The following is a 142,316-nucleotide window of genomic DNA, read 5'->3' as shown; positions in this document are numbered from 1 at the left end:
AGGGTGGTGGGGCAGCTTGTTATGAGAACATCCTGTGTCCTTTAAGAGATCCTGTGTCCTTTGAGGGAAGGAACTTCAGCCCCAGCCCCCAGTACAAGGCCTGGCCCCAAGCAGGACCTCCATAGGTGCTTCTCGATGTGCCCAACCCTCCCAGGGTAAGTTAAATGTGGTTGGAAGGTTCTTTGCCACTTCCCCACATTGCGAAGTGGAGTTTATTTTCCTTCCCCTTGAATCTGAGTTGGTCTTTGCTTGAACTGTGGAATATGATGGAAGGAGTGCTGTGCCAGTTCTGGGCCTGGCAGCTTCTGCTTTCATGATTTTAGGAACCCTGATCCCAAAAGAAGTCTAGGTACCCTGATGGAGAAATCATGTGGGCATACTCATGGAGACATAGAGGACCTGAGAGAGAGGCCTGGCACCCCCAGTTGGCCTCACCCAGGCAGCACACACTGGGGAGTCATCTCAGACACTGCTGCCTGGTCAAGTGCCCAGACGCCATCTTGTCGAGCAGAAGAACTGCCCAGCTGAGCACAGAATCATGAGATCATTACAAAGCTTGCTGTTTTAAGATGCTCAGTTTTGGGGTGGTTTGTTCTGTGTGACCTCATCTCTCCTCTTTTGGTAGTAAAAGCATCCTTTTGAAATCCCCCCTCACCTGCTAACCTGGTGGGGATGCCAATAAAAAACATACACTGTCCCTTCCCCCACAGGAGTGGATGTGGGACCCAGGCCTGATCAGTAAAATGACTCACCCCTGGCAATAGTGATTGGTCCAGAGATGGGCATGTGACCCAAAAGGAACCAATCAGGGCCCTTCTCTGGCTTTCACATGTTGATGCTGGGTGAGAGAAGAACTCAGATTTTTCTGGGATTGCTAAATTGGGAAGATGTAAACCCTGAATCGGTGTGGTCATGTCCCCCACTCCATTCCCACCCCTGCTCAGTATGGAGCAGTCCCAGCCACATGAGAGGGAAGAGGGCCAAAACAGGGACAGAGCAGTGGTGGTGACACCTTTGGGCTCTTTGCGTCTCTGGGCCAGTTCTCCCTCTGGACTTCCCAGTTTCATGAGCCAATAAATGTTCTTTTTTCCTTAAGTTAGTTTGAGTTGATTTCTGTCACTGCAACTGATGGGATCCATTTCATGCCAATTCTGTTCTTCTCCTTATCTAGCTAGAAATAGCACGGGCTGCGCTGTTCTCTGTCTCAGAGGCTCAGTTTTCATGGGGAAGGAAAGGAAATGTATACGTGCTCTGTCATAGGCCCCAGTGCTGGGTGCTTTCCTCTTTCCTCTTACCAAACGCTCACCGCTGCCTTCCAGGGAGGTGCCTCCTGACTGTTTTTCAGGGTAGGATGGCGGCAGGTCAGAGGCTGAGAGGCAGAGACCCACTGAGGTGGGATCTGTGGCTCAGGATGCCCCAGATTCCCTCTCAAGGTGCGGTGTCCCTGCTCTGGGACAGAATGAAGCAGAGACTGGGTGGGGGAGGAGGGGGGAGGAAAGGGAATCCCATTAATTTTTCCAGTCCTAAATCAATTTAATGGGAGCCTCCGATGACTCTGATTTGATTTTTCATTTTCAGTATTACAATTATCTGCCTGATATTACCGGCAGCTCAAGCTTGAAATGGGACAACACAGCAGAGGCTGTCAGAAAGGGAATAGTACCAGATTACACCAATTATCGAATATTTTGCTAATTAGACACCCAATTCATCTCTTTCATTTACAGCAAGGGAAACAAATGCTTTGCACTATCATTGTTATTCTTCCTTGCTGAGCAGCAGTTGTCACCCCAGCTCTCCTTGGATTTTACATCCCAAGGAGAACTTCAGTTTCAGGATCCTTCATCCCGCAATACTAGACTGTTTAGAATCAGGGAACCCCTGATGTCTACCCTTAGGTCTTCTGGCTGCTCTCTGAGGAGATGGAATGCAGATGGCTCCAGTGAACTCAGCCCCATGGGATTACACCGTGCCAGGATGCAGGATGCATGGTGACAAATTTCAGGTACTCCAACCCAAAGACCAGGTGGCTCAGAGGAGAATCTGTGGAAGGAATCAGGCTGGGAGCTGTTCAGGGTCAGAAACCTTCCTTCTCTTTTACAGATGGGGGAAACTGAGGCTCAGAGAGGGATACAACTTGGTTAAGGTACCACAGTTGGTTGTGACTGACCTATGCCTGAACCCCAGCTCTCCTGACCCCTAAGCTGACAGTCTTTCCACCCACTGTGTGTGGCCAATGCGACCTCAAGGTTGTTTAAATCTCCTCTGCAGCTGACCATGTTGGTAAATCCGGATCAGAGAGGAAACAGAATCATCCAACATGTACAGGAGCTGGCTCTACCCATTATCTGCAGGCCCACACATCTGCACGCTGCCCTTCTTAGCATATTCATGGGCCTTTCTGTGGGGTCGGAAGATCTGGGTTCAAATGTTACATCTGCTACTTACCAGCTGTGTGACCTTGGCCAAATTCATCAACGCTTTGAACCCCAAAAGGAGCAGAGCAGCATGAGAGAAGCTTACGAAAACCAGGCTTGAAAGGTTTAGCTAAAAGAGCCACTTTCCAAATGGACACTCCAGGCTCAGAGAGGGGGGCTTCCATTGTTTCACTTCAGTGACGAAAATAACTGCTCTGATGTATCGAGGGCCCACTATGTACTCCAGGCAGGTGCCAAATGCTTTATGTGTGTTTTCTGTTTTTTTTTTTTTTTTGAGGTGGAGTCTTGCTCTTTTGCCCAGGCCGGAGTGCAGTGGCGCCATCTCAGCTCACTGCAACCTCCGCCCCCTAGGTTCAAGCAATTCTCCTGCCTCAGCCTCCCAGGTAGCTAGGATTACAGGTGCTCACCACCATGCCCGGCTACTTTTTGTATTTTTAGTAGAGATGGGGTTTCACCATGTTGGCCAGGCTGGTCTCGAACTCCTGACTTCAGGTGATCCACCCACCTCAGCCTCCCAAAGTGCTAGGATTATAGGCGTGAGCCACTGCACCTGGCCTATGTGTGTTTTCTTGCTTAACTAGTGCTGGGAGGCAGGACTGTTATGCTCATTTTACAGCTGAGAAAACTGAGGCTGTCAGAAACCAGGTGACTAGACGCCCGTGGCACATGGCAAAGCCAAGACTGAAGACCCGCTTGTTTCCAGAAACCATTAGGACAACATGGATTCCCTGGGTCCTTCAGCCTGCCGAGGATAAAATGCTTCTGGGCTGGGGGGACAGTGTGCCCCGGAGGCACTGCTGCCAAAGCCCATTCACCACTTCCCGGCTCCCGGTCCTCAGAGCTCAGCCCTCAGGACAGTTGCTCCTGGAAACATGGTCAGCTCTGCTCTGATGAACTTCATTACCTTTATCAAATTAATTTACACAAGCCAGTGTGGCCACCTAATGAGGACATTTCCCAGGGCCCTGTGCAGGCTGCTTAATGAGGCAGGAGTGGCTGGACTCAGGTTCCAAGTGTCCTGGAGTGGAGGAGAGTGGAGCTGTCAGCGTGACTGTGACTGCTGTGGGCTTCCCGCTCTGTCCCCGTTCAGGGCTGTGAGTGATCACCGCTGGTCATTTCCTCCTTCCCCCTGCCAAAGTCCTCACTTTGCCAGGTGCCAGTTTATCACTCCAGGACTTCTTGAGCAGGCGGATGTGCTGCGACCTGCAGTACCTGGGAGGCCTTTTTATTCTAGCACAGACAGACAGATTCCTTGCTCCAAGCTCCTCCTTGTTAATTTTGTAAGTGACTGAGATATGACTTTCTTTTGTGCCTGCTAATGGCTCAGCCCTGCAGCAGAATGCCCCCAATTTGGTAAATGAACTTCTTTTCTTTCTGTAAATGAGATTTTTAAGATGGGGGGAGAAGACAGGCGAGACTGAAAGTTGAGAGGCCAATACGGAGCTGTGGCGGCTCCAGGTGAGCGAGGGTGGCTGTCATTACGGGAAGGAAGACAGGGAGCTGCCGGGAGGCCTGCTCCTTAGGAGGAGTGGGGGACGGGGTGCAGGTAGCCTCATTTCCGGCTTGAGCAACTGGACAGAGAGTGGTCAGCCTTGCCAATTCATTCATTCATTCATTCACTCCTTCACTCACTCACCAAATACACATGTGAATATACACACATATGCCCACCTATTGTATGCCAGGCCGTGGGTGCCAAGTACCGTTCATAAAGCCATGAACAAAACAGACCAAACCCCCGTCTTCACAGACCCAACATTCTAGTAAGAATTTAGGCTTAAACTTCTCACTTAGAATCTTAAAATTTTGAGTCTTGGTTTCACCCAATCTTAAAACCAGAGACTCTTCACTGTGACTGTTATTAACTTGCACCCGGTGAGCACAGACCTCATGCATCGTCTCCCTCAGTCCTCGCAACGACTGTGTGATGGATCCTAGGATTGTCCCCATTTTACAGATGATGCCATTGAGGCCTAAGGAGAGCAAGTTACTTTGGCCAAGTTCACACGACCCTGCAGCCAGGATTTGGCCCAGGCCTATCAGACACCTCTGTCCCCCTTTGCTGCCTCCTTCATTTCACAAATTGGGGTAACTTTCAACAAGCACCCCAGAGTTGGAAGGGACTGTCCTCCCTGCCTGCAGAATCTGCTGTGGTATCTCTTGAATGAGGCCATGCAGCCCCCACCTGGCTCCACGTTCATTCTTGTCCTGATCCTCAAGCACTCAGGGCCTCGCCTCTCTGCCCAAGCCCCTTCCTCACCATGCCAGCTACTTCCATCCCCACTCGACTGGGTGCTTCTCTTCCTCACTCAGCCAGACTCTTGCAGCTGGCACCCCTGAGTCCCCCACTCTTTGCCTTCACCCCTTCTCCCAGCCTGCTGGATCAGCTTATGTTGCGGTAGAGCCGTCCCTGGTCACAGGAAGGAGGGAATAATGATAGCAAAAACAATAGCTCTGTGGCAGGCTGAGTATGCACCGTGCCCTGCCTCACTGAATTCTCCCAGGTGAGTACTGTCATTATTTCCATTTGACAGTGCAGGGAATGAGGCTCAGGGAAGGGAAGTGTCTTGCCCAGGGGCACACAGATAGTAAATGGCAGAGGTGGGAATGGAACCCCGGACCGTGGCTGCAGGGTCCACATGCATAACCAGTGATGATGTGGGGAGTCCGGAAGCTGGGCTTCTCCCAGGAGAACTCCCAACTCAGCGATGCTCTGTAAGATGGGCCCAGGTCAGACACAGTGGCTCATGCCTATAATCCCAGCACTTTGGGAGGCAGGAGGCAGAGGCAGAGGCAAGAGGATCACTTGAGCCCAGGAGTTCGAGACCAGCCTGGTGAATGTATTGAGACCCTGTCTCTAGAAATAATTTAAAAAATTAGCTGGGCATGGTGGCATGTGCCTTTAGTCCCAGCTCCTCAGGAGGCTGAGGTGGGAGGATCGCTTGAGCCCAGGAAGTTTGAGGCTGCAGCGAGCTATGATCATGCCACTGCACTATGACCTGGGTGACTGAATGAGATCCTGACACTAGAGAAAAAAAAAAAATAGAAAAGATGGGCCTGATCTGTAAACAGCTGCCTGATTTGCAGTGAAGGGAGGCAGGGAAGAAGGCTGGAGTGGCCTGCTGATGGAACAGCCTGCTGATAGAGTAGCTGGCCGCTGCTCAGCAGCAAAGAACTCTGTGGCCAACGCCTCCTTCCTGAGGACTCAGGAGGCCAGAAGTCCCACAAATGTTACTGGAGTCTCATTCCACTGTGATTCTCCCATCTGAAGTAGGCTTCCCTCCCAATCCCATCTTTCTCTCTTCCTTCCCTTCCCTTCCCCTTCCTTCCTTCCTTCCTTCCTTCCTTCCTTCCTTCCGTCCTTCCTTCCCTCCCTCCCTCCCTCTTTCTTTCTTTCTTTCTCTCTCTCTCTCTCTTTCTTTCTTTCTTTCTTTCTTTCTTTCTTTCTTTCTTTCTTTCTTTCTTTCTTATCTTGCTCTGTTTCCCAGGATGGAGTGCAGTGGTGCAATTTTGGCTCTCTGCAACCTCCACCTCCCGGGTTCAAGCGATTCTCCTGACTCAGACTCCCGAATAGCTGGAATTACATGCGTGTGCTACCACGTCCGGCTAATTTTTGTATTTTTAGTAGAGACAGCATTTTGCCATGTTGCCCAGGCTGGTCTCGAACTCCTGGCCTCAAGTGATCTGACCGCCTCGGCCTCCCCAAGTGCTGAGATTACAGGCATGAGCCACCATGCCTGGCCTCAATCTCATTTTTCTATCACTGATCAGTATTAAAATTATCATGACTCTCTTGGTTTACTTTTTTTTTTACTTGCGTGTTTTTTTTTCCCTTCCTCTAGAATGTAAGCTCCAGGCGGGCAAGGACTTCATCTTGTTCACTTGAAGCTGAAGCCCCAGCATGTACAATCCCGTGCTGAGTTGCTGGTTCATCCCCAGCATGTAAAATCCCGTGCTGAGTTGCTGGTTCATCCCCAACATGTACAATTCCGTGCTGGGTCGCTGGTTCACCAACAGAGAGGAGCATTGATTCTCTTTGGAAAAGATGATCTATCTACACCCCTGGAACTGTGGCACAGTCTCACGGAGGGCCTGCTTCCATTCGGGTCAACGGCGAAAAAACGAATAAACGTGAGCCGCCATCAGGTAGGGCCAGATGCCCCTTCTTTCTGTCCCAGCCTTAGTGCTGCCATGGCTGCCTCCTGCTCCTCCACGCAAGCCCCACCTCCGTCTGTGATGTCAGTGTGGCTGCCCATGGGATCCCAGCCTGGTTTGCCTTTAAATTTTACAACCTTGTTTATGCAGCTCGAGGCCTGTGCACTAAAGACCACACGCTCCATTGAACATTTATGGCTGCAAATGGCTCCTCCGTGCAGGCAAGGGAGGAGGCTGCGCATGCTTAGGGTGAGGTGGCTGGAACGGGGAGGCCACCAGCTCTCAGCCTCCACTTCTTCCTCTTAGGATTCCTCCCTTGGCTGAGGCTGACTCCCTCAGTCTTATTCCTGATGACATTGCTCTGTTCACACTGTCCAAGTCCATATCTGGGCACTGCTAGGCATGAGATAGAAGTGAACAGATGTTAGTCACTGTCTTAGGTGGCTGCAATGGGGCATAAGGATTTGGGTACAATCGGTGCTCCCAGGAGAAAGAGCAAGGGAGTAGGGGAAGTGGGGGAGGTGCTGGGGAGGTGGGAGCAGCCAAGCCAGGGTGTGATTTCCAGAAAAGCCCCAGGGAGAGTGGCCTCAGCCTCATACCATAGGGCACTCTGGAGTTGGTCCTGACTCGGGGGCCTGTCAGTCATTGGCCAAGGGCCAGGCTTTGTGGTGTCGACTCCCACACAGCTCAGCTCCCTGAAGATGTGGGCACGGTGGTGGTGGGGGCTGCTGAAGAGTTGCAGATGCAGCCACTGGAGGGGAGGCTGAGGTCAGTAGCCAGGCTCACAGGGACGGCAATGGGATGGGAAGCAACACCTGACGGGCTCAGCTACAGGTGCTGACGGATTCACAGGCAGGTGGCAGAAGGCAGTCAAATAAATGAAACAATACAGCGCCCTCCCCGCGACCACACACACCGCTCACGCCTGTGAGTGTTCGGAATGCATTGGGTCTCATTCTGCGTGTTGTACGTGTCCCGTGACGCCTCATGAGGATGCTCTTTGGCAGACACTGGTATTGTTATTCTTATTTTACAGGTGAGGACATGGAAGCACAGGGAGGTTATGCCACTCGCCCAAAGACAACTAATCAGTGACAGCTGAGACTTGGACTGCAGAACCTACACTTTATAACTGTTTTACAGTTCTGGGCGTCACGGAATCTTGTATGAGGAGACCCTAACCTGGCCCGGGTGGAGGTCAGGGAGGTCTTCCTGGAGGAGGGGGTTCTTGGCAGCAACTTGCTGGATTTGGTGTTCCCTATTGGTTGGTCAGTCACCAGACAGTTATTCACTGAGCTCTGAGAACAGGCTGGGCCCTGTTCCAGGCCCTGGTTGGACAGCAGGGAACAAGGCTGGGGGAAATGACTCCCGAGAAAATGGACATGTGTGACCCTGGGTTCTGGGAAGGCAGGGAGGGAAGACAAGTACCAGAGGCACAGCGAGAGTCTCTCTGGAGCCACAGGGAGAGGGGAGGGATGCACAGGCCTGGGGTGCTGCAGGGCCTGAGCCTGTGGCTGCTTCTGGCCAGGAAAGAAGCCAACATTACTTAAAGAAGTTATTTATGTAACCAAATACCACCTGTTCCCCAAAAACCTATGGAAATAAAAAATTTAAAAAAATAAAAAAGAGTAAGCAACAACAAAATAAATAAATAAATAAATAAATTTAAAAAATAATAAAAAAAGAAACCCACATTACCAAGTGTTTGCGAAGTGCCAGGAGCCACCCTAAAAACAGTCCTGTGGGGTGCAGCCATTGTCATCTGCAGTTTCAGATGAGGAGGCGGGGTTGCAGAGGTGAAGGTGCTGCTGGTGGTGTGGCTGGTTGGTGGCTGAGCCGGGGGCTGGATATGTTGCTGGGAGGAACAGAGGAGACCCTGGGGGATCGATAGTTGTGGGGAGAGAGGAAGGCTGAGGAGGGGAAGGGACGTAAAGTTAAATTGCTTTTAGAGGTGCTGGGTGTCTGCAGAGATGGTTCCGCCATCATCCCAAGGTGCTTGTAAATTGTCGCCTCTGCCTCCGATAGCCTCCTTGGAGGAGAGAGAGTGTCTGGCTTCCTCACCTTGGTGTTTCTGCATCCTGAGAAACTCGCCGCCTGGAAGCTCCAGACCCTCCCCACCTTGTCAGACACAGGCTTTGCTGGGAAGGGCCTCCAGCCTCGGGCTTTGCAGCAGAAGCTCAGAGCTGCCTGGGGGGACCAGAAGGTGGGAACAGACCTGGGATCTAACTTCTACAGCGCCTCCTGCTGGCTGGGGAACAGGAACATATCCTGCTCCTCTATAAGCCTCAGTTTTCTCATCCGTCCAATGGCTATGCTAAGCCTCTCAGGCCTGCCCTGGCCTTGCAGAGGGGGTAGGAGACCAGGGTTTCCCATCTCAGGCCTCAGAGACAAATGTGGGTGCCAAACACTGCCTGACTCAGTGTAGGCAGCCCTGGTCCCCGTTGGGCAGGGCCTTTGAGGGAGGGCGGGCAGAGGGGTGCCCAGCTGCCTATGTCCTCTGAGAAGGAGGCTCCTGGTGCCAGGAAAGAGCGTGGACTCTAAGTCTAATTGGCTTTCTCTGCCCAGCTGTGGGGCCTTGGGTGAGCCACACAATTCTCGGAGACCCAGTTTCTGCAGTGGTTTTGCTGAGTCACCAGGAAGCCTGTTTTCTGGTGTCCGAGGTGAGGGAATCCCCCCCAGTATCTCTTTTTGGATCAATTTCTGGAATATTCTAGGTCTTTCTAGGCCTTTTTAGGCCCTTAGCCACTGCCCCCGCTGTGTGCTCACAGCCTGTGTGGGAGTTGGGAGGGGGCTCCTACCGGACCTAAAGGAACTGCCTCGAGGGGAGGATGTGAAGTCAGGGGCAGAGGCTCCTCACCCTCCTGTCCAGCTTCCCAGGAGCTAGAGGCCGGAACCCCAGACTGAGAGGCCTCGACTCCTCAGCCTTTTCTCCCCCACCTGCCTAGGCCTCCTCCTCACCAATCCTCTTGGCCATTTACTCTTCATCAGCTCCACCATTTCTTTCTCTCGAGCTGCAGCAACCAGAACTGAGGTCTAACTGTATATGAATCACGCCAACAATAACCATAATGAAGTCGATGTTTGCTCCTGAACCCTCAGTCCTGTCTGCTTGGGGGTTGCCTTTGTCACTTCTCCCATTGGGTGAATCACCAGCTCACCGATGCCCCTCACCGTCTTGAATGCCAGCTCAGGCCTGTGTAGAGAGCCTGGACCCTGGTGTCAGACAGACATGGGCTCTGATGCAGGTCCTGGCACCTGCCACGGTGGCCCTGGGGCCTTTGGCCTCCCCATCCCAGGCCTTAGTTTCTTCATTGGTCAAAACTGGAGCATGGTGATGGCCTCCTGCTGGGTGTTATGCTTCTTAGACGCAGCAGGGCTTATGATTCACGCATCTAGGAGAGCGTGGGGCACGTGACCCATCTGCCCACTGCAGAGCTAAGCCATGTGTCCTCACTCCTGTCCTTAGAGAACCCTTGCTCCTGGGTTCAAGGAGGCAAAACACAAAACACAGTTGACAGTTAAGTGATAATTCAGATCGGTGTGGTAGACACAGAAGGCAACTCAAACCCTCCCCTACCCCCAAGGAGCTCATAGCCAAGCATGGGAGATAGGAAACAACTTCTTTAATAAAATTACGGTCACAACATCTTTAATAATTACTAAATATTGAGTATTTATTACGGGCTAGGAAATGTAAAGAGCTTTACATGGATTTTATTTTAATTCTTACAAACCATGAGAAGACAGATGTTATTATCCTTAAGTTACAGCTAGGCAAACTGAGCCTCAGAGAGGTAAAGTCACTTGCCCAGGTTCACACAGCAGAGCACAGATCAGATGGAACTGAGCTTTGAACCCAGATCTGCCTGATATGGAGGCCCATGCTCTTAGTTTGCCTGCTCTATCCCTCTGTGCACAAGTCTGTGATCTTCCAAATGACATTTCTGTGCCAAACCGGGCCCTGTTTTCTGCATTGATACCCATCCCGATTACTGCAGTTTTAGTTGCAAATGTCAGAAAATCCAATTCAAAGGACTTAAAGAGAATTCACTGGCTTACATAAGTGAAAAACAGGTAGTGTCTGCTTCAGGCAAGGATTGATCCAGCTGCTAATGCATTGATTGGTATGAATAGGACCAGTGAGTTTTCTTTTTCTCCATTTCTAGGCTCTGCTTCCTCAGTGTCAGCATCATTCACAGCAGGCATGTCCCTCCTGCCTCCAAGAGAGTCACCAGCAGCTTCCTCCTCCACATCTGTGAGTAAATAAGAGGGTCTATTCCACCCAATAACTCAAATCCCAGTTTCAGGATTTGACCTATGGTTGGTCAGACTAGGGACACAAGCCCATTCCTGAGCCAATCACTGTGGCTGAAGAGGTGGGAGACACTGATTGGTCTAAGCCAGTCAAGCACTCTCAAGGCCAAAGTGCATGGGCAAGAAATTTAGGGCAAGGGGAGGAAGAAGGAAAAGAAAAGAGAATATCAAGGAGGCAAATGACAAATAAATACCCACTCCCTTCTTCCTACGAGAGAGATATTATTCCCCCCATTTCATGGAGGAGGAAACTGACGATCAGAGCAGCCAGGAAACAGGATGGCGTTCTCTGCTGGGGGAGGGTGTGTTCCCTGGAGAGGAGATCCAGCTTGCCATTGTGGGTTTCTTACAGCAAAAATCCTGTGTGTACACATATGCTGAACAAGGCGCACACAGTCTTCATACTTCTTTCCCCAAATCCACTGTTGTACCTCACTCTGGAAACCAAAGAATACGAATGGAGATGAGGCTAATTTTTGCCTCTCAAATTGGCAAAGGTGAATAAAACCATGTTTCTTGGGCTGTGTGTGATGGCTCACGCCTGTAATTCCAGCACTTTGGGAGGCTGAGGTGGGTGGATTACCTGAGGTTGGGAGTTCGAGACCAGCCTGACCAACATGGAGAAAACTTGTCTCTACTAATAATACAAAAATTAGCCTGGCACACCAGGCCTGTAATCCCAGATACTCGGGAGGCTGAGGTACGAGAATCGCTTGAACCCGGGAGGCGGAGGTTGCAGTGAGCCGTGATCGTGCCATTGCACTCCAGCCTGGGCAACAAGAGTGAAACTCCGTCTCAAAAACAAACAAACAAACAAACAAACAAACAACAAACCATGTTTCTTGATGCTGGGGAGTGTGGAGTGATGCAGGTTGTTTATTCCTGCCTGATAACATAGAAATTAATATGAGCTTTCTGGAAGCGAGAGCTTCTACATTGTTTTAAGAGTCTTGAGCATTTTGTACCCTTTGACTTCCAGAAATTTTATTTCTAGGAATTCATGTTCAGATAATGGGAGAGATGGACATTGAATGATATATAAAGCCGTCCACGGCTGTGTTACTTGTAGCGGGGAAAACCTGGCACCACCGTGATCTTGATTTTTTATGCTTACATGTCATTAGTATCCATCTCAGTCTGCCAACTGCCATGTGTGAGAAAAATGCAACCCTCTTTATTGTTCTAGAGCTGAGTTTAATTTTTATTTCAAGACTCTGAGATGACCAAGTGGCAAAAACCTAGTCTCTGTCAGCTCAGGGACCCCCACCACATTTCCCCCTTTGGACTGCACCTTGCACTGGCACCTATGAGGTTCTTGGTGTGGTGTGGTTGTCAGTCTTTGATCTGTTTGGCCACCGCCTGTGCCTCTCCATTCCTGATCCTACAGGCTCTTCTGGTCCCACGGTTCTCTGTGTATAGAAAACATTCTCTGTCTGGGTTGTGAGAATGTGGCAGGCAGTCAGGCCCCTCTGCGTGGACCCCACAGGCGGTCAGGCAGTCTTTTCTTCTGCTCTCATGCTGTGCTGACGCAGGGACTTTGGGGTCTCCTTGCTTCCTTTGGGATTGGCAGCATAGACTCCCTCTGTCTCAGATCCCCACGCTTTCATGGAGGTCTGGGGATTCCTTAGCTGGCTTGTGGTAATAACCATTGCTTTTAAACGAACCTCCTGATTTCTTCCACATCTTCTGCCTGTGTCAGAAGCTAGGCAGTTAGCACAGAATGCCCCAGCTGCCTGAACTTTTTGGGGGTGGGGTGGTACACGAAGAAGACTCTGGAGGAACCTTGGTTAGAACCCCAAATAAGAACAGCTAGTATTTATTGAGCATTTGCTAGGTGCCAGACCCTATTCTAACTGATTTACGTGGATTTGCTCAGTTATTTGTTGTGAAACCTTCTTTGATAGTGGAAGAAACTAAAGCACAGACAGGGGAATCACTCATCCAAGGCCACACAGTTGGGAACGGTAGGACGGGGCTTTGAACCTAGGCAGTCCAGTTCCACACTTTCTGCTCCCAATCATTCTCTCCCGTGGCCAGCAGGGGCCGTGAGGGGTGTTGGTGCTGAGAGCGGGGCTGGAGAGGTCTGGGGGCTCAGAGCTGGTCTGGAGGAGGAAAGAAGTTCAGGGTCAGCCCCCTTTCCTGCTCCCTGCTGCTGTGAACTGCCTGCGCCTGGAAAGGGCTGAGCCACTCTGAGAAGTTCATGGGCCAATGTTCTGCTGCAGCAACTAAATCTCCAGCCCACTGGCCTTGACCTTGGCTCTGCCTGTGGAGTTGCTGAATGATCCACCTTGAGGCTTCTTGCAGCAGATGCATTTTGCATGGGGGCCTTGGAGGCTAGCTCCTTCCATGGCGGGGCTGGGAAATTCAGCCTCCTTCCACCCCTACATCCAGCCCCACTCCTGTCTGAGGTGCAGGGTGGAATCCTGAGCACCTACTGTTGTGTTCTCTCTCTATATGCCATCTCATCGGATCTTCCCTCCAGCGCTATGTGATGATTCACCTTAAACAGTTGAGAAAACAGCCTCAGAGAGGTGAAGACACTTATCCCTGTCACACAGCCAGTGAGAGGGGCAGTGTGGGGTTGAACCTCCCTGACTCATGCTCATCTCACTCCATTAGGGGGCGTGAATAGGAGGTGTGGTCCCTGCTCTTAGACTTCTAGCACTGACAGGGTCCTTTGGGGAATGAGGCCAGAGTTTGGGTTATGAGGTTGGAGGTGAAGAGGGGACAAGGGCTTAGCTCTTTGCTAATGAATCCAGGAAAGCTTTCTACAGGGATTCTTTTTAAAGGACCTGTTTGAGGCTGGGCAAGGTGGCTCACACCTGTAATCCCAGCACTTTGGGAGGCTGAGGTGGGTGGATCACCTGAGGCCAGGAGTTCGAGACCAGCCTGGCCAACATGGCGAAACCCTGTCTCTACTAAAAATACAAAAATTGGCTGGGCCTGGTAGCGGGTGCCTGTAATCTAACTACTCAGGAGGCTGAGGCAGGAGAATTGCTTGAACCCAGGAGGTGGAGGTTGCAGTGAGCTGAGATCGTGCCATTGCACTTCAGCCTGGCCAACAAGAGCAAAACTCTGTCTCAGAAAAAAAAAGGACCAGTTTGAGTGAGAAGGGAAGGTCTGACATTGTGTTCCGATGATAAACTTTGGAGTCGCACAGACCTGGGTTTGAATCCCAGTTCTACCCGTTTCCAGGTTTGTGGTTTTGAAGAAGTTCCTTATCTTCTCTGGTCTTGGGCTTTGTATCTGAACAACAGGTATAATAATGCCTCCTCTGACCCTAGAGAAGTAACAGTATACAAGGTCCACATACAGACTTAGCTGAATTCATTGAGCTCTCACTATCTACTAGGCCCCAACCTAACTCTTCCCACCTCTAACTTCATTTGCTCCTCATCACACCCCATGGGGTGGATACTCAGAGTTGAGTCACCTGCCTGAGGTCATGCAGCGTGGAGGTGGCAGAGCTGGGGTTCCGTGGCCTGCCTGAGCTCCTCTTGCCCTTCTCTTTCTCAGTCCCGCTTGTGCTTGGCTATGGCTGCAGTAGTTCTGATCCTGCGAAGAGCTTCAAGGTGAAGCCGGATTCAGGATTTCCCAGGGATTCTCTAGCAGCCTCCATTATTCCCCGGGGAGTGCGGGCAGCTGGGGACTCAGGGTGTGGGTCCTCTTGACTCTCTCCCTGAGGCATAAATAACCCTTTGTCTCAACCCCCCCGCCTTTTTTTTTTTTGAGACAAGTCTCATTCTATTGCCCAGGCTGGAGTGCAGAGATGCAATCTCAGCTCACTGCAGCCTCCGCCTCCTGGGATCAAGAAATTCTCCTACCTCAGCCTCCCAAGTAGCTGGGACTACAAGCCTGTGCCACCACGCCTGGCTAATTTTTTTATTTTTAGCAGAGATGGCGTTTCACCATGTTGGCCAGGCTGGTTTTGATCTCCTGGCCTCAAATGATCCACCCACCTCAGCCTCCCGAAGTGCTGGGATTACAGGCGTGAGCCACCATGCCTGGCCCCTCAAAGTTTTTTTAATCCCTCAAGCTTGTAGAATCTTCCCTGCTGGAGCAATGATACTCTCCTGGAGCTTGCCAGGGAGCTGGGCTTCAGGAGTCATTCAGCTGGTGCTCCCAGCCCACTCTCCACCTGCAGATGGTGCTCCCAGCCCCCTCTCCACCTGGTGGCTGGTGGTGTGGCCTGACCCTGAGATGGCCAGTTGGTGGCCGTTGGTGGGCCCTGGGGTATCCCCAGAAGAATCCCTGTAAACCTGCCTGGCAGGCAGCACCAAAGGCACATCACCCTAGAGAATCGTTTCCTGGAGCGTATCTCTCTCATTTTGGGGTCCCCCTCCCAAAGGCAGACCCCAAGACAGTGCTTGGTACAGGTAGTTTATGTAGGGCTTGATTCTGGGAAACAGGGGAAGAGAAGAGAGGATTCAAGTGCTACAAGTTAGACTTTGGTGTGGGGGACAGTGCTCCCTCTTGCTGGAACATTCTGAGAAGCCTTAGGAAATGCATCTCTGAACTGTCCACCAGGGGAGATGGAACGTTTACCCACCAGCCTGTGTCCCTGCCAGTAGAGGTGGCCCCACAGGTGTTAACTCCCCTGTGTCCGGACTGTGCATCTGTGAGTCCCTCTGCTGCTTCAGAGAAGGAGTTCCAAGCGCTGGGAGGTGACCCTTGCAAGATGTTGCTGGAGGTCTGTGTAGAATTGGTCCCTGCAGCAGCGGCTGGAGAAGGTATGGCAGGGGCAGTGAGAGGATTTGCAGAGGGGTAGAATCCGCCAGTGTCCCCGGCTTTTTTTCTGTGTGCTGACCAAAAATCAGAGTGCCTTGACCCAGGGCCTGTGACCAGGCCAGCTGCAATTTTTTTCACAGCACGTTTGAACCCAAACTAGGACCTTGAACATTCCTAGGCACTGGCAAAGATATCTAGGGTTACTAGAAAGAAATTGGCCCAGCCCTTTAGCCAAACTCCTTAAGCCCTCATGTAAATTCCATACCTCACCCCCTCGCTGCTGACATAACCTCAGTAGATGCCCCTTTTCTCTCACGGTCCCTCAGAGGATTGTCATAGCACTCTGTAAGTTCCCTAATGAGTACTTTGCATGGACTACCCTGGCGTTTAGGGCTTCTTTCTTTGGAATCTCTGCCCTGTCCTAGTACAGCTTGGGGCACTCCTTTGCGGGAACTCCCCTGCCATTGTTTTTTGGGGGGATTCCAGCTATGGATTTGCAGGGACGAAACAATAGGCGTGAAGGAGGGTGCACACCTGCATCTCTGCCTCTCTGGGTCACTCAGTCCCCAACCCCTGGCCTGGGAGTGCTGAGGGGTACCCTGCAGTAATAGTCCCTCTCAGTCCCTAGACTCCAAGACCACAGCTGGACTTCCATGCTTTTGTGTCTTCCATGTTTTTGGAGATGGAGTCTCGCTCTGTCACCCAGGTTGGAGTGCAGTGGCACGATCTTGGCTCACTACAACCTCCACCTCCTGGGTTCAAGTGATTCTCATGCCTCAGCCTCCTGAGTAGCTGGGATTACAGGTATGTACCAACAGGCCCGGTTAATTTTTGTATTTTTAGTAGAGGTGGTGTTTTGCTCTGTTGGCCAGGCTGGTCTTGAACTCCTAAACTCAAGTCATCCACCCACCTCAGCCTCCCAAAATGCTGGGATTATAGGCATAAGTTACCATGCCTGGCCATTTTTCTGTCTTTCTTGATGAGCACCTGCTCTGTTCCAGCCCTGTGCTGGGCATATTCACATCTTTTTCTTCTCTCTCTCTCCTTTCTTTCTTTCTTTCTTTCTTTCTTTCTTTCTTTCTTTCTTTCTTTCTTTCTTTCTTTCTTTCCTTCCTTCCTTCCTTCTTTCCTTCCTTCTTCCTTCCTTGCTTGCTTCCTTCCTTCCTTCTTTCCCTCCTTCCCTCCCTCCCTCTCTCTTTCTCTTTCTTTCTTTTTCTTTCGACTGTGTCTTGTTCTGTTACCCAGTGTATTAGTCTGTTGTCACACTGCTGATAAAGACATACCTGAAACTGGGAAGAAAAAGAGGTCTAATTGGACTTACAGTTCCACGTGGCTGGGGAGGCCTCAGAATCATGGCAGGAGGTGAAAGGCACTTCTTACATGGTGGTGGCAAAATAAAATGAGGAAGAAGCAAAAGCAGAAACCTCTGATAAACCCATCAGATCTCGTGAGACTTATTCACTATCACAAGAATAGCATGGGAAAGACTGGCCCCCCATGATTCAATTACCTCCCCCTGGATCCCTCCCATAACACATGAGAATTCTAGGAGATAAAATTCAAGTGGAGATTTGTGGGGGGACACAGCCAAACCATATCACCAGGCTGAAGTGCAGTGGCACAATCACAGCTCACCGCATCCTTGAACTCCTGGGCTCATGTCGCCCTCTCCACTCCAAGCAGTGGGACTACAGGCTTGAGCCACCATGTCTGGCTAATTTTTTTTTTTTGAGAAGTAGGGGCTCTTGCTGCTTTGCCAAGACTGGTCTCGAACTCTTGGCCTCAAGCAGTCTTCCTGCATCCCTCCCAAAATGCTGGGATTACAGGCATGAGCCACCACACCCAGCCACTTTAACATCTTATTTGATCCTCCCAATTCTACAAGGCAGTCGTTACTTCCCTCTGCATTTTACATGGGAGGAAACCAGACTCAAAGAAGTAAAGAAACAAGCCCCAGGTTACTTGGCTGGGCAGGAGTGGGGTCAGGATTGGCAACCAGATGTGCCCCCTGCCCCCCAACCCCCACCATCACGTCCCCTGCATCCCTACTTCCATCCCCTGCCTCTGCAGCTCGGCCTTCCAGGCCAGACCACCCAGGTGAAAGGCAGGCACTATATTTTACAAGGCAGGGGGCCTTGGGGAGGCGCCGAGTGGGAGGAGATGAAGTAGGTGGCCATAGCTCTGCCAGGTGGCGGCTGTGCCCACTCTTAGTCCTGACAGCCCCCACCTCAAACCATCCTGCAGCCCTCAGTCTTGTCTCTCCACCATCTCTTCCTTACCCTCCTAGACTCCCAGAGGGTCCTCATGGCCCATCTAGTCTGGACTTCCCTTAAAGTAGTGAAATCCTTTGTGGAAATGACATCTTACAGGGACTCCTGGCACATCACACAGATTAGAGCAGGTCTGGTCTGGTGGCAGTCAGGGTCAGGGACAGGGTGCCACTTTCTCTTCCTCCTATTTAAGATGCCCCTGAGGCCATTGTGGAGAACCCTGGGGTCCCAAGGAATGTACTTTGAAAACCCCTAGTGTGGTCCATACCCCTCCTTGAGCAGGTTGGGGAAGGGGACCCAGTGAGGTCTCCTGACTTGTTCAAGGTCATCTGAGGAGTCAGGGGCAGAGGCAAGGCCTGAGTTGCATGGTGTCCCAGGCACGTCTCCCCAGAGTCCTCTACATTGCCAGGGGGTCTCCATGGAGGCTTCCAGAGCTGCACTTTGTGAAATCCCCTATGCAAATGCCACGCCTGCCCGGGTGCTGCGTTTGCTCACAGCTGCAGAGGCTGGTGCTTCCAAAGCCTTATCACTAAAGCGGGCATCTCATTCCGGGCCTCCTGCACCCTGCTCTCCAGGTGGAGATAAGGAGCATTATCTGTCTCAGAGAGCGGAGCTCCAGGAGCGGACGTAATAAATGGTGTTTGCCGATGGGCGCTATGTTCGGAAGAATCTCCTTGAAAAAAAACCCAGAAATAGCTCTGCGGGCTCCACATTCCCCAAGGCCTGACTTCCCCAGAAGACGCAAGGACCAGGCAATGTGAGACCGTGGAAGACCCCTGCTTTTATAGGGCCCCTTTCTCAGGGGGAGCACCCAGAGAGGCCCCCAACATGAGTCAGGGATGAGCTGGGCTACCAGCTGGCAAGAGGAGTACTCAGGGTCCCGTTGGCCTCCATCTGGCTGTGTGGCTCGGTTAAGTCTCTGCACCTCTCCGGCCTCAGTTTCTCCATCTGTCCCAGAGCCCTTGGCCTGGATAATCCCTGGTTCCTTAGTAGTTCAGGCAGCCTTTGTCTTCTGAACCCCATGCTGCCTTGGGTTCCACGGATGCAGGTAAGTCTTGGGGGTTCCCGCCCCGCCTGCATGCTCAGGGAAGGCTCTCCACTGCCGCCTTCCCCCGCTGCCAGTGGCTCCCACCTGCTCCCCTCCCAGAGGGCTGACTCCAAAGGAAGCCTGTCCTTTGTCAGCAGAGCTGCCTTGCCCGGCCAAGAGGCTTTCATCTCTGTGCATAGGACTTCCCGCCGCATCAGCAGAAACTTCTGGCTGCTTAGTGCAGGGACTAGGGGGTGGCTCAGTTGTTGAGGGCACAAACTTTGGAGTAAAGCGACCCTGGCCTTGAATGCTGGCTATGCCATTTATTCTGTCTGACCTTGAGCTAGTTGCTTAACCTTCATCTGACTCCGCAACCCTAACTGGGATATGGAGACTAATAACAATATGTAATTAAATTATAGGAATGACTCAAGAAATAAATGATAACAAGTGTAAAACACCCAGCACACTGCCTGGTGCCTGGTGCCTGGTAGAGACTCTATTATGATAAACTGATTGCATTAACAACCTCAAGTTTTCAGTCTTTCCCATACCTAGAGGCTTTGCAATGAGACTTTGAAGTTGCTTTCACTCAAGAAGCAGAGGTGATCTCCCCATCCTCTGCACCTGGTCTGGCTTTGTGATGTGCTGTGGCCATAGAATGTGGTGGAAGCAATGATGGGCCAGATCAGAGTCTAGGCCTTGTACATTTCCACTGGCATGCTCTTGCACTTCCGTTGTCAGAAGAACATTCCTGGCTACCTAGTGGAGAGGAGACATGGGGAGGAGCTGAGTTGCCCTAATTGAAGCCAGCCCAGATCAGTCAACCAACCCCACGACACAAACCAGAGCCATCCAACTGACCCACAGACTCATAAACTTAAGAAATGCCAGTTGTTTCAAGCCACTGAGTTTTGGGCTGGTTTGTTACACAGCATTGTTATGGCACTAGATAACTGATATAGATACTTGTATGATTTACTTTAGAATGACAGAGGTAGCCCTGTGTACTAACTTGCTATGTGGCATTGGGGAAGTCACATCTTTCTGAACTGTGAGTTCCTATTTGCTAAGTGGCAGTCTTAACACCCAGGGCTTTCGTGGTGACAGTTCTTGCTAAGCTTCGTTGCTAGAATTAGACTGGGGTTTGAACGTTAGCTTTACCCCTTTCTTCATGCCTGAACTTGACTTATCACTTGGCCTGTCTGAGCCTCATTTCCTTCCCTTGCTGGGTAATCAAACCATCTTACAGGACTGTCGTACAGATTACAAATTCTTACAGGAAGGGCTGAGTCCAGTGCTTGGCACATATTAGGGACTTGTTCCAGTTATCTATTGCTGCATCCCAACACACCCCAACACTTTGAGGTTTAAAACAACAGCTATTGATTGTTTTCTTAATTCTATGGGCTAATGGGTTGAGTTTTCTGCTCAATCTGTGTTCCGTAGGGTGGTGGGGTAGGGGCAGGGGGGAGTATTCCTGGGAATTGAAAACTGGGAGTGTCCTAGGCCACCTGAGATGAGTTGGTCACCTTGTTATTGCCTGGATCATTCATGTAGCTGCAGCCGCTGTAGGCTTGCTGGGCTGGGGGGGTCCAGGATGGCTTCAGTCGTGTGGTTGGCAGTTGGTGCTAGCTGTGGACTGGGAGCTCAGCTATACTCTCTGCCAGGGCTTCTAGGTTTTTCTTTATAGCCTGGACTTCCTTACAGCATGCAGTTCTCAAGGCAGCATTCCAAGAGGGAGTGTCCCAAGAGTGAAAGCCCAGCCGGGCTCACGCCTGTAATCCCAGCACTTTGGGAGGCCAAGGTGGGCAGATCACTAGAGGTCAGAGTTTGAGACCAGCCTGGCCAACATGGCAAAACCGTCTCTACTAAAAATACAAAAGTTAGCCGGGTGTGATGGTGCACACCTGTAATCCCAGCTACTTGGGAGGCTGAGGCAGGAGAATCACTTGAACCTGGGAGGCGGAGGTTGCAGTGAGCCAAGATTGCACCACTGCACTCCAGCCTGGGTGACAGACAGAGACCCTGTCACTTACACACACACACACACACACACACACACAAGGCCGGGTGCAGTGGCTCACGCCTGTAATCCCAGCACTTTGGGAGGCCGAGGCGAGTGGATCATGAGGTCAGGAGATCGAGACCATCCTGGCTAACACGGTGAAACCCCACCTCTACTAAAAATACAAAAAATTAACCGGGCGTGGTAGCACGCGCCTGTAGTCCCAGCTAGTCCGTCTCTACTAAAAATACAAAAACACAAAAGTTAGCCATGTGTGATGGTGCGCGCCTGTAATCCCAGCTACTCGAGAGGCTGAGGCAGGAGAATCGCTTGAACCCGGTAGGCGGAGGTTGCAGTGAGCCAAGATCGCACCACTGCACTCTAGCCTGGGCAACAGAGCGAGACTTGGTCTAAAAAAAAAACCAAAAAACAAAAACAAAACAAAACCCAAGGAGTGAGCACCCATAGAGCACCCACTTGCTTCTGCTAGCTAATGCCCCAAAGACCAAAGCAAGGGGCATGGCCTCCCCCAGAGTCAATGTGAGAGGGGACTTCAGGAGGGCAGAAACACTGAGAGGCATGGTTCACTGGGACCAGCAGCAGATGTGCTGGTCTGCCGCAGATCCATAGGTAGTTTGAGTTGTCACTGTGGTTATTATCCCTATAATGAAAGGCCTGGATTGATGATCTCTGAGGTCACTCCCTTCCAGTGCCTGTATTCTGTGATTCAGGAGGATGAATGACTCACCCAGGGCCACATAGGGAGGTGGGAGAAGAACCAGATAAATTGTGGAAGTCACATAAACAGCACTATTGATAAAACAATCAGTAACTGAGAAATGACAGAAACATAAAACATTCTATATCTAGCTGTTTGTTAGGAGTTTTAAATGTGGCAGGACCATCGCAGGGGCAAGCTGGTCTGTGCCTGCATCATTGCAGACAGTGATGGGCTGGGAAAAGAGTCAGAGGGACCTGAGGCCATGAGGGTGATGCACACAGATCCTACTGAGCAAAGGCCTTGCCAGAGGGGACGTGCCTTCAAACCAAGAGTGAAAGAATGTGTACAAATTGAGGCTCAGAGAGCTCAAGCCATTTGCCCAAGGCCACACAGCTAGGACATGGTAGAGCTGGGATTCAAACCAGCTGTATCTGGTTGCAAACTCCCAGGCTTATTTTTCAGGTCATACTGACTCCAGTCTTCCTAAATCAGTAGCCCTGCTCCAGGGTGCTGGGTCAGGGTAGATAGATGGCCCTCGGCCCAGTGGGCCTACAGGTCAGGAAATCCCATTTCCTCGCATTCTTGATCCGAAAGCCTTTCTGACAGGCAGCTTGCTGCATGGTTAAGGTCAGACTTTGGATTGGGGAAACTAGAGTTTGAGGTTCAGATAAGTCTCTTCCTGGCTGTGTGACTTTGGGCAAGGATCTTAACCTCTCTGGGCCTCAGTTTTCCCAGATAGCTATAAGGATGAAATGAGAGGGTGTACCCTGAACCCTTAGTCGGGGGTCTGGCACCCAGTAAACCCTCCGTAATGCTCCCTGGTGTCCCAGCCCCAAACACCGCCATCCTCTGTAGCAGTAGTGGAAGGGACAGGATGACAGATGACCTCTCTAGGCCCATTTCAGACAGGATTCTTCCCCTCAAGGCCCAATAATGCGGGTGCAGATATGTCTGCCTCCTCCTCCATCCCTCTAACCCTCCACCCCCCGGCCCCGACACCAGCACAGGATTGAGAAGGAAACTCAAGCAAAATGAATCGGTTGGCCGGCAGGAGCAGCTGTTGATTTATTTCTGGGAAGGGCCCGGCGTCCCCTGAAACGGTGACCTCTATTAATGTTGACGTGTTCAAAGCCTCATATTGGGATGCAGCACGCCTCTCCTGTCCCTTTAAAGAGCCCGCTGTTAAGTTTCAAAGACCCTTGCGGAGCATGAGGAGTGTCTGGGAGCACGATTCCTCAAGGAGGAATATTCCATCAAACGCCGCGTGATAAATGGGGACCCGCGTGGTTGTAGACACTCACTTTGGACGCGAGTGGCCCAGCGCAGGCGACTTCACTCGCTGGGATAAAAGGAGATTCATTCCAAGCTGAGAGCCTGAACAAACAGCCGGCGCCTGTGTGTATTTCGGCTGCCCCTGTCCTTTGCTGCAGCTAGTTTCTTGGCCTGGCCGGAGCTGGTTTGGGCTTGGAGAAGGTCAGCTCCTCACCAGGAATCAGAAGCTCTGTACTAAGGCGTCTCTGTGTGCCCAAGATGTGCTGGGTGCTTTGCATAAGCTGTCTCACTGCATGCCCGCTCTTTTTGGCCAGGTGAGAGTTATTATTCCCATTCTCCAGAAGAAGGTGAGGCCCAGAAGATTTGGGGAACTTGCCTAAGGTCACACAACCTAATAATCAGGAAGCCAGGAATTTGACTCCTAAAGAATTTTCTTGGCTCGCGCCTGCCTGTAAATGCCAGCACTTTGGGAGACCAAGGCAGGTAGATCGCCTGAGGTCAGGAGCTCTAGACCAGTCTGGCCAACATAGCGAAACCTCATCTCTACTAAAAATACAAAAAATTAGCCGGGCGTGGTGATGCGTGATTGTAATCACAGCTACTCGAGAGGCTGAGGCAGGAGAATCGCTTGAACCTGGGAGGTGGAGGTTGCAGTGAGCCAAGATCGCTCCACTGCCCTCCAGCCAGGGCGACGGAGTGAGACTCAGTCTCAAAAACAAAACAAAAAACAACAGAAAAAGAATTTTCTTTGTCCTACCCAGAGTGTTAGCACCGATTGAACCCCTAAAGACAAGAACCAACCATGGCATTTTACAGTTGGAAAACTGAGGCCCAGAGAGGGAATGTGACCTGCTCAAGATCACACAGCAAATTCGGCAAAGAGAAATTTTCTAGTGGTCAACAGAGAAACAAACGGCAGCCTCTGACCCATAGTTGGCACTTACTAGGTTTAAGTTTGTTTCCTTCCCCCTCTCCCTCCCTCCCACCAAGGGAAGGAAGGGGGCATTACAGTGAAGAGAACTAGAAAACCCAGGGGTTGGAGTGAATGGCTTGGGTCACACAGGGAGCCTGGACTGGAATCAGGTGGTGATAAACCTCCCTTCTGTATCCAGGATTCCCTTCAACTCTCACCGAAAGGACTGTTGCCCAAGTGTCAGCTGCAGAGGTCGCTTTGTGAGTCAAGGATGGCTCCCTGCTCTGTTGGACTCCCAGCAGAGGTCACACAGCTTCCAGAAGGATAGACTGGGATCCTGGAGAATCTGGGGTTGCTTGGGGCCTCCCTGGAGCTCTGGATAACACCCTTCTCTTCCATGTCACCTGCTCTCCCACCCAGGCCCCACTCCAGAGAGACGGCCTAGAACTGATTCTTCAAAAGTACATAAGATAACACCAGGACCCCTGCTCTCCCCCTGGCTCTTGTCCCACTGCAGAATGGCTGCTAAGCCCTGGACACACCCACCCTCTTTTCTGCCTCTGGCTCTTTTTCATGTTGTTCCCCCAGCTGGAACACCTTTCCCTCTCCCTTCATAGCCTAACAAAGCCCTTCCTCCTCTTTTGGGCTCAGCACAGTGGTTGCCTCCTCCAGGAAGCCCTCCTTGCCTTTAGCCTGGGCTTGTGTCCCTCCCCTGGGTTCCTGCAGCCCCTGGGCTTGCTTCTCTCAGCATAGTAATCACCCAGGCAGTAACTCCCTATTTCATCTATTTTCCAAACAGGGCTGTGAGCCTCTTGAGGGCAGGGCCTGTCCCCCATTCCGGTCAGTGCACCAGGGCCTGGCACTAGTAGGTGCTCTGTAAACAGCTGTCCTGCAGCGATCCGTGGGACGTGGGCATGGCTCGCTGTGTGTGTGTCTGGGCAGGGGTCTCACATGCCAGCTGCTCCTGTGGGAAAAGGCCTCAGAGTAGTGGTTTGGAGTGGCTTTCTCACCCCCACGGGTCCCACAGCCCCCGCTTCCCTGAGCCCCACTGCAAGGGGTAGCCTATGAGGGCTGGCCAGAGTCAGGGCTCTTCACACCCTCCGAGCTCCCAATCAATCCCTGTTCCTAACGTGCCCTAGGATTGCTATTCTTCCTTGGCCCGGCCCAGGGCTGGATCGATTCCTCTCTTAAAGGCACAGGCCTCCCTTTACAGCCATCAGTGGGCATTCTGCAGAGAAGTTTATTTACAAAAAAAGTCTTTTGTTTTATTCTTGACTCGGATGGTGCCAGTTCTCATTCACTGACTGTGGACAGGGGGCAGGTGCTGGGCTTGGTGCTCGTTATGGATTATCTAGTTTAATCTCTAGGTAACCATCTGAAACGGGGGTATTAGGATTCCCTTTTCAGGTGGAGACACCAGGCTCAGGTTGGTGTTGTAACTTTTCCAAGGCTGCACAGCCCCCGAGGGGCAGAGCTGGGACTGGAACCCATTTATCTGATGCTGGGATCCATATGCATAATGGAGAATGAACCCAGCTTGGGTGAAACTCTGACAGCAGCCCCTCCACCCCCACTACGGGTCTGGGGATATCCCTGAAGCCCCCAGCACCCTGCTGCCTGCTGTACTGGGGCCGCCTCAGCCCCAGTCCCTGGTCCTGGGAGCAGGTCCCTCCTTTCCCATCCCTCCCTCAGCCTCTTGCCTGCTTGATTGCAATTAAGGATGAGAACCATCGAATAGGGCTCGAATGGTGAATTAATAACCTTATCTCGCCCCAGCCAAATCTGGGGCCATTGCACACCTCTGGCCCAGGGTGGGGAGGGCTTCTTTATCAGGCTGCAGGCAGCGCTCAGATTTTCCTTCTCAGACAAGATGAAACAATTATCTCGTCTGCTGGCTGCTTCCCCTCCCCACCCCCAGCTGCTGCTGCGAGTGCCCAGCCACTGCCTGGAAATTCCTTAAAGCCCAGGGCTTCTGTTGGGAAATGCACCCCGAGCTGCTTGTCTGAAGTCTCAGGGCTGGATTGGTTCCATGCAATGCATTGGTGCCTGCCTCTGTCACCGAGCAGGGAGTGACGGTGTTCCCCTGGAAATGATGGTACTTTGTCTAGTTCGGGGTGGAGGCTGTGTCATGGCAAGGGCCACTTTTAGGCTATGAGCTCCCACCTGCAAGGACAAGGACTGGTGTTGGCCTGGCAGGGAAGGGTCTCAGTACCTAATTTGAGAAAGAAAAGATGGCGCTCCCCTTGATGCTCTTTGGCTGTTGGCTCATTTTCCTCCTAGCCATGGTGGAGAGGGGGGCTCTGTTTCTCGGGGGTACCCTGAGGGCTCTTGCCTCATAGGCAGTAGAGAGGTGACACTGCTGTTGCCCTACCTAAAGTCTCTGCCTCCTTGGCTGACTCTAGCTGGTTCACTTGCTCTGCTGGGAGACCCTTGTCATGGTAAAGGGACCCAGATTTGGCTGTGATGCTGGAGGGAGAGAGAAACAGCTGACCCCTGTGACACGGGCCCACATTTCAGATGCTCACCATGGAGGTGGCTCAACACAGCTCAAAGAATGTGGAGGCTTGGTCAGACCTCGTGGCATCCTGGCTCTGCTACTCGAAAGCCAGGGTCTTTGGGTGAGGAATCTGACTGTTCTTAGCCTCAGGTTCCTCCTCTGTGAGCTGGGGACACTGGCAGTAAGGAGTACCAGGCGATTTTGAGAGGCAAACGCGTCAATCTGTGTGAGTGCCTAGAACCATGCCTGGCCCAGAGTCAGGGTTGTGTAAGCATCTGCGGTCATTCTTCTATTTGATCTTCATGTGAGAACCCTCTGAGAGGTCATCAGAAAACTGAGGATTAGAGAGGGGAGGAACTTGTCCAGGGCCACATAGCTTTGAAGGGAGAGCTGGGATTTATTTATTTATGCTAGAGACATGGTCTTGCTGTGTTGCCCAGGCTGGTCTTGAACTCCTGGCCTCAATCAATCCTTCCCTCCTCGGCCTCCCAAAGTGTTGGGATTACAGGCATGAGCACCGCATCTGACCTTAGAGAGCTGGGATTTAAATCTCTAAATCCTTCCACCTTATTTTGCGGACAGGGGCCCAGGGCTCTGGGTCTCCCCTCTGTCCCTGACTCATCATGTGACCTCAGGCAAGTTACTTCACCTCTTTAGGCCTCTGTTGCTGCACCTTTAAGATGGTGATATCCCCTCTGCTGAAAGAAGGCAGAGGATTGATTAGATGGAATGGAATAGACTCGAAGGGGCCTCAGAATCCATCCAGGCTCATTCTGTCCTTTTAACACTATGGTCACTAAAGCGTAGAGAAAAGGAGAGAGCTTCCAGAATTACACAGCGTTTGGGATGCAGCCAGGGCCAGAAGTTTCCAGCATCCAGAGCCCGGGTCCAAGAAGTCACCTCTGGTGGCCTTCCTTGTTGAGACTTCAGGATCCTCCCCACCTGGTGGGTGGTGTCACCCACATCCCAGCTGCAGGTTCTGTGGCTTCTTGGCTCAGCCCTCTTATGCCTCTTCTGATGGGTCTGGCCAGTTACAAACTGTGTCCATCTGTGGCACACCTTCCGAAAAAACCTGTGGAGGCCGGGTGTGGTGGCTCACTCCTGTAATCCCAGCACTTTGGAAGGCAGAGGCGGGCGGATCATAAGGTCAAGAGATCGAGACCATCCTGGCCAACATGGTGAAACCGCGTCTCTACTAAAAATACAAAAATTACCTGGGCGTGGTGGTGCATGCCTGTAGTCACAGCTACTTGGGACACTGAGGCAGGAAAATCGCTTGAACCCAGGAGGCTAAGGTTGCAGTGAGCCGAGATCTCGCCACTGCACTCCAGCCTGGCAACAGAGCGAGACTGTCAAAAAAAAAAAAAAAAAACCTGTGGAAACTGGCCCCATCTGGCAAATGAGTGGGGAAGACAGGAAGGGATCCCCCAGGAAGTGGAGAGAAACAGCCTTGAAATAAACGATGCCCTGCCAGACCCAATATTGAAGGGGGATTGGATCCTATCTTGGGAGATTGATGCCCCAACCCTGTTGGTCTCGTAATGTTCCTATTGGATTACTGATACCCCCAAAAGCGAATGCCCCAGGAATACTGATCTTTAAGGATTATTGGGACCTCAAGCTCTGGAAATTGTGATTGTAGGAGCATTAATTGCCCAAGAACACTGTTATTTAAGAAGTACTGAGTGCCCATCTCAGGAAATTGATCCCCTGAGAGTATTGATTCTACTGTGCTATTGATACCCCAGGAGCTTTGCTTTCTACTCTCCAGGCCCTCAGCAACCTGACTTTCCCCGAGTTCATTTAGGGGCAGCAGGGGTCCCTGTAAGTGATTTCTTCCAGGAGGGAATTTGGAGGAACATTCCAGAGCTTGGCTCTCACACTTGAGCTGCATCACAATCAGCTAGGGGGCTTTGTAAAACACAGCCTGCTGGGCCCACTCCCAGAGTTTCAGATTTAGCAGGTCTGGAGTAGAGGCCAAGAATTTACACTTGTAACAAGTTCCAAGGTCTGTGAGGCCACACTGTGAAGACCACTGTTCTAGAGGTGAGATGATGGGTTCTCAGCCCCAGCTGCACCCGGGCATCGTCCATGAAGCTTTGAAAACTCTGTCAGGGGCCCCAGACCTCACTCCTAGAGGTTGACTTAATTGGTCTGGGATGGAGCAGGACATTTAAAAGGTTCTCTGGGTGATTCTGGTGCGGTCATGAGCTGGGAATCAGCCAAGTTTGGGGTGAGGTGAGTGAGCACCTGTACCCTGCTAAAGGTTCTGAGATGGGGGAGGCAAAAGACACACCTTGGGCTTAGCTCCCAGTGGGGAACCCCCAGACTCAGGGCCAGGCAGCCCAGGGGCCTCCCCTTGGAGCTACTGAGGTGGCACTGCTAGGGGGTCCATTCGTTCATCTACCTGCCTGTATTCAGTAGACATGGCACTGTTCTAGACCATGGGGATGAATGAGGCAGACAGAGCTCCCCACCATCAAGCAGTTCATAGCATCAATGTGGCTATGGACCATGTTGGACCACACTCATGGTCCAAAGGTGTCCTGGCACCCAAGGCTCCCTTTGTTCATACTCATGACTGTCAAAGTGATGGAAGCTAGATACTGGGACAGGCAGTGGAGTCAGGGCTGGGCAGGGGACAGCGGGTGGGCTCTCTGTATACCCTCTGGGGAGATTCTCCAAAACCAGCCAAGAAGGGGGTTGATTGTTTCTTGTTGGCAGACGTTGGTCAGCTTCTAGGCACCTCACGGTCACCCAGTCCAACCCCTGCCTGCAGCAAAGATGGCAGCAGCCTCCCCTACTCATGGGCTTGTCTCCTGGTGGTGGTCTAGGAGCCCCTTCTATCTTAGGTCTCTGCCCCATTTTGTTCCTTCTTTGGCTGACAGTCTCTCTCTCTCTCTCTCTCTCTTTTTTTAGAGACAGGGTCTTGCTTTGTCACCCAGGCTGGAATGCAGTGGCATGATCATGGCTCACTGCAGCCTCAACTTCCCTGGCTCAAGGGATCCTCTTGCCTCAGCCCCCCAAGTAGCTGGGACTACAGGTGCATAACAGCATGTCAGGCTAATTTTTTAAAAATTTTAATAGAGATGGGGTCTCTCTATGCTGCCCAGGCTGGTCTTGAACTCGTGGGCTCAAGCAATTCTCCCACCTCAGCTTCCCAAAGTTCTGGGATTATAGGCGTGAGCCACCACGCCAGTTAAGGGTTTTTTTTTTTTTTTTTGTCTCTGGTTTTTGACCCCTTCCATCTCTGTTTCTCCTTTGTTTGCCTATCTCCACCCCTCCAGCACCCAGTCGGACCACTGACACCTTAGGACAGTTGGATTTTTTCTAGCTCTGTCTCCTTGGACAGCACCTTTCCTGGTTGGCTCTATTCCCTGCCCACACCCCCTTCCTCTTGATAAACACTTTCCAAACCTCAAGCTCCAAGACCCCTTTGGCAACTGCTTGACCTGTTTCCCTCCCACTGCCTGTGGATATAAGATTCCCTCCCTGGTGAGGGCACACGGAGCATCCCGCCTTTCCCCTCTCCCCAGGCTTGTGCACCAGGGGGCTACTCAAGGGGCAGAGCCCCCAATGGGCAGGTTTCAATCTTGGTTGGGTCAGGAAGCGAGGTCCTCAAGCCTGGTCGGGGTGGTGGCTGTGGTTCATTCTCTGATCAATATTAATTTGGTGACAGGTATTGACTGCCTGTGGTGCTTCAGGCAGAGGGAGAGAGAAATAGTCACAGTCCTTACCCTGGTGAGTTAAAAGGATAATGCTTAAGATGCCATTCACCCACCCTTCTATCCATTTGTCATTCATTCATTCATTCATTCATTCATTCATGTATCCATTCATTTATTCGGTAAATAGCAAGCACCTACTACTGTATAGGAGTAAACCCGAGACAATCTCTGCCCTCAAAGTCACCCCCTAGTGGGGAAAACAGACAAGCAGACAGACAACTGGGGGGCTTGAATGCAGAGCTCTCAGCAGATTCCAGGTCTGGGTGGCCAGACCTCTTTTTGAGCTGACCCAGCAGCGGGCTAGGCTCGGACAATCACTGCAGCCGTTGGCTCTGGCCTGGCTCAGGGACAGGTGGGGCTGATTGGACACAGCTCAGAAGGGTGGTCCTGGGATGCTACTAAGCCTCCCTGAGCTAGAAAGGGATTGGGGGCCACACACCAGAACCTGCTATAGAGTGCGCCCCTTAAAACCTCAAGGATGTCGTGCATGAGAATGCAAACCGGCTGCCGGGGGAAGGGGAGGAAATCCATTTCCCAGCTCGGAAATTATTGAATATTTAGGAGCCGGAGCAGATCATTTAGAGGGGAAATGAATTTCTCCGGTTTCCTCTGGCCAAGATAAATCAGCCCGGATGCTCTTGTACTTTCATTTACCCCCACAGAACAGGTCTGGATGGGTGTTTATGCAGCGCTCAAATAATCATTCTTCCAGAAGTGGTAGCGATTGCTTCCAAAGCCATCGACTTTCTATTAATGCTGGTGTGGTGACCCGCTTGGTCAGCCCCTGCCTGTGCACATCCCTGGGGTGTGGAGCCCAAGAAGGGGAGGAGCAGGGCTGGCTGTTCATAGGTTTGTCCGTAGTGCCATTTCCCTCCGGATGGTTGAGGTCTTGCAGGCTTGACAGGGCATTGAGCAAGCTCCAAGCCTTAGCCAATAACAGCTGGAGACCTACCAAAGTTGGCTAAGGGTCTGAGCTGGGAACAGGAGGATTAGGGGGTGCAGGATTTAAGTCAGATTTAAGAAAGAACTTCCTGGGCCCGGCTTGGTGGCTCAAGTCTGTAATCCCAGCACTTTGGGAGGCAGGTAGATCACCTGAGGTCAGGAGTTTGAGACCAGCCTGATCAACGTGGTGAAACCCAGTCTCTACTAAAAATACAAAAAATTAGCTGGGCATGGTGGTGCACACATGTAATCCCAGCTACTTGGGAGGCTGAGGCAGGAGAATCGCTTGAACCTGAAAGGCAGAGGTTGCAGTGAATGAAGATCGCACCACTGCACTCCAGCCTGGGCAAGAAGAGCAAAACTTTGTCGCAAAAAAAAAAAAAAAAAAAAAAAAGGAACTTCACCTGCAGTAGACGGTTGTGGTATTGCTCTCCCTGGGTGAGTGGTCAGAGCAGAGACCCTCTTCTACGGGGCATGGAGGCAGGGGATGGACTGAATGGCTTCTGAATCCTGAATGACCCAGGATTCTGTGATGTCCAACTAATCTTCGCAATGTGATGTTTTCCTAGACCAGGGTTCTGCAAACTTTTTCTGTAAGGGACCAAACAAGTAAATTGTTTTGGCTTTGGAGGCCATATGATTTCTGTTACAACTGCACAACTCAACTCCACTGCTGTAGTGCCGAAGGAGCCGTAGGCAACGTGTGAATGAGTGGAAGTGGCTGTGTTCCAATGAAACAGGGAGTGAGTGGCCTGGACTTGGCCCGCCTGCCATAGTTTGCTGGCTTTATTCCAGAGACTGAAAACTCTTTGGGGGTTTCTTAGAGGAATCAATGTTTCTGGCTCTTGTCCGTTTTTGAAACAACTCTCTTTCACTTTCCTGATGAAAAAGTAACATTTGCTTATAGAAAACATTAAAATAATACAGAAAGGTAGAAGGGGGAAGTCGTTGGTAATCTTCCCCTGCTCAAAGTTCACAGTTTAATGTCTGTATGTATTTTTGCCCTAATATTATGTTCTATTTAAAGGCCATCTTATATAGACCGTATTTACAGAGGCTGTTGTATTTTGAGTCCCAAGTGGACTCTGGTTTAAAAAGGAAATCTGGAGACGGCCGTTGGGAAATCAAGTCCAGGGTGATAGGAAATGGACAAAGTAGACTTCTCTTTCCTGGGGGTGTTCCCTCTGAGGGAGCTGCCTGATGCCTCTGAGGGTGGAGGAGGGATGGGTGGAGGAGGGATGGGTTGAGGAGAGGCGGGGAGGGGAGGGGGCCGGGGCCTGCTCCTGCTCCTGCTGGGAGCTCAGAAGCTGCTGGGAACAACTTGAAAGAACCCAGCCTTGGGGCAGGGACCGCGAGACCCCAAGATGCACATCCCAGTGGGTCCCGGACAGCTGCAAGATGAATCCTGAGCCGCACAGGGCTGGTTTTTGGCTGCCCTGAGGAGCTCTCAGCTTGGGCCTCTGGGCTTATCTGTCCACTTCTGGAGGGGAGGAGAGGCTGTTTCCAAGAGGACCCCTTGAATGCTGTGGGAGGCTGCTCCTTCTCCTCCCCCACCCTCCACCTTGAGCAAAAAGACACTGAAGCATCCGAGCCCTGAAACAGGGGCCCACATCCCCACGCACTGGCTTATCTTCAGTCTCAGATCCGCAGAGGAGGACATATTTTTTTTCCCTAATGGTGACAGGATCAAGGAGAAAGGAAGAGGACAAAAAGGCCACCTGAACCAGCTGTCCATCTCCACTTCAAGGCAGAGAGGAGGATTGGGGGGCAGGAATGGGGAGCATCGCCCCCTGCCAAGGTGAGACTTTTGCCCACAGTCCCCACTGTGGCCATCACACACCTTGGCCCTCACTCATTTCCGGCACTTGGCGTTCTAGGATCACAGGATCACACTCAGGTCTGACCCTCGGCTCCTGGGGGCAGGGAAGGGCCCAAGACACAGTGGTTTTCTGTCAGAGGCCGAACAGCCTGATGGTTCTAGGAACAGGTTTGGGAATCACTCAGGTCTGAGTTCAAGTTCCAGCTTTGTCACTTCCTCATCATGGGCCAGTTTGGCCCCATTTGAACCTCAGTTTTCTCATCCGTAAAATGGGTATAAAGTTAGCACCCTAAGGATGACATGAGATGCTTCATTGTGTAAAGTGTCTACCCCAGTGAAAGATACGAGAGTGATTTTTCATTCCTTCCTGCATTTCTTTGATAAAATCTAATTGGGGACATCAATAAAATCTTGTACTAAATCTCAGACTGATAGGAGGCTCTGGAGAAAACTGTTTTCTGTTGTTTTTGTTCTTTAGAATCTTAAGATTCTCAATGACAAAGCTGGGCTGCAAGCTCCTTGGGCAGAAACCCTGACCAGCACATTCACGGCTGTATCCCTCTCTAATGCCCAGTCAAGGCCTGGCACCCAGTAGGTGCTCATAAGTAGTTGTGGAAGAATGAAGGTATCAAAAGCTGCAGAAAGAATGGCTTCCCCCTGCAGAGAGTGGAAGAGGCAGAAAGGCTGAGCGGTCACCTTCCCACCCCCCACCCCCGGCAACCCAAGAGCTGATGGCCCAGTTTTCCATGCCCCTGTGTTATGCTACAAATTAATTTCAGGTCGGCCAGATCCAATTTTGTTCCTGAGGCTTTTTTTTTTTTCTTTTTAAAGAGGTGTAATTAAAAAACAATAACAACAATGGAACAGAAGTTCAGCTATCACAGTTGATTTTTCACAGAGGCTGGTGATGGGGAAGCTGGCGCAGCCCTGTGTGATTCTGGTAGCTGTGCCAGGCAGGGAGCAGGCGGGTGTCCCTGCCTCCTTGAGCATGTGCGGTCCCAGGAGGGACACCGAGGCCAGGCATTTCTTCCCCCCGACTGGACTGCGGGGCAGACCTCACTGGCCTCACAGCCAAGCTAACCTCTCTCTTTGTCCCTGTTTGTCTTCTGCAAGGCTGAGTCTCTGGTCAGCTTTCTGCAGTCTTGGCCTGCACTCCTCAATCTGCGACCCACCGCAGTCTCCTCTCCTGCAGGAAGGCTGCCCAGCCGCCCTGTCATGTCACAGCAGTGTGGAGCTGGGAGGGGCCTTGGAGTCTGGGCTCCTACTCATCATGACAGCCAATGCTCACAGCTAGCTGTGAATGCACACCTACTATGTGCCTGCATCTCCTCCTCCTCCTCATGACATGAGGTAGGTGATGTCATGTCCCCCTTTTATAGATAAAATAACTGAGGCTTAGGGAGGTGAAGTGTCTTGTCCAAGGATAACAGCTAACAAGGGGCTAAGTTGGGGAAGACTGTGCCGGACGCCACCCTGCGGCAAGTTGAGGACACAAAACCAGGCAAGTCAAGCTGTTGATGTCAAGCAGTTTAGAGACCTTGAACCAGGCTGGCTGGCTAGCTGGATGGACAGACAGACAGAAAGCCAGATTTGGAGGCACAGAGAAAAACAGGTAATGAAGCCAGGCTGCACAGTGGATCTCTTTGTTCTCAATTTCATGGGCGATGAGTGAGCAAGTCTCATTGGCCCGGATGCTAGCTTGCTGTGTGAACTTGGCGATCCATTGAATCTCTCTGAATGTAATGATGCCATCTGTGAAATGAGGGCTTAGATACCACAGCTCCTAAAATCCCATTGGGCCTCAGTGTTCACTAATTTTCTAAATCTCCAAACTCCACAGTTGTAAGATCCACATTCATCCTGTAAATCCAAGGGAGTGGTGTGGGCGGTGGTGGATGACATTTTAATTCTGACTTGCTGAAATTCTCTAAGAGCAGCAATTATAAGCTGGCAGCTGAGAATGAGACACAGGTATCTTTTGTGTACATCCACAAATAGTACTTATTTTTTCTTAATTAGCAGCCAGCATTTAAAATCAGGTGATTTTTCAACTTTCTTTGGAAAAGTGAAAGGTTAGGCAACATGGGATCCTGCTCCCAGCACAGTGGCAGAGAGCCTAAGCTTTGCATTGAGCTTGATAGATTCCAATCCCAGTGTTGCCGTTTTTAGCTGTTAGTCTTCCGGGGAAGTGACTCAAACCCTTTGTACCTCAGTTTTCTTATCTGTGAAATGGAGATGATAACATTACCTGCCTCACTGAACTAACTTTGGGAGAAACTTAGTTTATAGTTTAAACAAAGATGGTAACAGCCCTTTCCCAAAGCAGATCTCCTTCTTGCCTGGAGACTAGATTGCCTTTGTAGGACTCACATTAGCCACAAGATTAGAAATTATGGTTTAGGGGTCATGCAGCTGGAGGTTACAAGATTCTGACCCTCCCTAAACTGCTCCTAAGATCAGGGCTTGAGATATTTTGCAGAACCTGCACTTGATGGATCAGCTGGCCCCCTATCAATAAACTGGCTCATCTGATCTTGTGGCCCCCGCCCAGGAACTGACTGAGCACAAGAAGACAGTTCTGACTCCCTATGATTTCATCTCTGACCAGTCAACACTCGTGGCTCACTGGCCTCCCCCACCCAACAAGTTATCCTTAAAAACTTTGCTTCCTGAATGCTTGGGGAGACTGATTTGAGTAATAATAAAACTCCAGTCTCCTGCAAAAAAAAACAAAAAAACAAAAAAACAAAAACAAAAAACAAAAAAAACCTGCCTCATAGGTTCGTTTGTTGAGTAAATTAATCCATGTAGAGCCTAGAACACATTGAGGGCTGTGTACATGTTAACTTTTGTTACTATTATTTCCCCCCCAACAGATACTATGGCAGCTAGGGCTGCCATTACTGTTCTGGAGGCTGGAAGTGCGAGATCAAGGTGCAGGCAGGGTTGGTTTCTTCTGAGGCCTCTCTCCCTGGCTTGCAGATGGCCACCTTCTTGCTGTGCCCTCACATGGCCTTTTCTCTGTGTGTGGGTCCTCCTGGTGTCTCTTCCTCTTCTCACAAGGACACCAGCCACACTGGATTAGGGTCCCACCCTTAGGACCTCATTTAACCTTAATCACCTCCTATGAGGCTCTCTCTGCCAATGTAGTCACATTGGGGATTAGGGCTTCAACATATGGATTTGGAGGGGGACAGGGTTCAGCCCATAACACACATGGTAGCAATCGGCCCAAGACTGAGTAGCTGCTGCCCGCACAGGACAGGATATATATATATTTTTCTGTTCATGACAGTCCCACTTAGGCTGACCAACCTTTAGGGTTTGCCTGGGACTGAGGGGGTGCCTGGGATGGAACTCTCTATTTTAAAACCAGGCAAACCAAGATGAATTGGTTGCTTTCTTTTTTTCTTTTTTTGTTGAGACCAAGTTTTACTCTGTCGCCCAGGCTGGAGTGCAGCTGTGCGATCTTGGCTCACTGCAACCTCTGCCTCCCGGGTTCAAGCGTTTCTTCTGCCTCAGCTTCCCGAGTAACTGGGATTACAGGCACATGCCACCATGCGCAACTAATTTTTGTATTTTTAGTAGATAGGGTTTTGCCATGTTGGCCAGGCTGGTCTCGAACTCCTGACCTCAGGTGATCTACCTGCCTTGACCTCCCAAAGTGCTGGAATTACAGGCATGAGCCACCACACCTGCTTGAACTGGTCGCTTTCATCCTAACCTCAACCCATTTCCATTATTTATTTTACCTGCCTGGCTCCTGAGTTTTGCCTCTGCCTGGGAGTGACCACTAGACCCAGGAAGGCCGGTGGAGATGGGAACAGATGTGCTCTCGGTGCTTCCAGGAACTGGCAAGTGACTTGGCCAAGGGAGGGAGAGTACACAGCCCTGGGGACCCTTCAGGAGGCCGGGCTACTGAGGGTTAAATCTACCTCGAGAAACAACATCTAGCAACCACCAAGGGAGGGAACCAGCAAAAGCATTATCATGATTAATGTTATTTCAAAGACTTAATTTTTCCCCCTCTTTCAGGAATGTTTGTCTGCAGTTGCACCGAGTGCTATCTCTTGATTCTGCGTGTCCTTCCCCCAGAGTAATTTGGGACAAGGTCACTGTTCACCAGGCGCGCCTCCTTACCCCCAATCTACTTGCTGGCAGGCCTGCAAGGCTGAGGTGCTGGGACAGCAGGAGGCTGCATGGTGGGGGAGCCACACGGGGCCAGTCTTGATGCGTTCAGGGCTGGGCCCAGGATGGCTGCAGCCTCACCTCACCCAGGGGCAAACAGAGGCTCAGCCCAACGGAGTGGCGGGGGAGGAGTCTGGAGTGAGGACCCAGACCCTTATTTTGGCTCTACCCCTTGTCGGCTGGGGAACTTCTCCAAGCCTCAGTTTTGTCATCTGCAAAAGGGGGGCAAGAATAACGCTTCCCCTTCCAGATGATGTAAATGGCACTGTGCACACCAATCACCAGGGCAGGTGGGGAGGTGGAGGTAAGATGGACTCTGGACTCTGAATTTTTTTTTTCTTTTCTTTCTTTTTTTTTTTTTTTTTTTGAGATGGAGTCTTGCTCTGTTGCCCAGACTGGAGTGCAGTGGCACGATCTCGGCTCACTGCAAATTCCACCTCCTGAGTTCACGCCATTCTTCTGCCTCAGCCTCCCGAGTAGCTGGGACTACAGGTGCCTGCCACCACGCCTGGCTAATTTTTTTGTATTTTTTAGTAGAGACGGGGTTTCAACGTGTTAGCCAGGATGGGCTCAATCTCCTGACCTTGTGATCCATCTGCCTCGGTCTCCCAAATTGCTGGGATTACAGGCATGAGCCACCGCGCCCGGCCTGGACTCTGAATTTCTAACAAGTGCTCAGGTGACAGCCATGCTGCTGGTCCATGGGCCACATTTTGAAAGGCAAAGGTTGTGAAGACAAAATGCAAGGTAAGTTCTTAGCTTATAGGAAGTGCTCAAAGTACACACTACTTATCATCATCACCACATCTGTCATCATCATCATCATCGTCACCATTTCATCTTCATCTCCATCACTGGCATCATCTTATCATCATTACTGACATCATCACTGGCTTCCTTGTGGTTGGCATCATCATCATCGCCATTTCATCTTCATCTCCATCACTGGCATCATCTTCTTTATCATCATCACCACCATCATCATCACTGGCTTCCTTGTGATTGGCATCGTCATCAGCTCTTGTCTTTTGTTTCCCTTCCTCACATTCTCCAGAAGAGGTAACCAAGACCCAGAGATGTTTGAGACTTGCACGAGGCAATTTTATACAGAAGAGAAGTTGCCTAGGATTGAGGACTGAAGCAGACAAGAGCCTGGTGGCTGGAAGTCAGGAGACTGAGATTCAGGTCCTAGTGCTGTACCTGGCTCATTCAGCCTTTGAACTTTCTAAATGGAAAGGCCATTAAAGATTATCCAGTCTAACTCCCCACTAGCATCTGAGGAACCTGAGGCCAGACTGGGGATGGGGAGACAATATACAATCAAGGGTATAGATGTAGGAGCTAGACAGTTTGCATTCAAATCTCTACTCCATCACTTGCTGGTTACATGACCTTAGGTAAGTCCCTTCATCTCCCTGAGTCTCAGCGTCTTCATCTGTGAAACTGGATGTGCTATCCAGCTTCCAAGATGGCCTCCAAAGAGTGTCATTCCCTGGTATTTATAGCCTTGGTCAATCTCCTCCCACATTGTCCCAGGGTTGTTCTGTGTGACCCATAGAATATAGCAGAGCTGATGTTAGTATCTTTGGAGGTGAGGTTATGAGAGATGCTGTGGGTTCTGTTTTAGGTTCTCTCTCTCTCTCTGGCCATTCACTGTGGGGGAAGTCAGTTCCATGCCCTGAGTCCATTCAGGCAGCTTGTGAAGAGGCCCACATGGCCAATAGCCAGTGAGGAACTGAGGCCTGCAGTGACCACTTGGATGAGCTTGGAAGCACGTCCTCCAGCCCCAGTCAAGTCTTGAGGTGAGACCACAGTCCTGGCCAACAGGGAAACCCAGAGCCATTCAGCTAAGCCACTCTCAGATTGCTGATCCCCAGAAGCTGCGTGAGATAATAAATATTTGTTGTTTTAAGCTGCTAAGTTTTGGAGTAATTGACTACACAGTAATGGATAAATAACATGTGGGGATAACTATCTTGTAGGTTTGTTGTGAGGATTAAATTCACGTAAGCACTTTGTATAGTACACGATGCATGTTGAAGGCTGTGTGAAATGTAAGAAAACAATGGCAGCATAGAAAATATCGTCGATGAACCCCAGGGTCATGTAGCCAGGGTGTGACAGGGCTAATGATGCTGCAGTTCCTAGCTGCCCAGTTTTAACCATTTGTGCCCCCTAATCCTTATTGATTATGGTGGGCACCACAGGCTTTGCCAGAAATGGAACAACAGTGTCAGAGGGTGGGGAGCAGAAGAGGAAGTGATGGTGCCAGTCAGTGGGCCCCTGGGGTGGGGAGCAGCCCCAGGGTACTGGGGGTGGAAGACTGAGGCACAGGACTGGAGTGAGTGTGTGTGTGTGTGTGTGCATGTGTGTGTGTGTGTATAGGTCACCTCTGGAGACCCTTCCAGCCCAAGACTGGCTGATGATCTGATTTGCTGCTTGTTTCTGGCCCCGCTCTGTGTGGAAGACTCAGAAAAACCATGGCAACCACGGGATAATTAATGATCAGGGATGGAGGAGGCCAGGAACCTGGTGTCCCCGAGGCCACGTGGAGAGCAGCTTGGGAGGAAGGTCCACTGGGCTTTCTCTCCGTGACCATGTGGGCTTCCTTGGAAGAGAGATATCAGAGAGGGTCCAGGTGGGAGATAAGCCCCTGGGCCTGTAGCCCTAACAGTCCAGGAAGCACAGGCCTCTCTGGGCCCAGTAGATGGTTCCTTTGGGGTCGTTGGCTCCCAGGCCCTGGACTGCTGAAATTAATGCATTGTTTTCAGGAGGCCGTCCATGGCTTCCACCAGGTTCTCAGATGGGTCTGGGACCCAAACCATGGAGACTGTCTAGATATTACCCATTGTAAAGACATGGAAATGGAGGCACAGAGAGGTTAAGAGACCTGCCCAGGCCACACAGCAGGCTGTGGCAAAGTCAGGCCTGGAATCCAGGCCTCCTTGCTGAACTCTCCCAGGGTAGGACCCACAGTGGGTGGACCAGAATGTGCTGTGCATGTGGGCCCCCCTGGCTGGCAGAACTCCCGTCAGGACAGCTGGGTCACTCCTGCCCCCTCCCTGGGCCAGATGGGCAGCTCTCTCCTCTGCTATTTTCTCCACCTTTGCCTTTTCACAGGGAGTGACTGGGGTGGAAAATTCTAGGGGAGCACAAAGTCTGCCAAGTTTAAACCTGGCACCAACCCAGGCACCTGGCTGCTAGGCACTTGGAAATAGAACTGGTAAAAGGGTCCCTGGGGGACTGGGCTGCTGGGAGCAGCTTGGCAACTGCCTCTCCTGGCTCCTGCCAGACTTTCTATCCCAGGAATATTCCCTCCTCGCTAGAACCTGCTGCCATGTGCCAGGAACATCTGGAAGAGAGTTTTCTGGCAGGTCTGGGGGTACAGAAATGGGTTACAGGGGGCTTGGTCATGTATTATATCACAAACATCTACCGTGGTAAGCGAACCAGTGTGCGTCTGCAGCGCCTGCTGCAAGGGACTGAGCGAGGCCCCCGCACATCCTTCATTTCCCTTCGAATCACTCCTGTGATATGGGGTTCCCCATTTTACAGATGAAGAAACAGGCTTGGGAACTCCAGAGGACTGCCCAAGTTCACCTAGCTTTTCAGTGGCAGTGCTGAGACTTGAATCCAATCTGTGTGACTCCAAAGCCTGCCTTTTTCCATGGTCTCTCCCTGTGCCCTCTACACCCACCATGTCCAGGTACCAGTCTAGATGCTAGGGATATGGAGATAAACGAGCCATGAGCCTTGCCCTTAAAGCACCTGTAGCTTAGTGAGTGTATTAGCTATTGCTGCTATGCTAATGCCCCATAACAAGCAGCCCCCAGCTCCCACATCTCAGTTGCTTGCAACCACAAGCAGTTATCCTTCTTGTTCCCAGCTGGCTGGGTCGGCTGGGGTTGTTCTGCTTCAGGCTGCAGGTTGGCCAGGTTGGCTTCACCTGTCTCTCATTCTCCTTGCACCAATGAAAAAGAAAAATACTCAGGTCCTGTTTTCATGACTGGGAAGGAACACGCAATGTCTCCTAAGGGTTCATCTTAGAACTGGGGTACTGTCATGCTGCTCACATATGGAGGCAGGTTACACGGGCAAGGCCTACATCATCAGTGTGGTGGGGAAATACACTTTGCCTCCTCTGATGTGAGGCACTGCAAAATCACATAGCAAAAGCAAGGATGCCTAATTCTCTAACAGGGAGGCAGGAAGAATAGGCCACAATAATCCAATCACCCACAGGGTGGACTAGAGACTTATGATAATAATATTGTACTGCATTCTATCAAACCTAAGCTGCAAGACACACCATTAATTTATGTACCACTAAGAAAGAAAAGTGGCTGTGAACTAAAGTATGGCATGATGCTTTCTTAGCTCATCATATTTTTATTTTATTCTTACTGAAAGAGCTATTTGATGCTGAGGCATGGAAGTGTCAACAATGGGAACAGTTGGAACCAGGTTTGCTCTTGCAGAGACAATGACGACTGTCACAACTGTCACTGTCCAAGGAGACTATGAGATGCCATCGATTGTAAAACACATTTTGATTTCAAGGATGTGAAAATGTGAAAATGTGTGTCTTAGAACGGATGAAATTTGTCATTTACTGAGAGTAAGTGGTTGTTCTAGGGTGGACATTGTGGCTAGAATTTCTATGTGGATAAGCTCATTTGTACCTCAAGACAACCCAAGAGGAAAATATTATTATCCCCATTTCAAAGATGAGTAGGGCAAGATTCAGAGTGATCATGAGGTGGGAGGCAGGACTTGACTCCTGATGTGGGGCTTGGACACCGGACCAAATGGCGGACTAGCTAAAATAGAGGGGGCAAAGCAGCTTTCTATAAGACACATCCACCAGTAGGCCATGTCAGTTTACCATTGCCATGGCAACATGCAGGAGTTACCACCCCTTTCCATGGCAATGACCTGACAACCCAAAAGTTACCACCCTTTCCCTAGCAATTGCTGTATAAACCACCGCTTAATCTCCATGTAATTAAACATGGGTATAAATACGACTGTGAGGCTGCCCTGAGCTGCTGTTCTGCCTATGGGGTAGCCCTGCTCTGCAGGAGCAGTCAAAGACTGGAGCTTTATCACTGGCCCTTCAATAAAGCTCTGCCTTCTTCTACACTTTCTTCTCACCCTTGAATTTTTTCCTGGAGGAAGCCAAGAACCCTCATGGGCTAAGCTCTGTTTTGGGGCTTGCCTGCCCTGCATCAGTCAGTTGTCCTGCCCAAGACTCATGGTTAGTAAGTGGAAGAGCTGAGATTTGCACCTAGGATGGTCTGACTTCCAAGGCAAAGTGATAAAGAGTGTGGGCCCTAGGACAAACTATACTTCAGTTTCTTCATCTGTAAAATTGGGATGATAGGAGTAACTACCGCATAGATTATTGTCCTATGAGAGTTCTGAAAAGAGTGTCAGGCACAGAGCACTCAAGACGTGCTGGGTTCTCTGGTAGAACCAGAGATTTTGCCTCTCTGAAGCTAACATTAGTGTAATAAAAGCTGCAACCGGACTAACAGGAGAAGACTATGGGAGCCCAGAAAAGCAGGCCAATAGCTTAGTAATTTGGGGGAACCATCAGAAATTTGCTGTGAGGAGAGCAAAAAGAATGTGTGATTCATGTGTGCACTTATTTATTCAACAATATTTGTTTACCCACTGTATTAGTCTGTTCTCATGCTGCTAATAAAGACATACTCAAATCTGGGTAATTTATAAAGGAAAGAGGTTTAATAGATTCACAGTTCCAATTGGCTGGGGAGGCCTCACAATCAAGGTGGAAGGCAAAGGAGGGGCAAAGTCACGTCTTACATGGCGGCAGGCAAAAAGCTTGTGCAGGGGAACTCCCATTTATAAAACCATCAGATCTCGTGAGACTTATTCACTATCATGAGAACAGTATGGGGCAAACAGCCCCCATGATTCAATGATCTCCACCTGGCCCCACCCTTGACACGTGGGGATTATTAAAATACAAGGTGAGATTTGGGTGAGGACACAAAGCCAAACCATATCATCCACTGTGTACAGGTAGTACACTGTGACTGGATTTGAAACCAAGTTTGGGGGCTAATTTTTAAAAATTGAGGTATAATTTATCTACAATGCAACACACAGATCTTAGTGTTCAGTATGATGAATTTTTACAAATGTATACAGCACCCCAATTGCAATGGAGAGTATTTCCATTGCCCTAGAAAATTCCACTGTGCCCTCTTCCAGCTAAATACACCCATCTCCACCTGTTGTTTTTTTTTTAATTTCTGTCACTGTAGGTTGCTTTGCCTGTTCTTGAACTTCATATTGTGAACAAATGTGAACCTGAAAGGGCCAGACCTTCAAGATGGATCCTGAGTGGCTAAGTGGGCTAGGCTCCGCTGTTCTTGCTTGTAATCCCATCACTTTGGTAGGCCAGGGTGGGCGGATCACTTGAGCCCCTGAGTTTAAGACCAGACTGGGCAACATACCAAGACCCTGTTCTTTACAAAATAAATAAATACTAACCTCCCCCAAATAAGAATGGGTAAGTGGGCCTAAATTTAAAATAGAGTGAAGCAGCCACTTACTGACTATGGTTACACAACTACCCTGACTTCCCCGGAAAACCTGCACCTTTTTATCTTTGATACTTTCTCAGCTCACCTGAACCAACCAATCAGGGCTCAAGTGTATAAACCCATCAGGGTTTGGCTGTATCAACCAATGAGAGCTCAGCTATATTGACCAATCAGGGTTTGGCTGTATCAACCAATGAGAGCTCAGCTATATTGACCAATCAGAACTAAGCAAGTTTCAATCCTTCATTTGCACAACTTGATCTGATTGGGAACCTGGGCAGGATACTTTTGCGCAAAACTTGATCCTTCCCTCATTCCTGGGAACTCCCCTTCATTTTCCAGTGGAGGGTGCATCTCCAAGTTTGCAAACTGTTTTCTGTACTAAAGTCTCTTTCCTCTAAATTTCTTTTCAGAGAACTTTTGTGCATAATGTAAATGGAAACTTACAGATTGTGCTGCTTTGCATCTGGTTTCTTTTACTCAGCATAATACGTATATGATTAATGCATTTGTTTTATGTATCAGTAGTTATTTTCTTTTTCACTGCTGATATTTCATTGTTGCTGGTTGTCAAATTATTGCCTCTCCGCTCCACATTCACCCTTCTTGCCTGCTTGGTAAAAATGGATCTGGGCCCTTTAAATTTTCTCCCTGGCCAGCAGGCATGCTGGGCTTTGCCAGTAGAGGGCGCTGGGGAGCCCCAGCAGCGGGGAGGTTCCGCTTCCTGTTTGCCACGTGCTCACGGCGTAGGCTGCGGCACCACGTGCAGCCGCTCTCGTGCAGGCGTTTGCAGTGTGCGGCTGAGTTCGGCAGCTCGCACAGCACCGCTTTCAAGTTGTTTTGCAGTGGGTGCCTCTTGTGAGACACTGTTTCTGAGAGCAGCTTTTGTGGCATCTTACAGGGCAGATTTCTGGTACGTTCTAAAAGTTGAATTTCTAACTTTGGCTGGTTGTGGCCCCTGACTGTTTTTTTTTTTTTTTTTTGTCCTTCCTGTGGCACAGCCATGCCCTCTTAAGCAAGGCCTGGTGGTCAGCCCCCAAGGGTTTGTGTGTGGGGCACTTCTTTGTGGGGTTGGGGAGTGACAGGCTCTACCTCAGACCAAGGGCTTTTCCTTAGGGACTTGATTTCAGCTTTCGGAGGAGACTCTTCCATAGCGGCTGTACCTCAGCCACATGTGTGGGACTGGGGGCCCTTCCTTGGGGGCCCAAGCTTAGCCCCTTGTGGGGGCACCGCCTGGAGGGGGTTATCTCAGCCTGGTGGAGGGTCCCTTCCCTGGGGTGAGGGGCTCTTTCTGGAGGTCTCTATCTCAGCCTGATATGGGGGTCTCTTTTTGGGGCTCTATTTCAGTCCTGGGGTGGGGGGCTGTTCCTTGGGGGCTCCACCTCAGCCCTGGGAGGGCTCTTTTTTTGAGGACGTTTTCTCTGTCACAGGTGGCAGGAGGGTGTCTCTTCGGGACTCTACCACAGCCCTCAGGGGCTTTTTCTTTGTGGACTTTATTTCAGCCCTAGGAGGGGACTCTTCCTTGGGGGATCAATCACAGTCCTGGGTAGGGGGGCCCTTCCTTGGTAGCTCTGGGAGCTCTTCTTTGGGGCTCTATCTTATCCCTTGAATAGGGACTCTTCCCAGGGGGCCTCAGCCCTGGGGGCCTCTTCTTGGGAACTTTTTTTTAAACCTCTGGTGGGGGACTTATCTTTGGGGATCCTATGAAAGCCCCCAGGGGCTCTTTCTTGGGGACTCTACCTTGGCCTTGAGGGGTTCTTCCTTGAGAGCTTTATCCAGCTCTGGTTTGGGGGATTCTTAGCGGGGGGTTGTTTATCACAGCTCTGGATGGGGTCTGGTCTTCGGAGGCTCCATCTCAGCTCTGTGGGTTGTGGTTGCTCCTTGCGTCTGCTGTTTCTGTATTAATTATCATTCTCTTTACTCCTTATCAGTCAATTTCTTGTTAATTCAGTTCTCTATTATAAGTTAATAATTCTTCATATGAAACTTTCCCTGTAAAAATCACTGTATGGTGTCCTTTCCTTGACTGGACCCAAACTGATACAGAATTGGTGTCAGGAATCGGTATCAGGAGATGGAACCACAGAGGTACCATTTTGGGAGTGGTTTTCTGGTGATTTTGGGCTTGGGTGTAGTGTCACGTTCCTTGCCAATGGGAAATGGGGTGCTAGCTACCCAAGGCATGTGGTGACATTATATGAGTCTATCATTTGCGGTTAAGACAAAATGCCACCTGAGGCACGTCTGTTGGGAGCCAGAGTGATGCTGCACTTGACTGTGTGGCCATAATGAGGACTGTGAGAACTGTGTGGTGGGTTGGATCCTTTTGAGGGCTCCTGTCTTCAAGGAACCAGATACTATGCTCTATTTAAAACATACATAGGCAGGCCGGGCACAGGCATGGTGGCTCAGGCCTTTAATCCCAACACTTTGGGAGGCTGAGGCAGGCGGATTGCTTGAGCCCAGGGGTTTGAGGCTGCGGTAAGCTATGATTGCACCGCTGCACTGTAGCCAGGTGACAGAGCAAGACCCTAGCTCTAAAAAATAATAATATAATAAGAATTTGAAAAATGTGTAGATAATGACATAGAAAATGACAAGCCCAGGTCCATTAACTCTTCCTTCGAGCCACAGTCTGAGAATCAGACAGCTTCCATGGCAGCCCTTAAGGAAGTTCTTATTTCTTGCTGCCACAAGGCTGAGACTGCTGAAAATAAAACAAAAAATTTAATTGTGCTGGTTGCTGAATTATGACAACAGTTGGAATCACATCTGGACAAATTAGGGCATGAATCGTGAAAGAATGGGGTCCTGAAACATGGAATGGGGGCAGTTGTTGGACTCTGATGAAACTGACAATCTAAACTGCAAGTCACTCTGAGCCCACCCACCCCACCCCCACCCCAACTTATCAAGTGGAAATACCTTTCCCTCCGCAGTGCTGGAGGAGACTGCTTTTTCTCTGTTAAGAAACCCTGTGATAATCTCGGCTGGAGCAGATGCCGTTCTCAAGACTCATCACAGCCACCTGCTGTTGTCACTAGCCCCTAGCTGTGGTCAGATCTCAGCATGTTCCACGGTGACAGGTATACACGGACCTAGGAGGAAACAGAAAAAGAACGACAAGACTGGAGACATGTATGGGAGTGGATTCTAAGGGTTTTAGATCCAGGAAGGCAGAATGTAACACTAGCCTGGGCTGGATGCATTGATAGGGGCACACTCATTAGAGGTTCTGAATTTGGCTGTTAGCTTCTGCAGCTGGAGGTGGCTCTAACAGCTTGGTTGGTTGACTGAAACTTGGACTTGACAGTAACCTGCAGTTAATGAGGGTTGTGATGTCATGATGTGGAAGAGGGAATCCAAAGGCTTGGGGAGACCGCAATGTTGGACTGCATGTATCATGTCCAATCTGCACTCCCCTGCTGCCACCACCTATGTTCCACAAGAAGGACCCAAAGACAGAGACATAGAGAGATCCATTAGTGAGGGAGCCCCTTTGTCCTTGAAATGCACGGTGGCTGCTCTCTTTTGTAGGCCACTGTGAATATAGAGGCGGCCTCCATTGAGATGGGCTCCCTGATTTCAGTGGGGATAAGGGGGTCCTGGAGTAGCAGATACCGAGGGGCAGCACTTCACTGTCAAGGACAAGGTGGGCACACATTGGAGAGGGTAGCAGGAATGTATGGGAAGGCAGAATGCCTTTGCCCACAGGGATTTCTAGTGGTGGTGAATTGATTAGAGTGTCTCTGGGAATGAAATAAGTGGGCAGCCTACTAGAGTATTATTTCATGTATTTTTATATGTGATAGAAAGTTCTAGGCCCAGTAGCCAAAACCTGGCAATTGATAGTCATGGCTTCTCATTCAGTTTCCAGACCCTAAGTCAATTCACAGACCCAGAATCCCTGGGTGGCCGGGTCCCCTTGAGGAAGAAGCCTGCATCATTGCCATAAATACTTATTGTAAATCTTCCACCAAACCTTCCTCCAAAGGGACCTGTGACCATTTACCAAAATAATGGGGAAATGGACATACCCAGACAGTTCTGGAGTTACTTGGCACTAACTCTGAACTGATGCTGTTTCCTGGGGATCTAAAATGCCACTCTGGCTCATAAGTCAAAGTGGGGCTTGTGATGGTCAGGGATAGAGTCTTAGCTGTAGTCTGACTCTCAGTAGATTTGCTTGGTCCATGCCCACCCCGAAGTTATTTTCTGAGCTCCTGAATAAACAATTAGAGTAAGCACACTTGGTAATTATCCATTTTCTTCTCTCTTCTTGCCATTTTTATTTTATATGCAAGTTTTTGGAAGTCGACTTTATAGTCTTTAGGTGACAGAATGTTCCATGGAACTGTGATCGGTATTTAAGTCCTAATAAATATAGTCCACAACGACTCCTGGGCCTATTAGTCTCCTTGTTTTGGGGAGTGAGTGAGAACTTACAAGGATGATAGCTGCATCTTTTTAGATAGAAATACGCAGTTGTGTTGTTGTACAGGACTTCAGTGGTGTGCAGGAGGATTCATATGGAAGCTAAGTAGTCAAAGAGATGGGCTTTTCTGGTTATCAATGATTGCTTTTCTGTGTCCAATCACCCTTCTTGCCTGCCTGGTGAAAATGGATCTGGGCCCTTTAAATTTTCTCCCTGTCCAGGCAGCAAGCTGGGCTTTGCCAGTAGAGGGCGCGGAGGAGCCTCTGCAGCAGGGACCTTCTGCTTCCTGGTTGCCACGTGCTCACAGGGCCTGCTCCTGCAGCACGTGCAGCCGCTCAGTGCTGGCTGCTGCCGTGCTCAGCAGAGGCCAGCAGCACCTTATTTTAGGCAGTTTTGTAGTGGGTGCCTCTGGTGAGACACCTCCTGTGAGCAGCTTTTGTGGCACCCTGCGGGGCAGATTTCTGGTAAGTTCTACAGGTTGGCTTTCTTGCAAGTTCTGCCGGTGTGCACCAGACCAACTTTTTTTCTCCCCCAATGTAGTGAGGCACAGCCATACCCTCTTCAGCAAGGCCTGGATATCAGCCCTCAGGGGTGTTTGTGGGAGGATGCTTGTTTCTGGGTGGAGGCTCCTCCTTGGGCACTCTGTCAGCTCAGGTTGAAGAACTGTTCTTTAGGGGCTCTGCCATAACGCTGGAGTAGAAGCCTCTTCCTTGAGGGCTGGATGTCAGCCCTAGAGAAGGTGCGTTTGCTTGATACTCTAGCTCAGCACTGGGTGGGGTGGGGGACTTTTGCTTCTGAGGGTCTCTTTCAGCCCTGGGGGGCAGCAGCTGCTCCTTTTGTCTCCTAAACCCATATTCTTCAGAGTTCCCTTTCCTTTCTAGCCAGTTTCTTGTTAATTCCACCTCCCATTATGGTTAATAATCCTTTATATGAAACTTACCTATTCAAATGACTGCGCAGCTTCCCCCTCCTAATAGGATGCAGAGTGATGCCCATTGTGCATACTGGCCACAGTTTGTCCACAGTTTTCCTGTGGACATTTCCAATTTGGGGCTATTATGAATAATCTGTGACGTGTATTCTTGAGTGGATGGGCTTTTTTGTGTGATGCGTTTTCATATCTCTTGGATAAATACCTCGAATGAGGTTCCTTTGGGAAGGCCAGGCCACAGGGCTTTCAATTTGTCTAGAGGGTGCTGAGGAGCTGCTGGAAGTTTTGTATGTCTATTTTAAGTAACACTAATGGATTCGATGTGAATCTTAGAAGGAATGAATGGGAGGGGAGATGCCAGTCTTCAATTCCCCAGATGAGGGTGGCAGCTCAAACTGGTGACTTGGTGTGGGACTTTGCTCCATTGTCTTTTTCCTAATCTGTGAAATGGGTTTTTCACAGGTGTGCATAGGATCGTTGGCAGGACTGAGTGGGATGATGCATGAGGGGCACTTGGCATGGGGCTGGCATGGAGCAGATGCACAGTGGTGGCAGCCAACAGGACTGCCATTTTTAGGTGTTTCAGGCAGGATGTCCTAGCTTCCCCCTGGTGCTAGCCATTATGTGTTCACAGTCCAAGAGCCCAGGGGCGTGGCAAAGGGTCTTGGTGCCCTGCTTAGAGACAACTCTGGACCCAGAAGGTGGGGCACAGCTGCCCGTTGTTCTGCAGTGCTGGGCACTTTCTGATGCCTTCTTGTGGCATCCCTCAGAGGAGTGGGTGGACAAGGTGGCCTTGGGTTCTGGGCACTTTGCCCAGCCCCCTGACAATCACCTCAGCTGGCATCTTGCCTGTCCAAGCCCCGAGCTGCTGTGCCCCAGCAAGTCAAGCGGCCATGATTAGTCAAATAAAATTTCCATCTGTTGAAGAATTTACGAGAGTTATTACTGGCTATAAAACCGATCTGAGGAGAAAGATGGATCCGAGGGGGTAAGTGCCTCTAATTATGTGCAGCAGTGACGTTTAAATAAGGTAGCACAAGTCCTTATTGGAGGGAGCCAGGTCCCTATCCCTCTCTGGGCCCAGAATGTGGCCAGACTGGTGGGGGTGGTGCTTCACTGCAGAGGGAGGAAAGAGGAGCTACCCTATGCAAACTCGGGGACAGGGGTCATTGCGGCTTAATTTTTTTTTTTTTTTTTTGGTAGAGACAAGGTCTTGCTATGTTGCCCAGGCTGGTCTCAAACTCCTGGGCTCAAGCAGCCCTCCCGGCCTCCCAAAGTGCTGGGATTACAGGTGTGAGCCACTGTGCTTGGCCACTGTGGCATTTAGAAAGATCTTAGATGCCAAAGGGCCTAGCGCAGTGCCTGGCATGCAGCAGTGACTTAATAAATGCATGTTTCTGCTTTACCTGCTTCCCTCCTACCTCCGGGGACTGAGCTGGGCCGCTTACAGGATGCAGGCAGTGGTCTCCCTGGGCCAGGCTCTTGTTGGCACAGACTCTGTGTGATCCGCCCAGGTAACCTTGCTGGGTCTTCATAGCTTCGACTTTAAAGTGGGACAATTAATTACCAAAGGAGCACGGGGAAGGCAGGCTTTTGGGTACGTGGGCCCAAACTTGTTCTTTTTGGGACTGAGTCTCGCTGTTTCACCTAGGCTGGAGTGCAGTGGTGTGATCTTAGCTCACTGTAACCTCTGCCTCTTGGGTTCAAGTGATTCTCCTGCCTCAGCCTCCCAAGTAGCTGGGATTACAGGCACCCACCACCACGCCCAGCTAATTTTTGTATTTTTAGTAGAGACGGGGTTTCGCCATGTTGGCCAGGCTGGTCTCGAACTCCTGACCTCAGGTGGTCCGCCCTCCTCGGCCTCTCAAAGTGCTGGGATTACAGGTGTGAGCTGCCGCGCCCGGACCTGTTCTTAACACATGACTTAGCTCTAATGCCTCCAGCATCTAGGGAAGGAGATCACATCGTGGGTTTCTCCTCATCTCAGGTGGGAAGGTCTCGGGGGTCCATGCGCTCACCTGAGGTCACCTGGATCCCAGATGCTCCTGCCTTCTTGGAGGAATGTGGCTTTAAAAGGCCAACCCCTAACCTTCACCTTACTCAAGATACTGAGAACAAGACCACCTGGGAGCAAATGTTGCCTCCTGGTAGCTGGGGAGAGCCGTGAGATGGTTGGTGCTGGAAATTCTGCCTGGAGTCCGGCATAACTGAGTTCCCGGGACCCAGGGTGGAGACGAATAATCCCATCCCAGAGAGTCCGAGCCTTCAGATATAGGGCTCCGGGGCCTGAGACTCTGAGGTCGTGCAGCAAATTCGTGGCAGGTCCACTGACTGCTAGGCCAGGGGTCTTGTCGCTGGTCCACGCAGAAAGGAAGGATGGCTACTTTCTGTTCCTCCCCTGACCACTGCCCCATCAAGCACAGACCAGGCCCCACCCCCTGGGCCATTTAAAACCAGAGGCCCAGGTGCTGTGGCCACGCTTTCAGACCGAGAGTCATCTGTTAAAAGGCTCACACCTGGGCCGGGAGCCATCAGAAGTCAGTCTTCCTGAGGCTCTGGCTCACCTCCAGGCAGGTAGGTCTCACCGTGGGTCCCTTTCTCTCGGCCAGGCAGCTTGAGTGTGACTGTTTGGCAGTGGTTGTGCACTGTGTCTGGAGCCCCTGGTCCCCGATATTGAACCCCAGGGGGTTGGGCTGCAGGCGGGAGCCCAGGGGCTGGCGTTTGTGGTGGGGCTGCAGGAAAAACCGAGCTTCTCTGGTCAGGTTGTGGCCTGTGTGGGTGGTCTTCTCCTTGGTGCCCCCCCGCCAGCCCGCAAGGCCTTGTTCCCCGGTGACTTCTGAGCTGTGGGCCCCAGGTGGCAGTGGAGGGGCTCCCAACTCTGGCGCTTTCTGCGTGGCCTCCCGGGGACTCAGTTTTCCTCTGCGTCCATGGGGGTGGTAGGGCTGTCTGGTGGGGCCCGGGCAATAATGGAATGAGTGTGTGTGAGAGAGGGGGACCCCAGGCCTCTGATTCCTCGTTCGCCTTTTGGGGCCAGGCTAGGAGAAGCGGTGGGGAAGCGCTTACCTTGCCGTGGCAAGTTGATGTCTCTTGGACTGAGACCTTTGGGCCAGAGTGGCCTAGGTCTCTGGGAATTTTCATTTCGTCCTGCAATGAAAGAGCCTGGCCTGTGGGTCCCCAGACACTGTGGGCTCTGGGACAGCTATGGAATTTCTGTCTTTGGATGGCTTCTATCGTGCTGAGGGATTCATTCTGTCTGGGTTTCCCGTTGTTTAAAACCAGGTGGGCTGGGGAGCGGGAGTGTGTGGGGGCTGTGTTGATGCACCCCTGTGTTGGCCCCGAGCTGGCCCAATGCTCCTCTGACCTCGCTTTCAGACCGTAGAGTCAAGTGACGGGGTAGCGTGGGGGTGCTTTGGGGTGTGGTCTTCAGACAGCCTCCCCGGAGGTGCTGGCATCCCTGGTTCCCTCTTAGTCATAATACGTGACCTCCATGGCTTTCCCATCTCAAACTCAGGGTGGAGTGGGTCCCTCAACCCTTTTCCCCACTGCTGCGGGACCCTCGGCCCCTCCCCGTGCCCCCTGCCTCCAGCCTGGAAGGAGGTTCTGACGAATTGGAGGGCTGCAGATCCCCCTGCTGGCTCGACAGCCTTGGTAAGCAGCTCATTACGTTTTCCCCATCCTATTCCTCATTAGCCGCAGGTGCTCTCCATGAGAGGGTTGCCAGGATTTCTGAGTTTCAGTGGCACCTGGGGCAGGGGAAGGCTTATGGCAAAATGTTCCTTAGTCTTTTCTCCCCCATTCCCTCCCCCTACAGAAAAGGATGAGCGGTTGGGAGCCTTGGGGCTGACAGGTTTTGTGAGTGTGCAGTGGGGGCTTCCGCCCTTGGGAAACAGGGGTTGGCCCTCTGGAAACGGGTTGCGATGGAGCTCCATGCTTTACCGGCTGATGACTCAGCAGGTCTGAGCCTCAGCTTCCCATTTACTAAATGGGCTAACTGGGACAATGATTGATCTAGTGCCTTCTATCATGATAATCATTATTTTTGATAATATGTCCCAGACAAGAATAGCAAAGGTTGGAAAGCAGCTCTGTGTTGAGCTGAGCAGGGCTCGGGAAACCCCGGTGGGGGTGGGGGTGGGGGTGCTGGTGCTTTCATGGAGGCAGAAGCCTCTGGCTGGTCCCTTCCCTTGGTGGGCAGCTATGGTCCAGTTCCCGGCTGACGGTGGGGCTGGCCTTAGGTGTGACGCAAGGGGTGGGTAGAGGCCAGGGAAGCTGCTCTGTATCCTGCAGTGCACAGGCCGGCCCCTGCTGCAGACAGTCATCCTGCCTCAAATGTCAACAGTGCTCAGGTTGAGACACCCTCAAGCTCCATGCCTGGCACATAGTTGGCTCTCTATAAAGCTTGGATGAACACCAGTGGGCAAGCCAAGGGGGACTGGTCATAAAGTCAGCCTGAAAACTGGGGGTTCACTTCCTTCCAGCCCAATGTTTCTTCCTATTGCTCTGTTAGGCATGGTCAGGAATGCTACGAGGTTCTGACAGGCAGCTTCCAGTCCTGGGTACCCTTGGAGGTGGGGTTGGTGATGCTGTGACTTCAGCAGCCTAAGCTCCTGGGCGCCCCCCCACAGCATCTCTCATCCTGATGCCTATTGGGTTCAGCTTCGTCCTCCTTGTCTCGCCCCCACGCTGTTGATGATCCGCCAGCCCCACTTGGCATGCCTGATGTGGCCTGAGAGCCTGGGTTTTAATAGCTGAATATTTCTTTAAAAGAAATTCCACTTGTCTCGAGGCCCGCGTTCCTCCAGCGTTGCCTGCCTGGCTCCCCGGGGGAGTTCACGCAGAAACTGATGTGTTAACAGGCTGCAGTGTCTCCCTTTCCATCTCTCCATTTAGCCTCCCTTGGAGATGGCCTGGTCGCTGGCTCTCTGTGCCCTTGCCCAGTGGCTCAAGATGGCACATGACTTGGGGCCCCCGGATCTGGGTAGGGGGGCTGTATAGGCACCAGATGTTGGAATCCACCCAGGTAAAGCCACCATGATGCACAAGTCCCAGGTGCCAACTGTGCAGCGGTTGGGGGCTCCAGCCAGAGTGGAGTTGGAAGGGATGCTGCTGGAATCCAGCTTGTGGGGAGATGGTACCAACTGGAGGTGCTGGATGCTTCCTTCTTTGAGATGAGCAGGCAGCGATCACCGGGTCTGGGGCTGTGTGGAGCAGGTTGGGGCTGGCCTTCCTCCTCTGGGTCCCTGAGTGTGGTGGGCCTGAAGGAAGAGAAACATGTCAACTTGGCTGTCCAGGCCAAGTGTACTAAAGAGTAACCTCCACGTGGGCAGGGATTTTTATCTGCCTTAGTTCACTGTGGTGTCCTGGTGCCTAGGAGAGCGCCTGGCATGGAGGCCGCACTGTCCCCCACTCCTTGCCTCCAAACCACCTCTGCTTGAGCTCTACCTACAGACAGGACCTTGTGCTTTTTACACATTAACTCATCAGACACTCGCAATAACCATATGGAGTTGGTGTGATAACATACCCATTTGACAGGTGAGGAAACCAAGGCCCAGGGAAGTGAGGTAACGTGCCCAAGCCCCTCTCCATGGCAGGCTATGTAGCATCTCTTAGGTCTCAGCTCAGGGTTCCCCTCTTAAGAGGTCTGACCAGAGCCCTGGCTCCATTCCACACATGATGTCATTGTTGCTCCCTCGTAGCACATGTCACCCAGCTCTCTATAAATGTCTGATTCACTGACTTATTCACGATCTGTCTCCACTCCCCGGAATGTGAGGTCTCTCAGGACAATGTCTGGCCCCTTGCAGGGCAGAGCTGACTGGTCTGACCTGACATCTGTGCTCTTACCCACCAGGCTTTCCTGCCTGCCTGGTTTGATGAGCCGTGGGTTCATTACATCTGGCATGGGCACCATTTCCCGGGTCCTAGGATGTGAGGCAGAGGTTCCCTCGAGACCTCTCTCAACTCCCAGGGAGTTAAATCTCACCCCAGGTTTTAGAGCAGCCAACTTCCTGTGGCCTGCCCTCCTGCAGAGTAATTACTGTAATTTTCCCAGTGTCACCCTCAGCCTTTGGGTGATATTGTGACTGAAATGTGAGAAGCAATGACACCCCGTGACACTCCCAGCCCTTGTAATTGAGGCTTTGAAAGCACTGCTGACGTCTCCAAAGGCATCTGGGTGCTCCACGGCTGTGATGGAGGTGGGACCTCTGAACCCTGGCTTTTTGACTTTGGCTGCTTTGCAAATGTAGTGACTAATAGATGTGATGTGTTGATTCACTCTCCTGTCTTCCTGAAATTGCGTTCATATCCCTGATCCAATCTGGAGCCTTGTAGCAGCCTCGTGAGGCTGGGACTGGTACTTTGGCCCTGACTTAATCGGCAGAGAACTTGTGCATTCCTTGAAATTGTACAGCGTATAAGTGGCAGAGCCTGGCTCAAACCTGCGTCTTCTGCTCCTATGTCACACGCACTCTGTCTGGGACCTGTTCTGTGCAAATATCCCATTCAAGAGGGCCTCCTGATTATTCTACCACTATCTAAAGTTGGTTGCAGAGTAGCAATAGCAAAAGCAAAAGTCATAACCTTGGGCGCTGACAGCCTGTCAGGCACCGTCCTAATTGACTTGCCGTGTGTTAAGGCACTTATTCCTCCCTGAAGCCCACTGTGGTGGGGGCTGTGATTATCCCCACTTTACAGATGAGGAAACTGATGCCCAGAGAGGGTATATTTAGCCCTGGACTGGGAGCCATAATGTGATGGAGCTGGGATTGGAACCGACGTAGTCTTCAGAGACCAAGCTTTGACCATACTGCCGTATGAATCATCTAGAAAGCCATCATTCCTGCAACGCACTGCATTTTTTTCTCAGGGGTGTTCATTTGTTCATTCATTCCTAAGCTATGGTTGAATGAATGAATGAATCTATTATGTACTGACCATTGTTCTAGGTGCTGAGGATTCAGTCCTGGGCAAAACAGACAAAGTTTTGCCCCCGTGCAGTTCCATTCTAGTTGGGAGAGACAAGATAAGCAGATGATGAATGTGGTTTCAGGTTGGGAGAACTATGGAGACCAATGAATGGAAAGGGAACAGAGAGTGATGAAGAAGGTGACTTTGGCCACAGTGGTCAGGGACGGGGGAAGCAGACACCTGAGGGGGAAGCGAGATGGGTGAGCATCATGAGGAAGGGGTTCCAGGCAGAGAGCAGCGTCTGCAAAGGCCCTGCGGTGGGACTGTAGAGGCCTGCTCTGGAAACAGTGAGGAGGGCATCAGGAGGTGAGGTCAGAACGGTAAGAGTGAGGAGATGCTGGGGTTGCATCGGATGATAGGATCCGACTTCGTTGCTGGGGACAGAGCCGGGGGATGAGGCGGAGGCAGGGGGACCAGTGTGGGGGCCGTCCCTGTGGTACAGGGGAGAGACGATGCTGGCAATTTAGCCTCAGGGTGCTTCTAAAGAGTCTCTTCTTAGATATCGCTCTCTTCCCTTTCCTCCCGGACTGACGTCTGCACATCCTTCTCTCCCGGCTAAGACCTTCCCTGCTCTCCTGGGGGTTGAGTTTGGCCTTGTCTAAGCCCGTGGCTGGGTGCATGGCTCCCGGGCACTGCTCTTTTGTGGCTGCCTTGTCCAGTGGTTTTTTGGTGCGCAGTAAGCCCTTTGCTTTTTGGGTATTGACTGTAGATCAGTGCTCACCACGTTTATCCTCCATAGGTGCTTTATTATTATTTTTGGCATCTGCAGAAATACCTGCTTTACGTGTTGCCTGCTCAGTTATGTCTCATTGTTGCCTTTATTTACTTATTTCACACGAGACAATGTCCCTGCTTGGCTTCTCGGCTCAGTCGGATGCCGTGACTGCTGACACGGGAGGAATGACGCTGCGTTACTCAGGCAGGTGGCAGTGTGGCTTTTCTCGAAAGCATGAGGCCCCAGCCTCCCTGGGTGTGCAGAATGGGTGCTCGTGAATCCCTCTGGTGGGACTGGGTGTCTGTGGGTTCAGTCCTGGGGGCCAGGGGTGAGCATATATGTGATGTGGGGTTTTAGAGAATCAGTCAGGGCTCCGTGTGTGTAAGCAATAGAAATTGCCTCTGGCCAACTGCAGCAGAAAAGGAATCATCAGAAGGAAACTCTTGTATCTGAAGTTGGGCCAAAAGACTGGCTGGGAAAAGGTGGGAACCCAGCTAACTCTGGTTGGGAATAGGGTGGCGGGCAGGTGGGGGTGGGTGGGTGGTGTTTCTAGCAAGATCTGCTCAAGGCCCTCTGGGGACCCCATCAGGATGGGTGGCTCCAGCCAGCTTGAGAATTTTGCAAGACTGGAAATCCATGTACCCAGAGAGAAGGGACCTAACTGGTGGGGATTTGACCTTGTGGCCAGGCCTGGCCTGGCAGTGTGCAGGGCTCATGTTCAACAGTCCTGCCAAGACTGCAGTTTGGGGAGAGGATCACTCCTGGAAAGGAATTTTGGGGTGCTGGTGTCAGAAGAAGAGAGGCTGGGCACTTGGCTGCTACAAGTACCTCCTGTACCCTTAAAGAGCCACACATGTGAGCTGTGTTTTGGTCTTTTAAGATGCTAAGGACGGAGGATATCATCAAATGGAATGTTAAAGTACAGGACCGAGTTCCTCTGAGCCAGTGAACGGGCTGGGCTCAGAGTGCAGAGAGGTTCCCAGGTCTGGGGAAGTTTTGGACAGTGATCCGGCTGGGCCTCTAGGGCTGGGTTGCCTGGAATAGGAGGGGCGTTTGGGGAATGGAGCTCTGAGTCAGCCTCACTGCAGGGGCAAAGGCCTGGAGGCTGGGTTTGGTGGAGGTGAGGGGCAGAGTTGCCGACTTACTGCTAGGGAGTGGGGAGTGAGGCTGGAGCTGCAGGCTGAAGATGTCTTTGGACACCAGGCTGAGGAGTGTAGTCTTGGGAGGGTAACTGTGTCAGGAAGCAGAGTGGGAGGAGTGGTCCACTGCTTCGTGACATCCCTCCTATGTGCCTGACACTATACTAAGTGCTTTGTTGTAGCCTGTTTAACCTACCGATGCTGCTATTTCCCTTTTATACAGATGAAGAGACGGGGGGTCAGAGAGGTGAAGTGACTTGGACAAAGTCACATAGTGAGTCAGTCACAAAGAAGGTCCTGCTTCTTGCTATGTCGCCCAGGCCTGGCCAATATTCTCCGCTGGTCTGTGTTGCAGAATCGCCAGCTGTGAAGTCAGGCAGCCTGCTGATCTGTCCTGTTGAGCGCCTTGATTCTTTTCCTTCAGACTTCCCTTCCCCAGTATCCCTAGAGCACACTGGGCATGGCTGTGGGCTGGCAGGGGTGGCAGAGTGTAGGGAGAGGGTCTGGGGAGACTTTCTCCTTGTCACTGCAGAGCTGTTTCTCTTCTCTCCGTTTCCTCTGTAAAGAGCTGGTACAAAGCTAGCAAAATCAGAGTCAGCAGAAAAATCTAATTTTCACCTTAGACACGTTTGTAGCTGGTAGATAGTCACCCACCTTCTAGACTTTCCTTCCAGACAGGGCTGAGCTGAGTCCTGCCCTGGACATTGGGAGACCCGCTCTGTCACGAATTCCCTGCCTCTTGTTAGGCAAGACAGTTCTTCTCTGTAGGCCTCAGTTTGTCCACCAGTAAAAAGGGGGTGGTGGTGATCGTGGCGGGGTGTTACAAGCCCACATGCCTGCAGGGGCCCTCCAGGAGAGACAGAGGCATGAAATAAACCAGGCGCAGGGCAGAAGAGGGCATGGGAATACAAGGGGCCTGGTGGGCACGTGCTCAGCTCATAGAGTCAACCCCAGCTCAGGGCCAACCAGCTGTTGCTGTGTAGGGCTTCTTGGGCCACATCTTTGGATTATTTTCAAGAAAATCCAGAAATCTGAACTATGCTCCAAAATAATTGAAATTTTAAATGTTAGCAACTTATTTGAAATTTTTGAAAGATAGTATAGGCCAATAATAGTAGCTCCATGGGCTGAAACTGGCCTGTGGGGTCACCAGCTTGCAGTGTCTGGATTATTTGGGTCTCCTCCAGCCAGATGAGCTATGGCTACATTTAATAGGCGTATAAATAAAAATAAAATATTTGCCTTCTAGATATGTTGATTTGTATTTATTGATGAGGTCTGTGGTTTATAATTGGCATCTGAGCCCAGAGTTAATAATGGGGTAGAAGCCTCTTTGAGAAACTTTAATCAGAGATGTAGAATTGGTGTGCTTATACCTCTCTCTCCAGGTTACTTCCTCCTCCTAACATCTATCTTTAATCCTTCCTGCTGCAGACTTAGCCTAGCCTAGTTTCTATGGCAACAGAGTATGCTACCTTTTCTCTCCTGGTAGATTCAGAGAGAAGGAAGCAGGGAGGGTGGCCTTGAGATTTTCATAACTCAGACAGCAGTTCCAGGTTCCTCTACTTTCTACACCTGCAAAATCAGGGGCAGGACAGGTTTATCTGAAGCCAGTGGGCAGCCCAAGAGCAAGATTTATTGTCTCTCATAAATTTTTAGAGACCTCTGGCTAAGAGCTACCGACTTTATCACATTAGCTGCTACCTTAGTCCCCAGTCTGGAGGGTGTTCGTGGATTAGTTTCTTTAGTATCCAGAGAGCAGTGAGTTTATAGGCCCTTTTAAGGGTGGGCTTGGGAAAGACCTATAGGAACCAAAGGCTTAAAAGAGGATCTAGGGGTCATACTGGCCAATGTGCCGGTCATTTCTACCATGCACAGTGCAGAGTTTGGGAAAGACCTCAGAGAGACAGTAGTGGCAGAAGAGGATCTAGAGGTCATAGTGGCCAATGAGCTGGTCATTCTCGCCATGCACAGTGAAACCAAGATGGACTGTATAGTCAGGAAAGGGAAGTGGCTCCACTGACGTTGTGGTGCTGATAGCAGTTGTCAGTCCTGGGCTCTGACCGGGAAGAATAGGGGAAGTGGGTAGGATACAGACATTGGAGTCAAATGCCTGGGTTTGGATCCTGGCTTCACCGCTGTGAGGCTGGGGGCGTGGGTAATTTACTTAACATCTCTGAGCTTCTAAGAACTCATCTGTAATGGGAAGATGACAGCAGTTACCTCCTCATAGGTTATCGTGAGGATTGAGATGATACTTGTAAAGCGTATAGAACAGGGGCGGCAAACTTTTTCTGTAAAGGACCAGATTGTAAACATTTTGGGCTTTGTGGGCCATATGGTCTCTGTCGGACGCTGCAACTCAGCTGTTGTAACTTGAAAGCAGCCATAGATAGATAATATGTAAATGATGGGCGTGGCTGTGTTCCAATAAAACTTTATTTATAGACACTGAAATTTGAATTTCAGATACTTTTCATGTGTCACAAAATAGTCTTCTTTTTCTGATTTTTTTTTCAACATTTAAAAATACAAAAACCATTCTTGGCTCTCAGGCCATATAAAAACAGGCAGTGAGCCGGATTTGGCCCGTGGGCCATAGTTTGCTGACTCCTAGTATAGAATAATGCCTATTATGTGTTTATTAAATGTCAGTCACTGATATTACCTTGATCTTTATCATTATTCTTTTTATCTCAGGAGGGTGGGTTGAAGACAGTCAGATATTTGGCTCAGAAAGAGGTGACTTGGTTTGGGGGAAGGAGCATATAAACCGTTACCACCAGGAAGGGAAGATGGGATTTGTCCTGCACTGTCCCAGAGGTGTGTCCTCCAGGCCTGATTGGCAGAATTGACAGGGAGGTAGATTTTTGGCTTCGAGGCCCCTAGCAGCTAGAGGTACTGAAAGTTGCTATAGACTGCCTTGGGCATAGTTGAGTGCCTGTCACTGGGGGTGTCAAGCAGAGGACAGATACTCCTGACATGCTGCAGTGGAGGGGGCGTGCTCACCGGCTGGACAAATGGACACTGAGGTGCTGGGGTCACCATCGTTTCTTGCAGCACCATCAAGGCTAGTGGAAGAGGGGGTGTTTTCCTATTCTTCCACGGTCCTTTTCTTAATTCGTGAAGTATCTTGTCCTCTTCCTGCCTTCTCAAATAATCCAGTGACATGCACAGGCCACATTCTCCCCATTTGAACAGGAGAGACAGAGAAAGAAAGCAGGAGAACAGGGAGGTGGTGGGAGACAGGATGCAGCGCTAACCTTCGCTGTGGACCTTGTGCAGTGCATGCGCTTCGTGTATCCCTGTGAGGCTGAGCTCTGCTGGGTGTAGTCTTCCGTGTTCACCTAGTGTTTCTAGGGGAAAAGTCCTGCATCAACACATGAGAAGTTTGCATAATGCTCAGATTATTCCCTAATATATCGATTGCATTGGAACAAATACGCATTTTAAAAATTAGTGTTATGGCAGCATGAACTGCACTTCGGATCGGGAGTTATGAGCGGTGGGAGGGTCTTTTCTAGATAGGGACTTCCTTGTAAGGCTCACCTCACCCCAGAAGGTGGGCTGTTACTCGGCACTTCAGGGCCTGTGAAGGTTTCTGGGCTTTCGGTGAGGTTGATCCTCTCCTAAAGTCGGTTTCTCCCCCAGACCCCAGCAGCTTGTCTTTTGGGATCTCAAGGCACCATACTGGATCCTCTCATAACTTCTGATCCCACCCATTATTTGGGGGAAAGCTGACACCAGGGATGTTGGGGCAGCTCCACAATTCTGACCACACAAACTCCGCAAAGATGTAGTTTATGCAGGATCATGCTGGACCGGAGAGAGGGAGCCCAATAGTGGTGGGAAGAGGTTGGGGGGGCTCCCTTTTGAACGAGAGGGGAGCAATGACGTTTAGCAGGAATTGGCCATGCATCCCTAGCTCCCAGCTCCCTGGAGCCTCTGCCATTTGACCAGTAAGTCCTACGTGCTCTGGAGCTACAGGGACCCAGAGGGATGTTTCTGGGGCCAGACCCAGGCAGTCTAAGAACCGCTTTCTTTTGCATCAAAGCCCACCATGGGGCCTCTGTGTGGGTAATGAGGTCTTGTGAGTACCTCTTCCTTAGAGCAAAGAGGAAAGGAAAAAAAAAAAGGATTGCCTGGAATGTATTAGTCTAATTACATTTTCCTAATGTGGTTGACCCTGGCTCACAGCAGCGAGCTTATCAAAGCAGCAATCATACCAGCATTATTGGAGTTTTAATAAGAGTCAATTGGTTATTGTCCTCGCTGCGTCGGACACTGTCGACGTAATCCTCCGAAGCCCCTCGGGAAGACAGGGAGTTTGCTTTCTTTGCTGGAATATTATTTACGTTAATAACAAGGATTAGAGGCTTGTTCTATGTGTTTAGGAGAAGCAGAGCTTTTCTTTGTTCGAGTAGCTCCTGGCTGCCGGCTGCGTACCTACTCGTGGCCCCTCTGAAGTCTAGAGAGCACCAGGCTGAGAGTCTGGACCCTGGGGCCATAGCTCCAGCTCCTGGCTCACCGATCACTGTGCCTTGCTCTGTGAGCTTAGCCAAGCTGTCTCACCTCTGTGGTCCCTCCTTTGTGAAATGAGAAGACACAAGTAATAACAATTAGCGAGAATGCAGGGGAAGCCTTTCCTAGCACGCAGCAAGCATTAACAAATGCAGGCTCTTCTAAAATAGCCAAATACAGTGGTAGGTGCCGGCTTAGCTCTACCCTTATGCGTATATTTATGATGCCATAGAGTGGAGCAGCTTTGTATCAGGATTGAGCATTTCCAGAGTGCCCGGTTCTGTCCTAGTTACTTGACACAAGCTGGGGAGCAATTTAGCCTGATGAAGAGGAGGCGGGGCTGCAGGGCTCACATTTCTGCTCTCCCCTTAGCTGTGTGACTTTGGGCGACATTCGTGACCTTTCTGTGCCCAAGCAAGGATAATCAAAGGGTCTCTCTCACAGGCCTAATGAGAGGATTAGGAGAGGCAATTCATGCAGAGTCCATAGAACAGCACTTGGCCCATGCCGAACAGATGCTGGTTATTGTGAGATTAACAGGATTTCTGAGCTTCCGTCTTCTACTTTGCGAAGGGAGGGGGAAGAGGCTGTCTGTGCAGGGCCACAGAGGGTGCACTAGAGTGACGTTTATGTAATGCCTGGCACAAGAGGGTAGCCAGAGGTGGTGGGGTGGGCATACAGGTGGGTAGACTGAGGCCAGATGGTGCAGGGGTTGGCCTGAGTTCACCTTAGCAAATTAGATGCCCACCTGTGGGCATTGCTGTCATGGCCTAGAGGTAGCGCCACCTTCCCTCTCACGCATGAGGACTGCAGAGTCGGAACTAAAGCCTGGGGTCCTCTGAGGCCAAAATCTGGGCTCGTTAAGCTCCAGCAGGGGCTTGGGGGGTGCTTTCTGTGACCGAGGACTCGGCAGCCTGACGAATAATCGCTTCCTGCCTTTCCCTCATTTTGCTAATGAGGAAAGCTCTTCCACCAGCTGAACAGCTAGGTGCCCTTGCCCACGCTGGGGGGTGGGGGCGGGGTGTAGGCTGCTGAGTCCCAGGGCCAGACCCAGCACCAGGCACATAGTAGGTGCTCCGTAAATATCAGCCCCACGTGGAGCTTACAGTATGTCAGAGTGGAATGGGGACAGGATACTGGGGGACTGGGGGTAGGGGGTGTTTAGGGAGCCTTGAAAATTCAACTCCTCAGGGGCCAGGGAAGGCCCACTGAGAAGGTGCCATCTAAGTAGAGAAATCCAAGGTTATGAAGGAGCAGGGTGTGCCACTGTCAGGGGGAAGGGTGTTCAGGCAGCAGGAAGAGCAGGTGCAAAGGTCCTGGGGTAGGCACGTGCCTGGAGTGTTTGAAGAGCAGAAGGGAGCCAGGGAGGCTGGAGTGCAGCACGCAAGGGGGCCTTGTGGACAAGGCCACAGCCAACTCTGGGACCACAGCAGCTTGTCGGGCCAGGCTCTGAGCTGCGGTAGAGGTGTTGACAGAGGCACCTGACCCCTGGAGCCGCTGGAAGAGGGCTGAGGGCCGCCTCTTTTGAAGGTTTGACTCTAGCATCTTTGTCTACGTCTCCCAGGAGATGATACTCCTCTCTCAGCTGGGTGGATGTACCTGCCATGCCAGGCTCCCCTTTCATCTCTCCAGTCCTCTTCATTTACCTGTTCCTAGACAGGAGGCGTGGGCTCTGGAATCTAGGTGAGGAGAGAGAGGCCTGGAGGTTCCTGGGAGGTGCTCCTTGCTCCTTCCCAAAAGTTCTAGGAGGACACCCCTGCTGGCTCAGCCTTCTGCAGCTGCCCTGTCTGTACTCTGAGAGGACTCCTTACATCAGAGCAAAATTTAGCCTGATGCTCTCTAAATACAGGTGGGTAGACTGAGGCCAGATGGTGCAGGGGTTGGCCTGAGTTCACCCAGCAAATTAGAGACCGAGGGCTGATGTCAGGCCATACGTTTGGAGCCCAGGGGTCCAGCTGGGCAGGGTCCCGGGAATAGCCTGCAGAGGCCACCCCATCCCTCCCCACTCAGCTGATTGACTCCTGGGGCCTGAGTCCTCACTGCCTGGATCTGGAGGAGGAGGAGGGTTGGCTCTTAGGATGGGAGTGGCCAGGAAGCTCATTAACTAAGCACCGGGCTGGGGAGGTGGAAGATTCCGGAGGGAAGTGAAGAGAGAGGTACCAGAGGCCAGGAGGTCCAGCCAGGGCTGTACTGTCAGCATTAGAAGCTCAGGCAGACCCAGAGGTGACATCACAAAGAAACCATCACAGGCCTGGACCCAGATATACCACCAAAAGGCTATCGTTTCCTGCCAAGGTCACCTGTGTCCCATGGTAGTTAAATCTAACAGCCACGTCAGTCCTCATCCTGATCTCAGCAGAGTTAAAGATATTCTTTCTTGAAACGCTCTTGAGCTCTTGGCTTGACTCCACTCCAGGCACCTGCTTAACTTTGAGAATGTCCCTTTTGGGGCTCCTTGAGGCCTCTCCTCTCCTCCCCCATCCTTCTTCCCTCCTAACATTCATGTGCCCTAGGTGCTCTCAGTCTAGTAGAGTGGACAGACCAAGGCTAATGAACCTAGCATGAGGCAGGGGCTTCTTAGAGCTAGGACAGAAGATTCCCGGGACAGTATAAGGAAGCATCTGTTCTACCTGGAAGAGTCAGGGAGGGCTTCCTGGAGGAGGCCTCAGACCAGATCTGTCACTGTTTGTGCTATCCAGATGCTGAGGTTCAGGGAAGTAAAGTCTCTCACCCAGGTCACATAGCCTGTAAATGATGGGGACAGGATTTGTCCCCCTTAGCCTTGCCTCCCCAACCAAAACTTGTGACCTGCCTCTGAGGGCCACAGGGAGCCATGGGAAGCTTTAGAGCGGTGGTCAGAAAGCAGCTCAGGGTGAAGACAGCACGAAGGTCCTAGGCAGGATGGGACTTGCCCAAGGAGCCTTCACCCTGCCCCTTCCACCAGGCTTTGGTGACAGCTGTCGTCTCTGAGAGGACCTAGAAGACAGTCAGATCATGGGTTCAAACCAGATCCTGTGTACAGCCACTCCAGGGTCAATGAGTTTGGTTGCTTGGTGCCTGGAGCTGATGGTGAGGACTGCTGGGTTGGTCCTGAACTTGCCTTCCTCCTGTTTTGGCCCTCCCGCTGTGCCCCTGGTGTACAGCTAGTTCCAGGAGTTGCGGGGTGAGGCTCACTCGCTTCGGCTCCCCTGCAGTCTCCCAGGAGCTTGGACGGCTACTTCCTTGCAGACCCCCTCTCTGTGGAGCTGAGTCTGCTTCCGTTCCACTCTGCCGTCGTCCCTTCTTCCTGCCATATGTTCCTAATGGCCTCATTTTTCCTCCCAGGCAGAGTCAGTGGCCATCTGCAAACTTGGCAGTGTCACATACGTTCCTGTACCCAGCTTGCTCAGAAGGGTTTTAAATAAGGCCGATTCTAGCACCGGTCCCTAGGGTTACCTCCTGTTTTATGCGTTCCTTCCAGAGGACCTTATTTGATCCTATTGTTTGTTTCCTCTTTCCTTTTTCTTTGGACAGGGTCTCGCTCTAGCTCCCAGGCAGGAGTGCAGTGGTAAGATCATGGCTTACTGCAGCCTCGACCTCCTGGGCTCAAGCAGTCCTCCCACCTCTGCCTCCTGAGTAGCTGGGACTATAGGCATCCACCACCGTTCCTGGCTAATGATTTTTTTTTTTTTTTTTTTTTTTTAGAGATGGGGGTCTTGCCATGTTGCCCAGGCTGGTCTTGAATCCTGGGCCTGGGCCCAAGTGATCCTCCTGCCTTAGCCTCCCAAAGTGCTGAGATTACAGGTGTGAGCCGCAGAACCTGGCTATTTCCTTTTTCTAAACCAATAACCTACCTGTGGCAGAACAAGCGCCTCTCTTTGAAAAATGCCAATCATGTGTCTATTGTCCTGGGTCAGAACTTTCAGAAAGTCCAAGGTCCCACATCCTGATTCTCCAGGAACATTTTAGCCTCTCTGGAGCGCCGCCTGGTTGTTTACATCGTAGAAATGCTACTTCCTCTACCAGCAACTTCTCCTGGCCAGCAGTTCTTGGGTGGCACAGCGCCCCCTGAAATCCTTCATCCCTCAGCCCCAGGCTCATGCTGCTCCCACTTCGAAGTGTGTCCCCATTCTCTCGCACATTCCACCAGATAAACACGTGCCTGGTGGTGGAAGGTGTCTGAGATCCTTGGCCGGTGATAGCAGGTGTGAGACGGGGTGCTCATCTCCTGTGCCAACTCTGATAGATTGGCTGTTGCTTACCAGAGTGTGGTGTGGAGCCATTCCAGGCTGTGCTTGGGCTCGTGGGAAAGAATCCATCTGCTGATTGATTCGTGATGTCTGCCACCTCTGTGATGGAAAAGATTGGTGGTATGTGTGCTAGAAAGTGCCATCTGAGGCCGGCTGCCTTTTGTTTTGAAACAGTCTCACTCTGTCACCCAGGCTGGAGTGCAGTGGTGCAATCTCAGCTCACTGCAACCTCCGCCTCCTGAGTTCAAGCGATTCTTCTGCCTCAGCCTCCCGAGTAGCTGGAACTACAGGCATGTACCACCATGCCCGGCTAATTTTTGTGTTTTTAGTAGAAATGAGGTTTCACCATGGTGGCCAGGCTTGTCTTGAACTCCTGACTTCTGGTGATCCTCCTGCTTCGGACTCCCAAAGTGCTGGAATTACAGGCGTGAGCCACCGTTCCTAGCCCCGCCGCCTTTTTCTCTTGGGTTCCTTGTCATGCCATGTACTGTGGAAGGTGACATTGCTGGATGGTGGCACATGTTGGCTGCTTTGAGGGCTGAATGGGAGACAAGCTCTGCTTGTCTTAACCAGTTTGGGGAACAGTTGGGAATTGCTCTGTGCTTAGCAGCAAAAAGCTGTGGGTTGGCCCCTGCATTGGGGTAGGCTGGGGCAGCTTTGGTAAACAGAAAGGGTTTATCCAGGCATGGGGCTTTGGGATCCCTCCAGCCTTGGTGCAGGGCCTGCTCTTTTCCTGGTGGCATCTCACTGGCCCCGAGGGGCTGTAAGGCTGAAGCATTTCCTAAGCTGTAGGCCAGGGTGTCTTTCAGGATCCTGGGTGGGGGAGGGTATGAAGGGGCCCAAGCTAAGCTGCTCCCACTGAGACCCTGAATCATCATTTCATTCCCTTCTGTCTCAAGACTGTAGAACTGATGTCTAGTTGGCTGAAAGCATGTTGTCGGGTGTGGCTCCTGATTCAGAGAAGGGCCACTTTTGGTGAAGCAAAAATCCCAAGGACCCTGGGATCCCAAGAAGCAGTAGTAAAAGAAAGAATAGTATTCTCGGGGATGAATCTGCATTCTAGTCACACAGCTGTACCTTGGATTTGCTGTGTGGCTTTAGGGAAGTTAATTCCCTACTCTGGGCCTATCTTTCTTCTCCGTACAAGGAAGAGGACTGACTAGAGATCTAAGGGCCCTTTTTGCCCTAACTGATGAGATGGGCTGTCTTGGGCACAATGTGTCTGATTAGCTTTCGGTGGGGCTTGTTTGAGAATCTGAGCTCAGGGATGGTGAGTCCTGGAGGCTGCTCTTCCAGACATGGATTTGGTGCTCATGTGTTGGGCGATGAGTTGAAGAAGAGATGCTGGAGTTGAGTGGCCAGTGTGGGAATGATAGAGGGGCTGAAGACACAGTTCCGACCCGGGTCATGAGAAGCCAGGCCCTGCCTGCCTCTCCCCAGGACTGTTTTTGCCTGGAGGTGGGATAGGCACCCATTCTAGAAATGTCCCTGTCCCTGGCCTCCCCACTTACCTTGTACTCTTTCTCTGCCTCTCCAGCCCTGTTCCTTCTATACATACCCGAGATTCCAGATGTGCTAAACGACTCACAGGCTCACAGCTCAGTGTTTGATTTCTCCCCTGGGCATTTGTACCCACGGACCCCTCTCCCTCCTGGACCCCTCTGCCTCCTGGACCCCTCTCCCTCCCACAACCCCTTCTCATCTCCTTCAACATTCAGCTGGGGCAAGCCACCACAGAAGCCTTCTCTGACCTTTGCCTTGTACCTTGCATCTGGCTTGAGTCAGAGGCCATCCAAGACTGCCTCCCTCCCCATTAAATTCCTTTGCCACCCTGTCTGGGTTTGATTGCTGCTTCCCCACATTATAGCTGTGTGAATTTGGGAAAATCCTTTTATCTTTCTGCCTAGATCCCTCATCATCAGATCTGCAAAAGGAGACAGTACTTGTGTTAGTCAGGATAGGCCAGGCTGTGTTGCACTAATAAATATGTCCTGAAATCTTGGTGGCTTAAAATACCCAAGTCTGGTTCTCCCCCCTGCAAAGCGCTAAGATGAGCTGGGTGCCTCTCTGGAGTGGCTCTCTTCCATGCAGTAACTCAGAGATCCAGGGTTGCTTTGATCTATGGCTCCACCCTCTCAACATGGGGCCTCCGTGTTTACCGCTAAAGGGGACAGACCACAAGCACACAGATGTCCCGCTGCTTTTTAACAGTCTTAGCGTGGAGGTGATCACTTCTGCTCATAACTTTATAGGCTAAAATGTCTCATGGCTCTACCTGGAGTGGGTCTTCCATGTTCCTGGGGAGGGAGACCTGGCTAGGGGTAAGCACTAGGGAATCTACTACAGTCCATGAATCCATAAAGCTTAAGAACCTTTTGGCTGGGTGCAGTGGCTTATACATGTAATCCCAGAGTTTTGGGAGGCTGAGGCGGGAGGATTGCTTGAGTCCAGGAGTTTGAGACCAGCCTGGGCAACATAGGGAGACCCTTTCTCTACAAAAAATAACCAAATTAACTGGTTGTAGTGGTGTGCACCTGCAGTCCCAGCCTCTTGGGAAGCTGAGGTGGGAGGATTGCTTGAGCCTAGGAGGTCGAAGCTGCAGTGAGCTGTGATTGCGCCACTGCACTCCAGCCTGGGCGACAGAGTTGAGACCCTGTCTTGAAAAAAAACCCAAAAAAACAAAAAACCCTCTGGTTTAGTGACCGGCTTGTAGCAAAGAAGTGGCATTAGCCTGGGAAGACCTTAGGATGCTCTTGTCTAAAGACCAGGTGGGAGAACTGAGGCTCAGAGAGGACTGGGGCCTTGCCTGAGATGGCATGTGGAGTCTGCGGAGGGGCTGTAGATCCTAGTTCTCCCACAGTCCAGGCCATATTCTTCCTTCCTTGTTCTGCTCACTGTAGCCTGGCCTCCTGCTGTGGGATGCAGGCAGGGATGGGGGCGTCATCTCTGGGGCTCTTGTGAAATTATTTTAAGACCATGGAAAACAAATTAGAATTTCAAACCATCCAGCCCTCTTGAAAGCAGACTGGGGGTGTGTTCGAAGTAATGTAATTTTTGCTTTGTTTTATTAATAGGATGTGGGAGGTGAGGGGAGGGTGTGAGCCGATGGTGACTGAAGATGCTGGCTTCAGTGCCTTGGTTGACAGTGCCAGTCCTGAATCGGGAACATTGGAGGAAGAGTAGGTGTGGGAGTGTGTTTTGGGGGTGGGGGTGGGGAGGATAAACCCAATTTGGTACACACTGAGGCTGAAGGGCCTTGAGATAGTTCCGGGTAGTGGCCAGGGAGCCCTGGCCTGGACATACAGATTTGGCAACTGCTGGTCTGTATCCGGGAGGTTCTAAACTGGAGTCTGTGGTCTCTCTGGGACTGGGGGGCTGTGTTAATTTCCTTTGGTTGCCATAACAAATGACCACAATCTGAATGGCTTAAGAGAAATGTATTCTTTCATAGTTCTGGAGGTCAGAAGTCTGAGATCGGTCAGCAGACTGAGATCAAGGTATCAGCAGATCCCCAGTAACCTCCGAAGGCTCTGGCAGAGGATCCTTCCTTCCTCTTCCAGCTTCTGGGGAATCCTGTTCCTGGCATGTGGCTGTATCACTGCCGTCTCCGGCTCTGTCCTTACATGGCCTTCCTCTCTGTGTGTCTGTGTTATTTCCCCTTCTTAGAAGGATATCAGGAACATTTTCTTTTTTTTCTTTTCTTTTTTTTTTTTTTTTTTTTTTAATGGAGACAGAGTCTCACCCTGTCACCCAGGCTGGAGTACACTGGTGCGATCTCAGCTTGCTGCAACCTCTGCCTTCCAGGTTCAAGCGATTCTCCTTCCTCAGCCTCCCGAGTAGCTGGGATTATAGTGCCTGCCACCATGCCTGCTAATTTTTGTATTTTTAGTAGAGACGGGGTTTTGCCATGTTGGCCAGGCTGGTCTTGAACTCCTGACCTCAGGTGATCTGCCTGCCTCAACCTCCCAAAGTGCTGGGATTACAGGTGTGAACCACTGCACCCAACCAGGATACCAGGAATTTCTAAGTCATTGGGCTTAGGGCCCAGCCTAAATCCAGGAGGATTTCATCTTGAGATCCCTAGCTAGTTACACCTACAAAGATCCTTATTTCCAGATAAGGTTACATTCTGAGGTCCTGGGGTAGACATGAATTTTGGGGGACATGATTCAACCCACTACAAGGGCCATTTATGGGTGGGCTTCGGGAGGGCTGCACACCACCTAGATCCATACGTAAAATCCCATGCATACATTTCCCCTGGAAAGACACACAGCTCTCTTTGATTTGTTAGGGCCCCCACAGATGCGGGGACCCATGCTCCTCCAGGACCCATCTCTGGCAGATAGGGCTATTGGGACAGAGGACAGGCCACAAACACAGAAAGAAGGGGAATGTGGAGAATGGGCCATCCATGAAGGAGCCAGATGGAGCCAAGAAGATATGGCAGAAAGATGTTTTGGAGGGTTTGGGAGACTGGCCATACCTCCTAGGTGTTACAGGCATCTTTAAGAACCTGATTTTTTTGGATCTATTCCCACAAGAATATACATAATGAACACACACACCTTTGGTATACAGCTCTGGTACACGAGCCCCCCGTACCCCAAAGCCCATCCCTGGGCCTCTGGAGACCCTGATTCAGACTCCAGTTAGGGTACCTTGCTAGAGGAGAAGAGTTTGAGGACAGGGGGAGGGAACAGCACTAAATGCTGCAGACAGCTTGAGGCAGACTGACAATTAGGAAGACAAGGGCCATTGCTTTCGCTTCTGGCATTGAGGATTACAAGAGAGAATACGGGCGAAAGTGCTCTGTGGTTTTAAAAGTTAAATGACTTATCTTGTCATTTTTTTTTTGTTAAACGCTACAAAGCAATATCTGTCCATGGTAGGAAAAAATGAGGAAATATGCAGATAAGCCAAAGGAGGAAAATCCCTTTAATCGTATTATGCATAGATCGCCATGGCGGCCACCTGGGTATATGACCTTCTGAACCTTCTTCTCTGTATTTTATTTGACATGAATGGGACCATAACATACGTAACGGTGTAACTCACATTTTCACGTGAAGAAGTGCTCATGAAACGTCTTTACCAGCCACATAGAGTTCTGTTGTCTGGTTGTACTGCACCTTAACCAGTCTTCTGCTTCTGAACAAATTGTTTTGCATCGTTTCCTTCTTGGTAAACAATTCTGTAGTGAACATCCTTGGAGTTTCTTTTGTGCATCTGCTTCTATAGGGGAAAGTACACCACACTCTAAACCGTAAAGCACTTTACTGATGTACACATCTCAAACGCCTTTTATTTGATGCTGAATCTGTGTGAAGCTAGTCCTCAGCTATCCCATCCCACATCTGGGAACTGGCTTTAGGCAAGTTAATTCCCCACTCAATCAATGGCACATTGCAGAATGGAACCTTTCCAGTCAACATGGCTCACCATGTGTTTGCCAGCACACACCCAGTATGCCAGGCCAGCTGCTGATTGGGCAAATGGGGACAGACACTGAAGTGGGCCCCATAGGCCCACCAAGAACAGGTCTTGCTTCCAGTTTATGGATGAGGGAACAGAGATTTAAAGGTCATGCAACTAGTAAGTAGCCCAACAATCATTCAGACTGGCTCTTCTGGGTACCTGATATGGTTTGGCTGTGTCCCCACCCAAATCTCATCTTGAATTTCCACATGTTGTGGGAGGGACCCAGTGGGAGGTAATTGAATCATGGGGGCAAATCTTTCCCATGCTGTTCCCGTGATAGTGAATAATTCTCATGAGATCTGATGGTTTTAAAAAGAGGAGTTTTTTTTTTTTTTTCTAAACTCCAGGGCCTGTGACCCTAACTGGTCCCATGTGTCGGATAATGCCTGGAGGCTGTCTGTGAAGGTGGTGGTCCGTATTTAAAGCATTCATCACTTGTGCTCGCTTTGGCAGCACCACATATATGAAAACATTGATTACTTAATACTTGTGTTCTGTGCTGAACTAGAATAGAGGAAAAGGAGTTCCATTCCTGCTGCCGTTTGGCTCTCTAGCTTCTGCAACTCTGGCCTCCTTGTGTGTCCCCGAGGTGAGCTTATTTCTCGTGATGTTAAAGGAATCTAGAACTGCATGGTCATCGGGCTGGAGATGTCACCTCCAGGCCTCTTCTGCAGACAAGCTGCTTCTGTGTTCACTTTCATTCTAAGGAAAGGCTCTGTTTTCTGGGGAAAGCTTCTCTTAAGCTCCACTGGCCTACAATTCTGAAATGAGAAATAACTCTTGCCTTGAGTTGGTGTAAAGGGGATATCTTGGGCCATTGGCTGAAAGCCTTTGAATTGTTAGTAGCTTGGAGCTTAAGAGTCTCTAGGGTGGGTCTGGCATCATCACCCTCTAGATCTAAATGGATATCCACCTTCCATTCTGCCTCTCAAATTGTAGACTGGTCAAGCTGCTTAACCATTTCGAGCCTTAGTTGTCTAGTCTGTGATATGGGAATCGTATTAGTCCATTTTCATACTGCTATAAAGAACTACCTGAGACTGGGTAATTTATGAAGAAAAGGGGTTTAATTGACTCACAGTTCTGGAGGCTGTACGGGAAGCATGGTTAGGGAGGCCTCAGGAAACTTACAATCATGGCAGAAGGTGAAGGGGAAGCAAGCACTTTCTTCACATGGTGGAGTGGAGGAGAGAGAAAGAGTGAAGGAGGAATTGCTACATGCTTTTAAACAACCAGATCTCATGAGAACTCACTATCTTGAGGACAGCAAGGGGGAAGTCCGCCCCCATGATCCAGTCACCTCCCACCAGGTCCCTTCTCCAACATTGGGGATTACAATTCAACAGGAGATTTGGGTGGGACACAGAGCCAAACCATATCAGGAATTGAACTTCTACCTTCCATGTCTCATAGGAACATTAGAAAGCGAGTTCCATTGTCCTCTGTGGGTGAAGAACAAGTACCATATGTTTGGAAGAATGATTTGTCATAACCCACTTTCCCAGAAGTTGTTATTGTTCTGAAATTGAACTTTTGTTATTTTTGTCCTCGTATTTTTTGAGAGCAGTATAGAACGTTAGGAAAGAGATTCAGCATCTTCCTATGCTGGGTACCGTGAGGTGTTCTTCTCAATACAATGCTATACCCCATTTATTCCTCATGGGATAAGCACCACACTTCTTCCCGTTTTACAGGTAGAGCAGACTGAGGCTCAAGAGATAGCATGGTGTGTTCAAAGCCTAGGTTGTAGAGTCAGACACAACATGGGCTTGGGTACTGTATTAGTCCGTTTTCACACTGCTGATAAAGACATACCCGAGACGTGGCAAGTTACAAAAGAAAGAGGTTGAATTGGACTTACAGTTCCATGTGGCTGGGGAAGCCTCACAATCATGGCAGAAGGCAAGGAGGAGCAAGTCCCGTTTTACATGGATGGCAGCAGGTAAAGAGAGAATGAGCTTGTGCAGTAGAACTCCTCTTTCTAAAGCTGTCAGATCTCGTGAGAATTATTCACTATCACGGGAACAGCATGGGAAAGATTTGCCCCCATGATTCAATTACCTCCCACTGGGTCCCTCCCACAACATGTGGGAATTCAAGATGAGATTTGGGTGGGGACACAGCCAAACCATATCAGGTACCCAGAAGAGCCAGTCTGAATGATTGTTGGGCTACTTACTAGTTGTATGACCTTTAAATCTCTGTTCCCTCATCCATAGACTGGAAGTAAGACCTGTTCTTGGTGGGCCTATGGGGCCCACTTCAGTGTCTGTCCACATTTGCCCAATCAGCAGCTGGCCTGGCATACTGAGTGTGTCCTGGCAAACACATGGTGAGCCATGTTGACTGGAAAGGTTCCATTCTGCAACATGCCTCTGATTCTTGATAGGAACATTTGGACTATCCCCTTTTGTCCTGGGAGATAAGAGGACACACCTAATAGGTTGTTGTGACAATGAAATGAGCAAATGCAGGTAAATTTCCTAGAGCAGTTGACAGCACAGATGTACACTGCCTTGCTGGTCCTTCAGGGTCTTAGATTTCAACCCTCTCATCCCACTGTGACAGGGATGCTTGTAGGGTCCTTTGGCCTAACTCACTATGGCTCCAGATAGTTGTTAGCTAGTTTATATCTGCTATTCTTCATCTCAATCCTCACTTCTTACAGTTATTAGTATCTTTTTTTCACTCCACTCTTTTATTTCTTAATTTGATGGGTATGTTAGTTTTTTCCTTGTTGCATAACAAATGACTACAGATTTAGAGGCTGAAAACAGCACTAATTTGTTATCTCACCATTTCCTTGGGTCGGGAGCCCAGGCAAAGCTTAGCTGGGTCTCCTGCTTGGATCTCACAAGGCCACAGTCAAGGTGGTGACTGGGCTGTGTTCTCATCTAGAGGCTGGAGTTGGGGGAGAAGTGCTTCCACACTCATCTGGATTGCTGGCAGGATTCATTCCCTGTGGCTGTGTGACTGAGGGCTCCAGCCTATTTCTGGCTCTTGGCTGGGCCTGTCCTTGGGTGCTGCAGGTGGCCCTGAGCCCCTAAGAGGCTCCCGCAGGCCTCTGCCACGTGGTCCTCTCCATAGGCAGAGCCCAGCATGGTGCTTTGCTTCTTCAAGGTGGACAGGGTGTCTCTCTCCAGCCTGTTCAGACAGAGTCTAACAGGAAATAGAATGAAACGCCATCACAGGAGAGACGATTTATCACCTCTGCCTTACCCTATTGATTAGAAGGAAGCTGCAGCTCTCACCCACCCTCAAGGGGAGGGAATTATACAAGTATGTGGATCACTGGGTTCGCCTTCAGGTGTGTCTGCCTTGGTGAGTTTAGTAAGCTGACAGCTTATTGAAATACAAAACAAGAGTTATTAGTTTAAAGCAGATACAATGCATTTTGACCATCAGATGTCTGTTTGTCTTGTGGTTCTAGGCTGTGTTCTGGAGAGTGAAGGGTGCCAGATAAATAAGTTATTTAGCCTGTTACTTAGCCTGTTACTGTTTGTTTTTTGTGTCTAAATGGCCTGAAGTGAGAGGAAGAATGGAGAACAGGGGAGGAAAGTGAGCAGGACCTCAAAAGGGATAGAGGAGAGAGGGGACATATACATGGACCTTCTTTACATACATATGCAAATGCCTTTTGATAGACAATTTTATTTTTAATTATTTTTTTTTAGAGATACGGTCTCACTCTGTTGCCCAGGCTGGAGTGCAGTGGCATGATCATAGCTCAGCACAGCCTCGAGCTCCTCAAGCAATCCTCCTGCCTCAGACTCCCAAGTAACTGGGACTACAGGTGTGCACCACCATGCTGGCCTATTTTTTTAAGTGTTTTTTTTTGTAGAGACAGGATCGTGCTTTCTTGCACAGGCTGGTCTTGAACTCCTGGCCTCAAGCAATCCTCCCACCTTGGCCTCCCAAAACCCTGGCATGACAGGTGTGAGCCATGACACCTGGCCCTGACAGTTTTAGATAAGTGCATAAATGTTACATTTATAAAGTTCAGTATATTTTTTCCCTTGTTTTGCTTATCTCCTAACCCTCCTTCAGTGACATCCCCCCTCACTCCCACCCTGGAACCCATGCTAATGATCTCATATAGATCTTTTTCATATTTTTCCATGCTCTTATAGTCAGTTACAAAAATATATGAATGCTTTCCTGGATCTTTTCCCATTCAACCATGTCCTATGGAAATCCTCCCACCTCAATGCTGTAGTTCTAGTGCATTCTTTTTTTTTTTTGAGACAGTCTCGTTCTGTCACTGGGGCTGGAGTGCAGTGGAGTTATCTTGCTTCACTGCAGCCTCTTCCTCCCAGGCTCAAGCAATTCTCATGCTCAGCCTCCCAAGTAGCTGAGATTACAGGTGTGTGCCACCACGCCCAGCTAAATTGTTTTCTGTATTTTTAGTAGAGACAGGGTTTCGCCGTGTTGGCCAGGCTGGTCTCCAACTCCCGGCCTCAAGTGATCCTCCTGCCTTGGCCTCCCAAAGTGCTGGGATTATAGGCATGAGCCACCGCGCCAGGCTTCTAGTGCATTCTTTTAACAGCTACATAATATTCCAGTGCGTGGGTGTGCTGTAATTCAACTGACCATTCCCTATTGATGGGTATTTGTTTCATTTCTCATTTTTTTTTGCCATAATAAATAGCACCAAGATAAACCTCCTTGCATGCACATACATCCTACAGAGCTAGTTTTATTTCTCTGGGGTATAATCCCAGGCGTTGGATTGCTGGGTCAAAAGGTTTGTGTGCTGTTAATTTTAATAGCTGTTGCCAACTGGATTTCCCCAGAGGCTGTAATACTTCACATTTACCCTGGTAATTTGAGAGAGGTCGTTTTCCTGTATCTTGCCAGCAAGAGATGTTATTGGCCTTGTTAGTTTTGTGGGGGCTGAGAGGTATAAAGTGATCTCATTGTTGCTTTCCATTTTCATTTCCCTGACAAGCAGGGGGGCTGAGCAGCCTTTCATCTGTTTGGCCCTTTGGCCGTGCTCTTGTGAGTTGCGTCTGTGGATCCTTTGCTCATTTCCCCGTTGGGTCCTCTGCCCCTTCTTGTCCACCGTCAGCCCTGTGTATAGCATAGATATTAACCCTCTTTTTGCCTTCTGTGTAGCAGTTACTTTGCCAGAGATGTTGTGTGTTCATTTTGTTTATGATATCCTTTGCTATGTAGAAGTTCTTATTGTTAGTCAGTTTAAAAAAAATCTGTGTCTTCTTCTGCAGTCTCTGGGTCCCCAAGGTTGGTTAAGAAGCCTCCTTTCCACCCCCTGCTCCTGCCACATGCCTACCTTCCTTTCACATCCACAGCTCTGGACTGGGGCTGGGAGTCAAGGAGGGCTGCTGCCTCAGCTCAGAGCTTCCCAGTCAGGATACAAGTGTGCCCAGCTCTGATGCCCTCAGCCCTCGGAGCAGCCAGGCAGGGCCTGGGGTAGCCAAAGCCTGAGGAAGATCACTGCCTGCCATGGATGGCCTCATCCCTTTACCCCGTACAAATATTTTCTGTTTTCCAAGTTTGCATGCTTCAAGGATGACGGCTGAGTCAGTCAGGTGCAGAGGAGGAGGGTGGTGTGAGAGAATTCCTGGAGAAAGAAACAGCAAGAGGAGTGGGGTGGGGGGTCTTGTCCTACCTGAGGAGTCCCACCCTGGGCCATAGGAAGAGGTGGGCACAGGGGAGCAATGGGCATGTGGGGAGGTGTACCACCAGGCTGCAGAAGGCCCAGTGCAAACCAAAAAGGGACCCAGAGTGGGTGCCCACCATAGCGGGGACGTTGGGGAGAGGAGAGTTGGACTTGGACACTTTGCCTCCTTTTTAGTACATCTGAGGTGGGAGGGGCAGGGCCCCTGTGTGACAGCTGACCTCCTGGCATGGCTCAGGTCATCTCTCCTGGCTGCTCTTGATCAGTGGTCATCAAAGAGGTATACACGAATTTGCAGGAGAGTTTGAGAAGACCTGCAGAGTGCAGGAGACAGAATTAGAACTGCATTTCTATTTATGTTCTCATTTCTTCCTCTAAAGGTGTATTTTTGTGTGTGTTTAATGATGTACATAATATTAGGAAGGCAGTGCATGTTCTTAATTATAAACAAATATGTATCAGGACATATACATAATCAGAGTTTGGAGACAACTGCTCTTAGTGGCATGATGTATGGCAGCCCTTGGTCCTCTTACCTTCAGCGACTCCCAAGAGCGAGGGGATCCCCTGACATAGAAGGGAGGGATGCTCGTGTGCGCAGGGGAGGACTGGGAAAGTGATTGCTGGGAAGGGAATAACTTCTCCCATGCTCCCAGAAGGGCCATCTCCTTCTCCATATCACCCCTTAGAGCAGTCCCTCTCAGTGCCCCTTGCATGTTATTCTAGCCCCCTTTTTTCTTTCCAAGATATCTTCTAATTTGTAGTGATTTTGCCTATTTACCTTTTTCCTATTTCCTCACTAGACTGTAAGCTCTGTGAGAGCAGAGATGGGATGTTTCAGTCTTGGTGGTGTCCCCAGCACTTAGCACAGTGCCAGGCAACAAAATTGGCCCTCAATACAGAGTTGGGGAGTGTAATGAGTGGATGTTCCAAGCACATGTTAGTGTTTTCCATACCTTATTTATTTCCATGTCCTTGAAGGTAGACATCATCATCTCCATTTTGTAGGTAAGAAACTTGGGTTCAGAGAGGTTGAGTAATTTACTCTAGGTCACACAGCCGTTTGTGCCTAGAGGTGGGAGAAAGAGAGATAACATTTTCCAAGTACCTGCTAAATGCCTGGCTCTGACCATACCGTTGTTATAGGACCTTTGGGGTGTCATTTTTCTGGCTGGAAACCTGTGGCTGGTGGCACCTTTGCCTGAGTTTTGCTTAGGCCTGCCGGGCTCATTTCACGCACTCAGCCTGGAAGGCTGCACTTGGCTCATGCCACTGGCCTGGGTCCCACGCCTGCCAAGGGAGAGTCAACTGTGGAATGGCAAGGGGTGTGTGAGCAAGCGTGGTGTGTGGCCACTGCACACAGTCAGACATGCCAGCTGCTGCAGTGGGGCAGGCAGCTCTGGGTGCCAGCACAGGTGCCAGCTCTCTGTGGGTCTGTGGCTGGACCAGGTGCACCACAAGCAGCTTCCACGGCTGGCACTGGGGAACACAAAGGCACCCGGAAGCTTGGAGATGCCAGGAACCACAGGGCCCCAGTGAGGAAGTCACAGCCCTGGCATGGGGAGCTCCCAGGTCTGGGCTCCCTGAAGGGCCACAGCTCTTCTCTTCTTCTCTTCACCTGCAATGTGGTGAGCAAGGGGCATGTTTCAGCCCTGTTTGTGTTACAGCTCTTTTAGCCTCATTCAGTGGTTCCCAAGTTCTTGTCCCGTGCCCTGGAAGAATGAGATAGGCAGACAAACAGAAGGTGAGCAAGATGAAGAGGAGCTTTATTGAGCAAATATAGCTCAGTGGAGGCCCTGGAGTGGGTAACTCCTCTCTGCAGCCTGTTGTCCTGATGTCTGCTCAGCTCTGGCTGATCCCAGGGCTTTTATGGGCCTCAGAAAGTGCATGCTGATTGGTCCATGGGCACCCATGGGCGGGCCCAGAAAAGGCACCACAAGTTCCCACTCTGTGAGACTGGCATCTGGCCCCCAGCCTTCAGGTCCTCCCTGATCTGAAGGTGGGGCCTCACCAGGGACCCACCCCCTTCTACCCAGGAAACTGTCTGCCTCCTGCTGCTGTTCATAGTGCCCCAGGCTGTAGGTGCCAAGGGGCACCTGCAGGCCAGTGCCAAGTTGCCCTTAGCCCTCCCTTGGCTTCCCTCCTGTGCTCATCAGCATCCAAAATTCAGAGGGGGCTGAGGCAGCAGGAGGCTGGTGTGTTAGCACTTTCCTGACTGTGTGCACATCTGGCTGGGCTGTGACAGTGCCTGGGCTTGGCCTTGACTTTGCTCTGAGATTGGAGCAGATGCTAACAGCAGGGAGAAGCCGGGCAGTGGGAGCAGGCTTTTCTGAGCCTATGAGGGTTGGGGGGAGGGGTCTTCCTGGGCCCCTAAGAGTGCAGAGATGACTGGGTGGCTGCAGCTGTGCCTGGCAGGGGGTGGGGCCGGGCTCCTGCCTACTCCATGGAGCAGGAGGCCTGGGTCTGCTGCCATAGTTCGGACAGCTGCAGCGGCAACCAGGGATCTCCTGCCCCAACTCGGAAGGGGCAGGCCTCCTGCTTGTCCCCAGCTCCCGCCAGCTCCACGGAGTGTACAGCCCTGGCCACGCCTCCCTGCTGCAGCAGGCATGATGGCAGCAGCTGCTTCAGATGGCTCGCTGCTGCCATCACCTTGATACCACCTCATTGGCTACGAAGAGGAAACTGTGTTCACAGAATAGTAAACTGAGACTCAGAGATGAGAAGCAGCTTTCCAGGGCCACACAATTAGGGAGTGGAAGATCCGGGATTTGAACACAGGTCTGTGTGAATCCTAGGCACATTCTCTTGCCACCACCCCAGCAGCAATTTCCTTTATTTTGAGTCAGCTCAAGTGCCTGGTGGTGGCTCTGAGGTCTGCATCGGGCACATCGGGGTGCAGAGTGAATGTGGGTTCCCCTGGCAGATGCCTCCCTGAGGGGCCATCAGCATGGTGAGGAGGCTGGCTAGATCAAGCCGCCCTGCGAGTGGGCACTGGGCCATGGGCACCAGGCCCCGAAGCCAGCCTGATTTGCCTGTGGAACGAGGAGGGTGATGTTTTATGCATGGTGCCTAATTTTGCCCCGGCAGTCTCTGGCTATATTTAACACCATTAATCATTATTGTTGGCTCCCGGGGGGATGGATCCCTGATTAGTGTCAGAAACACATCTTATGAGGAAGAGAGAGGGAAAAAATAAGAGCTTCACTCCCAACTTGATTTCTTCCAACTGAAGCCGGGACTCCCATTCCTGCCACCATCTCTTTGCCATCTGCAGAGTTTGTGACTTGTGGCATCCTTGGCTTGGGATCCTGCCCCTCATCAACCCCATCAGGAACCCCTATCATTGGGGCTGGAGCCAGGGCCTCTTAACCCCAATGGGCCCCTCTCAGTTCAAAGAAGAGGAGCCCCTCTTTGCATCAAAGCACTGTGTGGCTCAGCCAGGTCAGGACAGCTGCCCCAGGTGGAGCTCAAGAAAGGGTGGACCAGGCGCTTATTAGGCTCTTGCAGTAGGCAAGTCTCACTGCTCAGTACCTTACCTGCCTTATTCCAGTCGTCCCGACTCTGACCTTCCTAACGGATGTGTTTTTAACCCTTCTTGACAAATGGGGAAACTGAGGCTTGGAGTTAGCTTTCATAGGCCCATGGCTGGTTTGATCGAATGTGTATAATCACCCCCTCTCCATTTATAAAGTACCATGTGAACATTGTGTAACCCTGTGGTTTTGCCTTCAAATATCTGGAAGGGTCTTCAGACCATATCCAATACAGGCAAGCGTCCATCTTTCTGATAATCAAACATCACCATGCATATAGACCAGAGATTCGTGTACAACATTCATGTTCTGCTGTCTTCGGGCCTCAGATAAGGAGCTTGAAGCCCCTTCTGCTTATCTTCATCCTCCTCCTAACTCTGCCGTTTGACCCCCCACTCCCTTGGGGCCCTGCTCATCCTGCCATTACCTTTGTGTTGACATTGGGACAGTGGCTCCTTGTCTCCTCTTGGAGATCATGAGGCTCTTTCCTGAGCAGAGTGTCTGCCCTCCTGCTCATCGTGATGACTTTTCTTGACATGACTTTAGGGCTCACTAAGAACCTTCCCTAGCAGGGGTGTATATGGGAGACCAAAGAGAAGGCAAGGACAGAAGACCCTGTTATCATCCAGGGAGGTGGCAGACTGAAGATCCCAGAGAACTAGACAGAGGTCAGTGGAGAGTGGAGACAGGAGGACATAGGCTCTCTCTCTGGGGTGTGGGAAGCGACAGGACCACCATCAGGTTCACATCTGCATTTTTTGGGGACCAAAGGCTTCTTGCCCTGGGAGAGATAAAGCAGGGGCGGGACAGTTGGTCCCCTCCCATCCACCCTGCCCAAGCCTGTCCTGAGCGATGTCTTCTGACTTTCTTGCACTGTCGAGGGGACGATAACCACACAAATGACAACAGATGCTGGCCTGGGAATGGAACAGCATTTCCTAAGCAAGGGCTGGACTTCCCTCTCTTCTGTGCCAGATCTAGTGTCTCCAGGTTAGACTGCATTGGGTGCTCTTGGTCTGAAATGTTCAAATCCTGGGGCTCCCTGGAAGGGTCTGGAGTGGCCATCTGGAGCCCTCTTACTCTTGCATATGTGGAGCTGATGCACTGTGAGCACCTACTGTGTGCACAGCCTGTGCAAAAGGTTTTATCTGCACAGCTAGTTAACTGAGGAGTCTTAATGCTTTATGGGTAAAACCAGGATATGGTTTTCATTTTTCCACTTGTTGCTTTTAATGGAATTCCTTCAAGTTCTCCTTTTTTTGAGCCTTAAGGTCCTCAGGCAGATTTCATTATTTTCCGGCCATTTCCAGTTAAAATATAATCTGATTCATTTTAGAACCTGGGACCTCACATCTCATCTAAAGCACTCTAAACCCTTCCCCTACAGCTTGTCCAGGCTGCTCCAGGAGTGGGGAGAAGGAAGGAATCTCACTTTCTATTGGACAGGCAGGTTGCAGAGGGTGAGTGGCCACCTACCCTGGTCTGGGTTAGCTCTGCCTACTCTGGTGATCTTCTGCTGTGGTGGCACCTCCTGGCTCCTGTTCCCTGACAACCTCCACCTCCCGGCCTGTGTCACCTCTCCTGGCCCATACTCTGCTCTCTGCAAGGTTGGCATCCTTTGTGTAGAATATGTGTGGGGAGAATTGGTATTGGGGGTGATTCTGTTGGCTTGCGGTCAGTGCTGCCTGGTAGAGGATGGGAAGGGGGCAGGTCTGGCCCCAGTTGTGAGTAGCTTCTTGTCAGCTCTCTTTAGAATCTCGGGATACTTGGCCCTCCTTGTCCTTCATTTTGGCTTCAGCTGTCATTCCAGGGCACCATGAAAAGTCCCTCTCACATTCTGTTATGTGGCAATCTCTCTTGCTGACGCCTCACAATCACCCTGTTTATGGGATTATTCCTATGGACAGATGGGGAAATAGAAGCTCAGAGAGATGCAGTCGCTTGGCCAAGGCTGCTCAGCAGTGGAGAGTGGGTAATATCTGAACCTAGGTCTGGCTGACCTTAAAGCCCGTGGTTAAGAGCCCAGTGGAATGGAATCACAGTACTGCCATTTCCTAGCTGTGTGACCTTGGACATAGTTACTTAACTTCCTTTTCCTCATCTATAAAATGAGGAGGATGACTAGCAACAATATCCTGGGTTTCTGGGGGGGATTCAATACATTGTATACCATAAGACTCATGATTGCATTGACTACCAGGACTGTTGGTGGCATTGTCCATCAGTTACACCATCCCCTCTAGGCTCCACAGGAGAAATGGCTTTCAGGCCATGATGTCTGGAAAATAGATGTTAAACAAGCAACAGTTACCATAAATTGATTGTGTTTTCCTCTTTGCTTTGGCTACTAGGAAGCTCAGTGAAATTGCTCAAAGTATATAGGCCTCCCTGGTCTCATCTTATTTTTTACTACTTTTCTCTTTGCATAATTTTTATTTGTGTCTTATTTCCTACTGTATGAAGTTGTATTAACATGTTAAATTTCTGTATCAAGCTCTTGTTGTCATAGGCCAATGTTGCCATCAGAGGGGAAGTTGAGGGCAACGTAGAGATCCCACAGAGAGTTGCTCTCCCAGATCGTGTCCAGTTCTTATTCCTTAAAGAAAAGCACCTTTGAAAACAGAATTGCCCTTGTGGGAGTGGGAGAGGGGGCTGGTTAGTGAGACTGGACTTTCCTTCTAACTCTTTGGATGCTGAGGTGTGTGGTAGGGGAATCTGCTGATGACATCTGCAGAAGGAGGAATGCTTAGCAGCTCACTGTATCAGTTTAAGATTGATGCAGAAAATCCCCAAATGAGAGGCTTAAACAATCCAATAGTTGATTTCACTTTCATGTTCAAATAGTTTAGAAGAGGGTCCATTCCTGGGGTGGCATGGGGCCCCAGAGTCCAGGTACGTTAATAGCATTCTCGCTCGCACTGCTGTGTAATAGCTTCCATTCTCAAAGTCACTCATGTTCCATGTCCAGAGTCACTGTCGTTTGCCCTCACACCCTGCATTTCAGAAGGGAGGGCAGAGCAAAGAAGGGCAGTTCCTAGAAGTTGCAGAAGACAGCCCCTCCCCACCCTACTTTGTCCTTATTGACTAGTTTCAGGACCGGCCTAGCTTCTAGGGAGGCCTGGGAAAGGAGTCCTCATTCTGTGCAAACTTGGGCTTCTTTGAGCCTATTTCCTCCACTATAAACAGTCTGACTGCCTTGCAGGGTTCATGTGAGGATTAAATAAGAATGTAGTAAAATATAACAGGTGTTCTGCAAATGTAAATTTGCTTCTATTTTTAGTTTTCCCTTCCCTCCGTTACTTGGGACTAAGAGAGAAGCTTTAGCTACACGAAGAAAGATTTAGGAGCAATAAAAAAAGAAAACTCTTTGAGAGGAAACGTTGCAGCACACACCAGGAAGCTGGGATAACAGATTCCCTTTGGCTTCAATCAGGGAGGCAGTAAAACTGAAATTAAACAGAAGGGTGGGGGTCCCGCGTCAATCACTAGAGGTTAGATAGGTGCAGAAATGGGGTACAGACCCTCAGAAGGACCTCCCGTGCCGTTTGATTCCAAAATCTTGTTGTGATCACCTTCCCCGAGTTCGCGGTGGTGCGTGCAATACATGTGCAAGGCGGGTTGCGTTTGAATGTGCAGCTGTTTTCATCCTCAAGATGAGCTCGGGCATTTCCAAGACTGTCTGCACACCAAGCACACTGACATAGGGTACAGCATTGCTCAGCATCTCATTCCGCTGATGCCCCTTTCTGCCAGGGCTGAACCCTCAGGAAGTCTCCCCTGGGGCCTTTAAAAGCTGAGCTAGGGAGGGAGGGAGCCCAGCTGGTGGCTCGCTCTGCTCAGTGGGGGCTGCTGGGAAGTGCTGCTCTTCCCTGGGTGTCTTACCAGGGTGGAGATGTTGAAGTCAGCAATGGGGCAGCAGGTCCTGGGGACCCCAGCTGCTCTGGCTACTGAGCATGCTCAGACACGGACTCTGCTGGGGATGGTTTGGTTCCCTGGAGGAGAAGGAGGAAGAGGTGGTTTTGGGTGGGGTGGGCTTTAACTTGATGGAGGGAGGAGGATGGCTCTGTGCATGCGTGCACCTGTGTGTGTGTGTGTGTGTGTGTGTGTGTGTGTAGGTAAGCACTCCCACTGTTTTAAACGTTCTCTAGCACTGCTGGAGTGATGGGCAGCTGGAGGTGAGTTAGCTCATACATGCAGGTGCCTTCAGTATCTCATTTAATCTTCACCATCCCAAGAGGTGGGCATCACGCCCCCACTTACCAGAGGTGAAACTGAGGCTCGCATGGGAGAACAACTTGTCCAAGGTCAGTGGCAGCCAGCGGTATATTTGGAGAGATACAAATCCAGCTTTGTTAAACACTCAGCTTTGCCCTCCACCCCCTCTGGGGTAAATGGGCATAATCCCTACAGAGGATGCTGGGACTCTCCAACCCCCAGCTCTCACAGCTACCCTGTGGCTCATACCGGATTCAAACCCCAGGTCCACCCGGCTTCAAAAGCCAGCCGTGTGCTTCTTGATCTAGTCTTCCGACCTCTTCAAGCTTCTTCAGCAGCTGAGAGGATGCTCTAGACTTAGATTGCAACGAGTAGGGAGGTTTAGGTGGCTACTTGTCGGAGTGTTAACTTCTAAGCTGGGAATTTCTAGAATGATAGAGTTTGCACAGCACCGGCACTGCCGTGGCAAGTGGGCCAGCCCTGAGGGCCTCGGAAGGCAGCAGAAGTCTGCTCTCTGCTCTGGCACGTTCTAGGGACACGCTGCTCAAGTATGGCTCTTACAGGGCCTTCCCTAGGGGTGGTATCCACACTCCTAGCATGGTGCTTCCTGGGTTTCAGGCCAGTAGCTGAGATCTGGGGCACCTGCTACTAAGAAGCTCTTGTTTAAGCAGAAAGAGCTCAGACTTCCAAACCTACCAGGGTTGGGATCCAAATCCCTCCCGCCTCTCTGTGGTCCCTGCTGCCTGAGAGCTTCAGTTTCTGCACCTCTCCAGGCAGGACAGCAGCTGCCACCTGCTAGGGCTACTGTGGCAGTTCGAGGTGATGCCGATGTTGTGCCCAAGCCCTGCCATGAGGGCACTTGATGCATGGTAGCTATTAGTCGTAATTTAGGACCTCTCTGTCCCTCCTATGAGACCACGTATGCTTTGGAGCTAAGGACCCCACCTCTTTGAAGTGCCTGGAGCTTACTTCATGCCATATCGGCGCTTCCCAGGCTGTGTTCTGCAGACAAGAATGTTCCCGAAAAGAGTGTTCTGTAACCACCGTGCATCGGAGGCATTGCGCTCAGTAGCCTTCTCAGGATCTTTAATATGGCAGAAAGCATTGTGACTCTGCAGGCGGACAGGGCCAGGTATCCAGCATTTCTCAAGCTTGACCAATAATCAGACCTTCCTGTCCTGCCTTCAGAATGCAGTGTAGTGTGCAGTCGAGAGAATATTCTGGAAGCCCGCAGGCCTGGGTATGGCTCTGGCAGCTTCCTGTACTTGCTGCCTGTTTCCTCTCTGAACCCTGAATCTCATTTCTTCCTCTGAGGAGTGGGGAGATGAATCCCCAGCCTTCCAGGTGGCTGATAATTAAATTGTGGGGTGGAAGTAAAGCGGTTTGCACAGGGCCTGGCCGTCAGTGGGCTTCCAGCAAATGGGAGCCAATGTTCCTGGCAGGGGCTGGGTACAGGGCAGGGGAGCAGGAAATCTGACTTGGCTGTAGGAGGCGAGGAGGTGGGAGCAGGATCATTGAGAAACTGAAATGCTGTCGAATCTGAGTGGGGCAGAGGACGGAACTGAGTCTCCCTCCATAAAGGCGTTTTGTCCTGGAGTAGATTGACAATCTGTGTTACCTCCACCACATCTTCAGTCTGGGGGCACCTGGGTTCTCTCCTAGGATCTCAAGGAATTAGCTAATTAGGCTGGTGTGCCTAGAAGGCAGAGGTCATGTGGGTCTGGGAAGCCGTGAAATGTGCAGTGAAACTAAGCGCAGTCATCAGTCCTGGCTCTGCCTTCCCTTTTCCTGAAATATGCAGTGGGAGTGCTGCAGGGTGTGGCACATGTCATCACTTCATGCCACAAATATCTACCCCAAGATATTCGCCCGAGGTGCCCTAAGGAGCTCATGGTCTAGGGGGGAGCTAGACCAGCAAATGCAGAATTAGAATAGGTGACTGGGGAGGGGCCAGGAGGGCAGAAGACCCACTGCTGCTGGGAGGGAGGACCCAGACGGGAGTAAGAGTAGGTGATGGCAGAGGTGCTGGCTCTTAAAGGAAGCCACAACAGCTCGCCTGGCAGATGCTGGGCTTGGAGAAGGACATTTTGGGAGAGGGAGTTGGTGGAGGGGGCCATTCAAAAGGACCAGAGAGTTTTCTTGGGAGTTCTGTTTTAAGATTTTAGTCTGAGTCACATCCTAATTTCTACCAGGATGATTGAGATGCATGAGATTGACTTGCATTTGTTCCAAACATGCTTTTCAAAAGCAAAACTGCTTTTTAAAAAAATCTATTTTTGTTCCCCCAGGTAAAACAAGTTCATGTCATTCTACCATTTGTCTGGCCAAGGACCCTCTCTGGTTTTCACTTTTTAAAAGTCTTTCCTTCTCCATTCCAGCTCCTGGACCCTCCTGGTGGGAAGCCACGTGTGTGTTGTCCTCAGATATGTGTGCATCCGTGTAAAATAAGCAGGCGTTTGCCTTAACCGACATCACTAGTCTTGTGCTATTTAAGTTCTTGTTTTACATCTTTACCATATCCACCCCACACGCTGTTTGAAAGCTCTGTCTGCACTGCTGTGAAGTCCACTCACGAGCGAGCTCTCCATGGATGCATTCCTGGCTCAGCCTCTCCCTAAGTGATGTCCACTTTGGTCCCCTCTCTGGTTTTCCACTTTACTAATGATGCTGTAGAGAACGTCCTTGTAGAGTCCCATCACAAGCTTGGAGGATGTGGTTTCTCTGGGGGGTGTGCCAAGGTTTGGGAAATGCCGAGTCAGCAGGACACGCACATCAAATTCACCGTGTTCCCAGATGCCTTTCCAGCCAGTCCCATTGGGCTCACTCCCACCAGCGGGGTTGGGAGCTTCCTTTTCCCACATCTGTGCCAGCACCTGTTGGCGATCGTCTAGTTTTGCTAATCTGATATGTGTAAAACATCTCATCCCTTTACTGTGTGTGTTGCTGATCAATGTATGGTTGAACATCATCTGCTTATATGCTTGCTGTTTGGATTGCTGGTGTCTGAATGGATGCGTTTATACACTTTGTCAATTTTCTCATCTTTTTGTCTTTTTTTTTTCTTGTTGGTTTCTAAGTTCGTTCCATGTCATTTTTAGATGTTGCTAGTATCGTCTCCCATTTTGATATGTTTGTCTTAAAGGTGTCTGTGTTTTCACTGAACAGAAATCTATTTCTTTGTTGCTTCCTCTCTTTTTTTTCTCTGGCCTTAGAAATTGTGTGTGTGCCTTCTGTCTTGTTTTTAGAAGTCCTTCCCTTTACCAAGACCAAAAAAATTCTCCCACAATCTCTTCCCTTAGCTTTATAGTTTTACTTTTCAAATTTAGGTCTTTAATCCATCTGGGTTCTGTCCTGTGTTCTCTGTCTGATAAGCACACAACCTCGTTTTTCTCTGTACTGTAAATCAGCTCCGCCCCCGCCCCCACCACCCACATCCATCCTTTTTCCTCCGGTTTCAGGAACCACCTTTATGGTGCTGAATTCAGCTCTTCACACACAGGAGGTTCTATTTCTGAGCTCTCTCTGCTGTTCCGTTGGTCTGTCTGTTTTTATACGAATGCCTTAGCCGTTTCTATTGCTGTACCTCTGGGACATCTCTTAATGCCTCGGAGGCCAGAAGTTTTGCTCTTCTTTTTCATGATTAAGCAATTGGCAGACCCTTTTCTTCTTCTAGACAATTTTAGAACTTATTGACCATATTCTCTAAAAACCCTGCTGTAATTATTATTGAAATTACTTGAAAATGTCTACACTACTTTGGGGAGTTAACATGTGACTAATGTTAACATGACAGTTGCCCTTTTGGGTCATTTTAATAATGTAAAACTTTTCTCCATACAAGTCTTGAGCATCTGATTCAATTCTAAAATAGTGTATATGTTTTCGTTGATAATATGAGTGGGGTGTCATTTTCTGTTGTGTTTTCTTCTAGTTGGTTATTGCTAGGGCAAAAGAATGCTGTTAATTTTTAAGTTGGTCACTTTGAACGTGTTCAGATTCTGTTGGATTTTTTCTATAGATGATATTATCTTAAATGTGAACAATGGTGGTCTCTCTGTCTCTTCTTCCAGTTATTTTACGTGATGTTTCTCCTTTGCCCTACTGCCCTTGCCGGGACTTCGTTTGATGTTGAGTTGTTGCAGTAGTGGCAAACTTCCTTGCCTTGGTATCAATTTTTTTTTTTTTTTTGAGACAGAGTCTCGCACTATTGTTGCCAGGGCTGGAGTGCAGTGGCGTGATCTCGGCTCACCACACCCTCTGCACCCGGGTTCAATCAATTCTCCTGCTTCAGCCTCCCGAGTAGCTAGGACTAAAGGCCCGTGCCACCATGCCTGGCTAATTTTTGTATTTTTAGTAGAGACTGGGTTTTGATATGTTGGCCAGGCTGGTCTCAAACTCCTCACCTCGTGATCCACCCACCTCAGCCTCCCAAAGCGCTGGGATTACAGGCATGAGCCACTGTGCCCGGCCACCTTGGTGTCAATCTTAAGAGAAATAAGGTGAAAATTCCCAGCAAAGGGCGGCATTTGCTGTAGGTTTTACTATGTTGTGTTCATCCAGTCAAGGAAATTCTCTTCAATTCCTTGAGTTTTTAAAAGTAAATACATGTTAAATTTGGTCAAACGCTTTTGCCAATCTATTAAAATAATTCTTGCACTTCTGTGCTAAACTCTGTTCTGCCTAAAAGTACTTATAAAGCTCTGTGTGCCAGACTGTGTTGTAGGTGCTTTGTAAATATTTACTTTCTTAATCCTTATGACAGCTCTATAGAGCTAGATACTGTTTATTATCTCCTCCTTGCAGATGAGACAAGACACAGAGAGGTTAATTAATGTACTCAAAGTCACACAGCTGGTCAGGCCCATCTCTAGCATTTGCAATACTGGGGAAGAGTATAAATGGACACACAGCAATTCTAGATATTTAAAGCTGTAAAACAAGATAACAAACTGTTAAACATCTATCCCCTTATCTGAGAAATATACGTTGATAAAGATAAAATCTACAAGATACCAAGATGGCCAAATTTAATGATTATTGCACATTTTGGCATTCCATTGTAAGTCTGAGATAGTTGGATGAGTAATAGTCATACATAACTCATAAATTATGTATTCCATAAAATTTTTCTTGCCTTCAATAAAATAAATTCTGATGTAATCGAGATTTTCATGTAGTTTGTGTTCTATTATAGTAGTGATATAAAAGATTAAAAATAAAACATAATTATGCTCAAAGCATACAAAATTAAACTTTTACCACCTAGAAGTGAAAGTAAATGTAAAAAAAACAATTTCTGAAGCTTTCAAAAAGTTTTTCATCTAAAATTGAGAATTATCTGTAAACATTAAGAAGCAAAATACAAATCAGTACGAATTTTAAAATTAAATGTATTTAAAACAAATTTATTCATGCTTTGAAAATACAATGTTAGCATTCGGTGTCCATCTAGTTGCCAGCATAAATCATTGGTCTCATGCTTTTACCCTTATAACATCTACAGATGGGTATATGAAGGGTCATATGAATTGTTCAGGGTTTCGAAATGTTCCCAAGCTGCAGCGTTGAGCTGTTGTGAACGCTGTTCTAATTTAGCTGCTAATTCGTATACCTCTGCTACCCCAATGAGGAGCGTGAAGAGAAACAAGAAAATGGATGCCCTGCATTTCTAGGAAATGATTCTTCATTTCGTGGGAATCTATTGCAGGAGTGCTAACAGGAAGATTTGATAAGTTGGTTAATTTGTCTTTTCTCTTACCGAAGTGCTTTTGCAGCTCAAATCCTCCCTGCACCTCAGAGCTGTGCCCTCCTTCTGTCGACAGCACTACATACAACCAACTTCCATGGTGTGTGGATTCAGGTTGCTATTTGTTTCTATGAAGTTGAGCCGGGGCTGCTGGGGAGTGTTTCCCTGGGCCCTGAATGGTATTAGTCATGAGGGTGGACGTGGAGTCAGGAGTTGCATCGTGCTGGCACAGAACAGCAGACCCCGGATGACTGTGCATGCGTGTGTGTGTGTGTGTGTGTGTGTGTGTGTTGGAGGGCAGTGGTGCACATATTTATCAGATGATGGGGCTTAGGGCAGAATCCCCTTTTACCTGGGCTGAAAGGAGTTACTACCGAGGGTAAGGAACAGAGCTGGGGTGTGACCTCAGGCTGCCTGATTCGAGTCATATCCCCAATCATAACATCATGTAACTTTCTCTACCATATTGTCTTTAATTAACTCTTAGACTTACTAGCTGATACTTTATTTTGCAGAAAAGATATCTTCAAACAGTTAGTGATGGCTGGGCATGGCGGCTCATACCTGTAATCCCAGCACTTTGGGAGGCCAAGGCAGGCAGATCACTTGAGGTCAGGAGTGTGAGACCAGCCTGGTCAACATGGCGAAACCCCATCTCTACTAAAAATACAGAAAAATTAGCTGGGCGTGGTGGTGGGCACCTGTAATCCCAGCTACTCGGGAGGCTGAGGCAGGAGAATTGCTTGAACCTGGAAGGCAGAGGTTGCAGTGAGCCGAGATCGTGCCATTGCACTCCAGCCTGGGTGATAGAGTGAGATTGTTTCAAAAATAAAGATAAAATAACAAACAGTGACACCTGCTGCTATGGTTTGGCTGTGTGCCTATCCAAATCTCATCTTGAATTGTAGTTCCCATAATCCCCATATGTTGTGGGAGGGACTTGGTGGGAGGTAATTGAGTCACGGAGGCGGTTATCCCCATGCTATTCTCGTAACAGTGAGTGAGTTCTTACAAGATCTGATTGTTTTATAAGGGGCTCCCCCCCACTTTTGCTCGGCACTTCTCCTTGCTGCCGCCATGTGAAGAAGGAGGTGTTTGCTTCCCTTTCCACCATGATTGTAAGTTCCTGAGGCCTCCCCAGCCATGCGGAAATGTGAGTCAATTAAATCTCTTTCCTTTATAAATTACCCAGTCTTGGGTATGTTGCCCAGGCTAGAGTGCACTAGTGGTGCAGTCTCAGCTCACTGCAGCCTTCACCTCCTGAGTTCAAGTGATTCTCCTGCCTCAGTTTTCTCAGTAGCTGAGATTACAGATGCCTGCCACCTTGCCTGGCTAATTTTTGTATTTTTAGTAGAGAGGGGGTTTTGCCATGTTGGCCAGGCCTGTCTCGAACTCCTGACCTCAGGTGATCCATGTGCCTCGGCCTCTGAAAGTGCTAGGATGATAGGCGTGAGCCGCTGTGCCTGGGCCTTGGGTATGTCCTTATTTAGCAGCATGAGGACGGACTAATACACCTGCCAAGGGTATAAGTGGGGAGTGAGAGTGTATGCTGCATTGGTCATTTCTGACTTAAATCATTAAATTCAGCAGAAGGTCTCTATGACTGTAAAGGCAGACAGAGTGAGCGAGGGAGAGTGATAGGGAGTCTAAGCACAGAGTAGGACTTTTGAGCCAGCAAGACTTGGTTCATATGTCAGCTTTGCCAATTTCCATCACTATGCCTCTGGACAGTTTATTTTTCTAATTCTCAGTTTTTGTACCTGTAAGTTGGAAAATTGGATATACACTTACTTCCTAGGGTCCTCATATGGCCTAAGTGACATCACATACGAACCCTAAGAATTCTGTCACGAATCTAACCTACCCAAACTGGCTCAAAGAAAACAAGGAAATTGATTGATTCAACGAATTTAAAGCCCCAAAGGTAGTTCATGCTTCAGGAGCAGTTTGATCCAGAAGTTCACAGTGATGTGCCCTGGCCATATTTCTCTGTGACATTCTTGGCCCTGTCCTTCTCCACAGGCCTGCCTCTTCTTCAGGCTGTAGTGGGAAACACTAAAGGCTGTGGTGGTCTCAGAGCTGACACCCACCAGCTGAACACGAGCAAATGGGTCTTTGGGGGCCTTGTGTGATGAGGAATGAGAAAGCCTCTTTCCCAGAAGCCCTTAGTTAGTGTCTCCTCCTCTGATTGGCTTGAGTTGGGTCACATGGTCCTCCCTGAACCTTCACTTTGTCAAAAGGTTGGGCTGCACCCCTGAGCTGAGAGTGGGGTGAATACATTTCATCTAGGCCACAGGCTGACATGGGGAAAGGGCAGGTCCAAAGCAAGACCTGGGTGCAAGACTGGGGAGGCAACGAGGACACAGGGACCCAGCAAATGGCTGCCCCTGACCATTGCAGCCACCTCCCAGCTGGTTGTCCTCCTTCCATCTTTGTCCCCATCTTTTTTTTTTTTTCTTTTGAAATGGAGTTTTGCTTTTGTTGCCCAGGCTGGAGTGCAATGGTGCCATCTCGGCTCACTGCAACCTCTGCAACCTCTGCCTCCTGGGTTCAAGCGATTCTTCTGCCTTAGCCTCCTGAGTAGCTGGGATATAGGCACACACCACCAAGCCCAGCTAATTTTTGTATTTTTAGTAGAAATGGGGTTTCAACATGTTGGCCAGGCTGGTCTCGAACCCCTGACTTCAGATGATCACCCACCTTGGGCTCCCAAAGTGCTGGGATTACAGGTGTGAGCCACTGTGCCCGGCAGTCCTCATCTTCTATCCTCAACCCAGCAGCCAGTGTCATTCTCCTAACACTTGGGACAGACGGGACCCACCTCCTCTCTGCTCAGAAACCTTCAGTGGCTCTCCATCTCCCTAGGGACCAAAGCCGTATTCTTTACAATTTCCTAACAAGGCCCTAGATGCCCTGTGCACCTCACTTCTCCAGGACCTCACTTCCTCTCCCTCCAGCTCCCTTCCAGCCACACGGGGACGCACCCACTTCAGGGCCTTTGCATTTGCCCAGACCCCTGCCTGGAATTCTCTTCCCCAGATATCTGTGTGCTTCCTGCCCTCACTACTTTGGGGTCTTGGCCAACTGGGACCCTCCTCAGTCTAAAACAGGAACTCTTTCATCTTCTGTCATCTTCTACCCCTCTCAAGTCTTGGCTTTATTTTTCTTTATAGCTAGTGCTTTATAAAATAGATATATTTTCTTTTTCTTTTTCTTTTTTTTTTTTTTTTGAGATTAAGTCTCCCTCTGTCACCCAGGCTGGAGTGCAGTGGCGCGGTCTTGGGTCACTGCAACCTCTGCCGGGTTCAAGCGATTCTTCTGCCTCAGCCTCCCAAGTAGCTGGACTATAGGTATGCACCACCATGCCCAGCCAATTTTTGTATTTTTAGTAGAGACAGGGTTTCACCATATTGGCCAGGCTGGTCTCAAACTCCTGATCTTGTGATCCACCGCCTCAGCCTCCCAAAGTGCTGGGATTACAGGCGTGAACCACTGCGTCCGGCCAAAATAGATGTATTTTCTAACAGACATACAGACATGCATACACACCCTCCACTCCAATGTCAGCTTCCTTAGGGCAGCCACTGTTGTCTTGTTCATGGCTATATCTGCAGAGCCCTGTGCAGTGTATGGTACATAGAAGGTGCTCAGTAAGTATTTGTTGAGAGCTGTAACTCTAACCCCACTGCCTCTTCCTAACAGCCCACTGAGGGTCTCCTCTCTCTCACCTACCTATCCACTCTTGTCCTAGGGACAGGCTGGGAGGCCGTAGGGACAAGATGTCACCTACCCTGATGATTTGTGATATGTGTCCTGGACATTGGTGTATCTACTCCGGTCCTTGGGAGTGGCTGATTAAAGGCATCATCTTCCTGCTTCCTCCTTTTCCTCCTCTTTCTAGGCTGCCAGGATCTTATTAGCCCTGTTTACACGGCCGGGATGTCGAGCGATTAATTTTTAATGGCTTAGTTTATTGCATGTTTGAATGGTTTATTGAGTAATTCTCACATTTAAGTGATTAATTCTCCAGAGTTCAGAATGACTGGTTAGTTTTACATTAATGGGGGTTTCTGAATGCCAAGAGACAATCAATCAATCCTTCCTGCCAGGGAGAGTAATGTTAAGATACCTCAAGGTACAATGAGGTTAAGAAAAGACATAATTAAAACCCTGTCCTCCCCTCATGCAAATTTGATGTCTTTCTCTGTTTCTCCTTCTCTTTCTTCTGGTACTCCCCCTGTTTCTCAGTACAGCCCTTCCTGAACCCGGTTGCTCTTTAAGAGGCGCAAGTCTCCCTCTGTCCCTGGAGGCTCTGACTTCCCTAGTAATGAGGCCCAGTCCAGCTGCTGCTGGGAGTGGGACTTGCTTAGCGCTTGGTCCCCAGGAAGGGGACTTTGGAGCAGAGGAGGCCTGTAGCAGAGGTTCCTGATTTGCGGGGAAGCTGGGCCACATCCTCAGGATACAATGTCCGGTCACACCTTGTAGCCAGACAAAGCCCAGGTGGGCCTCAGGAGGATGTCCGCACAGGGAGCAAGGGAGGGTTTTGGGATGGGGTTTTGCCTTTGGATTCTTCCGCAGAGCCCTGCGGCCTGCTGCGCTTTGAGCAGGAGAGAAGTGGGAGCTGCTTTTGCATCTGCATGAATCTCCTGTTATTACTGTAGCAAATTACCAAATGCAGTGGCCCAACACAGCACAGATTCATTATCCTGCAGTTCTGGAGGTCAGAAGCACGGGATGCGTCCCACTGGGCTACAGTCAAGGTGTTGTCAGGGCTGCCTCCTTTTGGGGGTTCTAGGGAAATATCCATGTCTTTGCCGTTTCCAGCTTGTGGAGGCCACCTGCATTGCTTGGCTCATGGCCTCTTCTTCCATCTTCAGATCTGGCAGCGTTGCTGCATCTGCACATCTTTCTCTGACTCTGGCCATACTCTTCGACATTTAAAGGACCTTTGTGATTACTGTGGGCTCACATGGATAATCCAGGATAATCTTTGCCTTCTCAAAGTCAGATGACCAGTAATCTTAATTCCATCTGCAGTCTTCATTCCCCTTGGTCTTGTAATCTGACATAGTCACAGTTTCCATGGATTAGGGCATCAGAATCTTTGTGCTTTGGAGACCGCAGCATTGACAGGATGAGAAACAAGACGGCTGACAGGTTGGAGGCACAGACCCTGGAGCCTGATACCCTGGTTCAGTCCTTGCTCAGCTCCTCAATAGCTGTGGGGACATGAGTAAGTTTCCCAACTGTGCCTCAGTTTCCTTATGAAACTGAGGCAGATGATAGTACTGATCTCCTAGAGTTGTGCTGGGGAAACGAGGAGTGAAGTAGTTGGCCTGGTGTTTGGATCATAGCAAGTATGCCGTGTTATGTATGTTTATTGCGGTACTATTCACAATAGCAAAGACTTGGAACCAACCCAAATGGCCATCAGTGATAGACTGGATTAAGAAAATGTGGCACATATACACTGTGGAATACTATGTAGCCATAAAAAAGAATGAGTTCATGTCCTTTGCAGGGACATGGATGAAGCTGGAAACCGTCATTCTCAGCAAACTATCACAAGATCAGAAAACCAAACACCACATGTTCTCACTCATAAGTGGGAGTTGAATAATGAGAACACATGGACACAGGGAGGAGAACATCACACACTGGGGCCTGTGGGGGGTGGGGAGCTGGGGGAGGGATAACATTAGGAGAATTACCTAATGTAGGTGATGGGTTGATGGGTGCAGCAAACTACCATGGCACGTGTATACCTGTGTAACAAAATTGGATGTTCTGCACATGTATCCCAGAACCTAAAGTATAATAATAAAAGTATGCCATGTTAGCAGCAGTAGCAGTGCTGATACCCATAAAATGAGATGGAAACTGGAATGATGTTGCCTACTTCAAGAGGTTGTCTAGGACTCACTGAGAATGTGGGTAAAAGTGCTAAGTGGAAAGTTCCTTGCAAGATGTTTACAATCACAAAGCAATTCATAAGGGTCCCTGATGGAGTCTTGATGAGCAAACTCTGGAGAGCTTGTGTGTGCAAACATTGCACAGACTTGAGGGACACAAGACCCCAGGTACACATTAACAGGAGGCAGATGGCAATAAGAGCTCAACAGACCAATGTGAGTGAACACACTAAGGCCTCTACCCTTTTTCCTTCAAATGTTATTGTTAGTCCTTTCATCTGCAAAAGATAGTTATTCTCATCTGAAGACTACGGTGTAGAGAGGTGCTTAACTTCAGGCCACATAATTAATCATGGCAGTGATTAAGAGCTTGGGCTGTGAACCCACAGGTACGGATTTGAATCTTGACTACACTCAAAGGTGGGTGGCGTCGGGACAACTCTGTCACTTCTCTAAGCCTCATTCCTTCATCTATAAACTGGCAATGATACTATGCCCTCATCATTGGGTTTTTGTGCGGAGTAAATAAGAGAGATACTGTGTGAGAAGTACCATACCCAGTGCCTCGTTCTTAGTAAGCGTGCTCAGCAAGGATTCTGGATTCATAGTGGTCCGTGGAGGAATGAATTCCTGTTTGCAAGTTGTCTGGTGTTAGAAGCTTTATGGGGTGAAGGTTTGGTGTGGATCTTGAAGGACTGAGAGGTGTGATGGAAGTGAATTTTAGGCAAAGAAGAGATGTAGAAAGGACAGAATTCTCCAGCAGCAAACATTCCAGCGTGGCTTTAGCTTCAGGTGCATGGAGAAGATGGGGAAGGTTGGCCAGAGACTGGTGGGCTTTGTGTGTCAAGCTAAGTTTAGGCTTCATCTTGTTGGCAGTGGGAGCTGTTGAAGAGTTTGGAGCAGGAAAGTAACCAGAAGCCTATAGAAGAAACCCATGTTTTAGGGACACGGGAGTGCAGCCCATATGGAGCTATCATGCCGCCAGCAAACCAATGTATTTTTAAAAATTTATTCATTCAACACAAACCGATTTAACAAAAATATGCCAGTTACGTGGTAGAGATGGGGAAGTAAAATACAAATATGAACTTGTCTTCCTGGAGCCTACGTTCTGGTGGTGCTTGGGAGAGGTAGACAACAGCCAGCAAACACACAGCATAATTATGTATGGTAATAAGTGCTATGACAATAATAAAACTAGTCAATGCAATATTGGGTTGGAGTTGAGTGGTCAGGAAAGGCTCCAGATCTCACTCAAGCTAAATAAGAGTGATGAGAGCTGGTTTTTGGAAGGGCTAGCCAGGGGTTCCACACAGAGGGTAAGGCAAACATAGGGGCTGAGGAAGGAAGAAGCAGGCTGTGGTCCAGGGACAGAGAGAAAGGAAAGGCCGTGGCCTGTTAGGAACTAGGCAACAGGAGGTGAGCAGCAGGCAGGTGAACCAGTGAGGCTTCATCTGTATTTACAGCCGCTCCCCATTGCTCACATTACTGCCTGAGCTCCACCTCCTGTCAGATCAATGGTGGCATTAGATTCACATAGGAACGTGAACCCTACTGTGAACTGCGCGTGTGAGGGATCTAGGTTGCGCGCTCCTTATGAGAATCTAATGCCCGATGATCTGTCGGTGTCTCCCATCACTCCCAGATGGGACCATCTAGTTGCAGGAAAACAAGCTCAGGGCTCCCACTGATTCTACATGATGGTGATTTGTATAATTATTTCATTGTATATTGCAATATAGTAATAGAAATAAAGTGTACAAGAAATGTAATGCACTTTTGAATCATTCCGTAAACCAACCCCTACTCCAGGTGTGTGGAAAAATTATCTTCCACAAAACCAGTCACTGGTGCCAAAAAGGTTGGGGATCGCTGATACAGCGTCTAGATTTAACTGTAGTTTGTTCTGATTTTATTCAACTTTTTCTTCCACTGGATTATTCCCATCAGCGTAAAACCTTAATACATTATTTCTTCTCTTGAACAAAACAACCAAAACCTCCTGGGGCCCCAATTCTCTGCACAATCTACTGTTGTCTTTCTTTGCTTCCTTTCAGAGCAGAGCTCTTCAGAGTTGTCTTGCTGTCTCCCATATCTCTCCCCGCATCCTTTCTTTTCCTAAAAGCTTTTCATTTAGAGAAGGTCCAAGAATAGTTCAATACGTTCTCCAGTATCCATCATATATATTCACTAGTTACTATCTTTTGACCCCATTTGCTTTGACACCTTTTCTATCGACACATGCTGGGTTTTTCTTGATCTATTTGAAAGTAAATCTCATGATATTTTACCTGTAAATACTTTTTCATGGATCTGCTTAAAAATAAGAATATTCTCTTTGAAAACCACAACATAGTGATCAAACACAGGAAATTTAACATTGAAAATATAACCCATATTCAAATTTTACCATCTGTCCCCAAAATGTTCTTTCGAAAATTTCACCTTAAAATGTCATGTGGCGAGACTCGCTTTTTTTGATGTATAGTTCTCAGTTCTGATAAATGCATGCAGGCATGTAACCACTCTGGCAATCAAGATATGAGACAGTTCCACCACCTCCAAAAATTCCTCCAGTCCTGTATAGTTAACTCTTCTCACTGCCCCAGAAACGACTGATCTGTTTTGTTACTATAGTTTTGCCTTTTCCTGAATATCATATAATTGGGAATATGCAGTATGTAAGTCTGGTTTATTTCATGTAGCATAGTAATTTTGACAATCATGGATGTTGTCATGTATATCAATAGTTCCTTTTTATTGCTAAGTAGTATTCCATTGTATGGATGTACCACAGTTTGTTCATTTACCAGCTGAAGAACATTTGGGTTGTTTAGTGATTATGAATTAAGCCTCTGTAAACATTGGTGTAAGGGTTTTTGTGTGAACATAAGTTCTTATTTCTCTGGAGTACATAGGAATAGGATTACTTGTTTGTATGGTAAGTATATGTTTAACTTTAAAAGAAACTCCTAAACTGTTTTCCAGAGTGTACACTTTTATATTCCCACTAGCAGTGTATGAGAGTTCCAATTTCTCCACATCCTTGTTAGCTCTTGGTATTGTCCTTAAAATTTTATGGTTTTAATTTGTTTTTCTCTAGTGACTAATGACATTTAGCATCTTTCAGTGTGCTTACTTACCGTCTGTGTAGCTTATTTGATGAAGTGTGAAAATCTTTGGCCCATCTTTGGAAGCGAGTTGTTTGCTTTCTTATTATTGATTATTAGTTGGTCTTTATATATTCTGGATACAAGTCCTTTAGCAGATGTGTGATGTGTGACTTGCAAATAGTTTCTCCCAGTCTTTGGCTTTTCATTTTCATTCTCTTGGTAGTGTCTTTCAAAGAGCAGAATTTTAAAATTTTGGTGAAGTCCAGGATATTAACTTTTTCTTTTATGAGTGGTGCTTTTGATGTTGTACCTAAGAAACTTAGATGTTCTTAGATCTAAGGTCACAAAGATGTTCTTATGTTTTTTGCAGGAGTTTTATAATTTTCTGTTTTATATCTATATTTTACATGATCCATTTTGAGTTAATTATGTTTTTTGTAAACAAGTGAGGAATGAGTCGAGGTTATTATTTTTACACGGAGAGGTCCAGTTTTTCCAGCACCATTTGTTGAAAAGACTATCTTTTCATCACGGAATTGTCCTTGTACCTTTGTCAAAATCAATTGATTAGATTTGTGTGAGTCTATTCTTGGACACTCTGTTCTTTTCTACTGATCCATGTGACTGTGCTTTTACCAATGTCACATTGTCTTGATGACTGGGTTTTCTGTCTTTTTTTTTGTTTTTGAGACAGGGTCTGGCTGTGTGGCCCAGGTTGGAGTGCAATGATCTGATCTCAGCTCACTGCAGCCTCTGCCTCCTGGCTTGGCCTCCCAAGTAGCTGGGACTACAGGTGCATGCCACTGAACCTGGCTAATTTTTTTCTTTTTTTGTATTTTTAGTAGAGATGGGGTTTCATCATGTTGCCCAGGCTTGTCTCGAACTCCTGAGCTCAAGTGATCTGCCTGCCTTGGCTTCCCAAAGTGCTGGGATTATAGGTGTGAGCTACCACACCCAGCTCTATCTTGATTATTATAAACTTATAGTGGGCCTTGAAATCAGATAGTGTGAGTCTTCCAACTTTGTTCTTTTAGAAATTGTTTTGGCTATTCTGATTCCTTTGCCTTACCATATACACTTTAGAATCAACTTGTTGATATCTAACAGTAATCCTGCTGGGATTCTGAGATTTTGATTAGGATTGAATCAATAAAGCAGCTTAGGTAGAAATGACATTTTAATGATATTGAGTTGTCTAATCTGTGAACATAGCATATCTATTTTTTTTCCTTTTTTTTTTTTTTTTTTTTTTGAGACGGAGTCTCACTCTGTCATCCAGGGTGGAGTGCAATGGCGCAATCTCAGCTCACTGCAACCTCCGCCTCCCGGGCTCAAGCAATTCTCCTGCCTCAGCCTCCCAAGAAGCTGGGACTACAGGCGTACGCCACCACGCCCTGTCAATTTTTTTTTTTTTTTTTTGTATTTTAGTAGAGATGGGGTTTCACTGTGTTGCCCAGGCTGGTCGTGAACTTGTATTTTAGTAGAGATGGGGTTTCACTGTGTTGCCCAGGCTGGTCGTGAACTCCTGAGCTCAGGCAACCCACCCGCCTCAGCCTCCCAAATTGCTGGGATTACAGGCCTGAGCCACCACACCTGGCCATCTCTCTATTTGGGTTTTCTTTGATTTATTTCATCAGTATTTTGTAGTTTTAAGCATATTTAATGTTTTGTTAGATTTACACCAAAGTATCTCTCTCATAATTTTTGATGTTATTGTCAATGATACTTTTTTAAAGAAACACTTTTCAGCTATTTATTGATAGTATATAAAATATAATTGGTTTTTAAAACATTTAACTTGTATCTTGTGACTTAGTCAAATTCACTTATTAGTTCTAGGATCTTTTTTGTAGATTCTTTGGCATTTTCTACTTAGACAATTATGTCTTCTGCAAATAGGGATAGTTTTATTTATTTCCAATTCATGTGTCTTTTGTTTCTTCAGTCTTGCCATATTGCACTGGTTTAGGACTTTCAGTTCAATGTTGAATATGCGTGGTGAGGACTGACATCTTTACCTTGTTCCCAGTCTTAGGGAGAAAGCATCCTACTTCTCACTATTACCTATGTGAGTTGTAGGTGTTTGGATATTCTCTTTATTAGGATAAGGAAAGTCTTCTCTGTTCCTAGTTAAAAATTTTTATGATAAATGCTTGTTGAATTCTATCCATTGATTTTTTTGCATCTGTTGAGATGGTCATATGGTTTTTCTTTTTCAGTCTGTTACTCGTTTGAATCATACAGATTTAAAATATTGAACCAGTGTTGCATTCCTGGGAGAAGCCCCATTTAGTCATTGTGTATTATTCTTTTTATATATTACTGGGCTTGCCAAAATCTTATTAAAGAATAATATATCTTCATGAAAGATTTTTGGTTTGAGTTTTGTTTTATTTTGTAATATCTTTGCTTTTGGTTCAAGGTAATACTGGCCCCACAAACTGAGTTGGGGTGTGTTGCCTCCTCTTTTGCTTTCTGGGAGAGATTGTGTACCGTTAGTATTATTTCTTCCTTAAATGTTGGGTAAATTCTCCAGTGAAACCGTTTAGACCTAGAGTATTCTTTGTTGAAGGTTTATAACTAAAAAGTCTATTTCTAATAGTTATATGGCTATTTAAATATATATTTCTTCTTGATTGAGCTTTGGTACTTTATGTCTTTAAAGGATTTATCTATTTTACCTAAATTGTCAAAGTGTCAGGTAGAAAGTTATTCCTAATATTCTCTTGTTATCCTTTTCGTGTCTGTAGAGTCTGAAGTGATGCCACCTCATTCCTGATCACAGTCTTTTGTGTCTTTTCTCTTTTTTCTTAGTCTTTGATCTTTTCAAAGAACTAGCTTTTAGCTTTTGGCTTTATTGACTTTTCACTATTTGTTTTCCATTTTCAATTTCGATTACGGTCATTCACCACATGACATTTTGATCAACCACAGATGGCATATATGATGGTGGTCCCATAAGATTATAATATTGTAGTTCTACTGTACCTTTTCTATGTTAAGATACACCAATACTTACTGGCTGGATATGATGGCTCATGCCTGTATTCCTGGCCCTTTGAGAAGCCAAGGCAGGAAGAACCCTTGAGGACAGGCATTCAAAACCAGCCCGGACAACAGAGCAGACTCCATATCTACCAACAAAACAAAACAATACATACAATTATATTACAGTTGCCTACAGTATTCAGTACAATAACATGCCATACCAGTTTGTAGCATAGCAAGACTCTATATCTACCAACAAAACAATACATACCATTATGTTAGTCACCTACAGTATTCAGTACAATAACACGCCATACCCGTTTGTAGCATAGCAAGACTCCATATCTACCAACAAAACAAGACAATACATACCATTATGTTACAATCGCCTACAGTATTCAGTAGAATAACATGCAGTACCAGTTCATAGCATAGCAAGACTCCATATCTACCAACAAAACAAGACAATACATACCATTATGTTACAATCGCCTACAGTATTCAGTACAATAACATGCCGTACCCGTTTGTAGCATAGCAAGACTCCATATCTACCAACAATATGTACTATTATTTTACAATCGCCTGCAGTATTCAGTACAATAACATGCTGTACCCGTTTATAGCATAGCAAGACTCCATATCTACCAATAAAACAAGACAATACATACCATTATGTTACAGTCGCCTACAGTATTCAGTACAATAACACGCAGTACCAGTTCGTAGCTTAGGAGCAAATGGCTATACCATACAACCTAGGTAAGTAGTAGGCTATACCATATCTTTGCTTTCAATGGCCATACATATTTTGGGAGGAGAAAAATAGACTTTATAATTTTTTAAATATTTACCGTTTCTGTTTCTCTTTCTTCATTCCTGAGTGCTAGATTCAGCATTATTTTCCTTCAGCCTGAAGAGCTTTAATTAGCATTTCTTTTTAAAGCAGTTCTGCTAGTAATTTTCTTAGTTTTCCTTCATCTAAGAATGTCTTAACTTCATTCCTGAAAGATTTTTTGCTGGGTATAGAATTCTGAGTTGATATCTCTTTTCTTTCAGTCCTTTAAAGATGCCTGACTGTCTTCTGGACTCCATTTTTTTTTTCCCCTGGTGGGAAGTCTGCAGTCATTCAAAGTGATATTCACCTATATTTAGTGTTTTATTTTTCTCTGGATTCTTTGAAGATTTAAAAAAATATTTGGTATTTAGCAGTTGGGTTATAATATGGTTTTCTGGATGGTTTGCATGGTTTTCTTTGAATTTATTTTCTATGGGGTGTGCTGAGCTTCCTGGCTTTGTAGATTTGTCTTTGACCAAATTTGGGAAATTTTTAGCCATTATGTCTTCAAAACTTTTTCTGAGCCAGTCTTTTTCCTCTCACTTTGAAACTTCAATGACATGAATGTTAGATCTCTTCATATTGCCCCACAGGTCTCTGAAGCTTTGCTCAGTAAATTTTTTTCTCTCTGTGTTTTAGATTGAATAATTTCTATTGATATTTGAAAATCCCCTTACTCGTTCCTCTGTCGTCTCCATTCTATGGAGCAGAACTTTTCTTTGTTTTTATTTTTTATTCTAAATTAAGAATTTACAATTGTATAAATGTATGGGGTACAACATGTTATAATTTATGAATACAAAGTGGAATAAGTAAATCAAGCTGGTTAACACATCCATTACCTCTAATCCTTAACATTATTTGTGATGAGAGCTTTCAGAACTTACTGTCAGCGAATTTGAAATGTACAATACTCTGTTATGAACTATATTCACCATGCTATGCAATAGATAGAACTCAAAATATTAATAGCTTTTTTTTTTTTTTTTTTTTTTTTTTGAGACCAAGTTTTGCTCCCATAGTCTCTAGGCCGAAGTGCAGTGGTGCAATCTTAGCTCTCTGCAAACTCCGCCTCCTGGGCTCAAGCAATCTTCCCACCTCAGCCTCCTGAGTAGCTGGGACCACAGGCACACACCACCACATCTGGCTAATTTTTTTGTACTTTTGGGAGAGATGGGGTTTTACCATGTTGCCCAGGCTGGTCTCAAACTCCTGAGCTCAAGCAATCCACCCGCCTTGGCCTCCCAAAGTGCTAGTATTACAGGCGTGAGCCTCTGTGCCCAGCCTAAAATATTAATAGCTTTTCAGGCTAAAAATATTTGAGCATTATGCTGTGAGACTCTGTGTTCTTTTTAACATCCTATGGAGAACATTTATTTGGTTGTGTTTTAGCCTTCAGTCACCCCTGTTGCACACAGCCTGCAACTCCGTCTTGTCCTGTGTGGGTGGTGATTCCACTGTGAGTTCAGTACAAAGGCCTGTGCTCTACTGCCATGGGTGTGTCCCAGCCATGCACAGGTGAGCTGGGACCTGTGCCCGTTCATATATAGAATCTGGGGAATCCTTTCTCTGACTGGCTCCCATTTCTTCAGTATTCTTCCCCAACTCTTTGAGTTGCATAGGTTCCTTTTCTTGGTCTTATGTCCAGAGAGACAGGATTTCGCTCAGTCTTGGCTGTGCTGGAAACTTGTCTCAGGTCAAAGTTTGAGAGAAAACAGGAAAATAAAACAAATAGGAACCTCACCCTCTGCAGGTTGCTTCTCCGAGTTTTGATTCTCTTCAGTCTGCCTGTTATTTTTTTCACTCATTGTCCTCAGGTTGTTGGGTTTTTTGTTTTATTTTGTTTTTTGTTTTTTTGTTTGTTTTTTCATTTTGTCTAGAATTTTTAGTCCTACTCAGTAGGAAAGAGGGCTGAAGGAGGCTTACTTCATCCTGGTGAGCGTCAGAAGCCTGTGGTAATGTACCTTAATGCCATTTTTTTTTTTTTTCTGATCTGGGATCAGAAAATGTGCGTGGTGTTGGCTGCCATGTCCTTCAATTTTGAACACTTCTTTAATATTTCATTGTTGTGTATGCTGTGATATTTTTGCAGAGCCTGGGCCAGTTTGGTAGAATTGCTCTCAATCTCTCACCCTTTCTTGAATCAACCTTTTCAAGCTTTTTCTCACCTCTTCAATGGACATGCTTTAGCCAAGGCTGCTGGTAACTTCCATGTTGCTAAATCCAATGGATAGTCCTTTGTTTTCCTCCTAATTTCTCACCCCATTCGATTCTTCCCTTCTTGAAATACTTTCTCTGCTTGGCCCCGGGAAACTGTTCCCTCTGGGTTTCTCACCCTCCTCCCTGGCCATTCTCACTCAGTCCTCTTTATTGGTGCCTTCCCAAGGCCTGGCCACTAGACCTTAGAGGCCCTCAGGCACAAATCTTTGTCTACACTACATCTCTTCATGATCACTTCCATCCCAACCACTTTTCTTTTTTCTTTCTTTCTTTCTTTTTTTTTTTTTTTCGAGATGGAGTCTCTCTGTCACCCAGGCTGGAGTGCAGTGGCGTGATCTCGGCTCACTGCACCCTCCATCTCCTGGGTTCAAGCAATTCTCCTGCCTCAGCCTCCTAAGTAGCTGGGATTACAGGTGTGTGCCACCACTCCTAGCTAATTTTTGTATTTTTCAGTAGAGACGGGGTTTCGCCATGTTGGCCAGGCTGGTCTCAAACTTCTGACCTCAGGTGATCCACCTGCCTTGGCCTTCCAAAGTGCTGGGATTACAGGTGTGAGCCACCGTGCCTGACCTCAACCACGTTCAATTCCATCCATTCAGGAACTCCCAATTACACCACTAGCTCAGAGATCTTTACATACACTTAATAGGCACCTCCAACTTAACATGTCCCAAATAAATTTCTTAATTTCCTCCCAAATGCCAAACTCTTCCCCCATGGTCTTTTCCATCATAGTAAATGGATACTTTATTCTTCTAGCTTTTCAGGCTAAAAATTGTGGTATCTTCCTTCATTCTTCTTCTGGTCTAATATTTCAGTCTATGAGCCTTACTTAGGTATATCCAGAATCTGATCAGCTTGCACCCTCTTCCTGGCCACCACTTTAGCGCAGGCTACCCACACCTTTCACCTCCTGTAATCTTTCTTCTGCTCTCTGCAGTCTATCCTTTCTATTGGCCGAAGTGATCCTTTCACAAGTGAAGTCAGATCATGCCATTCCTCTGGCCAAGCCCCCAGTGGCCTCCCACATCTGCAAGCATGATACAGAGGCTTGCAAGGCCCTTCTCAGATCTCCAGTATCCTCCCTCCACTCACCGTGTCCCTGCTACACAGGCCTGCTGGCTGATCCTAGAACTCATCTGACCTTGTCTTCCTCAGGGCCTTTGCACTTGCTGTTCCTTTGGGGTGGAATGCTTTTCCAGGTATTCACGTGCCTTATTCCCTCACTTCATTCAGTTTTCTGCTCAGATGTCACCCTAGAAAGAGGCCTTTGATGACTGCTCTGCTTAAAATGGCATTGTGCCTCTGTGCCTCTTGAGTTCCCTGTCCTTACCAGGTTTTCTTTTTCTCTGCTGTACTGATCTTCCCTGACATGCTGTGTTTGATTTGGTGCTTATGGACGTTCTTTCTTAGTAGAATGTAAACTCCAGAAGGGGAGAAATCATGCCAGCCTAGAACAGGTTTTATACCTAGGTAGATGCTAATGGGGATTTGTAGAATTGGTGGCTCAGTAAAAATGCTTCTGAATATACAGATTTTATCTCTGTCTTCAAAGCTGGCTCCTTGGACCCATCCAAACTTTCTTTTACAGTCATGTGCCAGGGGAAGAATGGCCCCTGCCTCCCAGCCTCCTCCTCCCAGGTCAGGTCACTTGGGCCACCAACCTGGAGTCCTTTTCCATCCCCTACCCTTGCCATGCGCACCTTGTTTCACAGCCACAGTGGAGATCACTCTGCCAGTGTCTCCCATGACACCACATGCCAGGGCCGAGAAGCATTTATCAGTCACCTGCTCTCATGGTGCAGAGGGCGTTGTCGGCAGCAGAGCCCGCTTCCCGGAATGTCATGCAGGCGGCCAGTTCTCTGTCACTCTGGATGATTGAGTGTGAGGAATCTATCACTCAGCCTGCCAGGAGGCGAGGCAGGAGGCCGGGTCACCACAGCTCCATCTCCAAGCTCCTTCTTGGCTCTCCCCAGGCCTATGTCAGAGCCGATTAAAGGCAGATAAGCCTGTTCTCTGCCCTGCAGCCGGTGACAGCAGGGAGCCACTGGCCAGGGCCAGGCCATGGCTCTCATGCTCAATAGTGATGGGTAGATGCAACTGCTGTCCAGAAACGGAAGCCGAGCGGATAGCTGGGGGAGCGACAGCTCCAGAATGCTGCCTTCGGGCTGAGCTGCCTTTCCGGAGGCCTCTCTTACAGGAAACACCCACATACAGTCTAGGCACCCAGTCTGCTGTCTGTCTGACAATTTGTATTCTGCAAGATGAGTTCATACACCTTTCATTGAATATTCCCACACCCGCTGGATTTTTCCCTTAAAATTTTTTTTTACTAGGGCCAGGTGTGGTGGCTTACAACTGTAATCCTAGCACTTTGGGAGGCCTAGGTGGGCGGATTGCTTGAGCCCGGGAGTTTGAGACCAGCCTAGGCTGTTGCCTAGGAAAATTAGCTGGGTGTGCATGGCTTGCACCTGTAGCCCCAGCTACCCAGGAGGCTGAGGTGGGAGGATTGCTTGAGCCCAGGAGATTGAGGCTGAAGTGAGACGCGATCGTGCCACTGCCCTCCAGCCTGCGCAAGAGCGAGATCCTGTCTCAAAAAAAAAAACTTTGTTTTTACTAAAAGTTTACTCTAAAAATAATATAGTTGTGGGAATTTAACAAATGCATACAGAAGTGTGCCCAGCTCCACAAACAAGATACAGCATAGTTCCGTCATGGCCCCAAATTCTGCCATGTCCCCTCTGGTCATCCCCTCTCACCACCTGGCTGCCAGCGGCCACTGATCTGATTTTGGTCCTTATAGTTTTACTCCAGAATGTCCTGGGAATGGAGTCATACGGTTTGTCGTCTTTGGGGTCTGGCTTCTTTCAGCCTCGGGCATTTGAGATTTATGCACATATTCATGTTTTGGGGTGTATCGGTTGTTCATTCTGTTTTATTGCCAGGTAGTATTCCACTGAATGGAGATTTGTGTATTCATTCCCTAGCTGAAGGACTTTGGGTTGGTTTCTAGTTTTTGGCAGTTAGGAATAAGGCTATCTGGCTACTATACGTATGTGCATAAAGGTTTTTGTGTGAACGTACGTTTTCATTTCCCTTGAGTAAATACGTAAGAGTGGAAATGCAGGTCATACGGTAGGTGTATGTTGAACTTTTTTTTTTTTTTTTTTTGAGATGGAGTTTTGCTCTTGTCACCCAGGCTGGAGTACAATGGTGCGATCTTGGCTCACCGCAACCTCCACCTCCTGGGTTCAAGCGAATCTCCTCCCTCAGCCTCCCCAGTAGCTGGGATTACAGGTATGTGTCACCACGCCCAGCTAATTTTTTTTGTTTGTTTTTGTATTTTTAGTAGAGACAGGGTTTCTCCATGTTGGTCGGGCTGGTCTTGAACTCCTGACCTCAGGTGATCTGCCCGTCTTGGCCTCCCAAAGTATGCTGAACTTTTTAAGAAACTGCCACACCATTTTCCAAAGTGCTGGTGTCATTTGCCATTCCCACCAGCTGTGCATGGGATTTCCAATTTCTCCACTTCCTTGTCAGCACTTGGTAAGGGTGGGCCTTAATTTCAGTCATTCTAATAGGTAGGTGTATAGAAATATCTTGTGATTTTAACTGGCATTTTCCTAATGAGTAATAATGCTGAATACCTTTTCATGTGTTTATGTGCCATCCATCTATCTTCTTTGGTGAAGTGATTCTTCAAAGCTTTTGCCCATTAAAAAAAAAAATTGGCTTGTTTCTCCTATTACTGGGTTTTGAGAGTTCTGTATTAAATATATGATTTGTAAGTATTTTCTCCCAGTCTATGCCTTGTCTTTTCAGTCTCTTTGTAGTAAATAGCATCTTTGGAAGGACAAAAGTTCCTAAATGTGATGAAATCCAGTTTATCAATTTGTTCTTTTGTGGGTCAGACTTCTAATGTTCTAAGGAAACTTTGCCTTCGTGGTTTCTCCTAGGTGTTCTTTTAGAAGTCTTACGGTTTCAGGTTTTACATTTATTTCTGTGATCCATTTTAAGTTAATTTTTTGTAAGGTGTGAGGTATGGGCTAAGGTTCTTTTTTTGGTATATGGACATCCAATTGTTCTTTGCTATTTGTTGTAAAGACTGTCCTTTCTCCATTTAATTATTTTTCGACCTTGTCAAAGAGCAAATGACACTTTTTTTGTGTGTGGGCCTATTTCTGGACTTTCTGTTCCATGGATCTATGTTTGTGACTATTCCCTTTTTTTTCTTTTTGAGATGGAGTCTCACTCTGTCGCCTAGTCTGGAGTGCAGTGGCACAATCTTGGCTCACTGCAACATCCGCCTCCCGGTTTCAAGTGATTCTTGTGTCTCAGCCTCCCAAGTAGCTGGGATTACAGGCGCACCACCACACCAGCTAATTTTTGTACTTCTAGTAGAGATGGGGTTTCATCATGTTGGCCAGGCTGGTCTTGAACTCCTGACCTCAGGTGATCTGCCCGCCTCGGCCTCCCAAAGTGCTGAGATTACATGCGTGAACCACCGTGCCTGGCCTTGACTATTCTTTTACCAGTGCCCCCCACATTGTCTTGGCTACTGTAGCTTTTGAGTAAGTCTGAACATCAGGTAGTGACCATACCTACCTTTTCAGCAGGGGGGTTGCTGTTCTCTCCACTTTACAGATGAAGAAACTAACCACAATCATGGAGTCTTCCTGATAGTCTCCCTTATCATCAGGTGTTAGATGCTTAGCTCATGTTTAACACCTAATGCCTGGTGCCTCGCATGCTTGATGCTCAGGACATCGCCTTTGCAGTCTGGGTTGGGTTTGACTCTTAGCTCTGTTTTTGTTAGTTGTATACCCCTAGGAAAGTAATCTTACCCCTCTGTGCCTCAGTTTCTTCATCTGTAAAGTGGACATCACCTGCCTTATACATCGTGGCAAATATTAAATGAGTCCATGTATCAAGTGAAACCATGTGAAATTGCTGATCTCTGACCATTTTCACAGACACAAATGACAGTTTTACCTAGTCCAACCTAACATGCAAAGCATTCCTTGTAGTACTGGAGAAAGAGTAGGTTCTCCAGAAATGGTCCCTGTAGCTGCTGCCATGCTCACTAATACAATGCCTGCTTCTGCTGCTGTTGCTATGACATTGTTATTACTGAAGGTGTGGTGGCTCTGAGGCTGATGTTTCATGTTCCTTGTGCCCTCTAATCAGGCAGCCAGTGTCTACAAGGACTTCCCAAGTGGCAAGCTTCTTGCTGAGTCTGCCAAGAGTAAGCCAACCCTTTGCAGAGTTGGATTGTGGGGCAGAAGTGCTCACCTAGCAGGATACATGTGTGTGCAAAGTGCAGCGGGAGAAGCTGAGTGGGCAGGAGGGGTGGGGGCCGCTTCCTGGATGTGGCCCATTAAGGGAGCCTGGTAGGATGGTTGGGAATTTGGGATGGGGGGAGTGTTCCAGGCACAGGTAATGGCTTGTGTAAAGGCTTGGAAGGGGCAGTGGACAAGCTTCAGGGGGAGCCTGAGGTTTGACTGTTGGGTAGAGGGGGAAGCTGCTTATGGTGGCCTAGGCTGCCTGCACAACTAACCCCATCCTTTGCGTCCGCAGGTCCCACCCACCTCTGCCTCTGCCATGGCTGCAAGAACCGTTATCATTGACCACGGGTCTGGCTTTTTGAAGGCTGGCACGGCCGGCTGGAATGAGCCTCAGATGGTCTTCCCGAACATCGTGAACTACCTACCGTGCAAGGAGAACCCTGGCCCCAGCTATGCCCGTAGGCGTGTGAGCCTGGGCATCGACATTTGCCATCCTGACACCTTTAGCTACCCCATCGAGCGGGGCCGCATCCTCAACTGGGAGGGTGTGCAGTACCTCTGGTCATTTGTGTTGGAGAACCACAGACGGGAGCAAGAGGTCCCCCCTGTGATCATCACGGAGACACCCTTGAGGGAGCCTGCGGACCGAAAGAAGATGCTGGAGGTGAGGCCTGCCGGGGCCTGCTCCCACTCGGGAGCGGGAAACAGACTGACACTATGTCTGGACTGATTGGGCACCAGGAATTCTGCTTTTTAAGATAAATTGCCAACCGGGTGTGGTGGCTTATGCCTGTAATCCCAACACTTTGGGACTCCCAGGCAGGCAGATTGCTTGAGCCCAGGAGTTCAGGACCAGCCTGGGCAATATAGTGAGACCCCTGTCTCTATAAAAAATACAAAAATTAGCCAGATGTGGTCCCAGCTACCTGGGAGGCTGAGGTGGGAGGATCAGTTGAGCCCGGGAGGTCGAGAATAGAGTGAGCTGAGATCACGACACTGCACTCTAGCCTGGGCAACAGAGCAAGGCCCTGTCTCAAAAAAAACAAAACAAAACAAAACAAAAACCCAACAGAAACCAACAAATTGCCCCACAAACATTTCCCAAGAACCTAGTGAGTGCCTGGTGTGCCACTAAGCAGGGGAGCTTATGGAGGCCCCACCTGCAGACGGACATGCAGCAACCAACGTGCTTGGTGGAAAGGGGGTTACCAGGGAGACGTGGGATATTTGCTTATGGATTCCATAATTGCTGATATAGGCCATGTTCTGGCCCTCAGAGAGCTTCCATGAAGGGGTTAAGAAATAATTCCAGGTAGTGATGAGTTCTAGAACCATAATGAAATGGGATCATGGTGGACTGTTGGGGGTGGGGAACCTGTTTGAAGAGAGTGCTCAGGAAGGGCTTCTCTGACGGAGGTGATTTCAGCAGCAAGAGTGGCAAGAGGCAAATAGGATGGTGAGGTTGGAGGAGGCTGGGCCTTGTAGGCCTGGTAGGCTGTGGGGAGTGCTTGGATTCTACTTTAAATCAAGGATTGGCAACCCAGTGAGCCAAATCCGGCCCACCACCTATTTTGTAAATAAAGTTTTATTGGAACATAGCCACACACATTCATTTATATGTTATGTAAGATAGAGAGAGGAAAGAAAAAAGAACATATGCTCATTGCCTGGTAGGTAAAGCCCTATTATTATTTTTTAAATAAAAACTTTCCAAACATGAAGACAAAACAGGAATTCTGATATTTAGGGTTTGGCAGAGTGTGCTTTCATACGACAGCATCTGAGTTAAGTTGTTGCAGCAGAGACTGAGACCATACATCCAGTTAAAGGCTAAAATATTTACTATTGTAGGTTTACTACATAAAATACATGATGCCTAGTTAATTAGACTTGAGTTTCAGATAAATTACAAATAATGTCTTAGTATTTAAGTATGTTTCATATTGCATGGGGCATACTTACACTACAATATTATTTATTATTGATCTGACATTCACATGTAACTGGGCATCCTGTAGTTTTATTTGCTGAATTTGGCAACCCTTACTGTCTATCCCTTTACAGAAAATGCTTGCCAGCCACTGCTCTAAGTGAATAGGAAGTTCCTGGGGAGTTTAAATGGAGAGTTTTAAATGGGGGAGTTGTATCTGATTTTCTACTTGAAAAAGAGGACCTTGGCTGCTATTTTGAGAAATGGCTGGTGGGGGGACAATTTTCTGAGAGTAGTAATGGAGGGAGCCCCCTCCCACTGAGGGGAGACGATTGGCTTGTGGGGGCTTGAAGAGGTGAGTAAGTGGCTGGGGCCACAGAAGGGTTGACTGTTAGGATCTTTCTGCTTCTATGGGATTAGAACCTTGGGGAGGCTGCCAGAGCTGAGGAATGGGGGGCAGGGGGGCTTTGTAAAGATTCAGGGGGTGAGGAGCAGGGGGAGAAAACCAGCCCAGGGACTCTGGCAAACCCTAAATACCAGAATTCCGGGTTTGTCTTGACGTTTGTAAGGTTTTTATTTAAAAGAAAAAATAAGGCTTTTCCTGCCAGGCAGTGAGCATCTTTTCCCTTTTTTTCTTTTTTCTTTTCTTTTCTTCCTTCCTTTCCTTTTTCGTTCGTTCTGGCGTCTTTTTTCTTGTCTGTCTTATCTTTCTGGTCTGTCTTTTCTAGTCTTCCTCCACTGTTTGGAGACAGTGGTGAATACGCAACACTTGTTTCTTTTCTAATCTGTTCTTCCTTCTAAAGAGGCGGTTCAGGCTGCACATGTGACCCGTGGCCACGTTGCTCCTGCAGCCAGTGTCCCAGAACCATTTCTTGCAGCCCACAGAGCTCTTCTCACCCCTTCACCGAAGTGGTCTTCTGAACAGCCACGACCAGACAAGCTCCTGAGGGCAAACCCAGCTCCCCTTCTAATCCTCCAGAGCTGCTGCATTATCCTCACTGCATAAGCTCCAGGGGCCCTGGGCGCAGCATCCTGGGGCAGCCCGAGAGTCCCCCCGAGGATGGGGCTCTGTGCTGGGGGGAAATGCACTGAGTGAATTCTCCCTCGTTGCAGATCCTGTTTGAGTTGCTGCATGTCCCATCGGTGCTCCTGGCCGACCAGCTGCAGATGTCCCTGTATGCCTCTGGCCTCCTGACCGGAGTGGTGGTTGATTCTGGCTATGGCCTGACCCGCGTGCAGCCTTTCCACCAGGGCCGCCCCTTGCCCGCCAGCGGCAAGACGCTGGAGTTCGCCGGCCAGGATCTCTCCGCCTATCTCCTCAAGAGTCTCTTTAAGGAAGATTGCGATAGACGCTGCCTGTTTCAGCTGGAGACAGTCGCCGTGACTCAGATGAACAAGTGCTACGTGCCGCAGAATCTGGGGGAGGCCCTGGACTTTCGTGAGAGGCAGCAGAGTGCCTTGGATGAGAGCAACACCTATCAGCTCCCAGACGGCTCCCGCGTGGAGCTGACCCCCATGCAGCGGGTGGCTCCTGAGATGTTCTTTAGCCCGCAGGTGTTCGAGCAGCCGGGGCCCAGCATCCCACGGGCCATTGTGGAATCCGTGGAGTCCTGCGAGATCTCCCTGCGCCCCCTGCTGGTCTCCCACGTGATGGCCTGCGGGGGCAACACCCTCTATCCCGGGTTCACAAAGCGCCTGTTTAGGGAGCTGGTGGGGGATCACGTCTCCTCCACCAAGGCCACGGTCTGGGAGGGTTCCAATAGAAACTTTAGTGTCTGGCTAGGAGCGTCCGTGGTGGCTCACCTTTCTACCTACCAGTCTGAGTGGATGTCCCGAGAGGAGTATGGTGAGCATATGAGGATGTGACCCTACTGGCTCACTCCTGAGAATGGGCTCCTGTTAGATGGGCACGGGCGGATTAATTTTAGCAAAATGTTCTGGGTGGGGGTAGAATGAGGTGGGGTGGGGTGAGCTGGCTTTGGAATTCTGGGGGCATGAGGGTATTTTTTAGGTTCTAAGGTTTTATCTTGTTGGAAGAGTGGGACCTACCCAAGGGGGAAGACAAGATGTCATCCTTGGAAACCCTGCAGGGGACAGTTTTTCCAGGGTGGCCTATCATTGGGGTATGAGTGGCTGACTGCCATCTCCATGCCTGAGAGCCACTGATTTTTCATTGGCATTTCCCCTGGTTTGTCTCATTCTTCTTGGTTGAGTAGGTTTTAACTGGGGTAACACTCCTGCTAGGAGTCCCAATTATTTTTGACTAGGGGATGGGGGACAGTTGACATTTCTGGTCCTACAGGCCCTTTCTGGCCAGGGAGGCATTGCTGCAGGTGAGCCTGGGATGCCCTTGCCGCCCGTGGTTGGATCTTGTTTTATATCTGCAAATAAATAGCTTGTTTGGAAGCAATGCTGGCTCTTGTGATGGATGGGGGTAGGGTGCGCAGCCCCTTGGGGAGACTTAGGGAGTGTAAGTGTGAGAGAGCCAGGTGGGGGCCAGGGCGGGCTCCGAGGTGTCTGGGGCCTATGAACAGTGGCTGCCACTGAGCAGAATAGGCAAGGGTCTGGACCCCGTGTTCTTTCACTGCCACATTCTATCCATCCATCCCAGGTGTCCCAATATTCTGTTTAAAGTTTCCCTTCTTATTCGTATTTGTTTGGTATATATCTGATGAATATTCAAGTACCTCGCGTGTTTTAGGAGCTGTGCTGGACCTTGGGGACTTGAGAAAGATGCACAAGGTTTCTGGTTTCAAGCTTACAGCCTCCTGTGGGATCTATTGTAGACAGTATATAAGTAAACATATTTCTGATGATGAAGAATGAAATGAATCAAATGTGACACGGTCATGTGATCTGGAGGTGGAGGGATGGCCACTTTCAATGGAATGGACTGAGATGAGGTTGCTAGGGACCATCAGTAACTGTGTCTTCTCCTTCCATGGCACACTGTGAGGCAATGCTCCCAAGTCTCCAGCAGTTATATAGGGCCAGGTGGCTGAGTTCTGGCTCAGTTGGCATGCACCTGACCTTAAAAATACTCCTTCACAGCCTGTGGGATGGGTCAATGGGGAGGACGTGTAAGCCCTAGGGGATGGATGGCAAATGCTGCAGATGGAAGGAGCCTGAGTGCCTAGGTGGAGCAGAAACCCCTGCCCAACCCCACTAACACTAGCCTGTGGCATGAAGAATCTATGTTCAGCCACTGAGAGTGTGGGGATGTTTGTTACAGCAACTGTTTTGCTTACTCTGACTAATACAGAGAAGGGAGCCACAATATACTATTTATTTAATAAAATGTGTTTTCTGTTAAGTGCCAGAACTGGGGTTTGAACCCAGCCTGGACTCTCAACCACAGTGTTATCCAGCTGTTTCTGAAAGGGATTCTTGGCTCCTTAATGTTAAGAGCTGAAATAGAGTAACAAGTGTAGTCTGGAAGACTGAAGCTCAAGGAACCCAGATATCTCAGGGCAAGTAGAGGAATTTGGAGGGCAGAGTCCAACTCACCTTGTCTTTGAACACATGAGCCATATTCTCATGTGTTTGCTCCCACACTTGAAGCATCAGCAGTCCCCAGGGAAAAGAGTGGGGGCCTGGAATAACAATTCTTAGGTAGACCAACTCAGAACCAGCCTGGTGCAAGCCCCAGACTTGGTGTCAGATTGAGTTTCAGGCTGGCCCTATCATGAGCTGAGCTGCCTTGGGCAAGTTATTTAACCTCTTTGAGTCTATCAAGTATAAAATAGGAAGTAATAACCACCTTCTCTCAGAGATTTGGAGTTGAAGATGAACTAAGATAGGGGATGAGAACTCACTTTGAAGCTGTGACGTGCTACTGAGGTAAGAGAAATGACTTTCAAGCTTTTAAGGTGATGTCACTCGCCTATTAAACATGAGTGTTAATAACAATGGCAGCTACCATCGCTTGCCAAGCATTGTGGTGAGAGCTTTACAAATGGAATCACATTTAATCCTCACGTGCACACTGTGAAATGAGTGACGTTTGTCTCCACTTACAAATAAAACCAAAGATGAGCGATGTTAAACACTTGTTCAAGTTCACACTCAAGTTCAAGCTATTCATGATTTGTCAGAGTTAGGAATGGATTCAGCATTCCTAGAACACTAGGCTAAAAGTGGCTGAAACAGATTTATTTGTCTCAGGCAACAAGTAGACACTCCAGGTGAATAGTGTCAAATCTACATCACCAAGGTCTCTCTTTTTCTTTCCATTTCTCCACCTTCAGCATGTAGGCTTGTTGGATTGTGGTCACAAAACAGCTGTGGCAGCTCCAGGCATCACCCCCTATATTTCCGGCAGGAAAAGGAAGCATGAAGGGAGTGTCTTATCTGGGTCTGTCACTTGCTATTAGAAAGTTGTCACCTAGCAGATTTCTGTTTGGCTCATTACTTGGAGGTAGCTGAAATAGGTGGCACACAGGTTTGAGTGAGCTGATCCACAGTGTCTGTTCCTTGGCAGAGGAGGGCTTTGAATCTAGGTCTGTCCATACTAAATCCTGTGTTATCATCGATAGTGGCAGGCTGCCTTCTCAGCTTTCTGGGCCTTCTTGGTTCCCTTGGCCTGAGATGCGGATGTGTGATTTTTTCCAGGCTTGTGTGAAAGCTGCTTTCGGATAGCAGTCGAGGTGTGGGCACCCTGGGCAGAAATCTTTGCATTTGAAACCCTTATATTTGTACACACCTGAGCCTTAAAAGGCAGAAGTGGGGGAAACTTAGAAATGAGGACAAGGAAAAGGAGGGCCTGGAGAGGAGATGGGCAAGGGGCATTTTCTTTCCTTATTTAGCTCTGGGCAACTGTCATCAGAACTCTTTTCCTCATTTCATTCTGAATGTAACATTTAACCTTTCTGTTCAAGCATCAAATCTGGCTGCCTAGTGTATAATTATGAACTTTTCTTCACTTTCTCTCCCCTCTCCCCCACTCCCAAAGCTTTTAGAACTCCCTTGTTGGGTACTCTCTCTCTCCTCTGACTCTCCAATTAAATTAAAAATAGCAGCTCCATGGGCTGTGTGGGGCCTTCAACCTAATGCAGAACTGCTGGCACGCCTGGCCTGGCGGGGTGGTACGTGGTGCCCAGAAGATGCCTGCTGGGCTCCAGCAAGTCCTGGCAGCTGCTCAGAGCTCGAGGAGGCTCATCCTCTGTGAGAGGTCTGGGGCTGCCTGCCAGGGGCAGCCAGGTGCAGAGGGGAGGGAGGCAGGGTCTTGGCAGCTGGGTCAGGGGCTGGGTGGGGCTGGCAGAGGGGACAAAGGGAAAGAGCCCCCAGGCAACCCATCCCCAGTTCTGAGAATACAGTCCTGCCAATTTCTGCTGCCAAGGCTGGGGCTTAGTACCCTTGCATCTGGGTGTGGGTAGGGTTTGGATGCCTGAGTTCCCCAAGATAACCCTGGCAGAAACTTTAGGTTCTGCTGATGCTGAGAACTAAGTCGGCATTGACACTGAGCACTCTCCTGGCTCTAGAGGAGAAGTGTGTGGCCTCTCCCACCTCCAGGGCCCTTTCTTAGACAGATGGTGAAATGGACAAGGGCATGAGCTCTGAAGCCAGACTTCATGGACTGCAGTCCCCGCTCTGCTGCTTTCTGGCTCTGCTAACCTCCCTATGCCTTACTTTGCCTCTCTGTAAAGTGGGCCCAATAAAGATGCCTACCTCAGGGTGGCTTAGATGATTGCCATATAGTTTTAGTGAGTTAACATACATAAAACACTAAGCGAACGCCAGGCACATGAAGGTTAGCTATTATTTCGTACACACCAGCCTCTATTGGCCAAATCCCTAGGCACACACCTGGCTCATTTTATATTTACTTGCTCACAGGCAGATAGATGCTAGTGATACAACATGGTTAAAACATAAAGTACTGGCTTAGTTTCCCCGGGGAAAGGCATTGCAGGGTAATTTCTTTTCTTGTCTGAATGTTGTGGTCTGAATGTTTGTGTCCCTACAAAATTCTTGTTGAAACCTCATCCCCATAGTGGTGGTGGTAAAAAGGTGGGGCCTTTTCGGAAGTAAGTGATTGTCATGAGGGTTCTGTCCTCATGAATGGGACTAATTCCCCATAGAAGAGGGCCTTGGCTGCCTGGCCCTCCAGTCTTCCACAATGTGAAAGCACAGCATTCCTCCCTTCTGGAGGATGCAGCGATAAGGCACGGTCTTGGAATCAGAGAGTGGACCCTCACCAGACACCAGATCTGTGGGTGCCTTGATCTTGACCTCCAGACCTGTGAGCCAAACATTTCTAATCTTTGTAAATTATGCAGTCTGTGGTATTTTACTATGGCAGCAGGAACAGACTAAGACATGGAGTGATGGGATAGAATCACATTCTGGACACGGAGGTATCACAGGTGTCGGGGGTACATGGCACCAGGGAGAGGTAAACAGCCAGAGGTGTCTTCTTGTAGGAAATGATGCCTGAGGTGGCTCTTGCCAGAGGAACAGGACTTTGCAGATGCTGTTCCTTTTGTTTGGAATGCTTTTCCCCACTGCCACCCCCATGGTTGCCTTTGACACCTTGGTATGGGGGGTTAAATAGATGGAACATTTGAAATGGCTGGGGAATGAGAGGGAGTAGGGAAGGATGAAGGTGGTTGTTGACAGGCTCAGCTCTTGAAGGACATCAGGGGTCACATCAAGGACAGACTTGTAAGCAGAATTATGACATCACTGGAGAACGCAGGGCTCTCTGGGTATAGCTCGGAGAATATAGGGGCTCAGAGAGGGATCAGACAAAGAGTGATAACATACACCATAAAATAGATATTTCACTAGACTCTAGGCTAACAATTCTATATCACCTGGGACCTTGTTCCCCTCTGATGTCTTGGGTTGGGAATTTGGCTTCAGTGATACTTGGGGTCTTGGTGAGTTTGAGGGGCTAACAGATCTTCCCTATCCTCCAGCAGTGGTTGCAATTAGTTATCAGTTTTGGAGCTATTTTAGTGCCTGGGTTATGGCAGGAAAGGCAGCCCAGAGTGAAAGACTTCGGAAGAGTAATCTCAAGGTGGAAGAATGAGATGAATTCACATTGAGGGCAAGACCAGCTCTTCGTCAGTTGCGTACATCTGTGCTTGTTCCATTAGCTCTTCCGTTCAGCACTACAAGTCTTGGACAGCTCCCCTGGGCTTCTCACCTCCTCTCCCCTCTCATTCATGATCTCTGGTTCCAAGAAGCCAGTCCCTACTGAGAAAGCAGGAACCCTGGCGGAGAGGACAAACTCTGTTGTCAAAGTCAGGCAGATGCAGGCCGGAATCTCTGTTCCTCACTTATAAGCTGTGTTGCTTTGGGCAAAGCACTGCCCGTCTCTGGTTCCATGGCCTCATCTGTAAAGTGGTGATAATAATACCTAACTCATAAGGCTGATATGGGAATTAAAGCCATTTATCCATTTAGTGAAATTCAGTAAGCACTTTCTCTGTGTCCTAGGCCCTTTGCTAGGCTCTGTTAAATTGAAGCATGTTTGTAAAGTGGCTTAGCAGAGCTTGGCACATAGTAGGTGCTCAATAAAGGTAATTTTTCTCCCTGAATCACTGCAACAAAAATCCAGGACTAAGGATGCCAGGAGACTCCACGATGATGCACGGGCCCCAGCACACATTCATGCTACTAGGAAAGGTTCCTTTTCATCCTGTCCTTTTGATTAACTTTTCCACTAAGGTGTTAGGATCTTGATATACAACCATCTTAGGAATCTTCAGAGTTTTAAGAGACCCTAAAATCAGAGTATGAGAGGTGGGTCTACTCTTCTTCTGTAATTAATACAGAGTTAATGACACTCGCCCAAATTCAGGCCATTCTCCTGATTACCTAGATCTGTGGTTGTCCCCTCTATAATTACCTCCCTCCAGGGAGAGGACATTGCTTTCACCTAGGAAGGACAACACTGATGAACTGAAGACACAGATTCATCTTGGCAAGCCTTGCTGAACACCAGGTGGGGCTGCTGGGGACATGGATAACAGACCTGACTCCCACTCCTTAGGGTTTGATGGGAGTGGACATACCCCCAGGGAGGTGGGGGGCAGGCCAGAGCCATCTCCTCTGTAACCCTGTGCTTGTGGGGTCATGATCTTAGCCCAGCTCTTCCAGCCAGCAAATCAGTCTCCTGGAGCGACTGAGAGCCTTGCCATGTTGCTCCCACTGGAGACATTCGGCAGGGGGAAGGGGTTGGCCGTAATCCGGGTTTAATTTCTCCAGGGCCTCCATTATAAATTCCATAACTCTACCAGTCAAAACATGACTAATTCCTGGGACTGCAACCCCCACTGGGAGTAGAAAGCTCTGTGCTGTTTTTGCTACCTTTTGTCACCACTAATAAAGGCTTGGCAGTCGGAATTTAGCTGCTCTGGGTGGTTTTCTTACGCATGTGGGCTTTCCCTTCCCCCTACAGGGTCACTGTAGAGTGAATACTTGCTTGCCTGCTGGGCTGGTTTTCCACCAGCTTTGTAATATTCCCAGCCTGAAATGCCATGGTTTTGGGGGCAGTTTGCAGAGAAGGGGCCATGGCATTCAGGGTTAATTGGGCCTTTGATGATTTTGACAAGGGTAGGATACTGCGTGATTTATGGAGCAAAAAATGGGTTGGTTGAAAGTAAAAGAGCAAAATTGCAGGTGTGATGTTTAACCTGCTGAAGAGAACATGATTCAGGACGCATTCCCTCGCCTAGCTGGCGTGATAGTCTTTGGGAGAGTGGGCCGTGTAGACAGTGAAACTGTGCAAATTGTTGTTTCACCCCCACCCCCCATCCCCCATCCCCTACCCCTCACTAGCTGCAAAACCCTGAGCAGGTTACTTAGCTTTTCTGAGCCGCAGTTTCCACATCTGCAAAATGGTACAGACTGGCCATCAGCCCCAGCTGTGCAGCAGGGTTGTGTGTGGCTGTGTATTTAGCACAGGGCCTGGCCCATCAGGAGGCCATGGAGGTGGCGGAAACAATCTTCCTGTGGTCGTGTTATTTTATCAAACACCATAGTCATTACATAGTCATTAGAGATGGTCCCTGAGGGCCTGGCTAAGGTATGAGTTTGTTGTCTCTGCAATAAGCAAAGACCAACTTGGCTTTCATCTCTCTAAAAGCAGCACCTGGTTCCAACTACCTGGCTCTCTACCTGGAGTTAATGTCTCGCTCCAGGTAGGAAATGGGGGAGCCTTTGACTTGGGGAGTCAGTGGAACCATCTGTGCATGGGGAGGGAAAGGGGGTACGTGTCGAGGGCTGGCCCTGTCTTGGAAGAGAAGGGTGGGGATGGTGGAGCCGGGGCCAAGGCGATGAGGAGGGGAAACAAGGTGGATCTGCCTGGTGAGCCCTTGAGAGGGTCCTTTCAGCCAAGAGCTGCTCAGTCTGGAAGGATAAAGGCTGGAGGAGAAGCCCGAATTTCCACCCTGGCTCTGTCACTGTCTAGCTGTGTGACCTTCGGCTGATTACCTAGCGTCTCTGAGCTCCAAACCCCTCATCTCTAAAATGAGGATAATCATAGTATCTACCCTATGGCTTATAAAGCATTATCTGAGCTTACCTTAAGCAGAAAGCTTAGTGCGGGGCCTGGCACTTAGTGAATGTGCAGTGTTGGCTGCTGCTATGATTATCGTGATTGCGATCATGTTTACTCATCTTTTCAGCTGCTTTCATAGGGGGTCCTTGGCATGAACAGACACAATTGGTCTGGGGTTATCAGTTGTGGCTGGAGGCTGTGAGTTGGTGACTCTGCTGCAGGGAGCAGCATCTTGCCAGATGTAGATGGACACCCTCATCCTGACACCCCTGAGAGCCGCATGGCACGTCTCAGAGCAGGCTCAGACCAGGCCTCTCCTCTAAGTGCTGGGTAAGAGTTTTAATGTGAAAAGCTGCCTCTCCTCCAGCTTCTGGAGGACTAGAGTCAAAAAAGAGAATGTCAGTGTCAGCTAAGGACTCCTTTAGGCTAAACTGTTGACCTGGTGGCCATGACCTTGAAAGTCAGATTCACCTTGGATAAGCCGGAGTCACAATAAATACTTTCCCTGTTGTCTCTGACTTCAGACTCTCTCCATAAACTGCCACTCTTTACGTGCTCCACAGGCCACCATCTCTCACCTGGGTTCCCGCAAGGAGCTCTTACCAGCCTTTCCTGCCTTCAGCTTTGTCTCTACCCCCATTCCGCAGGGAACCTGTGAAAGGCTGTGTCGGGCCATTCAGCCCCTTTGCTTAAAAGCCCTCCCATCTCATGCACAGTAGAAAGCCCAAGTCCCCACTGCATCCTGTAAGGGCCTGCTCAGTCTGGCTCCTGGTCCACTCTGATCGCCTCTCCTCTCCCTCCCTCAGTCTTCAGGCCCCCCAGGAACTAGACCGGCCTCCCCACTGCTCCCTGGTCCTGCCAAGTGTGCTCTGCCCAGACCTTTCCCCTTGCTGTTCTTTCTGCCTGCAGCACCTTCCCCAGACAGCTGCTGGTGCATTCTCTTGCTTCTTCAAGTCTTTGGTCAAATGCCACTTTACTAGAGAGGACATCCCTGACTGCCCCCATTCCCATTAAAAATTAAAAGCCCCCACAGCTCCTCTCTTCCCTCTTCCTGATTTATTTGATTTTTTTTTCTAATTTGTCTCTCCATTAGAATGAAGCTCCATGAAGGCAGGAATCTGTTTCATTCACTGCTGTTATCCCCAGTGCCTAGAACAGTGACAGCACATAGTAGTTGCTCAATAAATGTTTATCAAATGAATTAGTGATGGAACCTTCCTTCCCTGAGGGTGTGTCTATAATCTACACACAGGATGGGCAGTCAACTCTTCCTTCTCTTCTGAGAACCAAACAAAGGCATGTGGCTCCAGCATCCAGCAGGAGGTATTGAGGTGATCCGCTTGTAAAAGTTTCTGGCATTGAGCTAAAGATTGGTATAGCCTTGTGAGTGCATTGATGGAGATGCCTTTCTAGGAGGTTTGAAAGCCTGTCATCTGCAGGGATGTATATTTAGTTAGCTTCCTGGTAGAACTTTCTGTCATGGGAAGGTGGGTCTGATTAGAGTGAAAAAGAAGAAGCCGAGAGAGGTGATAGGATGCAGTCAAAGTTGGTCGCTTAGTAGCAGAATCAAGGTCCAAGTCAGGTCATGTTATTTAACAGTCCTCACTTCCATTTATCAGGCACCTACTATGGCGTAGGTACTGGAGCTACACAGATGAATGGCTCCTACCCTTGAGGGGCTCTCTGTCTAGACCCTTGATTCCACCACCTGATCTTCCCATCCATCCATCATTTAAGGCTCTGTCACCTGTTCTCCCTCATGCTGCAATGTTCCGGGCACACTCCCCACCTCCTTCCCTGACCATCTTGCTACCTTGGCACTTTTTGCTGGCTTGCCTCTCTCCCTTTCTCTTCAGTCTGGCTTAAAGCACCATCATCTGGCTAAGGAATCTGGCTCATGATCTAAGCCAGGGAATATTAGCCCCATTTTACAGATGAGCAGACCAAGGCCTTAGCTTGACTCGAAGACACTATGGCTCAAGACACCATCATCTGGTTCAAGACACCATGGTGTCTTGGTGCTTCCATTAAGAGCACAGGTGACCTAGGAGGGTGGGTAAGGGATAGGGCTGGAACTGGGGGCCTTGAATGCCTGGTTGAGGAGCAAGGCTTTATCTGGAGGCTGGTGGAGCTTCCAGAGTTCTGTGCCTTAGGCTGTGATATGCAACAGGCTGTGATGTACTCAGCTCAGCCTGTGTTCTGGCTCTTGCATATAATGAATTGGAGCATCATTTCTATTTCTTGGATATTTTGGGGAGGCTGAGCCTTATCTCTCTCAACTCAACCGCAGCTACTGGAGTCCAGGGAACTTCATCTCAGAGTCCTTGGGCAACAGTAAATTGGAGTGGAGAGACCTCAGCCTCTGTTTTTAGATGGGAGATCCAGTTGAAAATCTTGGTTCCCTGTGAGCCTCAGTTTTCTCATTTATAAATTAAGATGAGAAAACATTCCTTGTCATTATTGGGAGGATGTGATGAGTCCTAGCATGTGAGATGCCCATCGCAGTGCCCGGCCTGTTGTAACCATTCATCGAGAAGCTTGCAGAGCTGTGGTTGAAGGTGTTCTCTCTGGAGCCAGGAGGCCTGGGTGCCAACCCGGACTGTCACTCTCCAGCACCGTGACTTGGCTTTTCTGTATGATGTAGTTAATATCTGCCTGATGGGGTTGTGGGGAGGGAGGATTCAGGGAGATCCTGTAGGAAGCCCACAACACACGTGCCTTCTTAGAATAAAGCCTTTGTCTTGTCATCATTGCTAGGAAAATGGTGGAATGTTGTAGAAGGAACTAGGAGAGGCAGGGTCTCTTCTAGCTCCTTAATTTACATATGGGGAAACTGAGGCCCAGAGAGGCAGAGCAGAGACACAGGTCCCTGACTTTTAGGCCTGCCTTCTCTCCTCAGTTTCATTGTTACTGATTGCGGTCTGTCCCCCCCCCACCCCCAAGGATGGGGACAGTGGGGGTTTGGTGACAGTGTCCTGCCTGCTGCAAATGTGGCACCTCCTAGGGAGCGTCTGTGGGGGAACTGTAGCTGCCATGCCATTCGAATCCCCATTTGGGAGATGCAGACGCTGGTTCCATGAAGGCTGCTGCTTTTCCCCCTAAATGAGAAAAAATGTCTTAGATATGCCTTGTGCTGCAACCACCCCTAATCTGCAAACCCTGTAATTCTCCAAAAGAGGGAAGGGAAAGGAAAAAAAAAACATGCCTACACAGTCTGGCCGACTCATAGGCCAAGATTTAGAGACGGGAGCTGTAGTGAGGTCTCGCATTACTGAGCCTTCATTACTTTTACAAAATATGTTCTGGTGGGTTCACCTGCAGCTATAAAGTGCCGTCATAAATAATTAAACTCCACTTGTCAAGGGGGCTGGGAAAGGGTGGTGAAACGTGGTGTGTGTGAGGAACACTGGGCTGGGAGATAGGTGTCCTGGGACTCTGGCCTGTCTCTGATCTCTGTGCCCTTGGGGGAGGGGGGCGGGCAATTTCACCTCTCCTGGCTCTGGCTTCCCCCTGTGTAGAATGAGGAGGTTGGAGCAGGTGGTCTCCTGAGTCCCGGCTAGCACTGATGGTCAACAATGCTCAGCTGCAGTGAGTGTGCATTTTGGGGAAAACAACTCCGGGTTTCCCAATCTTCCTTCTAGTCATCCTTCCATTTACCCAAGTTCCAAGTGCTTTGTCAGACGCTGGGAAAAAAGAGGTGGTTACGACATAGGCAGCCTCAGCTCTTTAGAATCTCTCAATTCAGTGTAGAAAACCATCCAAGAAACTGATCACAACATCAGAGCAGCCCAGAGTCCCGTGGATGTGCAGGAGAGGGGCAGCAGCTACCCAGCCTGGGAGGGCTTCCTGGAGAAGGTGCCATTGAGCCAAGTTTGGAGAATGGGTAGAAGTTACTCAAGGAAGGACATTCAAGACAGAATAGCTTGTGCAAAGGTGCAGAGGAGGGCCCAGCAGTTAGAAGACTGGCTGGTGCTTCCATCAAGAGCAAAGGTGACCTGGGAGGGTGGATGAGTGATAGGGCTGGAGCCGGGGGCCTTGAATGCCTGGTTGAGGAGCATGGCTTTATCTGGAAGCTGGTGGAGCTTCCATAGTTCTGTGCCTTATCCTGTGATATACAACCTTACCAAAGCCAGGGTGGAATTTAAGTAGGTTTGCCACTGCCCAACCCCACTCTGCCCCTGTTTCTTCCTTGGATTAGGTAGGATTGGTGGAGTGCTTTAGTCTGCTCTGGCTTCCATAACAAACACCACAGGTTGGGTGGCTTATACAGCATAAATATGTTTTTTCACACTTCTAGAGGCTAAAAGTCCAAGGTCACGGCGTCAGCAGGTTGGTTTCCTCTGAGGAGCCTGTCCTTGGCTTTTGGATGGCTGCCTTCTTGCTGTATCCTCCATGCACACACATCCCTGGGATCTCTTTGTGTGTTTATATAAGAATACCAGTTAGATTGGATTACGGTCCACCCTAACGGCCTCATTCTAACTTAATCACCTCTTAAAAGGCCTTATCTCTACATACAGTCACATTCTGAGGTCCTGGGGCTTAGGGCTTCCGGAATTTTGGGGGGACACAAATCAGTCCATAACATGGGGCTTCACACATTATTGGTGGAGGAAGGGGGTTGTCCCTTGAGCTCCTGGGGAGACTTCTATGATGGGAAGATTCATAGAATGTTCTGGCCAGATGGGGCAGCCATTCCTGCCTCTCCCAGTCCCGCCTCCCAGCTTAGCAGATGGAAAAAGCAAAGCTCAGAGGAGTTTCAGCTTGCCTAAGGACACAGCAAATGGGTGGCCCAGCAGGATCAGGACTCAGCACACTGGACCCCCCACACTCCGCCTTGCAAGGAGTGAAGCCTGTGCGAACGTTGTCCTTTCATGCCTTGGTCCCCTTTACTGAACAAGAATTCTGGCAGCCCCTCTTACCAGCTGGTTGTCCAGGGTAAAGTCACTTTGCCTCTCTGAGGACCTTGGTCTGCTCCTCTGTGAAATGGGGCTAGTATTCCCTGGCTTAGCTCCTGGAATTACTATGTGGACTATGTGTTCTTGTTATGAATATATTAATGCACTCTGGTGGAAGGGAGGCCCAGAGATGGCCAGATGGCCAAAAGTCACATACCCTGCTGCAATGGACTGAATGTTTGTCCTCTGCAAAATTCATATGTTGAGACCTAATCCCCAGTGGGGTGATATTAGGAGGTGGGGCCTTCAGGAGCCTATAAGGCCATGAAGGCAGAGCCCTCACGAATGAGATCAGGGCTCCATAAAGGGCTGAAGAGACCCGAGTTCTCCCCAGCTACCAAGTGAGGACACAGTGAGAAGGTGCCATCTGTGAACCAGAAAGAGCACCCTCATCAGATGCCAAATCCGCAGGCTCCTTGATCTTAGACTTCCCAACATCCAGACTGTGAGAAATACATTTCTGTTATTTATAAGCTCCCCAGTTCATGCTATTTCATTACAACAGCCTAAACAGACTAAGACAGCCTGGTCTAAGGGTCCTGGCTTTGGAGACCCCACTCCTGCTTCTGTCTCCCTGGGCTGGCCACGAAGGTGAAAGAGGAGGGGTGTGTGTGTCTATTTATTTCCACTGCCTCTTTCACATTACAGGACAAGCCTGACCCGTTTCAGCCCATTAACAGCCAGCAGGCTTGGCTTGGTGGTAGCCGGTTGGTGGTTGTAGCAGCAGACACAGCAGGTGCCAGCTGGGCACAGCTCTTAAAAGGGCAGTCTCAGCTCCCCACTGGGGTTGTCCAGGTCTCCTGTTGGAGTCCCTCGCTGCGGTTTTGGGAATGGGTGGCTTGAGGACAGGCCTGGGTCAGGCTGGGGTCCTGCTATAGGGGTGGGGTGCAGGGCTGCCCCAGGGAAGGGCAAGCTGGTTCCGGACAGTTGACTTCAGGGCCCTTGCCTGGTGCTCTCCCCACACCTTCAGATTCTTTTGCTTTTTATTCTCTCTCTCTCTCTCATCTCCTCACCATTTCTCAGACTCCTTTCTCTCCTGCAGAAGTTATACTAGAGAGGATTGAAGGAATCAGGCATGTTTTCTTTTCTTTCTTTTTTTTTTTTGAGATGGAGTCTTGCTCTGTCGCCCAGGCTGGAGTGCAGTGGCGCGATCTCGGCTCACTGCAAGCTTCACCTCCTGAGTTCACACCATTCTTCGGCCTTAGCCTCCTGAGTAGCTGGGACTACAGGCACCCGCCACCACACCTGGCTAATTTTTTTTTTTTTTTTTGTATTTTTAGTAGAGACAGTGTTTCACCGTGTTAGCCAGGATGGTCTCGATCTCCTGACCTCGTGATCCGCCCGCCTCGGCCTCCCTATCCCACCTCCACCAACCACTTCCTAGCAGGGTGACTCCATGAACGCTGAGTAACTTCTCCGAGTGGGTTTCTTGTCTGTAATGTGCAGACAGCGGTGCCCACCCTGAGGGCTGATTGTGATCATTGTGGGAGAGGATAACTTAGGTACAGAGGCTGAATGCCCCCTGCCTCTCCGTTTATTCTGGCCTGATTTCTGATCCAGGCTCACCTTCACATTGGGCAGATGGGACTTGCAGAGGGTGAAGGGAACACAGTGGTGCTTTCTCCTCTGTGTTCTGATCCAACTTGCTCTGTGGGGCGATGTCATCCTTTGCTACTAGATGAAACTGAGAGCGAGTCCCACAGCTTTCCTGGTCACTTAGGCAGTGAAAGTTTCCCTGATTACTTCTGTAATGTCCAGTCTCATGGAATAGTGAAAACGTGCAAATTCATTCATTTAAACTCAAGGCCTTTTCAGTCCCTGGGCCCAGGTCAGCTGGGGGCAAGAAGCAGGGTTGTGGTAGGGTCTCGATTTCCCACCTTGCTTTTCCTGTCTCCTCCCGATGGCTGGCAGTGTTTCTTGAGGGTCCTGCTCTCTGGGGTCAGAGGTAGGAGAGGTGGGAAGAGAGAAGGAAGGGAAATAGGCAGAAGTGGACCAGAGTGGCACTTGTGAGCTGGGGTGAGTGCACTCTGGGCTTGGCCCATGTTTAAATCCCATGCTTTTTCATGTGGGACTTTGCTGGGTTCCTTGGAGCCCTGCCCCTTTCCGGGGCCCCCTCACCTGCAGCTCCTCTGGCTGGCCATCTGTCCTGGCTCTCCAGCTGCCTGGTGCTGAGGTGTCTTTGCTTCCTGGGGATCCTCGATCACTCCCGTGCCCTTCTCTTGTCCCTGAGAGATGCTCTGCCCTGACAAACACCAGGTTTTAGGTGCCTCCTCCCCTCCCCCACACCAACTTAACTTTTCCTGGGCGAGGCACATATGATTGTGTCCCCACTCAAGCACCCAAGGGAGGCATATGTAGCTGTCCAAGTAGCCTTGCTGAAGACCATCTGCTTGGGCTCAGGGTCAGGATGAGCACCCACCCTTCTCTCTTTGGAGGGATACTCCCTCATCACTCTCCCCAGAACTCTCCTCATCTCCTCCAGCCCCCTCTTGGCCTCTCCAACCTCTTTTTTTTTTTGTTTGAGACAGTGTCTCGCTTGGTCACCCAGGCTGGAGTGCAGTGGCATGATCTTGGCTCACTGCAACCTCCACCTCCCAGGTTCAAGTGACTCTCCTGCCTCAACCTCCCGAGTAGCTGGGATTACAGGGGCCCACCACCATGCCCAGCTAACTTTTGTATTTTTAGTAGAGATGGGGTTTCACCATGTTGGCCGGGCTGGTCTCGAACTCCTGGCCTCAAGTGATCCGCCCATCTCAACCTCCCAAAGTGTTGGGATTATAGGTGTGAGCCACCGTGCCCGTCCTCCAACCTCTTTTAACTAGAGGAAGGATCAGCAAGGCCAATTCTTGGCCACCTCCTTTGAGATCCTGCTTGGGTGGTCTCACACCTCACCTTGGAATGAGGATGTGGTTGGCATCTGTTGTCTTAGGGCCTCATCTAAAACAGAGGCCAAAATGGTTCCATTTCAACACCTAGTTACCCTCAGGCATGCTCAAGCATTTCCACCTCAGTACCTTTGCACATGCTGCTGCTGCTGCTTCTGCCTGAGTGCCTTGTCCCCAGATCCCTGCATGGCTGGAGCCTCATTCTATGACCTCAGATACTTCATCTAGTCATGCACTTCCCCCTCCCCAGCTAGTCATGCTGTCAAATCATCCTTCTCTCTTTTCTTCTGCAGAGCAATTATAGAGACCTGGAATGATTTGTTTGTTTGCTTGTTTATTGTATGTCCCCACTCCCCCCGCCCCCACTACTTCCTCTGTTGCTTCTAGCCCATCAGCTCCGCAAGACTTCGTTTGTTTTGTTCACCACCATAGCCCTGGGGTTGATGGAAGTTCCTGGTGCAAAGATGACACTTAGAATGCCTTGGGTGATCTTCTCAATCCCCCGATCAGTCCATGCAAGGAGTCCACAGCCTGGCATGTGGGATTTGATCAAGCCATTAGGACATCTCAAGGGGCCGAGGTAATAGGGACAGTAGTTCTCTGCCCATCCATTTGCTGCAGGTGGCAAATGTGTGTCTCTGGTCACAACGGCATGAGCCACATTGTCCAGCTTTCCCTGGGTCCTCTCCTACACTGATGGGTCAGGAGCTGGATCTCAGATGTGCAGACCCCAAGTGGAAGTCAAGGGCCAGGGGAGGTGGGTGCGAATATTGAAACAGGAAGAAGCAGGGAGATGTCTTGTTGGGTGGTGCCCATGGGAAGCTGAATGCTTCCTTGCCCAGACGGGGGCCATGCTAGGTCCCCGAGATTGCCCAGAAGTGAGAGGAGGCTCGGCTGTGAGCAGGGCCTGCTGCGAGTGGGAAGGAGCAGAGCTTCCCCCTAGGGAGAAGCAGGCTTCATGAAGCAGGCTGGCCTGTGGGAGGGGCTAATCAGACCAGGGAGTGGGGGCTGGCAGGGACGGGGTACAGGCAGACCCATGGGGCAGGAGGGAGGTCAGGCAGAGAGAGTCAGTCTAGCCAGGGGAGAAGGGGCCTGAGAGTCAGTTTCTCTGGGGCCAGGGTTCTGGTCCCAGCTTTCTTTGGCTGGCTTGGCTTCAGTCCATGCTGAGGACAGTGGCCCAGTGGCCTGGGCTACACTTAATACCCAACCTGAAGCTCACAGACACTTTCCTTCATCCTAATCATAATGAGGTCAGGAGTTTGAATGGGATCATTTACCTGCTGGGAAAGGGGAAAGCTCTGCAAATATTCACTGAGCACCTGCCAGGTTCGAGATGCTGTTCTGGCCACCACTTTGCAGGGAGGGGCAGCAGATGTGGGAATAGGTGCCTCCTTGGGGTGGGCTGCAGGTGTTCACTGTGCACAGCTCTGCCTGAGCTCAGGATCAGCCACGCTTGGGACAGACCAGATATGCCTAGGAGTCAGTGCTCCAGTGTGGAATTGGTGGGGGGAGAGGTGGGGGTGCTGGTGGACAGAAGCCCAGCTTCCTTGCCTGTTCCTCATCCTCGATCCCTTGAGGGACAGTTCTGAGCTGTGCTCACAGGGTCTCTGGAGTGCCTGCGGTGGTAACTGCCCATGAGCTCCCCTTTACTGGCCACCTTCCTTCTCCTTTCACTTCCCACCTTGCCGTGCTTCCTGCAGTCACCTCCTTAATGACGGACTTGTACTCCAATTCTTGTCTGCTTTGGAGGGAACCCAAATAAGAAAGGTGGCCTGGAGATGGGTGTGTTGTTTCTTTCATGGAGAAACACAAGTTCAGAGAGGTTAAGCAGCTTCCCCCAAATCACTCAGCCAGGAAGCGAGGAGCCTGGCTCAGAACCTGGGTCTGTCGGGTCCATGGGGACAAGAGAGGTCACGTGGGGAGGGGGGAAAGAGGAGCTGGATTTCTGGAGTTGTTGCCTTCCTGGGGTCTTGTTTATAGGGCAGCAAAAGGTGAGAGTCTGTGCTCCCCAGGGATGGTCAATCTTGGGATCACATCCAGCTTGGCTTCCAGAAGATTCTGTAAGGGACAAAATTTAGAAGAGACTGCTGACTCGAGTCTGGGGCTTGGGGACCCCACAGGGCAGGGGTTGAGGGGTTAACATCATGCATAGTGATGGGGGAAAGAGTTCAAGGGATGGGGTTGGTCCAGCTGTGTCCAAGGGCAGTGGGTGGGGTCAGAGTGGGAGGGCCGCTCAGCAGGGGCCCTGCGGGTGGGGGTGTGAAATTAACAACAAAATCAGAGGGGAAGAGACTGTCATCCAACCCCGAGCCCCAGCCCTGCCCAGCACAGATGGTGCAATTAGAGGCTTGGGCAGATTCGCTGTAGAAGATGATGCCACTGGAGGAAAGGAGCCAGTTCTGCGGGGGGTCTTCTCTATTTTAAAAGCAGCCGGCAGTGTATAATTCCTGCGAGTAAATTGTATGTTTAAGTGCTTAGGGTGGGGGTGCAGCCGCGGTACTTTCTTCTGTGTGGAAATAAGGACGATGCTGGGCCCTTGGATCTGGAGCTCCTGCTGGGAGGAGGAGGGAGGAGGGAGGAAGAGCACAGAACCATGTGCCGGGGCCCGCATTCCTCCCTCCAGAGGCTTGGAAAGGCAGGACAGGCAGATGGCACCCCCCCTCCCCCACCATATTGTCTTGTGAGGCAAGACAGGGTCCACCCTTTACCCTCCTTTGAGATGGTGGCGCCTGACACCAGAAGACCAGGCTGGGGTGGTGGGTTCAAGGGCTTGTGCTCTAACCCCTCCCTGAGTCCCCTCAGGGGCCAGGTCTCCCTCACTGCCTTGAGTCTGCAGGGAACAGTGGGATCTTTAGGCATTTGTGGAACCCCAAGAGGGCAGGGGCCCCATCTGGTTTGTTCGTGAGGTATACAGCAGGTGCTTAATAAATGAGTTGACTGAATCCAATAGGTGAAGGGGCATAGTGAGGACTCCTTGACTCGGGTTGCCACTCGAGTGCCTCTGCTGGGGCATGCTATCCCCAGCTCTTTGTATGTGGAATGGAGAGAATGGTGCTTACCTTGGGGCTTTGAGGAGGCTTCCTGGAGGTGGTGCTTGTAGACTGCTGGGACAGGCCCTTGGCACCTTTCCCCCTCCCCATGTGACCTCTCTTGTCCCCATGGACCCGACAGACCCAGGTTATGAGCCAGGCTCCTCGCTTCCTGGCTGAGTGATTTGGGAGAAGCTGCTTAACCTCTCTGAACTTGTGTTTCTCCATGAAAGAAACAACACACCCATTCTCCCGACCACCTTTCTACCAGATAGCAGGGCCTCTGTCCCCTTGGTTCTCTCAGTCCTGCTTCCTCCAAGTGGCCTCTGAGTCAGGATGGGGGCGGGCCACATTTTGGGCCTTGGGGACCATAGGGAGTAGTGATTAGTCCCTCTAGGAGCTGGTTCTGGTCTCTGCACCCTATCTATACCCCCCTAACTCCCACCCCCAGTTTACACTCCACCTGCAGGCAGCAGAGGCCGGAGCCCATGTGCAGAGGGAGGAGCTGTGGCCTCACCTTCTCCAACCTGCTGCCTGCTGTAAAAAGGGCAGGTTCGGAGGGGGGATGAGCTCTGTAGACCCACCCACTCTTGTCCCCTTGCAAGGGTGCAAACATGTCATTCTCTTCCAGAGCCTGGGAGGGACAGATAGGGAAGAGGATAATTCCAGGGAAGCTCGTTGGCTGGCTGCTGTCACTGTGTGTGTGCCTCTGTGTGTCTGTGTCAGTGTGTGTGTCTGTGTATGTGTGTGTGTGTGTGTCTGTCTTACAGTGCCCTTGTCCAGGTGGTATCTGTCTCTGGGTCTCTCTCTGGGTTTCTAAGGACACTGTCCTTCTTGGACTGTGTGCCCCCCAGGTGCCGACCTGTGTGCCTGGTTGTGTGTGTGTATGTGCGTGTGTGTGCACACACTGCAGGGCAGCTGGCTGCCTCAGAAACAAGCTCTCAGCTGGGTCCCTGTCTGCCTTCTTCCCTCCGAGCTCCAGCCAGGCCAGCCGCCTAGAAGCACAACTTTGGTTGGCCTCCCTGAGATCAGGCATACCTGAGCTGGGTAGATCCAGGTCACCCACTGTCCCCTCACCAAATCCCTGCCCTCTCCTGTGAAGGCTGGGTCAGGAGCGATGGGGTGGGGTGGTGTTTCTGGGAGGTTGGGGGGCACCAGGAGGCCTGGGCACCAGCTTATCAGGAGGCTCTTCTACCCACTGTGGTCTCCAGTGCCAAGAGGTCTCCTTGAAGGGTCTTGGGAAATAGAGTAATTTCTGCACAGCCAGGGCCCTGGCACAGGTACTAAATGCCCATGAATAAATGATGAGCCGCTTCTCTGTGGCTGAGGCAGCAGCCTTGGTGGGGTGGGTAGGCTTGGGGTGGGGGCGCTGCACTGACTGCCTCCTCATGGAATGTTCCAGGATCACAGATTTCTCTCTACCGGGGAACTGTGGGCTCCCAGAGGAAATGTTGGATGGCATGGACTGAAGGTGGAGGAACATTTATGGCAACAGGAGGTTGGCGTTCAAGTTTTGACTCTGCCCCTGGGATCCTGATAAAGTTCCTTATTGGTGGGTCTGGGCCTCGGTTTTTCAAGCTGAACACTGGGAGTGGGAAGGTTTGGACAAGATGCTTTCTGAGGGCTTTTCAGCTCAGGTGAAGATGGTCTATAAGGAGGAGAAGGAGGGAGGGAGAAGAAGAGAAGGGGAAGGAGGTGGTGGGGAGACAGGGAGAGAGAGAGAGAAATAAATTTTAAAGAGTTGGCTGAAGTCTGGAGAGCAGGCTGGCAAGCTGGAAATTCAGGTAAAAGCTGATGTTACAGACTTGAGTCCAAAGCCCACAGGGCAGGCCAGGAGGCTGGAAACTCAGGCAGGATTTCTGTGTTGTCTTGAAGCAGAATTGGCTGGCTGCTGTCACTGTGTGTGTGCCTCTGTGTGTCTGTGTCAGTGTGTGTGTCTGTGTGTGTGTGTGTGTGTGTGTGTCTGTCTTACAGTGCCCTTGTCCAGGTGGTATCTGTCTCTGGGTCTCTCTCTGGGTTTCTAAGGACACTGTCCTTCTTGGACTGTGTGCCCCCCAGGTGCCGACCTGTGTGCCTGGTTGTGTGTGTGTATGTGCGTGTGTGTGCACACACTGCAGGGCAGCTGGCTGCCTCAGAAACAAGCTCTCAGCTGGGTCCCTGTCTGCCTTCTTCCCTCCGAGCTCCAGCCAGGCCAGCTGCCTAGAAGCACAATTTTGGTTAGCCTCCCTGAGATCAGGCATACCTGAGCTGGGTAGATCCAGGTCACCCACTGTCCCCTCACCAAATCCCTGCCCTCTCCTGTAAACCTCGAACTCCTGACCTCAGGTGATCCACCTGCCTTGGGCTTCCAAAGTGCTGGGATTACAGGTGTGAACCACCATGCCCGGCCCCATGTTTCACTGTATTTACTGGCCAGCTTTCAGCCTTCCGTAGCCGCCACGCTCCCTCTACCCCAGGGACCTTCCATGTGCTGTGTCCTCAACCTGCAGCACTCTTCTTTCTCTTCTTCAGAAAATTCCTTCCAATCTCAGCTTCAGCATCATGTGACCCACCCAGCCTCCCTGACAGGGTCTGATTTCTCCATATGAGGTTCTCAAAACCCACACACCCTATGGCAATTGCCATGGGTGCACTTTTGCATTAATGTATGTGACTACGAGATTTATGTCTGGTTTCCTGCCAGCCTGTGGACTCTGAGAGCAGGAGCCTCCCCTGCTTTTGTTCTCCACTCTCCCCAGTGCCTGGGAAGTGGTTGCACGTGCTCTCCATGTTTGAGGAGTGAGTGAGTGAATAAACTAGCCATGTTCCATGAATTTCTCATTTCCTCAAGGATGTGGGATGCACTTGACGCCTCTCCCACTGGGCTCTGCCCCCAACTCAATACTCAGTAAGTTCCGGGATGTTTGGAAAGCCGGCCCTGCCTTTGACGAGTTTGTTCCCTCCTCAATTCCAGCACTCGCTAGGCTACCCAGGCGGAGGTGCCTTCCCTCTCTGGTTCACTGCGTTCCCCACTTCTCCACCTTACAACTTTCCTCAATTTAGGGAGTGGAGTTGATCCTCATCTTTGCCTTAGAAATGAGGCCACTGCGGCTCAGAGGAGGGAGGTGACGTCCGAGTCATCCTCAGGTCTGTCCCGCCAGATCTGCTGCCTCCTGCACACTTCTGCCCACTTCTCACCACCTCTCCCGCAGCACCGCATCTCCCTGCAGCAGCATCGACTCCAGCCTCGTCACTGCACTCCTTGCCTTGCCTGCTACCTCCCAGTCTTTCCTCCACCAGGGGGGTATTTTAAAAATATAAATTAGATTAGGACATTCCCCTGCTCCAAACCCTCCAGGGGCTCCCATTACAGTTAGAATAAAACTCAGTGCCCTGTGTCAGGACTTGGCAACCTCTTCTGTAAAGGACCGGATAGTAAATACTTTCAACTTAGTGGGCCATATGGTCTCTGTTGCAATTATTTGGTTCTGCTGTTGTAGCACAAAAGCAGCCACAGACAATTTGTAAGGGAGTGGGCATGGCCGTGTTCCAATAAAACTTGGTTTACAAGAACAAGTGGTGGGCCAGACTTGGACTGCAGCCTGTGGTTTGCTGCCCCCTAATCTACAGGTTTCTGCGTGAGCCATCCCTGCTTCCCTTCCCCACACCTCACCACCCCGCTACCTCCTCCTTGCTGCCTCTACCTGGGCTACTCAGGCCTTCTTTATGTCTCCCAAACATGCCAGGTGCAGCCTTATCTCAGGACATTGCATGTGCTGTTCCCTCTGCCTCGAATACGGTCCCCCTGGATCTTCATAAGACTGACTCTGTCATTCTGCACATCTCAGGGCAGATGTTATCCTCTTGAAAAGCCTTTTCTGACCAGTCTGTCTAAAAAGCACCTTCCCAAGTCTTGCTTTGCTGGATCCTGTTTTATTTTCTTCAGAGCGCTATCATTCTTTGAATTTATTTACTCATTTGTTTGTTTGTGAATCTATCATCCATCTGTCCATTCATCTCTCTATCCATCCTTCCATCCATCTGTTCATCCATGCACTCATCCATCTGTCCATCCGTCCATCTGTCCAACCACTCATCCATCTGTCCATCTATCCATCCATCTGTACATTACTCATCCATCTATTCATCCATCTATCCATCTGTCCCTCTGTCTCAGTCTGTTTGGGCTGCTCTAAGAAAGTACCCTAGACTAGGTGGCTTATAAACAACAAAAATTTATTTTTTACAGTTCTGTAAACTGGGAAGTTCAAGATCCAAGTCTTGGCTGGTTCAGTGTCTGGTGAGGGCCCACTTTCTAATTCATAGATGGCACCTTCTGTCTGTCCTCCTCATCTGGCAAAGGGATGAGGGAGCTCCTGGGGTCTCTTTTATAAGGGCACTAATCCCATTCATGAGGGCTCCACCCTCATGACCTAATGACCTCCCAAAGGCCCCACCTCCACACACGATCAAGCTGGGGATTAGGTTTCAACATAAGAATTCTGGGAGGTACACAAATATTCAGTCCATGGCACCATCCATCTACCTATCCATCCATCCATCCATCCATCCATGGTCTAACTCTCCCTTCTAGACTTTAGGCTCCATAAGGACATTACTTTTTCTGTCTTGATCACTAACATAGTCCCTGCATCAAGAGTCATGGTAGGCACCGGATATGATAAATAGTCAATAATGTGTGTGAACCGACTGCCTAGTTAACCTGCTTGTCCAAGGTACCAGCCTGGCTTAGGTGAGTACATGGGGCACCTCTCCGGGGACTTCTCCCACCTCTGATGCAGCAGCACCCTGTCTTTTCTGCCCACTCTAGAGCTCTTTGCCAGCTTCTGCCCCCTCCTGCCACCCACCCCCCTGCTTCCTTCTCCAAAGCAAAATAAATTTAAAGAATCAAATGGGCCGGGCATGGTGGCTCACACCTGTAATCCCAGGACTTTGGAAGGCCGAGGCAGGCAGGTCACGAGGTCAGATCAAGCCCATCCTGGCTAACACGGTGAAACCCCGTCTCTACTAAAAATACAAAGCATTAGCTGGGCGCGGTGGCAGGTGCCTGTAGTCCCAGCCACTCGGGAGGCTGAGGCAGGAGAATGATGTGAACCCAGGAGGTGGAGCTTGCAGTGAGCCAAGATCGCGCCACTGCACTCCAGCCTGGGTGACAAAGCGAGACTCCATCTCAAAAAAAAAAAAAAAAAAAAAAGAATCAAATGAAGTCACAATCTTTGGGAGCCTCCCTGTGAGCGCATCGAAGGTTAAGCTGAGGAAGCTCTGCTCTGCAGACCGAAGTGACATGGAGGCACTTGAAAATGAAGTGTCTCCCATACAAGTATTTAATTATCCTATTATAGGACAGTAACTGGGCACTAGGATTTTTTATAATTATTAATAGAGTATTAAACAATGAATTATGAACAATTAAAATTAATTACATTTCTTGGAATTAATGAAATTATCCTTTTGATAGGACAAGTGGCTAAGCAGACATAAAAATGAAGAACCGGTACTCCAAAAGTCTGCAGGAGTGGGGTGTGGTGAGGCTGGGTGCCTTTCTCTCTCCAGCCGTGGGGAGGGGCTCCATGCACAGGCTGGGGCCTTGGGAATCTCGAAGTTCTTCGGAAAGAAGGATGAACTGGAAGGCTGGACCCAGACTGCCTGCTCAGAATTCTGCCTGGAGCCTCATCCATCCAGGCCCAGCTCTTGGCTTATCTCCTCCTCTCTACCCTCCTTTCCTCTCTTTATTTCTTCCTGTCTCTTACTTTTTATCCTTCTTTCTTTGGTGCAGGCTAGGCATGCCCTAGGCACTGGAAGTGCAGGGATAAATCAGTCAAAATTCTGTCCTTTTGTAGAGTTCAAGGTCAAGGAGAGAGACCTAGCACCGTCTTGATGCATAGGAGTCAGAGGGCTGAGGTTCAGCTTTGGACTCTACTTCTTACCAAGTGTGTGACCTTCAGAAAACTGCTTACTTCCTCGGAGCCTCAGTTCCCCCATCTGTAACGTGGTACCTCCCTCATGGGGCTGTTGAGGGAAAAATGAGTTATTATGTGTTAATATGATTTGGCTGTGTCCCCACCCAAATCTCATCTTGAATTGTAGCTCCCATAAATCCCATGTGTTGTGGGAGGGACTCTGTGGGAGATAATTGAATCATGGGGGTGGTTTCTCCCATACTGTTCTTGTGGTAGTAAATAAGTCTCATGAGATCCAATGGTTTTATAAGGGGAGACCCCCTTTGCTTGGTTCTCTCATTGTCTCTTGCCTGCCGCCATGTAAGACTTGCCTTTCACCTTCTGCCATGATTGTGAGGCCTCCCCTGCCACGTGGAACTGTGAGTCCATTAAACCTCTTTTTCTTTATAAATTACCCTGTCTCAGGTATGTCTTCAGCAGCATGATAATGGACTAATACATGTGTCAAGCATTTATCAATAGTGTAGTGCCTGCAACATAGTAAGTGCTCAATAAATGTTCGTTTATATCATTATCATTGTGGCCATTTATTAATAATTGCTGTGACAGCCATAAGCAAGGGGAAGATACCTAACCTGGCCTATTAGGGTCAGAGAAGCTTTTCTGGAGAAGAGATTCTTAGTTGAGTCTTTAAACATGGGTAGACCTTGGCTAGGTTGAGATGCAAAGGAAGAGCATCTCAGGCAGAGGGGAACAGCATGTGCCAAGGCCTGGAGGCACTGCCCATGATGTGAACTGCAGTAGTTCTGGGTTCCAGGAGTGTCGCCTGAACATTGTGGAGCGGGGAAAGATGCAGCTTGGGGAGGTGTGGGAGCAGCCTCCCAGTGGTGTCCTGCCCTGTATCATCCCGCCCTGTGTCATCCCCTCCCATGCTATACTGGGGCTGGTCTGTGTTGAGACCTGGTAGAGGGAATGGAATGTCACTCTCAAGGCTCATTCCTCAAAGGCACTCTGGTGTCCTCCTTGCTGTCTTGCTTTGGGATCAATTGCTCTGGGGGAAGCCAGCTGTCATGTCAAACAACCCTATGGCGAGGCCCTTGTGGCAAGAGACAGAGGCCTTCTGACAACCACCAGCAAGGAATGAGGTCTCAGCCAGTGGCTGTGAGAATCAGCCATCTAAGGAGTGGGTCCTCCAGCCCCAGTCAATCGTGTGTGGACGGCTGTAGCCCAGGTGACGCACTGACTACAACCGCATGAGGGCCAGGGCCAGGGCCAGCACCACCCAGCCGGCTGCTTTGTTGTCTTAACTCACAGAACCTGGGGGAGACACTGTTTCTTGTTGTTTTAAGCGACTACATTTTGGGGCAATTTGTCACAAGCAGTTGATAACTAATACAAGTAGTTAGCAGAGCTACTAACCCGTGAAGGGTCTCATGGGAGCCCTTTAAGTGCGAGCTGAAGGTCAGATTTGTGGGTTAGGAAGATCACTCTTTACAGCGTAGAGGATGCGTTGGGGAATGAAAAATAGCTGTTAGTTATTGCTCATTTATTATGTTCCGGGCACAGCTCCAATACAGCACACGTGTTAGCTTATTTAATCCTCACAACAACCCTATCACGTACATACTATTATTATGCTAATTTTGAAGATAAGAAAATTAGAAAGGTTGGAAAACTCACTCCATATCACACACCTAATAGGTCACAATGATGCTGGATTCTGCATGCATGCAGTTTCTTAACCTCTCTGGAGGCCAGGGGCCCAGAGATGAGAAGGGCAGGAATGGATGCAGGACAGAATGAGACACGAGGGGTGCTTGAGAATTGGACTTGGCACCTGCTTGGACGGACAGTGAGAGAAAAGGAAGCCACCTGCATGCAGGTTCCTGTCTTCGCCTGTGTTCCTGTCTTGGGCCCAGGGTGGATGACCCAGGGTGGGCCCAGAACCTGAGATGGGGAAACCATAGCAGGGGCAGATTTGAGGCAGAGCAAGGAGGTGTTTTGGGATGTGTTGAGATTGAGATGCTGAAGTGCATGTAGGTAGCTCAAGGAGATGCTAGGGCTGGAGAGCCCTCATGCCCTACAGCCCCGTTAGCTCTTATCAGACCACATGTGCCTGTTTCCCCGACACCTTGTGTCATTCCCATGCCTTGTGTCTGTGCTACCTCCAGTCACCCAATGCCGAGCATGCAGCTTGACCCATGGCTGTGCCCTGGGGATGTACACGGAGGGGTTCACTGAGCTCCGGGTCTTGGGTCTGGTGCTGCAGGCTGCTCTGAGGTGGGTGCAATGGGAAATGCACCGGGCAGCGGGGAGCTTGGAGCTGTAGAGCATATCCTGATGGTGTGCCCAGGAGTGTGGCTGGGACCAGCGTCTTCACCTCATATGCTGTTCTTCCCAAACTGACAGCTGCCTGCTCCTTCCCCAGCCCAGGGACACCAGGCCTGGCCCCTGGAGCAGCTCAGTGTGTCTCATGGAGTGGCTGCCCAGGGCCTGAGCTCACAGAGCAGGGCCTGGTTCCTGGCTGAGGCTGAGATGCACAGTCACCCTGGGCCCAGGGGCCGGGTCAGAGGGTGTTAGGAGAATACCTTCCCCAAGAG

General features: G+C 49.5%; 1 protein-coding gene across 4 annotated transcripts; it reads left to right on the top strand.

The window, feature by feature from the left end:
• The first annotated feature begins 44,230 nt into the window (after positions 1-44,230).
• Positions 44,231-115,842, top strand: ACTL8 (actin like 8). Of its 4 annotated transcripts, XM_055097479.2 has the most exons (4): positions 49,458-49,949; positions 50,949-51,535; positions 111,799-112,170; positions 114,550-115,842. In XM_055097479.2, exons 3-4 carry the CDS (start codon positions 111,823-111,825, stop codon positions 115,300-115,302), a joined length of 1,101 nt encoding a protein of 366 aa, XP_054953454.1. In that variant the 5' UTR covers positions 49,458-49,949; positions 50,949-51,535; positions 111,799-111,822; the 3' UTR covers positions 115,303-115,842. The 4 variants fall into 4 exon arrangements, with proteins under 4 accessions (XP_003814490.1, XP_054953457.1, XP_054953454.1 ...); XM_003814442.5 differs by lacking the exons at positions 49,458-49,949; positions 50,949-51,535 and adding an exon at positions 44,231-44,508; XM_055097482.2 differs by lacking the exons at positions 49,458-49,949; positions 50,949-51,535 and adding an exon at positions 48,325-48,494.
• The last annotated feature ends 26,474 nt before the right edge of the window (positions 115,843-142,316 follow it).

The sequence above is a fragment of the Pan paniscus genome, chromosome 1 (assembly GCF_029289425.2).
Source record: "Pan paniscus chromosome 1, NHGRI_mPanPan1-v2.0_pri, whole genome shotgun sequence".
Lineage (NCBI taxonomy): Eukaryota > Metazoa > Chordata > Mammalia > Primates > Hominidae > Pan > Pan paniscus.
This window is presented reverse-complemented; position numbering and strand designations above follow the sequence as displayed.

What these genes read in the sequence shown, in the direction of transcription:
- ACTL8 (XM_003814442.5), top strand. Translation starts at nt 111,823, where the DNA reads ATGGCTGCAAGAACCGTTATCATTGACCACGGGTCTGGCTTTTTGAAG. An exon ending in ACCGAAAGAAGATGCTGGAG is followed by an intron (nt 112,171 to 114,549) that starts GTGAGGCCTGCC and finishes CCCTCGTTGCAG; the next exon opens with ATCCTGTTTGAGTTGCTGCA.